Genomic DNA, 144179 nt, shown 5'->3' with positions numbered 1-144179 from the left:
TTCTTTAAGAGTTTTTTTTTTTTTTACTATAACGTAGCTTATATAATAGTTGTACTTTCTATGTGCCGGAGACAGTTCTAAGTGCTTTGCAGATATTGCCACATATGTTTCTTCTTGAAAACTCCATGAGGTAGGTACTGTTTGTATAATAACCATTTTATAGATGAAGAAATAGAGGCATAGGAAATCAAGTAAATCTCCCTAGTCTGGTTGAGTCTGCTTCTAATTGCTATATATCCTGCCTCTCTGAAATAAAAACAGGACCTATTTATTACATGACTCTACCCCAACATATTTTGAAAAATGACCGTTATGCCTTTTTTTTCCTTTTTTTTTGGTTTTTAGGGCCACACCTGCGACACATGGAGGTTCCCAGGCTAGGGGTCCAATTGGAGCTGTAGCTGCCAGCCTATACCACAGCCATAGCAATGCCAGATCCAAGCCACAACTGTGACCTACACCACAGCTCATGGCAACGCTGGATCCTTAACCCACTGAGCAAGGCCAGGGATTAAACCTGCATCCTCATGGATACTAGTTGAGTTTGTTTCTGTTGGGCTACAGTGGGAACTCCTCCATGGATCTTTTAGATTTCTGCAATCTGTCCATGAAGGTTCCTGCCCTAAATGTTGTGTGTTTTCTTTAGGCCTCTTATTCAGTCAACTACTCAAAAACACATCCAAGAAACAAATATACAAAAAAGCATCCCTAAATGAATAACAAATCAACAAGTATTACTACTCCCACCTCTGTTCAGGTAATAAAATAGCCTTCAATAAAAGCAAAATGGAGTTCCCTGGTGGTCTAGCAGGTTAGGGATCCAGGTTGTCATAGCTGTGGCTCGGGTCACACTGCCCTGGTGTGGGTTTGATTCCTGGCCCAGAACTTCTACATGCCATGGGTGTAGTCAAAAAAAAAAAAAAAAAAAAGATCTCAAGCAAATAAATAGTACTTAGTGTAGCTGCTGAGAATGCCTCTCTACTTATTGGTCAGGGAAAAAAATGAATATTTTTGAAGGTGAAGAAAAGAAAAGGTTAAGTTGGATTTTGTACTATAAAAAATAGTGAAGTGGAATTCCCACTGTGGCACAGCGAGTTAAGGATCCTGAATTGTCTCTGCAGTAGCTCGAGTCACTGCTGAGGGCTGGGTTTGATTCCTGGCCCAGGCATTTCTATATGCCATGGGTGCAGCCAAAAAAAAAAAAGGTAAATTATAAAATAAATTTTAAAAACATTTTTATTCAACGTGCTTGAAATAAATATGAAGTTATGGTATGTCCATAATAAACTTCAATTATATGGAAGTTTCATCTCTTCATCCCTGTTTACCTTTCAGAAGATGTTGGATAAATGTATTGTTCTGTATTTTATTGACCTCTGTGTGTGCTTTAGTTTTTTGAAAGGGAATTAGCCTCATTTGATCTGAGCCTCACTGATGATAAGACAGCAATTTTTCATTGAGTCTGCACCAAAGCAAATGACATAAATATATTGAAGAATATTAAAGAAAAAAATCTCATTATATATAAAGATACATTTAAACTATTTTCCCATAAAAAGTAGCTACTTCAAAGCTATTAAAAATCACTTGAGGAGTTCCCATTGTGGCTCAGCATGTTAAGAACCCGACTAGTATCCGTGAGGATGGGGGTTCGATCCCTGGCCTCACTCTGTAGGTCACAGACAAGGCTCTGATCCCATGCTGCTATGGCTGTGCTATAGGCTGGCAGCTGTAGCTCCAATTCAGCCCTTAGCCTGGGAACCTCCCTGTGCTGTGAGTGTGGCCCTAAAAAAGGAAGAAAAAAAAAGTCTCTTAAAAAATACTGAAAGCCGGGAAAGATGCCTCGTGTTCTTCATACACTTTTCCCACGTGTAACCTCGGTTTGTGGTCAGCATTACGCTACATTCGTGTAAAGCAAAATGACCACCACAAGAAGAATATTTTAAACATGCCAGAGATTTCCCTATGAGTCTGTCATTTTCAACTATTTTGTGGTAAATGATTTCCAATTGCACTGACTCATTTTCTAACCCTCCCATCCCTTCCCCTTTTCACTCTCCTTTCAACTCTCAAGTTTGTGAGGCTGTTACCTATATAATGTTCTTATCAGAACTGCCATTTTGCAAAACACTATTTTCTAACAACAAGTTTGGAAAGAAAGAAACCTACCTATTTACATTAAGACTTCTAATGGGGGAGGTGGGGATTAGAGAAATAGAAAAGGGAAACTGAGGTACCAATTTCCAATTACAAAATAAGTGAGTCATGAGGATGAAAGAAACAAGTGTGGGGAATACGGTTAATAATGATGTTATTGCTTTGTGTGGTGACAGATGGTAACTAGACTTGTGATCATTTTGTAATATCTAGAAATACTGAATCACTGTGATAAAAACCAGGAACTGAAATAGTGTTAAGGGTCAATTAGACTTCTAGAAATTATTCCCTGCAGCAAATTCTTTTTTTTGTGTATGTGTGTGTGTGTCTTTTTGCCATTTCTAGGGCCACTTCCTGTGGCATATGGAGTTTCCCAGGCTAGGGGTCGAATCGGAGCTGGAGTCGCCGGCCTACGCCAGAGCCACGTGGGATCTGAGCCACGTCTGTAACCTACACCACAGCTCACGGTAACGCTGGATCCTTAACCCACTGAGCAAGGGCAGGGATCGAACCCGCAACCTCATGGTTCCTAGTCGGATTCATTAACCACTGAGCCATGATGGGAACTCCTGGAGTAAATTCTAATTTCTGGAATCAGACAAGAATCCCGGAGGTGAATTCTTTTGCCCTGGTGACTTTACAAGGTGCTGGTAGAAAATAAAACCAGGTTGGGATTATGTCTTACCTAAGATCTGTAAACTTGAAGAAAGTTGCTTTGGAACATTTCTGAGTTAGATTTTTCTGGCAAGCTGATTTTTTTTTTTTCTGCAGCTATCAAAACTTTTAGGTGGTCATATGTTAAATATGTAAATTGAATACAAGATGTTGTTACTGTACTTAGAGGTTTTTTTGTTTGTTTGTTTTTGCTTTTTAGGGCCACACCTGAGGCATATGGAAGTTCCCAGGCTAGGGATCGAATTGCAGTTGTAGCCACCAGTCTACACCACAGCCACAGCAATGTGGGATCTGAGCCTTGTCTGCCACCTATACCACAGCTCACGGCAATGCCAGATCCTTAACCCACTGAACAAGGCCAGGGATCAAACCCACAACCTCAGGGTTCCTAGTCGGATTTGTTTCTGCTGTGCCACAATGGGAACTCCTGTAGTTAAAGTCTTTTCTGTCCAACTGTAGATTTTTCATGTTCTTGAGATGCAAGTTTTAGAAATAAAATTTAAAATGTAAATTAGTTGTAATATTTATAAATTCATCCTTTTTTTAAAATACAGAAACATTTAATGATTGTCAGAAATAGGCACTGGAATTAAAAGTTTCTCAAGGGTATATAGTCCTATATTTCAATCTTTAAAAAAATTTTTTATTGGAGTATAATTTACTTACAATGTATTAGTTTCAAGTGTGCAGCAAAGTGAATCAGTTATACATATATCCATTCTTTCCTCCATATAGTTTATTACAGACTATTGAATAGATTCCCTGGCTGTAAGTAAGTTCTTGTTAAGTATTTTATATGCAATCGTGTGTATATGTTATTCCCATATTCTAATTTATCCTCCCCCTCTATACTTCAATCTTAAAGATGATGCTAATAGTATTAGGAAAAACACCCGAATACCTTAGGGACTTATGTAATGTTGCCTCATTAAATCAAAGTTGTTAGTAAATCTAGTGGTCTAGTGCCACCTTGTGACTGAAATGCTCAATGGCATCATGTTAGATTTCAGTAAGTACTTTACTTCTCAAAGATTCAGTAATTCATTCAGTTCCTGATGTTGGTAATTGGATGGACTGTGTCTACCAATAGGGGGATAAGCCATTCCTGCTTTCCCAAGACTTAGGGGCTTCCAGGGACACCTAGAACCTCAAAGTTTAAATCTAGTATAGTCCCAGATAAAGCTGAACCATTTGGTTCCTTACCTACTAAGTACAAAGCCCTGCCTGGACACCGTGGATGTAGCACTGAATAAGAGAGACAAAGCCGCTGTTTATGGAGTAAGTGTTATTGTGGTTGGGGGAACATAGACCATGTATAACCATGTAACGTATCAGATAGCTCTACATTACACAGATAACCAAAACAGGTTAACGTAATTGAAAGTCACTTGGTGGCTCTTTAGGTTGTGTGCTTGGCGGTGGAGGAGGTAACATTTAAACTGAGAGCCAAATGACATGCAGGAGATGGTCCTATGAAGATAGAAGAAAGAATAGTCTGGGTAAAGAGCAAAGTTAGAACAGAGTCCCTAGGTTAGGGATAAGCTTAGTGTGTCTAAGGAAACCAAAGGAACAAATATGACTTGAGTATAGTGAGTGTGCTTCCTGGGGCTTCCTAACAAATTATGTCAAACTAGATAGCTTAAAATAGTAGAAATTTGGAGTTCCCACTGTGGCATGGTGGGTTCAGAATCTGACTGCTGCAACTCAGGTGCCAGTTCAATACCTGGCCCAGCGCAGTGGGTTGAAGGATCAGGCGTTGCCACAGCTGTATCTATGGCTCACATTCACTCTCTGGCCATGTGCCATGGGCTCAGCCATAAAATTTAAAAAACAAAACAAAACAGGAATATATTCCTCACGATCTGGAGGCCTAAAATCAAGCTGTCGGCAGAGTTATACTTCCTCCAAAGGCCCCTGAGGAGGATCCTTCCTCTTGCCAGTTTCTGCTGGTTGCCAGAAACCCTTGGTGTTCCTTGGCTGGGACATGAAGTGCTCCAGTCTCTGCCTCCATCTTCCCGTGATGTTCTCCCTGTGTCCTTGTCTTCACGTGGCTTTTTCCTTTTCTTATAGGACATCAGTCATTGGAGTAGGACATAACGGGTTTGTGTCACCTAAGCTTGTTTACATCCACACAGATTCTACTTCCAGGCAAGTTCACATTTTTAGCTATGGGAGGGACAACTAGGAAATCATTGTCTCTTTTTTGGGGACACAAGTGAACCCACCACAGGGGACAAGAAGTGGTAAAAGAGGAGGACAGAGAGGTAGGCAGAGCCAAGATGACACAGGGATTTGCAAGGCAAGGTAAGGAATAAAACTCTTGATGAGTTTTAAGAAGCAAGGAGATGTTGTATCAAAGCCATTTAAAAGAAAGATGACTGCTGTGGGAGATAGGCCGTAGGGTAAGAGTGGAGGAAAAGAGGTTAGGAGAGAATTGGGGATGGTGTGGGGGGCTGGGATTACAGTGGCCATGGTGATGGGGGAGAGAATAGGCTGGAGCTGGGATGTGCTTTGGAGACAGAACTGAGAGGTAGATTTTTTTTTTCTTTTTAGGTCCGCACCCTTGGCCTATTGAGTTCCCAGGCTAGAGACTGAATTGGAGCTACAGCTGCTGGCCTACGCCACAGCCACAGCAACACGGGGTCTGGGCTGTGTCTGCGACCTATACCACAGTTCACGGCAACGCCGGATCCTTAACCCACTGAGCGAGGCCAGGGATTGAACCCTTGTCCTCATGGATACTAGTCAGATTTGTTTCTATTGTGTCACGACAGGAACTCCTGACTAATTATTTATTTTACAATTTACAACAGTAAAATGTCTTCTTTTTTGGCCTACAGATGAATAGATTTGGACGTTTCATTGCTGCCCAAAACTTTGTCTTGCTACTGCTTTGTACATTTAATCTTTTATTTTTATTTTATTTATTTATTTATTTTTTTGTCTTTTTGCCATCTCTAGGGCTGCTCCCTTGGCATGTGGAAGTTCCCAGGCTAGGGGTTGAATCGGAGCTGGAGCCGCCAGCCTACACCAGAGCCATAGCAACGCGGGATCTGAGCTGCGTCATAGACCTACACCACAGCTCATGGCAATGCCAGATCCTTAACCCACTGAGCAAGGCCAGGGATCAAACCTGCAACCTCATGGTTCCTAGTCGGATTTGTTAACCACTGAGCCACGATGGGAACTCCAGTACATTTAATCTTTTAAAGGAAATTATATTTTCATTTATTCTTAGGCACTTGATCTGCATCAATGGGTCCCTCTTAAAAATTTGTTTTATATTTTAGAAAGATTATCCAATCATTCTCTATAAGACCAGCAGAAGAAATCCTTTTTATGGTGGGCCCACTGGGACTCAGACAGGGCCCTGTAATGTGCCACAGATGTTTTCTGTGTCTAGCAGGGTTTAGATTGCTCTTTGATTTCATTCCTTGCTTATAACCACAGGAACTCAGCTCTCTTTGTGTTTCTTCCACTCCAGCTCATAAAGTAGTTATTGGTCTCCTCGCCATTTTTACTGTTCTTTAAATGTGTTCAAGGGACTCTTAAAACTGGTGTCCAGAATTAGATGCAATGCCCCAGATGTTGATAATGATACACCGTGGACCTAGCTGGGACATAATTTCTTCCTCCTAGACTCTGTCTAAAATTGCAGTAGTGTTTTTATTTTATCAGCCATAATTCATTGTTTACTGACAATGAGTATGTGGTCAACTGAACAAATAAAAAAAAAATTAACACATGGCTGCTAGTTCTTTTAGTCCTTATCCTGTACATATGGCACTGTTTTTTTGTTTTTTGGTTTTTGTTTTTGATTTTCCCTTTGTCCTTTTAGGGCTGCACCCATGACAAATGGAAGTTCCCAGGCTGGGGGTTGAATTGCAACTGTAGCTGCCAGCCTACACCTCAGCCACAGCCACGCAGGATATGAGCCGTGTCTGCGACCTACATCACAGCTCACAGCAACACCAGATCCTTAACCCACTGAGTGAGGCCAGGGATCAAACTCACATCCTCATGGATACTAGTCGGGTTCCTTAACCACTGAGCTATGACGGGAACTCCTGGCACTGGGGGTTTCGCATCCAAGTAAATACTTTCATATTTTCCCTTATTAATGTTTTCAGTGTAAAATTTAGTCAAAGTTCCAGCTTGTTAACATGAATCTAGCTCCTTTTTCTCAGACATTATGCATATGGTCCTCTTGCTTAATTTTCTATGATGGATAGAAGTTAGCCAGGCATTTCTCATTCACTGTCTTGTCATTCTTACATTTCTCTTTAATTGCAATGCCCTTCCTTTCTCCTATGGTCATATCTCTTTGCAGAATATTTTTCGAGAAAGATACAACAGCTGGAGTCACCTAAAGAATAGAATGAGAGGGGGTAAACCCAATGGGTACTGATGGACCTGCAACTAGACTAATGATTCCTTGTGTAGGGGGTTCTCAGGACACCCATAACTCGGTCTTATCTATATCTAATCACTTGTGATGGAACACGATGGAGGATAATGTGAAGAAAAGAATATGTAGTTATGTATATCTGGGTCACTTTGTTGTACAGCAGAAATTGACAGAACATTGTAAATTCTAATAAAAAAATAAATTGAGAGGCTAATAAAAAAATTGGCTCATAATTGGGTCTATTACCTTATCGTGATATATAAGGCAAGACATAGAAGTAGCATGGTCTGGTCTAAAGAATAAAAGGAATATCTATCAATAATATTTCACCAGTATGTAGTTAATGAGTTCCATGTAAAAAGGGGGAGGAAGAGTTTGGATTAAACTTTACAAATTCTGCTTGTCACCCTTACATGTGTGTTTTAGTAAGAATGCAGAGAAAAAATTTTTCATTTTATAGGACCTACTTCTAGGGCATTCTGTAGTTCTTTGCTACTATTTCTATCTATCTATCTATCTATCTATCTATCTATCTATCTATCTATCTATCTATCGTCTATCTATCTAATCTATCATCTATCTATTTATTTACATTTATTGTAAGAATGCTTAACATGAGAGCCATCCTCTTGATACATTTTAAAATCCACAATACAGCAATGTTACTACAGGCACAATGCTCTACAGCAGATTTCTAGAACTTATTTATCCTGCGCAACTGAAGGTATGCTATCCCTTTGATTTAAACTTGTTGTTGTTACTATTTTAGGGCCGCACCCGGGGCATATGGAGGTTCCCAGGCTAGGGGTGGGATCCGAGCTGTAGTCTCTGGCCTACACCACAGCAACATGGGATCTGAGTAGCGTCTGCAACCTATGCCACAGCTCACAGAATGCTGGATCCTCAATACACTGAGTGAGGCCAGGGATTGAACCCACATCCTCATGGATCCTAGTTGGGTTCATTAACTGCTGAGCCATGAAGGCAACTCCAATTTAAACTTTTTTTTTTTTTTTTTTTTTTTTTTTTTGTCTTTTTACCATTTCTTGGGCCACTCCTGTGGCGTATGGAGGTTCCCAGACTAGGGGTCAAATCAGAGCTGTAGCCGCTGGCCTACGCCAGAGCCACAGCAATGCGGGATCTAAGCCGCATTTGCAACCTACACCACAGCTCACGGCAACGCTGGATCCTTAACCCACTGAGCAAGGCCAGGGATCAAACCCGCAACCTTGTGGTTCCTAGTTGGATTGATTAACCACTGAGCCACGACAGGAACTCCCCGATTTAAACATTTTTGATAATGAAGTGTATGGATAGAACTGATGCTTTCATACCCAAAGTATTATTTACTATATTTTCAGAACCAGGCATGTTTACTTTTTTAAATAAAACAAAGGCATTTTGTTTCCTAAGAACTTAATCCAAATCTATAAAACATGAACATAAGATAATAAACATGCATGTGCTACTTCCCAGGTCTTACAAAGGACATTTTTGGTCTGTTTGTCTCAGATTTTTGTATGTTTGTTTTTTCGTTTGTTTTTGGCTGTCCCTGCCTCATGAGGAAGTTCTGGGGCCAGGAATCAAACATGCGCCACAGCAGCTATCCTAGCCGCTTCAGTGAAAATGCCAGATCCTTAACCCCCTGCCATCAGAGAACTCCCATCTCAGATTTTGGAAACAGAAAATAAAACATTTCACAGGTTGGGTTTAAACTCTGTTTTTGTCTCTTTTCCTCTCCTTCAGATTCACTTCCCCTATAGTGGTGACGAACTGTTATTACTGTGATGATTCATACAGTTTATTGATCTTGACTATTTATTCATTATGTTTCATTTATGAATAATTCATATTTAAACCATTCCCTCTTGGTGATTATTTAGATGATTTTGAAAAAAATTTGAAACTAAAATGATGCTACTGTGAACATGTACATCTGTCTTTTAGGTCACTTGTGCTCAAGTTTTTTTTTTGAGGGAGGGTGAAGGAGAAAAAGATAGCTTTTCTTGCTTTGCCAGTCAAAGGAGGCCACAGCAGGCTAATGCCTGAAAGACGGTGTCCTCCCCTGGGGAAGAACTGCAGCTAGTTTTATATTCTAAAAGGAGGAAAACAGGGTTTCAGTTAAGAATCAGGATTGGGGCAAACATGCAGTACTCTTTTTTTGGGGGGGACTCTTAGTCATCCTCAAAGTAATCAGGATATCTCAGCATGATCCTGGTGGTGGTCCTCTGGGTTATTGCCTAGAATAATAGTACTTGGCATTATTCAGTTTTCTAATCTCAGTCTAATGGGAGTAAAGTGATAACTCGTTTTATTTTCCACTTTTATGATTAGTACTCTTGGAACAGCTCTTCTTGTGAATGCTGACCTGGGCTTTTCTCTTTTATGAAGTCTACTTATTCTCCTTAATTTAGGTATAATGAACTTGGATCATTTGGGGGCATCCCTTAGATCTTGATGGGCCTGCACCAACTGTTGCTGGCTACTTGTGTTCAAGTTTTGATAGTCTATACACTTAGAAGTGAATTTCTCAGTGATGGGGTTGTGAGATTTTCAGGTTATTGACAAATTTCTTTTCAAAGTGGTTGTAAGAATTTATACTCTCCCCAGCAGTTTATTTAAACTAGTATTCTACATCTTTGCACACTCTTGGTACTGTGGGTCTAGAATTTTTGTCAATTTTAGGCCTGCAAAGCCAGAGGTCATTATTGCTATGTCTTTTTTTTTTTTTTTTTTTTTTTTTTTGTCTTTTTAGGGCCACACCTGAGGCATATAGAAGATCCTAGGCTAGGGGTTGAATCGGAGCATTAGCTGCTGGCCTACACCACAGTCATAGCAATGCCAGATCCAAGCCAAGTCTGTGACCTACACTATAGCTCATGGCAATGCCAGATCCTTAACCCACTGAGCAAGGCCTCAGTCCTCATGGATACTAGTCAGATTTGTTTCTACTGAGCCACAATGGGAACTCCTGTTTTAAGTCTTTTCAATGTTTTTTTTTTCCAAAACAATTTTTTTATTGAAGTACAGTTGATTTATAATCTTGTGTTAATTTCAGGTGGACAGCGAAGTGTTTCAGTTATACATATATGTTTATGCTTTTTCAGATGCTTTTTCCACTATAGGTTATTACAAGGTATTGAGTATGGTTCCTTGTGCCATAAGAAGGTCCTCGTTGTTTATCTATTTTATATGTAGTACTTTTCACTTTCTTAAAATCAGTTTTATTGAGATATAACTCACATACCTTAGAATTAACTCTTTAAAAAGGGCACAAGTTAGTGGTTTTATTTATTTTCACTTTTTAATATTGTCTTTTTTCATACAGAGTTTTCATGGATTGATAGTTAAATTCATTGATTTTCCCCCTTTATCGTTTATGCTTTTTGTATCTTAATGCAAAATTTCCTTCCTTAACACAATTCAAAAAAGTTATTCTCCTACATTTTCTTCTGGAATTTTAAAAAATTTTTTTGCATTTATGCTCTTAATTCCCCTGAAATAGACTTTTATGTATGGTGTGAACTTAGGGATCTAAATTAAACTTTTTTTTTAAATATGGATAACCGCTCGATCCCAAAGCATTTATTGAATAGTTTATTCTTTCCCACTGATTTGCAAATGTTAGTTCAGTGATATTTTGGGTTTCTATATTTACTTTGTAAAATATTTTAACTATCTGTTTGTCTTGACTGTGTCATAATCTCAATGTCTTCTGTTTTTTGTTTTTTTTTCTTTAGGGCCACACGGAAGATGGAATATAGAATATGCGGCATATGGAAGATCCTAGGCTAGGGGTTGAATTGGAGCATTAGCTGCTGACCTACACCACAGCCATAGCAACGCTAGGTCTGAGCCATGTCTGTGAGCTACACTACAGCTCTCAGCAACACCAGATCCTTAATTCATTAGCATTGAACCCACATGCTAATGGATACTAGTCAGGTTCGTTACTGCCGAGCCTCAGTGGGAGCTCCAAAATCTTAATGTCTTAATCATTAGCTTTATAGTATTTCTTAGAGCAAGGACATCCCCTGTCTTTTTCATAAGACGTTTGATTTCTTGGCCTTTTACTCTTCCAAACAAAAGTTAACACTGACTTGTTAGGTTCCACATGAAACATTAATAAAATTTGAAATGAATTTTATTGACTTCATAGATTAATTTGGAGAGAATCAACGTCTTTATTACAGTGGGTATTCTCAACCCTGAACATGGTCTAAGTGGCAACTTCCTTAAATTTTTTCCCTGCTTCCAACATGAGAGGAATTTGTAAATACCACTTGTCTCTTAGGTCTTTCTGTTTTTCTTTCTGAGTCATTCATTCTTTCATTAGAAATATTCATGGAGGGTCTCCTGTGTGCCCCTCTCATTAGCCCCTGTGTGAGAGTTCACGCAGATCTGCCTAGACACGCCTGTTGACTTTGTCTTCTCTTTTCAAACAAAGCTACATTTTAAGCTTAACTGGATATTGACCTAAAATGTGAGTGACTAGTAGGATTAATGCTCCTAATGTGAGTTTGCAATTATTACATGGAGTTGCTGACATAAATCAGTCTCTGATTTGTGGCTTATTCCTGGGAAATACTTTGAGTAGATTTTTTTTTTAAATGTCCTTTACCTCTAGTGCACCTGCTGGAGTATAAAAGTCTAGAAGAAGTCGCTCTGTATCCCTTCACTCATTTTCCATCTATTCAGGAACTCCACACTGAGTGGACCTCCATTCAGGTATAAGGTAGGGAGGAAGCCTCTGCTGACACAACTCATACAAGACAAGAAATATGGGATTCAGGGCTTATGTGGGGTGTGGCAGAGTGGTGGTGAGGCTCAGAAGGGGATTCTTGGATGAAGACAAAACTAAAGGATAATGTCAAAGGCAGAAACTCAGGATACCACACTATGAACAGAGAGACCAAATCATGCCATAAAAGTGCTGTGAGGGAAACAAAAAGTGTTTTAGTTTACTGAACTAGTGAGAGATGCTGAGAGCCCATACCCTTAAGACAATAGTTTTCTTCCCCCCCCTTTTTTTTTGATTAATAGCAATAACCCCCCCCAGAGAAGGAAGCAAATTCTTATCTTAGAACAATACCCTCATTGTTCTAAGATAATACTTAGAACAATACCTCATACACATGCTCAACAAACATTGATTTAATGAATTTATCAAAGTTCATGAAGATACCCATCTCCATTGTATAATATACACGTTAAAACTGTCACTGCACTCAGATTTTCCTCATATTTTGTTGCTCCTAGACAACAGGAGATAGAATTGCTCCTGTTTTAAATGACACCTCAGTAAAGGTGTCCTGTGACATTTTAATATTCTGAAAGCACTGTCTCTTCCTTTCTACCGTCGTGGGCAAAAGACATTTTGATTCTCTGTTGGTAAAAATAAAATTTATGAAAATGCTTTCTTTATGAGGACTAATTTCAACTTTCAAAACAGTTTTAATCACTTAACTTTGAAAAGTCACAAATTATTTGGATGCTCTTCCTTTTATTTTGACCATTTGTGAGCACATTTATAGCTTCTTCATAAATGCTAACATTGAAAAAAGATATTCCTAGTCATACTTTTTTTTGTCTTTTTTTTTTAAGGCCACACCTGTGGCACATAGAGGTTCCCAGGCTAGGGGTTGAATCGGAGCTGTAGCCTATGGCCTACACCACAGCCACAGCAATGCGGAATCCAAGCCGAGTCTGTGACCTACACCACAGCTTGTGGCAACTCTGGATCCTTAACCCACTGAGCAAGGCCAGGGAGCAAACCTGTGTCCTCATGGATGCTAGGCAGATCCGCTGAGCCACGATGGGACTGCCCCATATCATACTTTTTAAGTAAAATACATCATTTTCTGTTGTAATGATTTAAATACTTTTTTTTTAAAAGAGTGTGAGAAAAGCTTGTCTTTCTTTTCCAGAATGGAATCACACTTGTACAGCCTATGCCACAACCACAGCAACACGGGATCCGAGCCACATCTGTGACCTACACTGAAGCTTACGGTAATGCCGGGTCCTTAACCCACTGATCAGGCCAGGGATCGAACCTGCGTCCTTATGGTTACTAGTCGGGTTTGTTACTGCTGAGCCATAGTGGAACTCCAAAAATTCAGTTTGTATAAAAGTCACTTTCTGGGTTTCCAGTCTGCGTTTGTTATGATGACTCATCTTGTTCCTTAGTCCAGGGAAGTCTCAATGAACGTCTGAGTAAAGAAGGAGTGAGAGCTACATGCCCTTTAGGATCAGGAACACTGACACATCTTTTTATAGCACATGTTCCTTGCAGAGTTATATGTGTGAAATCCAAATGCAGTAGCTTTCCTCTTTGTCTATCATAAAAGATTCTCTAACTGCCAAAAGCAGGGAGAAAGTTTGTAATTTTCTGTGGGTGTTGACCTTTATTCTCTTTTCTTTTTCTCACTGTCAACCTCTTCCTCTCTCCTTTGATGAAAAAATTTGGCACAGTGTAATAATAAATAGATTAAAGAGGTAGCCTTGACCCTAAATATGCTGGCTGAGGGTTGTCATGATATAATGCAAATAAATGGGCTCTTGGTCAATGGTGAACTAATGTTAGTATTAAAATGCTAAAACATATGGTCTTTCTACTTGGCTATTATGAGGGCCCCACTGCTGATGATTAGTCTAAAGCCCCTCTGTACATAATCATTTTGTATCACCTATAGTGCTGAATGAATGATCACTCTTTTTCTTGGTACAGTTTTTACATTTTCTAGGACTGTTTGACCTATTCAGGTCTTCACTTTTCCAAGAACAATTCCCCCATAGTTGGAATACATAATTCCTCAAATTTAGCCCAGAGAGAGATTAAGTGAAAAAAAAAAAAATCCCACATCTAAGAGTGAAAGAACTAGATTCAAGCCCCATTTAAAAATAAACCTACTCCATTGTGGTACAGTTTATGTACAATAAAATGTGCCCATTAAAAAGGTACATGTCAATTATTTTTGGGAAAATTTATACACCCCTGTAGACTACTGCTAAGATTAAAACACAGGTCATTTCCATTGCATCAAAACTTTCCTGTGTCCCATCCCAGCAGCCCTCCCCCAACTCTTAGCCCTAAACAATAAATGATATTTCTGTCACTATAGATTCCATTGGCTTTTTTAAGGTTTCATTAAAGTGGAGTCATACATCATGCACTCATTTTGTTTGCCTTTTTTCCCTCAGGATAATGTTTTTGTGATTCACCTATGTTGTGTATATCAGCTTTCATTCCAGCTGAGCTAAATCAACTCAATACAAATGACATATTCACTACAACTAGTTATTTTTAACTTAAGATTACAGTTTTATTATGAAGGATACACAAAGAGTGAGGTCTCTGAGGGTTCCAAACACAAAGCTCCCATCCCCCCGCCCCAGTCGGGCCCCTCACCCTCCTGGCACATCAGCGTTTATCAACCAGCTGATTGTGTTCACTAACGTGAAACATATTCCTTGAAAGGTCCACAATACAAAATTCAAGCAAGAATCAATAAATAACCTTCAGCCTTCTATCTATGAAAAGAGTAGAATCTGTAGTTGAAAACTTTCCCATAAAGAAAATGCTTCACTCGTGGGTGAATTCTATCAAATATTTCCAGAACCCCCCTCCCTGTAGAGTACCCTGAAGAGCCAGCACTGCCCATGAGACCATTTACATACAAGACTTGGAAGGGGGCCGCGAAGCAGGCGTAGGATGCTTTCATGCTCAGAGGTGGAAGCAGGGCGCCAGGGGATATTCGGCGGGGTCGCTTGCTGACTGCTCACCTGGTTGGGGCGGGCAGCATTCAGCTTCTGTGCTTGGGGAGAGCGTTTAGCTTTGTGAGGTGGGCGCCAGCGCCACCTGCAGGTCACTCTCATCACAGAAGTTGCGCCTCTCCATAGGCGTTCAGCCTCTCCATAGACATCCCACCTCTTCCTAGCAGGTTTCAGTTTCTCCCTGCTTTTTCCCACTTAAATCCATCTACCCTTCCTGAGTGCCAGACCCACTCACTTCCGGAGGGCACCGGAAACAAACGCCTTCCATAGACTGCATAGACTGTTTAACCAGCTCCCATAATTCCATTAGATCAAATTATTACAATAAAACCCTTCTTACCTCACTCCTACTGGTTCTTTTTCTCAGGTTAAACCTTGACTGAAACACCCAGTTTAGTTGTATTTTAGCTTTCAGCCATTTGTAATGAATCGTCTCCCAAAGAACATTGTTTTTCGGGAATTCCTGTTGTGCTCCACGGAAACCAATCCGACTAGTATCCATGAGGATGCAGTTGGATCCCTGGTCTTGCTAAGTGGGTTAAGGATCCAGCGTTGCTCTGGCTGTGGTGTAGGCTGGCAGCTGTAGTTTTGGACCTAAAAAGAAGAAAAAGATGGTTGTGTTTTTCTGTCACATATCCACTGGAATTAAAAAAGATATATTTGTTCATACTCTAACCAAATATCGCTCAGGTCTGCACATTTAAAAAGTAGGTCTTAAGGAGCTCCCATCGTGGCTCAGTGGTTAACCTGGATCCGACTAGGAACCACGAGGTTTCGGGTTCGATCCCTGGCCTTGCCCAGTGGGTTAAGGATCTGGCATTCCCGTGAGCTGTGGTGTAGGTTGCAGACGTAGCTCGGATCCTGCCTTGCTGTTGCTCTGGCGTAGGCCGGCGGCTGCCATTCTGATTCGACCCCTAGCCTGGGAAACTCCATATGCTGCGGGAGCGGTCCAAGAAATGGCAAAAGGACCAAAAAAAAAGGTCTTAAATTTGGCTGGTCAGATGACTTTCGGTCACTAGATCAGAGACATTCTGCTATGCCAGCCTCCTTGTGGTAAGTGACCTTAAAAGTTTCCTTCCCCATCCTAATGCTATTCATTTTCCTATTTTGCTCAAGTTTCTGTATTTCTTGTGTTTTGCAAATATTTAAATCAACCTAATTTCTTAAAACAATATATATGGCCATTCAAAGAGAACAAGGCTCTACTCTGAGCACAATAATTATTTTTACGTTTGTAAATTACTTTCCAGTCATTTTCACAGACTACATATTTCTTATGTAAATGAAATAAATGACACCTGGTTTAGCTCAAGAAATAGGTAGGGACAAGTTACTGCGTCTGTCCAGTAGATGGCACCAGACCCCAGGTTACCAAGCAGCCTCCGTCTGAACTGGTGAGTGCATTTCCTGTTTGGCGGCATCTTATTTCTGTGAGGAATAGCAGATTGTCTTAGTCTTTTTTGCTCAACTTTCAAGCAGTCCAAAGCTTTACATTTTAAAATTCCACATGCTGAAAAGTTATATTTATTTTTGAGGGCATATTTTAAGTTCTTGATACTTGTGGAAAGTCTTCAAATAAAAGTTTTCTTAGCGTTTCTTGATGATGCTGATTTTATTAACTTTTAAAAAAGTTTTCATCTTTAATACTATTCCCATGAACTCTGAATTCAGCGATCACTGTGGGCAACACTTTTGTGTCTTATGCAGGTAGAGGAACAAGACAATAACTTACTTCGCAGATGATTGTTTCTGTAGCATTAACCCGGAATGGGGAGTTCCAAAGTGAATGCCATGCTTTGACAATTGAATAGAACCCATCTAGTAGCGATTCCAAGTTAGCAGTTCAGGCAGTGAGTGAGAATAATGCTATGTTATTAACATTTTCCAGTTTTTAACATAATTGAATAGTGTTTGGGTTTTGTATGAATAGCTTTTGAAAGTGATATTTTGAGTATCTTAAAAAATGTGTGACTTTGTGAGCATCAGTCTTAGCTGTACACATGAAGGATATATTTACATTTTGAGGAAAGTTAACCCAAATAATAAGCTATTTTGCCTTGGTAAGTGGCCAGTTAACTGACATTTGGCTCTTTTAAAACATCTATTAGAATATTTGTTACAAGTAGCTGTTCTTTACTTACCTTTATTAAGTACCCATGTTATCCTGTTTATTTAGTATTCCAAACGTGAATCGTCACTAGGGGGTTTATAGTTAGTTGTTTGTTTCCTAGGATATATTCTCATCAAAGTTGTGTGGAAATTCACTTTGGTATACAGCTGAATTTTCCAGTAACATGAAATTTATTTCTTAGCTAAATATGTAAACATTAAAAAAAAAAATCTAGGAGTTCCCATTGTGGCTCAGTGGGTTAAGAAACCAACATAGGAGTTCCTATCGTGGCGCAGTGGAAACAAATCCAACTAGGAGCCATAAGGTTGCGGGTTTGATCCCTGGCCTTGCTCAGTGGGTTAAGGATCTGGCCTTGCTGTGAGCTGTGGTGTAGGTTGTAGATGCGGCTTGGATCTGGCATTGCTGTGGCTGTGGTATAGGCAGGTGGCTACAGCTCTGATTAGACTCCTAGCCTGTGAACCTCCATATGCCACAGGTGCAGCTCTAAAAAGACAAAAGACAAAAAAAAAAAAAAAAAGACAAAAAAAAAAAAGAACCCAACATAATGTCTATGAGGATTTGGGTTCAATCCCTGGCCTTGCTCAGTGGAGTAAGAATCTGGCGTTGCCACAAGCTGTCGTGTAGGCCAGCAGCTTCTGCTCAGATTCATCCCCTAGCTTGGAAACTTCAATGTACTGCAAGTGTGGCAGTAAAAAAAAAAGTCTATAGCACTTGAAAATTTCTTAGATATTTTCCTACTTTCAAAGATACTAAATATTTAATAATATCTTACTTTGATGAGATGTTCTATTTTATAGTGTTAATCATCATGTTATTATTTGCTACTTGTTTCTAAATTAATATTCCTAAGAGGGGCTGTGATTTATGGTTTTGTGTGTTTTATCATCTGGGTAATCTAAATACAAAAAAATATTTAATAACTAGTATAGCATGGATACAGATATCAGAATGCATACTGGCTTAAAATACCTACCTAACTATACCATGGTCTCTTGCTGAATGTCAGCATCTCAGTTTACTTCCTATAAATAGTTTGATTCTACTCAACAAATGGCATTCTGATTAATTTGAGCCCCAGATACTTTTTTTGGGGGGGGGGTCTTTTCTAGGGCCGCATTTGTGGCATATGGAGGGTTCCAGGCTAGGGGTTCAATAGGAGCTATAGCTGCTGTCCTACGCCAGAGTCACAGCAACGTGGGATCTGAGCCGAGTTTTCAACCTACACCACAGCTCATGGCATCACCGGATCCTTAACCCACTGAGCAAGGCCAGGGATTGAACCCGTAACCTCATGGTTCCTAGTGATTCGTTAACCCCTGCACCACGACGGGAACATCCTGAGCCCCAGATACTTTGACCGTTGGAGGAACTTGCTCTGGTGCATAAGTATTTTGGTTACCACTGAAAAGATGTATTCTCTCTTTGCTGTAAGTGAATGAAATGGCTTTCAATCCTTTGGTGACAGGAGAGTTTTGTAGCTATCTGGAAGACTGAGGGTCAGCTATATTATAGCAAACTCTCCAAGTGGTGTGGCCTTTCCAGAGAAACCAACTTACCCTGTCCTGTCCCGCCCCATCCCTCTCTCTCTTTTTTTGCTTTGTTACTATCATCAGCTGAGAGTGAGAAAATCTAAAGAATGCTTCATGAGAAATTAGCAACACTGACCGCAAAAGAAGTCACGCGTGTCCTATTGGATGAGACTCATTTCAAAATAAAGAAGTTTAATGCTTTAAACTCAGGATAGCATGGTTGCTGATACTATGAACACTGCATTTAAACTTTGTAAATTTAAATCCTAGATTCTCCACTTACTAGACCTGTGAGCTTGTTGTTTCCCTGTAAGATAAAGATAGTAGAAGTTCCTAATACATAGGATTTTAGGAGGGATAAATACACACAAAATTCTTAGCACTGTCCCTAGCACCTAGTCACTGCTCAGTGAGAGCTGTTACCATCATTACGCTGATTAGGGTGTTAGCCCTGAGTGAGTTCTGATTCCCTTTGTTGGCTATTTTGCATTTTTTAGGCTCTTTTTACAACTTCCTCCTTTCAATTCCATCCCCTTGTCCCCTAAAACCAGCCTTTTCCTTCACAGGTAAACCATTAGGTGTAATCTTTCTCAGCATCCTAATACCTTTAAATTGATATTTTACATCCTTTCAATGAAAACCTTTTTTCTCAAAGCATAGTCCCCCAACCAGAGTCACCTGAGAACTAGTTAAACATGTAAATTCTAGGGCCTCACCACAGGCCTACTGAATCAGACTCTCTGGGTGAGGCCCAATAAACTTCAATTTCCTAGGCCCTCCTGCTGAATGCTACAGTGTGAGAATCAGTGCTCCAGACCTTGAGGCTTTCAATTCAAAGTCCCCTCGGCCAGTGTATTCTCTCCCTGAAGGCAGACGTTATGGAGAAATGAAATCATTTCCCCAGGATGTTTGGTGTAAATCGAGGGGACTTAAGGAAATGATTAATGGTTGACATAGCCTGATTTATCTTTGCACAGTAGGAATGAACACCAGTGGAAATTGACTGCAGAATCCATTGGAAAGAATTTTTCTAGTGAGTACTTGGGGGCACATGGTTAATATGTACTTCTGTACTTCTTTTATTAATGCTTCCATGGCTATTGAAAATTGATTTTTAATTGACAAAAATTATAAGATATTTAAAGTGTACTGTGAGATGATTTGATATACATTGCTTACAGACTTCAAAGAGTGAACATTTTTGACAAAGATCTTCATAGTGAATCAAAGTGGAAGAAATTCTGGATGAGTGCCCACAAATGTGCCAACCAAGCTGTGGCTATGCTGTATTTATTTTACAGTAAGAATCCAGTCTGAGTGAACCTGTTTCTATATCTTTAATATTCATACATTTAATCTCAATATTCCCCATAGGTCTGCAGGAAAGTTTCTGACTGTGATACATACTGTGGTTGACTCTCTCATCACTCACTCCAACCCATTTTCCTTTGTTTTCCTCTTACTATAGAGTATAGGAAGCTAAAAATCTACTCTCTTGCAACAAGGCTGTCCTGAGATAGAGCCTGGCTCTTGAGGGATAAAAGTCTACTAGGACCTTCTGGGAAAGTCTTTGCTTTCATATACAGATGACTCCTTTTTCTAATTTGGTTCCGCATCTTCCTCTTGGGGAAATAATCTTGATTGGCAGGGCTTCCTAAGCAATTGAAACCATTAGAAGTGGCCACTATTTCTGAGCTGCTGAAACAAAGCCAGCAGCTATGAGACATCAGTACAAGAGAAAAAAACATCACCACATGCTTAAACTGCTACAAGTGGCATTTTCTTTTACCTGCAGCCTAACACAATCCCTTTCTTGTACAGTGTTTCAATAGAAATAGGCTAAAAGAAAATTTTCATAGATGATATAGGGTGGAGGTAGCAGTAAGACAGAGAGAGACTCAAGAAGAAAGGACAAATGACACTTGGAGACCTGAGTTTAGCGAGTTAAGGAACAAATTATCAACAGGTTCCTATCTGGGATGGTGCCTCTTCTGTCTCTGTTTGCTAATTTTACACACAATAGTTTTCATACAAATGTGATTTGCTATTGAGGCTCAAAGAAGGCAACCCTAAGCTGGTGTTAGAATGTATTTGTACTGCCTGTACTGCTTCTCAATGAGGTTGCTCTTGGCATTTTGGACATGCTGTTTCTTTATTTGGAGAAACTATCATACACATTGCCAGATATTTATCATAACGAGCATCTGCTCATTGAATGGCTGTAGTGCCCATCTGTTATTTTGACAAACAGAAATGTATCATCACATTTCAAATGCCACCTGGGAGTGTGGCCATGTGTCTTGTTGAAAAATACCTTCTTACAGCATCTAAAACTGCGTGTATACATGGATGGTATTTGGTTAAATGGCTCATATTCGGTGGCATGCTGGTAAGCTAAAGAAAGCCCTAGGTTGTATCCCTTGCCAATTTTTGTGCTGTAACTAGTCCAAGCATAGCAATATCATGTTATCCATGGTTTAATCACTGGCTTGTAATATTTCTAAATATTTAGCAATTGGCTTTTGAGAGGTGGTAGGATTAGCTCCAGCATGCTAGTAGGAAGAAGTTCAAAGTTTAAAGGTTCTTAGGGATCACCTAGTATCCCTTGTTTATGAAAGAAATAACACAGAAGGTTTATAATCAAACGTGTGTATATTTTGCTATGACCAGCCAGTCTTTGACTAGACAACGTCTCTATCAATTTTCTAAAGAGCCTAAAGTGTTTAGAGCTTTGCCACTAAATAGGGATGGATGATGGAAAGTCTCAGTTTACAGATTTGGTTGCAAATTCATTTCAGGCACTTCGCCTTTGTGTTTGTGAAGGCATACAAAATATGTGCATGTTATTTAGGTTAAACGCAGAAGCTTGCATTTATTGGACATGTCCCATGATGCTAAGGCTTTAAGGGGAGAGAAGAAATGTTCTATCCAGAGGGCATGCTCTCCCTTATCCGCTGGTCTGGAGTTGTTAATCCAAGCCTCTTGCTGGGAAGGGAAGGAGAAGCTTGGCAAATTGCATTTTCCTGAGATACCAGGTCATCTTCTCTTGGTCAGGAGAGAGGCAGCACTTCATCTTCAGGGTCCAAATGGTTGCCTCTAGACCAGTTTGCTGTTCCTACATGAAGCTTTCCAAAGAGGAATTGCAAGTCTTCCATTTTTATCAGACTATCTTGTTGATGCTATTATTATTACTAGTTTCAACTAAATGTTCCCAGCTCTCTGACCCTCTCAGCTCTCCCTGCCTCCCACACTCATGAAGCCAATACTTTCATGGTCTTATGCAAAATTATCAATTTTAGACCTAGGGTCATACACTGATTTAGATCATAGCCTAGACACCATCTATAGGAATTTTCATTGCTTCGTCCAGCCTGGCAGAACAGTATGAGATTACATATAGTGAGTAATAGGGTCAGAGCTGGGACTAGAAATCAAGTTTCTTGGTTTTCAGGTGTTAATTAACTAGAGTAAGGTCATACATATAGTTAGTAATTAGTACATATCAGAGTCTGGATTCAAACCTAGGTTGGCTTACACACTACATACACTTATTTAAGAGAAAGGGAGGTAACTCCTGCCAACTTGCTTTAATCTTTTAGGTTATTTCCAAGAGTCCTGGAAAGACATGCTAGGCTTGATTTGGCCACTAGGTGGAACACTTAACCTAATGTTTAATGCCTTTCCAAACCCTTTATGGATGTAAATCTGAGATATATTTTTAAAGCAGCAATTTCTCATGTATTATAAGGCCACACATATGATTGAAACTGTTATCTACCATAGTATTGGAAGTTCTAGCCAGAGCAATTAAGCAAGAAAAAGAAATAAAAGTCATCCAAAATTGGGAAGGAAGAAGTAAAACTGTCACCATTTGCAGGTAACATATTATGTACAGAAAGCCCTAAAGACTCCATTAGAAATATGTTTGAACTAATAAACAAATTCATTAAAGTTGCAGGATATAAAATCAATGTATAAAAATCTATTGCATTTCTGTACACAATAATGAGCTATCAGAAAGAAAAATTAAGAAAATAATCACATTTATATTTGCATTGAAAAGAATAAAATACCTAAGAATAAATTTAATCAGGGAGGTGAAAGACTTGTATGTTGAAAACTATAAGACATTAATGAAAGAAAGTGAAGACACAAACAAATGAAAAGTAATCCATGCTCAGGGGAAAGAATTAATACTGTTAAAATTTCCATACTTCAGAGATAATACACATATTCAATGTAATGCCTATCAAAGTTCAAATGACGTTTTTCACAGAAATAAGAAAAACAGTTCTAAACTGTGCATGGGGGAGTTCCCATCATGGCTCAGTGGTTAACGAACCCGACTAGTATTCATGAAGATGCAGGTTCGATCCCTGGCCTTGCTCAGTGGGTTAAGGATCCAGTGTTGCTATGAACTGTGGTGTAGGTCGCAGACGCCTCTTGGATCCTGCGTTGCAGTGGCTGTGGTGTAGGCCATTTGACCCCTAGCCTGGGAACCTCCATATGCCATGGGTGCGGCCTAAAAAGACAAAAGACAAAAAAATGTGCATGGAACCATAACCACCCTCCTACCCCATAGCCAAAGCGATCTTAAGAAAGAACAGCAGTTCCCGCCGTGGCGCAGTGGTTAACGAATCCTACTAGGAACCATGAGGTTGCGGGTTCGGTCCCTGCCCTTGCTCAGTGGGTTAACGATCTGGCGTTGCCGTGAGCTGTGGTGGAGGTTGCAGACGCGGCTCGGATCCCGCGTTGCTGTGGCTCTGGTGTAGGCCAGTGGCTACAGCTCCGATTCGACCCCTAGCCTGGGAACCTCCATATGCCGCGGGAGCGGCCCAAAGAAATAGCAAAAAGACCAAAAAAAAAAAAAAAAAAAAAAAAAGAAGAACAAACCTGGAGACATTAGGCTCCCTGATTTCAAACTATATTATAAATCCATAGTAATTAAAGCAGTGTGATATTGGTGTAAAAACAGACACATAGATTAATGGAACAGGAAGTCCAGTAATAAACCCACACATAGGTGACCAATTAATTTACAGCAGAGTAGCCAATAGCATGCAATGGGGAAAGGACATTCTCTTCAACAGATGATATTGGAAAAATTGAACCAGCACATGCAAAAAAATGAAGCTAGACCACTACCTTATACCATAACAAAAATAACTTAAATTAGATTTATACTTGAATGTAAGACCGGAAACCATAACTTTCCTAGAAGAAATATAGACTGTATGCTCATTGACATAGGTCTTGGTCATGATTTTTTTGAATCTGCCACCAAAATAAAAAGCAACAAAAGCAAAAATAAACAGGTGAGACTACATCGAATTAAAAGGCTTCTATCCAGCAACGTAAACCATCAAGAGAATGAAAAGGCAATCTACCAAATGGGAGAAAATATTTGCAAATCATATATCTGATAAGAGGCTAATGTCTAAAATATATAGAGAACTCATCCAGTTCAATGGCAAAAAGGCAATTTGATTAAAAAAACAGGTAGAGAGTAGTCTGGGGTTAATAGATGCAAACTATTGCTTTTGGAATGGATAAGCAATGAGCTCCTGCTGTATAGCACAGGGAACTATTTCTAGTCGCTTATGATGGAACATATCGGAGGATAATGTGAGGAAAAGAATGTATATATATCTGTGTCTGGGTCACTTTGCTGTACAGTAAAATTGACAGAACACTGTAAACTGAGCATAATAGAAAAAATAATAATCATTAAAATGTTAAAAAATGGGAAGAGGACCTGAATAGACATTTTTCCAAAGAACGTACAGATGACCAATAGGCATATGAAATAATGCTCTGCACTATTAATATTAGAGAAATGCAAATTAAAATCACCATGAGATATCATTTCACACCTATGAGAATGGCTATTATCAAAAAGACAATACACAAAAAGTATTAAAGAGGATGTAGAGAAAAGAAACACTTGTGCACTGTTGGTGGGAATATAAATTGGTGTAGCTACTATAAAAGCAATGTGGACATTCCTCAAAAAATTAAAAATAGAACTATCATAAGTTCCATCAATAGCACTTCTGGGTATTTATCTGAAGAAAATGAAAACACTAACTGGAAAAGATATATGCACCCCCAGATTCACTGCGGCATTATTTACAGTAGCTGAGATATGGAAACAACATTGTGTCCTCAAATAGATGAATGGATAAAGAAATCATGGTATATCTACAATGGAAATTATTTAGTCATTAAAAAGAATGAAATCTTGCTGTTTGTGGCAACAGGGATGGACCTGGAGGGCATTATGCTAAGTGAAGTAAATCATACAGAGAAAGAAAAAATACCATATATATATATATATATATCATATATGAAATCTAGGGAAAAAAAAAAAAAGCAAGCTCCTAGATACAGAGGAAAGATTGGTGGTTTCCAGAGGGGGTGGGGTGGAAGAAATGGATGAATTGCTTTTGTTTTTGTGTGTGTGTGTGTTTTTTTTTTTTAGCTTAAACAAATAGAATAAAAAAACAACCCCCCCTTAAATGTAATATCTACAAGTGACATCATTCATTGATATAATTGCTTAGTAAATATACCTAAAGAAATGTTTCAGAAATCATAGAAGTTGGTATTATGCCTTGGGATGATGCAGATGTTTACAGGAAGCTAGATATGCTTTCAAGTTTTGGATGACCTAGAAGATGATATCATGTAAGATTATATTATATAAGATTATATCAGCCATTACTTTTAGGCAGCTACTCTATACTATTCTGAATTGTTTTACATGTATTATATAATTTAGTCACTTTAAAAAAAACCCTAAAAAGTACATTAACCATTTTATTAGCAAGAACACTGGGATTCAGACTTTGGAATATCAGAGTGGAGGGAGTTGGAATCCCGTTTCATATACATATAAGAAAGAGTGTACTTGTAAAAAAAAAGATTTACATTTTCTATTCAATATATTTCGAAACTTCAGGTCTCATTTAAGCTGTCTCCTATTTGAGAAGCAAAGGCAAACATGAAGAATTATTTTTCATAGTATCTTTGGTTGATAGTAGAGAAAGGAAAAACCTAGTGGATATCCTATAAGTCATATGGTAAAATGAGGGGACATTTCAAAAATAGATGTTTGTTTAATAAAAATCAAACAAGCCAGTGGTTGAAAACCAACTTGAAATTAAACATAGTCTGACAATGAAGTGATAACATATTCTGATAATGAAGTATTGTTTTGTATTATAAAATGGCCATTTCCAGAATCATAGTTTTGTAATTCAGTTTGGCTCATTTGTGATAGCTGAGAGAATTTCATTTTTGAAAAATTGTTTATGTAAAATATAAAACTGGAAAAAAAAGGAAATGAAAGGGAAAAATCAATAGCAAGAGATAAAAGAAAGAACAAATAACAGGAAACCCCAAACCCCAATGACAGGAGTGTAGTTCAAGACCTCAAAGAATATTTGAAGTATGTTGCAATCCATACTGGGGATGCTGAAGGGGGTATTTTCTTCTTATGTTGGTTAGTTTTACCTTGAGCATTTTTTTCTAGGATTCAGAATTTTCATTTTATTTGTATGAGAACATGCTCAGAAAGAGTATACTCTTGTAAGTATGTAGAAGAGTGCCTATCTTCAAGGAGCTTAGAAGTGGAATAAAACAAACTTTTAAAAATAAACTTTATTTTTTAAGAACAATTTTAGATTTGCAGAAAAAGTGCAAAAGCAGTAGAGTTTCCTTATGCACCATACCTGGTATCCCTAGTACTAACATCTTACTTTAGTACATTATAATTGCTACAATTAATAAACCAATATTGATACGTGATTATTAACTGAAGTCCATTCTTTGGGCAGATTTCCTTAGTTTTTAACCTCATGTTCCTTTATTGTTCCTCATGCCATCCAGGATAGCACATTTAATCATCATGTCTCCTTTGCTTGCTCTTGGTTGTGACAGTTTTTTAGACTTTCCTTGGTTTTGATGACCTTGACCTTTTGGAGGGATAGTAGTCAGAGATTTTGTAGATTATCCCTTGATTGGTATTTGTCCATGTTTTTCTCCTGCTGAAACTGGGATTATCATTTTTTTGGGGGGAGGACCAGGGAAGTAAAGTGCCATTTTTATCACATCATACAACAGGTGAATACTCTCAAGATGTTAACAATTGTGACATTGACCTTGATCACCTGACTGAGGTAGTAAGCATGGTCCACTCTAATGTTACTATTTTCTCCCCTCACCTCCATATGTGGTTTTGATCCCACCCCTCCCTCCCATGACTTCTTTCATCTGTTTCCTCTCTGTCCCGCACCATCAATATCTCTATCTCATCTTGCCATCAGCCTTAAAAACATGCTTAAAAGAACTATCAACTTTTTCGTTTTTGAAATGTATGGTTTTATTCTAATCTGATAAACTTTAAACTCAACAGAACCTGGCAGGTTCTGATCTCATAAGTATTGGGTGCAAGCATCAGTATTTTTAAATTGTTCCCCCATGCCTCCATCCTAGGACACCCTCTCAACCTACTGAACTCATGTTTCTCCTTCAGGATTCATCTGGGTGTCACTTCCTTAGGATACCTTCCCAAAGCCTGTCATCTAATCAGGCACTCTCGTGGCTCCTTGCCCTTTCGCAGCATTTGTCGTGTCTCTAATTCAGGGTTTTAACCCTCAGCACCATTGATGTTTAGGCTTGGGTATGTCTTTGTTATGCGGGTTGCCCTGTACACTGTAGGATGTTTTGTAGCATTCCTGGCCTCTGCCCTCTAGATGTCGGAAGCGCCTTTCCCCTAGGTATGACAACAAACATTTTCTCTAGACGTTGCAAATGTTCCCTGGAGGCAACTCCTACTCCCCCTCCCATTAAGAAACACCTCTCTCTTTGGTTATTTTATATAGAGCTTCTCTCTTATTGCATTGTAAACTCCAGAAGATTAGGATCTGTTGTTCTTTCTCACTTTTAGATTCCCAAGAACATACCACAGTGCCCAGCATCTCCCAGATATTGGACAGATATTTGTTGACCAAATGAGTGAGATGGCTGAGCAGGGGATTCTGAGCACTAATGAGAGTGGAGACTAAGGTGCCCACAGCAGAGAAAGGAAGGACTATGTCTGAGCCACCTTTATAGTGTGAAAAGAAAGGAGGAGGGTGAAGTAATTAACCTTTCTTTAATGCCTACTGGGTACTCAGTGCTTTTATATATTTTACATCGCTTTACTTTTTCAACAAGCTGAAAGCATTTAATACTATCCTTATTTTTATTGAAGCGTAGTTTATTTACCTTGTTTCTTCAATTTCTGCAGTACAGCAAGGTGACTAATTTATCCCTCTACCCCCTTCCCCTTTGGTAACTGCAAGTTTTCTTTCTATGTCTGTGAGTCTATTTCTGTTTTGTAAATAAATTCATTAATATCATATTTTGAATTGCACATGTGATACCATATGATATTTGTCTTTCTCTCTCTGACTTCACTTAGTATGAGAATCTCTAGTTGCATCCCTGTTGTTGCAAATGACATCATTTCATTCTTTTTATGGTTGGGTAATAGTCCATTGTGTGTGTGTGTGTGTGTGTGTGTGTGTGTGTGTGTGTGTGTGTGTATCTCTATTCATTCATCAGTGGACATTTAGGTTGCATTGGGGTGCAGGCATCTTTTTGAAGTAGAGTTTTTATCTTTTCTAGATATATGCTCCAGAGTGGGATTGCTGGATCATATGGTAACTCAGTTTTTAGTTTTTTAAGGAACTTACAGACTATTTTCCTCAGTGGCTTCATCAATTTACATTCCCATCAACAGTGTAGGAGATCAACCCCCTCCCATTTTTTTAGAGAATATGTTTAGAATCTAGGTCCTAGGTAAACTATTAAGAGCGTGTCCTTAGGGCTTTTATTATTTACACAAATGTATTTGTGTCTCACCATTACTGCCAGCACACATGCCAGAGTAATTTGTGTGGACAAAACCAGTAAACATATTGCAGAGGCAGCTTCCCTAAGAATGTTTATCCTGTTATTGCATTGACTTTGAAGGGATTTAAATGCATCCCGCTCTTCTTTTCCTAAAGGTAAGAACTTAAAAAAATTTCAACCTTCTGGTTTCCTAAAGATTAGTTACTTCGTTGAGACCAAGGGAAAACTGAGAAAAGGGAGATAGTCTCAGTGTGTTAACTCCATTTTTATAGCCTCTGTCTTGCTGAACACCATGAATCTTTTTTTTTTTTTTTTTTTTTTTTTTTTTTTTTTTTTTTTTTTTTGGTGGCTGCTGACAGACAATACAAATTCTTGCTTAAAGATTGAGAGTAGCTTTCATAGTTCATTCACTGACTCATCCAACAAATATTAAAGAATACCTGCTGACTCCTGGCTCTGCAGATGCAGAGATGCTTAAAATGCATTCTCTGCTTGTAGCTTACCAGGGCGAGTGATGGAGCACTTACCTGGAAAACAGCCTCTTATGTGCTGAAATAAAGCAACCATAGGAGCTCAGGGAAGATCCAACCAAGACTGCTTGATAGACTAGAAAGGAACATGTGCTTTGTGCCTTTAATTATGCTTGTATTTATTACACATACATTTAGATACCAAGGTGCTAACTTCTCTTCATTAGAAAAAGCTTTACTCTCAAATCTGAAAGTCATAAGTAGGATCAAATGTAAGAATTATGTTTAAGTCCATCCTTTCCCACCAGTCTTCTCCCAGTCATTGCAGCAGGTGACATTGTTTGGGATTTAGCTCTGGGTGCAGCAGAGGACACCTGAGTTCTCAGAAGACTGAGGTTCAGGCGACCCAGAGGAATCCTGGGTGCCTTGCATCTGGATTTACATATGACTAAGGTCTCTCCGGGAAGGATAACTGTGATTGGAAGTGGGTCCAGCCCACTGAGTTGGCATCTTTTTCCAGACAGACTTATTTTCGTGGATAAGGACTAAAACAAGGTCTAAAGGAAGGTTTCTCCAATGTCACTGCACATTAACTTTTAAGAGTCCTGATGATCAACCTACTTCCTAGACCAACCACATCGTAACATCTGAAGTTAGGCCCCCGACAGCTGTAGTTTTAAATTCCTCAAAGTTCAGCCAAGTTTGAAACAGCTGCTCTAAATCAGTGGTTCTTAATTACCTGGAGGGCTTGTTAAACTTAGTTTGCTAAGTCCCACCCCCAGGTTCCGATTCAGGAGGTCTGGGGCAGCTGGAGAGTTTGTAGTTCTAACAAGTTCCCAGGAGATGCTAATTGGGCTGGTGGAGGTCAGCATTTGAGAACTACTGCTTTAAATGAAAGCAATGAAAAGGGGTGGTTGAGAAGAGTAGACCTACTCTGCCTTTTAAAGAAGGAGAAGCAAAGACCAGGCTGGAGAAAGCACTGCAGTATCGTCTGTATGCCTGTGAGACATACTTTCTTGGAATGGTATGTACCCGTCTTTAGAATGTTCTTACTATCTGGGAAAACACTGCTTTACACAGTCTCCTTTTCTCTCTTAATCTCTTTCTCATTTAATCTTTTTATTTCTCTTTGAATCTCTTTCAAACTATTTCTCTTTTAAACTCTCTCGTTCAATCTTTCTTTCACAAATACTTTTCTTTCTCTTTGAATCACATTCTCTTTCTTTTCTTTTTTCTTTTTTGTCTTTTAGGGCTGCACCTGCAGCATATGGAGGTTCGCAGGGTAGGTGTTGAATTGGAGCTGCAGCCACTGGCCTATGCCACAGCCATAGCAACGCAGGATCCTTAACCCACTGAGTGGGGCCAGGGATCAAACCTATATCCTCATGGATATTACACATTCTCTTTCAATCTCTTAATTTCCTTCTCTTTCAATCCCTTTCTTTTTCTTTCAGTTACTTTCTCTTTCAACCTCTTTTAAAAATTTATTTCTCTTTTAATCTCTTTTCCAATCCCTTTCTTTCATTTTCTCCTTCACTCTCTTTCCTTTTCTTTTGATCTCTTTCTCTTTCAATCTCTTGCTTTCTCTTTCAATCTTTTCCTTTTCCTTTCTCTTTCAACCTCTTTCTCTTTCCTTTCTCTTTCAACCTCTTTCTCTTTCTAGATAAGAATTTTGTTAAAATACTAAAGAGCATTTAAGGGAATTTGGTGCACTCAAAATATTTTTAATTTTACCAAGAACTTGAAATTTGAAAATTCAAAATTTTTTCTCATAAAATCATTTCATCTTTGCACTTCACTTTGCCCACTTACAGAACCCAAAAGTACTTTAAAACTTTTCACTGTGGAGGTTATACTTTTATGACTAAGGGCTTTTAAATGATGCAGAATTTGTGGCAACCTGTTTTAGGAAGGAGGAAGCAAGATGGGGCAGGAAGAGAACATGCTGTGGAGTTGATCAGCTCTGTGACTCTGGCCAGTTAACTAACTTCCAAATGTGAAAGTTAGCATTATTTCCAACAAGGCTGTCATGGCTGCTGTATAGGAAGATGCAGAGGTGTTTGCTATGGGGGGCATTTCCAGCCCATAAATGCTGGTTCCTTCACTCCCTATTCCTTGCAGGGTTTACTTGATTTAATAGATGTTACATAGATCCTTCTTTGTGGTATGTTTTGGGAATAGAGACAGGTGATAATTCCTTCTCTAAGAGGACTTTATGGTCTAAGGAAATAGAGAGATAATCAGACATTACAGTACAACATGGCTAGTACTACATTAGAGGGTGTGTGCAGGGTAATGTGCTCTCTTAGGGGAATTAACCCCAAGCTGGAAGCCTAGACAGTGGAGGTAGGGATGATCCCACCTTGTGTGTCTCCCTTTTCTCTGGAATCACAGCTTGGTGCTGACTGCTTTCTGATATCTGAAGATCATGTCTTACGTTTTTGTCTGGTTTTTTATTTGGCTGTAGTGTATGTTAATTCTGCACTATCTTCCTCATGGCCAAAATGGATGTCCAGAAGAAGCATTTTAAAACAGGTCATTAAAATTCCTTGAACAATTAAACTTTTTCTTTCTCTGTAATATTCTCCAAAATATATAAACTTGGGAGAACTTTAGAAATAAATCTCAAGTATAAGGCTTGCATATATTACTCTGTCTGCTCAAAGTGACTAAGTGACTTATTTTTGACCAGTACTAGTTTCCTGGATGTATAATGCAGGATTCATAGACTATATATGCCCTTCTTAGGGTCCAGGTGTTATCAGTTTACTCCTAGTAGCATTACACTCTTGTAATTATTTAATTAAATCATTACAATTTAATTAATGCTATTTTCCTAATAGATTTTAATCTTCAGGAAATCGAGCATCTATAGTGTTTTAAATGATGCCTGCCACTACTGTTTATTTTTTTTCCCACATGTATGCAGAGAGGAGAGACTTAAAAATGCTTTTTTCTTTTTTTTTTAACCTGAAGAAACTCCAACACTCTTAAACTGATGGAAATGTTTGTGGCAATATTTGTGAAGCCAGAGTCAGTGGAGGAAAAAAACAAAACTTAGAAAGATTCTATTCAACAACTATATATTGAGCACCTATTATGTTCTATGTATTATTCTCTGCCCTTGAGATGCATTTGAGTATCAATAACAAAACAACAATAATGAACCACAAAGATCCCTGCCTGAGGAGCCAGGGCAAGGTGTGTGCATGCACATAAATAAATTGTTAACATAATGTTATATGACACACACGAGTAAAGAACATATTATAGAGGGTATAAGTGATAATTGACAGTGATCAGCCATAGAAGGGAAAAGGAAGATAAGGGTAAAGGGTGATAGAAGGGCTGGGGTGCTGTGCAGGTTATAATTTAAATAGCGTGGTCAGAGAAAGTAGGTCTTGTGGATAAAGTGATCTGTAACCAAAGGAGATGAGGGAATTAACCATGGCAATATCAAAACAGAGCGTTGCAGGCAGAAGGACCAAGAAAGGCCTTGTTGAGGGTGTGTCTGGTATGTTCTGTGAAAAAATGGGAGGTCAGTATGGCTACTGAGGGACTAAGAAAGAAAGTAGAAAGAAGGGAAATCATGAGATACAGTCCGGGAACAAGGCAAAGAGATCACACAGAAACTTGTAGACTGAAAAAAATAAATTTCTTCTGAGCTAGTTTTCAACATTACGTAAACCAACACGATTCTCTACTTGAAATTTTCTATATCAAATTCTTGTTGATTCGCCATTGTAAGTCAATTGTCCTCAGAAACTTTAAAACAGATTTTTGAATAATGCAGGGAAGATCACTGACCTCCTTAGTAAATAGATAAACTCAGAAGGCTACTTTTACGATGACAAGATTCATAATAAACACTGATTTAAAAAACTTTGTGGAAACTGCCCCTCAAATATGTTAAATTTTCTTTCTTCCCTAATTAAACAAATGAGCTAAAGGCTGAGTGTTGTAGCATCAAAAGCGTGTGAGGTGTCACCAATTTCTTTCCTTAAAATTAGGTGATTTTTAACACCTATATTTTATTTTATTTTTTGTCTTTTGTCATTATAGGGCTGCACACGCGGCACATGGAGGTTCCCAGGCTAGGGGGTCTAATCGAAGCTGTGACTGATGGCCTGTGCCAGAGCCACAGCAACGCCAGATCTGAGCTGCGTCTTTGATCTACACCACAGCTCACGGCAATGCCGGATCCTTAACCCACTGAGCAAGGCCAGGGATTGAACCCTCAACCTCATGGTTCCTAGTCGGATTTGTTTCCGCTGCGCTACAACAGGAACTCCAACACATATATTTTAAATAGAATTTTTACAATGACTCAATTAAGTATTTTAGGGCTTGTAATAACTTATTTTTGTATCCCATGAGTTCTCATCAAATATCAAGGGGGATGCAGAAAAAGACGTGGAAAGAAATCTCAAGGAAGCCAAAAAATAGAAACTATCCTATTTGACATAAATAAAACTAAATATATCAGTTCCAACTAAAAAGTACATAGAATAGACACTCCTTTTAAAATAAATGTTTGACCTTCCAGTAACATGACAATCTGGGCTCCTGTGAGTGGGCTGTCTTAAAAACACATAGATGATCTCGAAAGACCATAATCCCCAGTACTCAAAAATGGAAGTAAAAATGAGAATAGTAAGAAGGAGCCAAAGCCCACAGTGGTTGGGGACCCAATTTCTAATGGGCAAGTAGTGACACAGGTGCATATGAATTGAAAAAACCAGGACTGAGTGTCCTGTGTGAATCTCCAAACTATGTGAGCCCCAACCTGGGACTCTGGTTTAATCTCTAGAAATATCCTGCCCACCGTTCCTGAGTGGAGCTAGACAGTGGCTGCTTGTCCAGAGTTTGGGATGGGGAAAAGTCAACCACGAGAAATCTTGTTCCTTCTCAGTTGTAAACATAAAACTTTTCTTATAATTCTTATAACTCAAGGTATTGGAGTTCCTGTCGTGGCTCAGTGGAAACGAATCTGACTAGTACCCATGAGGACGCAGGTTCCATCCCTGGCCTCACTTCAGTGGGTTAAGAATCCCACGTTGCCCTGAGCTGTGGTGTAACTCGCAGATGCAGCTCTGATCTGGCGATGCTGTAGCTGTGGGGTAGGCTGGCAGTTGTGGCTCTGATTTGACCCCTAGTGTGGGAACGTCCATATGCTGCAGGTGCAGCCCTAAAAAGCAAAAAGAAAAAAAGCAAAAAAGAAATTTAATTATTTGCAGTTCATATTCTATTGAGGCATGAAATATAGTCATATAATATTATACCAATTCTGGACAAACCAGTAATCAGAAAAAATTCACATTTTAAATGTTTTATTGTTAAATAGGAAAGAATAAATGATGACCTAAGCAAAATGTTAATAATGGACATCTTGTGTTTCAAATTTTTACTATTACAAACAATGCAGAGCAAGAATACTGGCTGAACATTAATTAGAAATAAAAGGCTAAAATGTAGATAAAAATATTCTGACATTCTATGTGAATTTTAATGTCAAAGGATCTATACATGTGGTAGAACTGTTCCTTTGGCACACCCAAATTGCCAATAGTGGGAAAGAAAAAAGTACAACAGATAATCATGTAAAGTCAAATTTTTAAAAATTGAAGTATAGTTAATTTATAATGTTGTGTTAGTTTCAAGTGTACAGGAAAGTGATTTGGTTATATATATGTGTGTGTATGTTTCAGATTCTTTTCCATTATAGGTTATTCTAAGGTATTGAGTAGAATTTCCTATGCTGTATGGTAGGTCCTTGTTGCTTACCTATTTTATATATAGTAATATGTATATATACATACGTTAATCCCAAACTCCTAATTTTATTTATTTACGTATTTTTTTAAATTTATTTTTTGCTTTTTAGGGCTGCACCCTCAGTATATGGAGGTTCCCAGGCTAGGGGTTCAATCAGAGCTACAGCTATATATGCTGTAGCCATAGCCACAGCAACATCTGATCTGAGTTGCACCTGCAACTTACACCACAGCTCATGGCAATGCCGGATCCTTAACCCACTGAGCGAGGCCAGGGATTGAACCCGAACCTCGTGGTTCCTAGTCAGATTTGTTTTCTCTGTGCCACCATGGGAACTCTCAAACTCCTAATTTTAGATCAAATGTTTACTAATAAAATTGTTCTGTTGATTAGTTTTTGATCAGATGGTTTTCTGATAGGTTGAGGCAGGACAAATATTGTGTTTCTAAAACAAAACCAGATTATAAAAGAATGCATTTTGTCATATTTTATATCAAAAATTTAAGAATCACTTCAATCATCATTTTTAGGAGTTTTAATGCAGTATCATTATATACCATAGGTTGCATATGTTAAAATAAAGCAATTTTGTGGGTTTTCACATATTTATATACCCTTGAAACATCACCAGAATTTCTTTGTGCTCCTTTGTAATCTCACTTTTCTGTTCTTCCCTATCTTCCTCTCCTTCTCTAGGCAACCGCCAGTTATTTCCTTTTCCCTGTAGATTAGTTTTAATTTTCCAGAATTTTATACAAATGGAAGCATACAGTATATACTCTTATTATTATCTGCCTTTTTCCATTTAGTATGACTATGTTGAGATTAAACCATGCTGTTGCTTGCAACAATAGTTCATTTCTTTTTAATGCAGAGTTCCATTGCACAAATGTGCCACTGTATGTTTATCTGTTCTCCAGTTTATGGACACTTGGGTTGATTCCAATTTTAGCTTATTGTAGATAATACTGCTGTGAATATCCACTGTTCTTTGTATGGGAATACAATTTCTTCCTGCTTTTCCTCCTCCTCTTTGATAAATACATGGTGTGAAATGGCTATGTCACATGGTAGGTATATATTTCACCTTTAAAGAAACCATCAAATGGTTTCATTCCATGTTTGCATTCCTACCATCATTGTATGAGGTGTTCAGTTGCTCTACATCTTCACCAATGCTTGGTAGGGTTGGTGTAGTCATCCTACTAGGTGTGTAATGATATCTTCCTACAGCTTAACTTGTATTTCTCCAATGACTAATGATGTGGAGTACCAAGTCATGTGCCTTTTTTACCACCCTCAACAACAGGAGAGGACAGAATCCTGAGAGCTGTAGACACAGGAGAATTCATATCCCCTTGCAGAACTCACCAAGTGATCATGAGAAAGACTGGGACAGGGAGAGATCTGGAAAAAGCCTCCTTCATGATGCTGGCCTGTCTGTGACTAGCGGGGCTTCTGTACACTCCTGCTGTAGTGGGACTACAGTCATTTGTTATGAATTTTGTATGAATTCTTCTTACCAGCTTAAATGGTTTCAGCAAGTGCCCCACATACACAAAAGTTCATGTCCCACTTTCATTGGACATACCCGTCTTTCTTCAGATTTGGGTGAGTTGGTTTTCCTGTGATCAGCTTTTTGATGGGTTTTCAATAGATGTGATTTTGCAAATTATCTAGCTTTTAAAAGTAGGAGCACACTCTTTCCATCTTTTTGCATCTTAATCAGAAGTCAGAAGTCAATAAGTATCATTTGAATGAATGTGTGTGTGAAATGAAGCGAGGGTGAGAAGTTTTCCAGTTGTATTTCATTACAAGTTTTACTCTTCAAAGTTACAAACATATTAGAAAGAATCACTTATGTGGGAATCTAGATACTTCAAACACCCAAACACTGGAATAGTTATGAGACCTCTTTTTCAAACAATTATCACTGATTTTACAAAATTCTATAGCATTAATTGAAGCAGGACTTTTCACAGTGTCAGTAGTTAGTGATGGCATAATCCACCCACATGAAAATGACTTCTAGTGATGTTAAATTAACTCAATTCAGGGAGTTCCCATCCTGGCACAGTGGTTAACGAATCTGACTAGGAACCATGAGGTTGTGGGTTTGGTCCCTGGCCTTGCTCAGTGGATTAAGGCGCTGTGAGCTGTGGTGTTGGTGGCAGACGTGGCTCGGATCCTGAGTTGCTGTGGCTCTGGCGTAGACTGGTGGCTACAGCTCCTATTCGACCCCTAGTCTGGGAACCTCCATATGCCTCGGGAGAGGCCCTAGAAATGGCAAAAAGACAAAAAAAAATTAATTCATTAGCCTGACAATGTGCTGCTTTCTTGCTTCTGATGTGGAGTCTTAAAAACTCTATTAAAATATTGCATTGTAATTACGTGCACATGATAATTCTGTCAATTCCTCGTGATGTTCTGTGTTTTAAAAGAATCGAGGTATAGTTGATTTACAGTGTTTCAGGTGTATGGCAAATTGCTCTACATGTGCATATATATATATATATATATATGTATACATATACACACACACACATATACACACACACTTTATCATATTCTTTTCCACTATAGGTTATTATAAGATATTGAATATAGTTCCCTGTGCTATACAGTAGGTCCTTGTTTATCTACTTTATATATAGTAATGCATATCTGTTAGTCCCAAATTCCTTATTCCCCCTTTTCTTCTATGATAACCATAAGTTTGTTTTCTATGTCTGTGAGATTCTTGTGTAAATAAGTTCATTTATATCATTTTTTAGATTCCACATTTAAGTAATATTATATAATATTTGCCTTTATCTTTCTGACTTACTTCACTTAGTGTGATAATCTCTAGATCCACCCATGTTGCAAATGACCATTATTTCATTCTTTTTATGGCTAATATTCTGATATTATGTAATATATGTATGTATATTACATATATATTACACCCCCCCATCTTCTTTATCCATTCATCTGTCAATGGACATTTAGTTTGCTTTCATGTCTTGCCTATTGTGAATAATGCTGCTATTAACACTGGATTGCATAGATCTTTTTGAATTAGAGTTTTTTTTTTTTTTTTTCTGGATATATGTCCAGCAGTAGGATTGCTGGATCATATGGTAACTCGTTTTGAAGGAACCTCCATACTGTTCTCTATAGAGGCTATACCAATTTACATTCCCACCGACAGTGCAGGAGGGTTCCTTTTTCTCCACACACCAGCATTTATTACTTGTAGACTTTTTGATGGTGGCCACTCTAACTGGAGTGAAGTGATACATTGTCATAGTTTGATTTGCATTTCTCTAATAATTAGTGATGCTGAGCAGCTTTTCAAGTGCCCGTTGGCATCTGTAGGCTTTCTTTGGAGAAATGTCTGTCTAGGTCTTCTGCCCATTTTTCGATGGATTTTTTTTTTTTTTTTGATATTGAGTTGTATAAGTTGTTTGCATATTTTGGAAATTAAGCAAACCCTTGTCTGCTGCTTTGTTTGCAAATATTTTCTCCCATTCAATAGATTGTCGTTTTGTTGTGTTTATGATTTCCTTTGCTGTACAAAAGCTTTCAAGTTTGATTAGGTCCCATTTGTTTGTTTTTGCTTTTGTGTCTTACTCTAGGAGATGGATCGAAACAAATATTGCTGTGATTTATGTCAAAGAGTGTTCTAGGAGTTTTATAGTGTCTGGTCTTACATTTAAGTTTTTAATCCATTTTGAGTTTATTTATTTATTTATTTATTTATTTTTCTTTCTTTTTTGGCTGCACCCACAGCATATGGCAGTTTATGGGCCAGGGATGGCAATGCTGGATCCTAAATGCACTGTGCTGGTCCAGGGATTGAACCTGTGCTGTTGCAGAGACAACACCTGGATCCTTAACCCACTGCACCACAGTGGCAACTCCATTTTGAGTTTATTTTTGTACATGGGGTTAGAGAATATTCTAATTTCATTCTTTTACATGTAGTGGTTCAGTTTCCCCAGCACCATTTATTGAAGAGATTGTCTTTTCTCTATTGGATATTCTTACGTCCTTTATTATAGATTAATTGACCATTATTGCATGGGTCTTCTGGTTTTAAGAAACAAACTTTATGGAGATACCTTAGAAATCTATACATAGAACTTCCATATGACCCCGCAATCCCACTCTTGGGCATCTATCTGGACAAAACTCTACTTAAAGGAGACACGTGCACCCGCATGTTCATTGCAGCACTATTCACAATAGCCAGGACATGGAAACAACCCAAATGTCCATCAACAGATGATTGGATTAGGAAGAGGTGAGGTATATATACACAATGGAATACTACTCAGCCAAAAAAAAGAATGACATAATGCCATTTGCATCAACATGGATGAAACTAGAGAATCTCATCCTGAGTGAAATGAGCCAGAAAGACAAAGACAAATACCATATGATATCACTTAGAACTGGAATCTAATATCCAGCACAAATGAACATCTCCTCAGAAAAGAAAATCATGGACTTGGAGAAGAGACTTGTGGCTGCCTGATGGGAGGGGGAGGGAGTGGGAGGGATCGGGAGCTTGGGTTTATCAGACACAACTTAGAGTAGATTTACAAGGAGATCCTGCTGAATAGCATTGAGAACTTTGTCTAGATACTCATGTTGCAACAGAAGAAAGGGTGGGGGAAAAATGTAATTGTAATGTATACATGTAAGGATAACCTGACCCCCTTGCTGTACAGTGGGAAAATAAAAAAAATTATAAAAAAAGAAACAAACTTTAGGTACAGTTTAATCTAGAACAATTCAAGTCATATTATGAGTGAGTAATATTGTGTGTTACAGGGCTCTCAAGAAATATATAAATGGAAGTACTCCTTAAACTCTAAAACTCAATACAAATAAAAGTTTAGGATAATGATGACAGCCTAACCATAGTGGCTTTTTACTTAGAAAGTTTACCATTTCTTAGCAAAGTAATAGGAAAACTGACTGAACTCTATTTTGGATTCTAAGTAAAACACCACCACAAGAAGATTTCTCAGATCATCCAAAGACTGCTTCATAATACATAGAGAAAATTTTAGGAATTGTATCTTCCTTGTGAGAAGATTACTTTTCCTTTTTGCACAATATAAACCTATCCGTTAGATGTTGGCAAAACTTCTTATCATAGGCAGACTTGCAGCTAAGCATATAAACATTTTATTTTGGTGGAAGAAATTACAACTGACAGAATATGGGTAGGACTAACAAGATAGGTCTTTTTAAAAAAATTAAAATGTCATTGTTGAAACTACAAACTGAATATGTTTTGCCAATCATTGGCATTAATTCCTCTGTCTCATCTGAACCATCACCTGCTATTAGGTGTGTGGCACTAGCAGTATTACACGTTATGACTGACCTTCAGCTAATCCATGCTGACTACTGTGCTAGGCTTAATAGAAAATCTTAGCAAATCCATTAAATATTGTTTGGGACTAATCTATGGTATTTTAGGTGGCTCAATCATTGAATTAGCCAAATATGAATCTAAAGTTTGCAGTCATTAATAATATTTATGAGGCAGCTTCTGCACAATAGCACAGTTTTAGGGAAGGTCATTTGTAGCCCTCCCCTAAAGTAACAAGGAAGGGTTTAGGACAAATCATCCTGTTTGTCTTGCCCTCAACTGGAACTGGTTAAAATCATCACTTAGTTCATCATTAAAATGGAAATAACAACACATGAAGACTGAGAGAGAGGGGTGACATTTTTGAGAGACAAACCTGTTCTTTCATTCAATATATATGCCTGGAGCATCTCCTTTGAGGGTAGTGGATCATAGAATCCTTTCTTCCTTTAACTAGTAAGTCACCTCTTTCCTCTGTTAAGCCCCCTTTCCTTCTCTTGTAGGTGTCCTGGGCTGGTGTATCATAGTGCCCTCTTCTTCCAACGTTGTTAACAGAGTTGCTTATGTGTAGCAGACTGTTCCTTAAGTTTACTCCAGCCCTCTAAACACAGGTTTTGATTTAGAGATAGAAAAGTACCCTGAACTTGACCTATGAGAACTCAAGATTTAAGGGCTTTTCACTTGGAGACAGATGGAGAGACTCTGAGCCCTGGCAACATTATTACTGATCCTGGATTCACTCATCTCTGGAGCAGGATACGCTTCTGGATTTCTCAATTACTTAGGCCAAACTCTTCCCTTGATTCTATTTTTAGGTTTTTTGAGGAATCTCCATGATGTTTTCCATAGTGGTTACAACAATTTACATTCCTAACAACAGTGTAGGAAGGTTCCCTTTTCTCCATACCCTCTCCAGCATTTATCGTTTGTAGATTTTTTTTGATGACGGCCATTCTGGCTGGTATAATGTGGTAGGTACCTCATAGTGGTTTTGATTCTCATTTCTCAAATTATTAGTGATGAATATCTTTTCATGCATTTTTTTGGGGCTATCTGTATATCTTCTTTGAAGAATTATCTGTTTTAGATCTTCTGCCCACTTTTTGATGGGGTTGTTAATTTTTTTGGTATCGAGCTGCAGGAGGTATTTATATATTTTGGAGATCAGTCCCATGTCAGTTGCTTCATTTGTAAATATTTTCTCCCATTCTGTGAGTTGTCTTTTCATTTTTTTAGGGTTTCCTTTGCTGTGCAAAAACTTTTAAGTATAATTGGGTCTCAATTGTTTATTTTTGTTTTTATTGTCATTACTCGAGGAGGTGGATTTGAGAAGATATTGCTATGGCTTACATCAGAGAGTGTTCAGTCTATGTTTTCCTCTAAGAGTTTTATAGTACCCAGTCTTATATTTAGGTCTTCAATCGATTTTTGAGGGTTTTTTTTTTTTGTGTGTATGATGTTAGTGTGTGTTCTAATTTCATTCTTTTACCTGTAGGTGTCCAGTTTTCCCCACACCACTTATTGAAAGGTTTGTCTTTTCTCCATTGTATTTCCTTGCCTCTTTTGTCATAGATTAGTTGAGTGTAGGTGCAGGTGCCATGGTTTAACTCTGGGCTTTCTATCCTGTTCCACTGATCTATATTTCTGTTTTTGTGCTAGTATGATACTGTTTTGATGACTGTAGTTTGCAGTATAGTCTGAAGTCAGGGAGGCTGATTCCTCCAGCTCTATTTCCCCAGGCTTGCTTTGGTTATTGTGGGTCTTTTGTGCTTCCAAAAAACTTTAAAATATTTTGTTCTAATTCTGTGAAAAATGCCACTGGTAATTTGATAGGGATTGCATTGAATCTGTAGATTGTCTTGGGATAGTACAATCATTTTGACAATATTGATTTTTCCAACCCAAGAACATGGTATATCTTTTCATCTATTTGTGTCATCTTTGATTTCTTTCATCAGCATCTTATAGTTTTCAGAGTATAGGTCTTTTTGTTTCTTTAGGTATCCTCTTGATTCTTAATCTGATTTCATTTGGGTTTCTATCACTGGCAAAAAAAATAGTGCTGATAAGTAAACTTATTATGAATCGAGCACCGTCCTAGATAGATACTGGAGAAATGATGGTGGACAGGACCCAGATTTTTTTACTGATGGAGCTTCTAATTGTGGGGTGGATGGATATGTGTGTGTGTGTGTGTGTGTGTGTGTGTGTGTGTGTGTGTGTGTGTGTGTGTGTGTGTGTGTATTTGTAATATGCCCCAGACATTGCTAGAAAGAATGGCCAAAAATCATAATAAACTGATGGGACTTTCAGCATTCTGTTTCTCTCTTAATATACTTGGGCTACTGAGTATAAACCTGTGAGGTATTTGCACTAAATTCATCTGTTTCCATTGCTTTTTTGATTAAGGCAGGATCTTAGAGGTTTTTCATAGATTTGATCACGAACCTCTGTTGGGGAATTCTAGTTCAACAGAGAAAAATATTGGCATCTGGGTAATGTAAGACTAACCATGTGACCAATAACTGTTATCAGGAAATATGGTGGGATGACAGAAAATATAATCACCATATGTAAAATCAGGGTGGGGGTGGTGAATGGCTATAAAGAAAAAACACTCCTTGTTCTGTTTTTCTGTATTCTTACTACTCACAGGATTCTCTATACTCCAAATATATGTGCATGGCCTTTCCTATATCAAGCAATTCTGGGACATCAGCTAGGTACCCTATAGTTTAACTCAATTCTAACACTACCTGGAGTGAGTATCAGATCTCACAGCTTAAGGGCCCAGTCCCACAATCTGCTCACACCCCTAGAACTCCCACTTCAGATGCCAGTGTCAAATCCAGGTTGTCACCTGTGCTTCTGGAAACCACTATAAATGGAATGTTCCCACAACCCATTTCCCTGGTTTGATTAATATATTAGAGTGGCTCCCAGAACTCAGGAAAACATTTAGCTTACTGTAATACCAGGTTATTATAAGAAGATTTAACTCAAGAACAGCCGGATGGAAGAGATGCATAAGGCAAGAGATGGGAAAAGGGGCATGAAGCTGCCATGCCCTCTCCAGGTCACTGGTCTCACAGCTCTACCTGTTCACCAACCTGGAAGCTCACTGAACCCTATCCTTTTGAATTTTCATGAGGCTTCATTAAGTAGCCATGGTTTATTATGTCACTGGCCACCACTGATTAACTCAACCTCCCTAGAGGTAGGATTTGGGGTGGGAGTGGGTTGGAGTAGGGGTGGGGTTGAATGTTTCAAACCTCTATTCACAAGTTTGATTCCTCTGACAGCCTCCATCCTTAGGGACACTGCAAAAGTTACTTCATTAACTTAAACTTGGGTGTGTTTAAAAGGAGCTTATTATAAATAATGAAAGATGCTTTTCAGGAAATTTGGAGAGTTTTAGCAGCTCTGTGGCAGAAATGAAGTTGAAGACCAAATATTTATATATTTCTATATAAATAATTTTTACGTATTTATATATAAATAAAAATATCTCAGTGGTAAATTGGATTCTAAGGGAAAACATTAGCACTGTTTAGGAGAAAAGAATGGAGAAATTAGAAGGTTGAAAGAAAAGAGGACAGATAAGTCATTTTGGGGATTTTAATCTAAATTAAAATCAGAATCTTAGAAGGAAAAATAAAGTAGATGGAAAAAACAGAAGCAATAATCATATAAATAAGAGAAATTGAACCAAAATAATATTTATCTACTAATTAACAATGCTTGCCAAGTGTTCAACAAAATTGATACATACAAACCAACACCTAGAACTGTGTTTCTTAAAGTGTGTTCCACAAAACAATATTTTTGCCCAATGCTTGTTGACCTTTAATAGACTACCAGATATTTCTCCAGCAAAGATAGGTTTATTCTGGGTTAGCAGAGAATTGTAATTAAGGGTCTATAACCAAGATTAGCCCCACACAAGAAGGGAAGGAGACCCCTTTTATAGAGTGGAAAAGGAAGCTGGGACAGCTATAGTAAACAAAGAACCCATGGCTTTTCACTGGCTGAGTCCTTGCCAGGAAAGAAAAGGAGTCTCTCTTGTTCCTATTGGGCTCTGCCAATGTCATGAAGGTGCAAAGGCTTCCCCTTCTGGCCTCTGAACTCTATTGAACTTAGGTTTCTATTTATTAATTTTTACCTGCTCATTTGCAAAGTGGTCTTGTGACCTGAAAAGTGTGGGAAATTTTGCATGATATAATGGCTTCTGAAAGATTCACACTGTATATTTGTCAGTTAAATGAAATAATACTAGGAAAAACAGAAGTCAAGTTTCTTTTAACTCAATATGTCTTCAACTTATTTGCCCACTTTTGGGGGACAGCACATGAACTTATGTTATAATAGTATTGCACAGAATTTCTTTTGATGAAACAATGAGTTAGACATTGCCTGGTTAGAGTGTTAACTTTCCATTTGTCGACATGTCTCTATCATCTCTATCTCTTCCATCTCTATTTTTAAAATAGAATTAGTAATTTTTAAATTTTCTATTATGTTGAAAAAATATTTTCAGCTATGGTGTGCAGCAGCTTGATGTGGGATCTCAGTTCCCAGATCAGGGATTGAACCCAGGCTGCTGCCATGAAAGCACTGAGTCCTAAACACTAGATCATCAGGGAACTCACCCACCTCTATTTCCATCTCCATCTATCTCTATCATCTACACAAGCATCCAGGAAGGTTTTTTTTTTTTTTTTTGAAAAACATAGTATGAATTCAAACATACTTTTAAAGTTGAATAAATGAAATGAAATGCCAGAAGACAGTGGCATTTTATCTACAGTTTTTAAAGACAAAAAGTTGACTAAAGTGATAGTGATTCTTAAATGTTCCAAGGCTTAGAATGTGTGCCATTCATATACTTATTCTGAAAAGCTTATTCCACATTTTACTTCAGATGCATGAGGATTTAATCAGATAGCTTATTCAGGAAATAGGAAGTTGTATAAATACAGCAGCAGTATGAACTGAAATAATTAGAGTTGAGTCTAAATTGTTATTGCAATTATGGTTATAAAGTGATGCCACAGTTAAAAAGTAACTCTTTTTTTTTTGTCTTTTTGCCATTTCTTGGGCCGCTCCCGTGGCATATGAAGGTTCCCAGGCTAGGGGTCGAATCGGAGCTGTAGCTGCCGGCCTATGCCAGAGCCACAGCAACGCTGGGATCTGAGCCGTGTCTGCAACCTACACCACAGCTCACAGCAATGCTGGATTCTTAACCCACTGAGCAAGGCCAGGGATCGAACCCGCAACTTCATGGTTCCTAGTCAGATTCGTTAACCACTGAGCCACAACGCGAACTCCCTAAAAAGTAACTCTTTTTTTTAAAATAATATATTTATATTTTATTTTTATTTTTTTTAATTTTTTTTATTACTCAAATGAATTTATCACATCTGTAGTTGTATAATGATCATAACAATCTGATTTCACAGGCTTTCCATTCCACAGCCCAAGCACATCCCCCCACCCCCCACACTGTCTCCTCCAGAAACCATAAGTTTTTCAATGTCTGTGAGTCAGCATCTGTTCTGCAAAGAAGTTCAGTCTGTCCTTTTTTCAGAGTCCACATGTCAGTGAAAGCATTCGATGTTGGTGTCTCATTGGATGGCTGACTTCACTTAGCATGATAGTTTCTAGGTCCATCCATGTTGCTAAAAATGCTGGTATTTCATTCTTTTTAGTGGCTGAGTAATATTCCATTGTGTATATGTACCACATCTTCTGGATCCACTCCTCTGTCGATGGACATTTAGGTTGTTTCCATGTCTTGGCTATTGTAAATAGTGCTGCAATGAACATTGGAGTACATGGGTCTTTGCGAGTCGTGGTTTTCTCTGGATAGATGCCCAGGAGTGGGATTGTTGGATCAAATGGTAGGTCTATGTTTAGTTTTCTGAGGAATCTCCAACCTGCTTTCCACAGTGGTTGCAGCAATTTACAATCCCACCAACAGTGTACTAGGGTTCCTTTTTCTCCACACCCTCTCCAGCACTTATTGTTTGTAGACTTTTTTTTTTTTTTTTTTTTTTTTTTTTTTAATTTCCCACTGTACAGCAAGGGGGTCAGGTTATCCTTACATGTATACATTACAATTACAGTTTTTCCCCCACCCTTTCTTCTGTTGCAACATGAGTATCTAGACATAGTTCTCAATGCTATTCAGCAGGATCTCCTTGTAAATCTATTCTAAGTTGTGTCTGTAGACTTTTGGATGATGGCCATTCTGGCTGGTGTAAGGTGGTACCTCAGAGTGGTTTTGATTTGCATTTCTCTAATAATGAGTGATGTTGAACATCTTTTCATGTGTTTCTCAGCCATCTGTATGTCTTCTTTGGAGAACAGTCTGTTTAGATCTTCTGCCCATTTTTTGATGGGGTTGTTTGTTTTTTGGGTATGGGGCTGAAAAGTAACTCAACTCATATAATTTAAGTATCTCCAGATTATTTAAGTGGCGAGAGTAGGGCATTGTGGAAAGGGAAGTATGAGGGAGATAAAAATGTGCTACTTATAATTTTATAAGATGAAAGTCAATAAATAATTTTCATTGACATGATAATTTTGAAAATAAAGTTTAGAATTCCAAAATATGCATGAATAAGAAAATGGAACAACTATTTTCTGAACCAATGCATTAAAAAAAAAGACAAAATACAGAGAAAAGACAAATGGAGGTATCAAGTAGTTATTTCTGGGACTGAGATTATGAGGGATTTTTTTTTATTTCTCTAAAACTTGTGGCATTTTCCTTATACTTGACACTAAATTTATATTACTTCAATAATTACAAAAGAAGTATATATATATATTTAAGAATTAAAATAAATGAATTTTGGCAATATATATCATCTTAAAGTTTTTTATACCCTTTAAAGCAGTAATTCCATTCTAAAAATCTATTCTAATGATTACATCCATCTGAAGCATATGGAAGTTCTCTGGGCCAGGGACTGAATCCAAGCTGCAGCTGTGACCTATGCTGCAGCTACAGCAACACTGGATCTTTTAACTAGGTAGAGGATTGAATCTGCACCTCTGCAGAGACCTGAGCCAATGCAGTTGGATTTGTAACCCCCCTGTGCCACAGCAGGAACTCTGCTTTTATCTTTTTAAATGAAGATATAAGTTATACAAAATGTTTTTAAGAGTTGCCTGTTTACATTTTACTATTTTATTGACTGAAATTTTGATGGAATTTTGAGGAAAATATTCTTGCAAATGAAATTGCTTGTTTATATGTTTTTCTTCTCATTTCTTATGACAGTAATACATGTCCATTGAGAAAAATTACAAAAAATCATAAAAGCAGAAAATGTTTCAATGCAATTATAGCAAAGCCACTAGAGAGGTTAGGTACTATGCATATGCCAAGAAATATTTTTCAAATGAGTGAGTGAGTCAATACAGGAGAGACTAGGTTCTGGCTGACTCATGGTTTTAGTAAGTTCCTCATGGATTTGACTGTTGATAATTCAATGAAAATGAACATTTAGCATTTCTTCCATGAAAACGCTGATATAAATAGGCCTCCCCATAAAGCATAATTAACAGTCTATGAATAAGGAAGTGAATATTTTGTGGCTCATAGAATTTTATATAGTTTTGTGATAGAGTCAAGTTAAAATGGATAGTTGGAAGACTAGTACAATGTATCCTAATTTGAACAAATTGTTTGAAAAATGGAGAAATCAATACATTTGATAATTTTTTTTGGCTTGTAAACAATAGAAATTTATTTCTCACAGTTATTGAGGTTGGATATCTGAAATCAGAGTGTATGATCCCTTTACTGTATTGTCGTGATTGGTTTGATGATATTGTATTGAGGATTTTTGCCTCTATGTTCATCAGAAATATTGGCCTATAATTTTCTATTTTTTGTGTTGTCTTTGGTTTTGGTATCAGGATGATGGCGGCCTTTTAAAATGAGTTAGGAAGCATTCCTTCTTCTTTATTTTTTTGGAATAGTTGGAGAAGAATAGATACTAGATTTTTTTAATGTTTCTTTTTTCTTTTTTGTCTTTTTAGGGTCGTCCCTGCAACATATGGAGATTCCCAGGTTAGGGGTCAAATGGGAGCTGCAGCTACAGGCCTACACCACAGCCACAGCAATGCCAGATCTGAGCCACGTCTGTTACCTACACAACTCACAGCAATGCCAGATCCTTAACCCGAGGCCAGCGAGGGATGCTAGTCATATTCATTTCTGCTGAGCCACGACAGGAACTCCAAATCTTTTTTGGGTGTTTGATAGAATTCATCTGCAAAGATGTGTAATATTGGACTTTTGTTTTTTAGGAATTTTTTGAAAGCTGTTTTAAACTCTGTATTAGTGATTATTTAGATTTTCTACTTCATGAGTCAATCTTCAAAGATTGTGTTTTCTAAGAAGTTTGTTCATTTCTTCTAAATTTTCCAATTTGTTGGCAAGTCATTTTTGATAACATTCTCTTATAAGCCTTTGTATTTATTTTATTTTATTTTTTATTTATTTTTTTTGGGGGGGGGCTGCACCTGCGGCACATGGAGGTTCCCAAGCTAGCTCAAGCTAGGAGTTGAATCAGAGCTGTAGCTGCCGACCTACACCACAGCCACAGCAATGTGGGATCCAAGCTGAGTCTGTGACGTACACCACAGCTCAAGGCAAGGCCGAATACTTAACCCACTGAGAGAGGCCAGGGATAGAATCTGCATCCTCATGGATGTTAGATTCATTTCTGCTGAGCCACGACAGGAACGCCAAGCCTTTGTATTTCTTGATAACTATTGTTATTTCTTTTTTCATTTCTGATTTTATTTATCAGAGGATTCTCTCCTCTTTTTTAGTGATTGTAACGAAAGATTTGTCCATTTTGTTAACTTTTTTCAAAGAACCAGCTCTTGGTTTCATTTGTCTTTTCTAGAGTCTTTTTAGTCTCTATTTTATTTAGTTCTGCTCTGTTCTTTCTTATTTTCTTTCTTCCTCTACTGAGTTTCTGCTGAGAAATCTGCTGATAGCCTAATGGGTCTTCTTTTGTAGGTACCATTCTCCCCTCCACCCTCCTGCCCCACTTAGTCCCCAGTTGCTTTTAAAACTTTTTGTCATTGATGTTTGACATATTTAATATAATGTGTCTTGGAGAAGGTCTTTTTTTTTTTTTTTTTTGCATTGAAGTATAGGTATTCTCTTAGCTTCCAATTTCTTCCCTAAATTTGGGAAGTTCTCAGCTATTATTTCTTTTCCTTTTTTAAAAATTGAAGTATATTTGATTTACAATGTTGTGTTAATTTCTCTTTAAATAAATTGTTTTCTCCTTTCTTCTTTTCTCTTCTTGGACTACCCATTACCCTAATGTTGGTTTTTCCATAAAAGTTGGATGGCTCTTGTAAGATTTCCTCATTTTTTGTATCTCATTTCTTTTCCCCTTTCACTTGTATCATTTCTAGTTTTCTATCTTCGGTCTCAATAGTTTTCTCTTCTATATGGTCTTCTCCATTTCCAGCATTTTCCAATGCAATCTTCATTTTGTTTATTGACTTCTTCAGTTCCAGAAGTTGTGTTTGGTCCTTTTTTAGAGTTTCAATCTCTTTGGTAAAATAGTCCTTCTATACATTGATTTATTCCTAGCTCATTAAACTGCCTTTTTGAGTTTTCTTATTGCTGGTTGAGTTTTTTCATGACAGCTATTTTGAATTCTCTATCAGATTACAGTATTCTGGGACTTTGGTTGCTGTAGGATTGTAAGTTTCTTTGTGTGGAACAGTGTGACTGCGGTTCTTCCTGGTGCTTGATGGGTTGTTCCTCTGCTGGTACATATAAAGTAGTGAACATATTGCTACTTGATTATAATGATTTAATAGGTGAAAAAATTGAATGACGATTTTTTGTTTTCTGGTAGGGAGTGCTATAGCACAATTTTTTGATTTCTCTTACCTGAGCTGCCTCTGGGTGCCTGAGTTAGCACTTTTCACCCTCCATTGCCTCTGTCAGAGGTGCCTCCCCAAGCTCTTATCTCTTCTTGCACTTCATTGGTCCTTGCTACTACTAATGCTGCTAGTGTTGCCTCTCTGGGCACCAAGATGTTAGGCTCTTCTGCTGTATCCAAGATCCCAAGAGTTGTAAGCTCTGAAGTTGGGAGGAGGGAGCCAGGTCTACCTGGGTGCCTCTGCCATGTTCATTGTTGTAATAAGGTTCATGGTCTCTGCCACTGCAGGTGGGGGGACAAGGGGCCAGAGTCATGGGCACCTCAATAGCTGGAGGTTTGGAGTTCCAGGTCCCACTGCCACTGTTGCCCAGTGACCTGTGGCTATGGGTACTGCTGTGGCCAGGAGGCCAGAGTCATGTGCACCACCTTTCCTGCTACTACTAGGTTCTCTGGGGCTGTGGGCTCAGGGGCTGTGACCAGAAGTCTGGAACTGCAGGCAGACCTCTGCTTTCCCCTGGTTCCACCACCACTATGTATTCCAGTCCACTCCACTTTACAAGATCTGTGAAATTCTCCAGGATCCTGCTGTTTTGGGCAAAGTCACCTTTATTGTATTGTGGATGTTTTACTACTTGTAGATTGAAGGGGACAAAGGGAAAAATTCTTTTCACAAGGCTGCTGATGTCACAAGAAGCTTTAAAATCAATTAAAATTTGTATCTCCTTTTAAAATAAATTTTCCTTTTATAGATTTAGTGGATCTAGAGAAAATTCTAAATAGATATTGAGAAAATTTATATTTATGTCTTTCCAGACTAGGAAAATCCAAAATAATATTTTTTTGTTTTGGTATTTTGCTGTTTAATTTAATTAATTTTTTTTTGTCTTTTTAGGGCTGCATCCATGGCATATGGAGGTTCCCAGGCTAGGGGTCGAATCGGAGCTGTAGCGGCTGGCCTACGCTTCAGCCACAGCAATGCCAGATCCGAGCTGCATCTGTGACCTACACCACAACTCAAGGCAACACTGGATCCTTAACCCACTGAGTGAGGCCAGGGATTGTACCTGCATCCTCATGGATGCTAGTCAGGTTCGTTTCTGCTGAGCCATGATGGGAACTCCCTATTTTAACTTTATGATTATAGTGCACTCTTTTTTTATGATTTTTATTTTTTCCATTATAGTTGATTTACTATATTTATATACACACATATATATATTCTTTGTCTCATATTATCCTCCATCATGTTCCGTCACAAGTGACTGGATATAGTTCCCTGTGCTATACAGCAGGATATCATTGCTTATCCACTCCAAATGCAATAGTTTGCATCTATTAACCCAGACTCCCAGTCCATCCCACTCCCTCCCCCTCTCCCTTGGCAACCACAAGTCTTTTCTCCAAGTCCATGAGTTTCTTTTCTGTGGAAAGATTCGTTTGTGCTATATATTAGATTCCAGGTATGTGATATCATATGGCATTTGTCTTCCATTTTATGACTTACTTCACTTAGTATGAGAGTCTCTAGTTCCATCCATATTGCTGCAAATGGCATAATTTTGTTGGCTGAGTAGTATTCCATTGTATGTATGTACCACATCTTCTTAATCTATTCATCTGTCGATGGACATTTAGGTTGTTTCCATGTCTTCGCTATTGTGAACAGTGCTGCAGTGAACACATGGGTGCATGTATCTTTATCAAGGAAAGTTTTGTCTGGATATATGCCCAAGAGTGTGATTGCTGGGTCATATGCAGACACTCTTATTCTTCATAATATGAGAGAATTAAAGAGGTAAAATTCTGGATTTATTTTTGGCTATAAATTAACAATTTGTCAATGGAATGTAGTATGTCTAGTATATGTTTATTCAGCACCAATTGTCTCAAAAGAGACAGAATATAGAGATCTGCTTCAGTGGCATTCCAATCCAACTGAAGAGGAGGATAAGATTATTAACACTAAGTAACTATGGAACAATATAAGTATTAATTTGTGTGATATGATGGGAAGAGCATATATGCTATGGATTAGAAAGGAGAGATACAAAGAATTGAAGCATTCATGGTATCCTTCATAATATTGATGGGATTTGAGCATATTGGTGGATTTGACATGAATAAACAGAGGAATATGAACATAGGGTGAGGTATAAACCAGTGACAATAATGTACATTGTCTCTTGGTATATAAACTGGGAAACCAGATATCACAGAGTAGAACATTTGAAACAGAAACCAAGTCTGGATCAATGCGGTAAACTAGCACAAGCTGGGCACATAGTGACAACTAAATACATACGGTATTAGTTGAACCCTTGATATAATACACTCTAGGGACAAGGAGCCAACCTTTATTGGACTTTGACTGCCAGGCCAAAAAAGTTAGATTTGTGTTGAAAGTGATGGGAAGACCTTTCCCCCTTACTAGTAGCCAACATGTTAGTCATATCCTAGGTTAGAAAACATGGAAATAATTGGATTTGCATCTTTATTTTTGATATGTAATCAAGTTTAATCTTTTCCTAGTTTGAAGTAACTTTAAAATTTTTCTTTCTATCTGCTCATTGCCAGCGCTCCAAATAAGACAAATATCCACTCACAGCTACACTACTGTTGAAGCTTCCTGGTGATCCTCCAAATCTGTTATCACTTCATAGGCTAAAATACCACTGACATAACTTCACTATTGCTCAGGAATATACAGAAACTTTACATTTCCTTTGAGGTACACTTCAATCTTCTTGCTTCTAAAGTCTGTACTGTCTGTTCCTTATTTTCTACTGGTTTTCCACATCTCCCTGCAGAATCTTTTCTTTTAGTCATTATGTTTATTCTCAATGTTCCCAGATCATATAAAAATTTATTGTAGACTAAGTTAATTTATTCATCATAATTTCTTACCCTAGAATGCTGTAGTCCTTTTCTTCTAGTTAGTAGACTTACCTCATCCTTTATTAATTTTTTCAACTGGTGCTGCTTCATTCAAAACAAACAAAAAAAGATGATTTCAGAATTCCATTTCTCTAACTCCCTGATCTAATTAATAGATCAAATTTAAGGAATGTAAGGAATATAGTTCCTTTCCATGTCTTTGTACCAACCGTATACATAAAGGAATAAATAGTGAGTGGGTGAACGGAGCTGGGTTCATCACAGGAACTTAATATATGTTGATTTATGTCTGAGCAGAGAGGAAGAAAACAAATAACTCAGTCCCACAGAGTTGAGGAAGGAGAGGCTTGCACCCACTATTAGGCCCTGGAGTTAAGATTCTATACTAATTACTCTTCCACTTTCCTGCATGAATAGAAAATTCCCATTTAAATATGTACCATAATTCTGTAAGAGCGATGGTGTAATTTTCTTGAATCTTTCACTCCAGTAATTTTCCGCATTAAGCCTACCATCCCCTTTACCTGCTTCCCCCTCCCTGTACCTGGAACAGCTAATTGTCACCCTCATTTGATGTCACCTTTCCTTTATTCCTTCCCTTGGTTTAAATGCTGTAACTTTAATAATATCTATGATAGTCTTCTATCTTTGTTTTTCTCTTGAGATTGAGGATCAGTTTAGCCCAGATGGTAAAATGTTTCCAAGGGATTTCAAAACAAGTTTTCCCATCTTTTCCCCTCAATGTTTTGACTCACTTCCCTTGTTTTGGGAAAGCCAACACTGTAATAACCCAAAGTGAAGAAAATGCCAGCCTGTAATTTACAGACTCTCTGACTGACCCGAAAGCTCTGAGTCATGCTGAATAACTCAAGGATGATGTTCTCTTGCCTCTCAGCTGATACCATTTCCTGTCAGTCCTCACATCTCTCCCTGCAAAGGTTCACTTAACCCAGCACACCATAAAAGGTCAGCCTGGCTGCAGCCTAACCTAACTTTCCTTTCTGCATAGGAAACGGATGGAATTTCAACTTCAGCCCTCAGCCTATGTGCAGCTTCAAGTTGCCTAAACGTTTAATTATAAATTTGTTTTCACAAGTTATCTGTTCACTCCTTTGGAAGTATCTGACTTGGTAAAGCATTACTCAGTGAATATTTATGAATTGAAGGAATGCTGTTCACCACTCAGCTCTTGGCATCTCCCTGCAGAAGAACAAAGAAAGACAGCAACTGGGGCTTTGCACAGTGTGATGTTATCTGTCCCACAAGTTGTGAAGCTCTGTTGCTTACTTAATAAGCTCTCATCCTTTTGGGGATGTCTTCACTTAATAGGGTACTTTTGGAGCACCTAATAGCTGAGGAAAAAAGCAAATATTTTGTCATCATTTCTCCAGTTATCCAAAAACACATACATATTTTAGAAAAGAAAGAACTGATTAAGAAAATGTGCCTTGCCAGCTCCTGGATCCACATCTGTTCTCCTTTGTTCTGTGGCTCAGTCTGACTTTTGGCAACTGAGTGCCTCAAAGGAGGGTTTGGATGACAAGAGATGAGTGTGGAACAATAGGAAAAAGTTTCCTCATTTATTTACATTAAGAAATGTGTGGGAGTTCCTGTTGTGGCTCAGAGGGTTAAGGACCTGATATTGTCTCTGTGAGGATGCAGGTTTGATCTCCGGCCTCGCTGAGTGGGTTAAGGATCTGGTGTTTGCCACAGGCTGTAGCACAGGTCACAGATGTGGCTAGGAGCTGGTGTTGCCATGGCTGTGGCACAGGCCACAGCTGCAGCTCCCATTCGACCCCTAGGAAATTCCATATGCCACAGGTGAGACTGTAAAAAGAAAAAAAGACAATAAAAAAAGATATGGGCATAGTTATTGTGATCTATTTTTTTTTTTTTTTGCATATAGGTTATTCTCTCTTTCTTTTAAGATTTTGCCGGTCAAACAAAGAAACAGAAATAAACACCTCAAAGTGAACTAAATCTCAAAAATAATAGTTTTAGTTAACAGATGTGTAGTATATTCACATACAGATCTTCCTTGCTTAATGATGGGTTATAAACCTACAGTAAGTTGAAAATGTCATTAAGTCAAAATGTGTTTAATACATCTAACCTACTGAACACCATAGCTTAGCCCCGCCCTCCTTAAATGTGCACAGAACGATTTCCTTAACTTATAGTTGGACAAAAATCATGTAGGAGTTCCCGTTGTGGCGCAGTGGTTAACGAATCCAACTAGGAACCATGAGATTGTGGGTAGGATCCTTGCCCTTGCTCAGTGGGTTAACGATCCGGTGTTGCTGTGAGCTGTGGTGTAGGTCGCAGACGCGGCTCAGATCCCGCATTGCTGTGGCTGTGGTGTAGGCTGGCAGCTGCAGCTCCGATTCGACCCCTAGCCTGGGAACCTCCATATGCTGTGGGAGTGGCCCAAGAAATAGCAAAAAGGACAAAAAAAAATCATGTAATGCAAATCCTATAACAGAATTGTTTTATGGGTACAGAATGGTTGTATGTGTATGGGTTGTTCACACGTGTGATTCCGTGGCTGAGCCGGAGTTTTGCTGATGCCACTGCCCAGCATCACAAGAGAGTATGGGACAGTCTATCACTAGGAACACATCAGAATTCAAAATCAGCAGTTTGATTCTACTGAACATTCATTGCTCTCACACCATTGTAAAGTCAAAAAAATCAAGTCATGGACCATTGGAATGAAATATTTTGCAGCTATTAATAATCACCTCTCCCAAGAGTAAAGATGTTCAGGAGTGCCCATCGTGGCACAGCAGAAACAAATCTGACTAGGAACCATGAGGTTGCAGGTTCTATCCATGGCCTCACTCAGTGGGTTAAGGATCCAGCGTTGCCGTGAGCTGTGGTGTAGGTCACAGACGAGGCTTGGATCCCGCGTTGCTGTGGCTCTGGCTAGGTTGGTGGCTACAGCTCCCATTGGACCTCTAGCCTGGGAACCTCCATATGCCGTGGGTGTGGCCCTAAAAAGACAAAAAAAAAAAGATGTTAAATCATGTTCATCTTAAGTAAAAAAGAAAGAATGACAAGGGTTCATTCTGTGTGGTGGGATTGATGACAGGGGATTTAAATTTTTTTCTTAATCATTTCTATAGTAGGCATGTGTTTTTGAATAATTAGGAAAACAATGTTAAGATATTTGTTTTTACCTCGGATAATAGATGTGCCAGTTATCTTATTGAGTGGTGAAGATATCTCCAGAAGGATAACTATTAACTAAGTGGTAGAGCTTCACAACCACATGGGGGCAGTGGCTCTCACGACTGAGGTGTTGTATCTCCACATAGGAATTTTTTTGGTTTTTTGCTTTTTAGGGCCCCACCCATGGTATATATAGGTTCCCAGGCTAGGGGTCAAATAGAAACTACAGCTGCCGGCCTACACCACAGCCACAGCAATGCCAGATCTAAGCCACGTTTACAACCTACACCACTACTCACTGCAACACGGATCCTTAACCCATTGAGCAGGGCCAGGGATTGAACCCACATCCTCATGGATACTAGTTGGATTCATTTTTGCTGCACCACAATGGGAACTCCCTCCACATGTGAATTCTTGATTCTGTTTTGGGAACCACTGTGTTATGTGTCTAAATTTTTTTTTTTTTTTTTTTTTTGGTCTTTTTGCTATTTCTTGGGCCGCTCCCATGGCATAGGCTAGGGGTCTAATCGGAGCTGTAGCCACTGGCCTACACCAGAGCCACAGCAACGTGGGATCCGAGCTGTGTCTGTGACCTACACCACAGCTCACGGCAACGCCGGATCGTTAACCCACTGAGCAAGGGCAGGGACCGAACCTGTAACCTCATGGTTCCTAGTCAGATTCGTTAACCACTGCGCCACGATGGGAACTCCTATGTGTCTAAATTTATTAAACTTCTAACTTGAGCAGGCTAGGTTCCAAATTCATGGAAATGTTCAAGAGGGAGGTTGGAGAAAAAAAAGAAACAGTAATTGCACCACAATTTCATCCAGGGTTGCCTGGTTTGTTGAAAAATGGGCACAAAACAATGAGTATCCAATTAGGGGCTACTCCAAGACAAACAAACAAAACACAACCATTTTCTTTCCATGATAGCAATACTCACTTCTACACAATCTTGCTATATGCACTTACTATCTTAAAGAGAGTGACTTAATTCATAGGACTCTGTCATGCCCTGTCTATACTGTAGTTCAGAGCTAGATGGAAACTATGTATTTAGCTCAGTCTCAGAAACTATCCTTAATGAAATTTTGGGGGTAGCATTATCTTCGCCTTTTCATCAGTAGCTCCTGTTTGTTTTTCTGAATTACCTTAATCCTCCTCTTTTATAGTTATCTTTTACTGTCAGCTTCTTCGAACTCTTTTTGGAAAGTAAGGGAGATATAAGCAAAAAGTTTACAAGCATATACTCAATATTACTTTATTTCTTGGGTACAGGATGTATTTTAAAATAATGATAACCTGTTCCATAAGAATGCAATAAGTACAAAATATAATATTTTAATATTTTCCAACTTGGCTACGAATATTCAATTTTTGCATTAAAATGTTATCGCCATTTTAATTTCTTCTGATCCTTTAATTCACTGCTGTTTTATAATTTAAAGCATACATAAATTAGTTTCTCTAGATTGCCAAGAACATTTTGAGCATTAATTTGCATTTTTCTTGGTTAAATAAAAGCAGAATTAAATTAATGCAAAATTCTGCTAATGAGTTCTTGACTTATAGAAATGAGATATGCTATAAGAAACACAAATCATTAATTTAGAGTTTAATGTAGACAAGGCAAAATTTTAAAGAAAATTTTACATATTTTATATTATTGATATATGTATTATTATGTTTTTATGTACTCTATTTGCTGAAATTTGTGACACCTTAAAATATAAAGTATAATTAAAGAGATGTTAATTTGGGTATTTAAGTACCTCTTGGTAATATCAGGCTACCATTGCAAAATACCATAGACTGGGTAGCTTAAAAATAAACATTTATTTCTCACAGTTCTAGAGGCTGGGAAGTCTAATATCAAGGTGCTGGCAGATTCAGGTCCTGGTAAGGGCACTTTTCTTGGTTTGTAAATGACTGACTTCTTGGTGTGTCCTAAGGGGAGGAGAGAGAGAGAGAGGGAGAGGGAACTGTAGTCTCTTTTCTTCTTTTAAGGACAATACTCCCATTACAGGGGCTCCATTCTCATGACTGCATCCAAACCTAATTAACTCCTAAAGGCCCCACTTGCTAGTACCATCACACTGAAGGGTGATTAGGCCTTCAACACGAGAAGGTTGGGAGGACCTAAACGTTTAGTCTGTAACAAAGTAACAATGCTCTAGAGGGGGGACTCTAGTCTTTTTGACAAGTGTGTCTATATATCACATACCTAAGTGAAAAAAATCACTGTGTTTGTGAGAATTAGATTGATGACAGTGATGAGAAATGTTTATTTGACATAGTGTGGACAAAACCCTCTTTCTTTCAGAAATACACTTGAAGAGAGAAGGGTCAATAAGTTTTAAGGTGCGATTGACCATAATGAGCTTCAAGATAGAAACCTCCTTGCCATTATCAGTAAGCAACTGGATTAACCACTGAGCAACTTGGTATTGCTCAGTTGAAAGACTCTCCACATGGATCAGAAATGGATTTATTTAGTCCTCTATGAATTTGTTGTTCTGTTATTTACAGCCCAAAGCATCTTAGATGTTACACAGAATCTCTCTTTCTGTCTCTCTCAGTAAATTAGTTTTTTCTAAAGCCAAAATCCTAACAAATGTAATATTTCAGGTTTTATCAACCCTGGATCATGGACAGATTTCTGCATGAATAAGTTTATCCTTATCCATTATTTAAATGGCTACATAATACTCTATTGACTTAATGTGTGTATAATCAATCACCTGACTTTTGGTATATAGGTCACATTACATTTTTCGCTAATATAAACAGCATGTAAAACATGATTTAGGTGGCCATCTCTTTGCATGAATACATGCTTATTTACTTTGCATCTGTTTCAAGAAGTAGCAATGCTAAGGCATATAATTATTACCTTAGAGTAATGATTCTTGAAAGGATTGTCTATATTCACTGTTTTCTATTTACATCATTTTTATTTCCTGGAACGCTGAATCTTGATTTCTGTCTGAATTTATTCCACTGAAGTTTTCTTTCTAAGGTGAATTTAATGATTACTTCCCAGTTTTTATCTTTTTTTTTTTTTTTTTTTTTTTTGGTCTTTTTGCTATTTCTTTGGGCCGCTCCCATGGCATATGGAGGTTCCCAGGCTAGGGATCGAATCGGAGCTGTAGCCACTGGCCTACACCAGAGCCACAGCAACGCGGGATCCGAGCCGCGTCTGCAACCTACACCACAGCTCAGGGCAACGCCAGATCGTTAACCCACTGAGCAAGGGCAGGGACCGAACCCGCAACCTCATGGTTCCTAGTCGGATTCGTTAACCACTGCGGCACGACGGGAACTCCCCAGTTTTTGTCTTAATTGAATTCCAGTGGCATTTGGAATTGTTGACTCCTTGAAGTTACTTCTTTTGCTTTCTGTTAACCATGTTTCCTTGTTCGCTTTCTACTCTTTGAATTGTTCTAAGACTTCATTGTTGGCTTTTATGCTACTATCCATAGTTTTACAATGTAAAGAGCACTAAATTTTCATCCATGGCTTTCCATGATTTTTACTCTCTCCATTCTATACTTTGGGATGGACAGGCGTGGAACTTATGTGGCATTTCAGCCTTCAAATCTCCTTCTTGCTTCGGAGAAGTCCCCATTTGTATGAGTGATAAGGGAAATCTGGATAAAGAGGATATTCCCTCTGGATAGAAACTGATGGATGAGTGATCTAGACCTGGCAAACTTGGTGCTTAATGATGGGTCTTTGAGTAAGGGGTGTAAAGGTGGGGGCATGGTGATAATCTATCCTCAATGCTAGCTGTGGTGTATAGGGGCAAGGGCGGTGTTCTGTTTTAGCATCAGGATCTGGCAGAATTGGAGGCAAAAAGAGATCATTGTGTTGTCCCCTATTTCTTGGCCTCTGTTATCTTCTTGGGTCCTGCCCATTTCCCAAATCTGGTTTTCCAAACTCCACTCAAAGCTGTGAGTCCTTGATAGAAGTTCAACACAGTCCTTTTAAAAATTAAGGTAAATGGAGTTTATTTTGCTTATACTGAAGATGTCTTACTGGAATAACACATTTGTGGGTGATGATACCCACGGCTTAAACAACTGCCTGTGTATTGATGACTTCTAATTCTTAACTATGTAAATCTTTACTGAGCTCCAGACTACTACATCCAACTGCACACTGAATATTTCTATAATAGATGCCTATGGACATCACAATTGATTAAAAAATGAACTGTTTATCTTCTCTTCCAAATATTTTCTGCTCTTCTATTCTCATTCTCAGAAAGACAATAGAAAATAAGCATAATATAGAAGAATAAATGAAATATTATTCTACAATAAGGACTATGAAAAATAAGGTAAGGTTAAGGTAAGCTTAAGGTAAGGTTAAGACGATTGAGAATTTGGGGGGTTTGGGGGAGAAGTTAGCATTTAAAAAGAGTAGTGAAAACTAGAGTTACCATATGATCCAGCAGTCTCACTCCTGGGCATGTATCTGGAAAAAATGAAAACTCTTAATTCCAAAAGATACATGTACCCCAATGTTCACAGCAGCACTCATTACAGTAACCAAGACATGGAAGCAACCTAAATGTCCACTGACAGATGAGTGGATAAAGGAGGTGTTGTATAAATAAATCAAAGTTATATAGTATACACACACACACATATATATATATATACACACAAATACACACACAATGGAATACTACTCAGCCATAAAAAGAATGAAATATGGGGTGGACTGGGAGTCTGGGGTTAGCAGATTCAAACGATTGCATTTGGAGTGGATAAGCAACAAGGTCCTGATATATAGCACAGGGCACTATATCTAGTCACTTGTAATGGAACATGATGGAGGATAATGTGAGAAAAAGAATTTGTGTATATATATGAATGACTGGGTAACTTTGCTGTACAGCAGAAATTGATAGGACATTGTAAATCAACTAATAGAAAAAATAAAAATCTTAAAAATTAAAGAATTAAATAATGCCATTTGCACCAACATGGATGGATTTGGAGATAATCATACTAAGTGAAGTAAATCAGACAGACAAATGTCATAAAATATTACTTATAATGTGGAATCTAAAAAAAGTGATACAAATGAACTTATTTACAAAACAGAAAGAGACTCACAGCCATAGAAAACACACTTATGGTTACCAAAGGGGAAAAGGGCAGTAGGGATAAATTGGGAATTTGGGATTAACAGATACACACTACTATATATAAAATAAACAAGGACCATATAACACATGCGACTATATTCAGTATCTTATAATAAACTATAATGGAAAATAACCTTAAAAAGAATATATATAACTGAGTCATTTTGCTGTATATCTGAAACACTGTAAATCAAAAAATAGTGAAGAGTAGTGAATATAGGTCTTACTAAGAGTTAACATTTAAATGAAGACCTGAAAGAGGTAAGAGGGTTAGCCAAGCAGATATTTGAAGAAAGAACATCCCAGGCAATGAGAACAGCCAGTGCCAAACCCCCAGACATGCTAGGAGTGTGTTAGGAATAGCAAGAAAGCCAGTGTAGGAGTTCCCACTGTGGTGCAGTGAGTTAAAGATCTGACTGTAGTGGCTCTGGTCACTGGAGAGGCATGGATTTACAGTGGGTTAAAGGATCTGGTGTTGCAGCTGCAGCTGCAGCTCAGATTCAGTCCCCAGCCTGGGAACTTCCATATGCCGTGTGGCCATAAAAAAAGACAAAACAAAAAAGAAAGCCAGTGTGGTTGGTGCAAAGTACAAGGACAGTATTAGGAGATGAAGTCAGGACTTGAGGAACTAGAAGGTACTGAAGAGAGAAAGTGACAAGATCTGACTTGAAGTTTAAATAGGTTCTCTTTGGCTGTCACAAAATAGAATTCTGAAAATTACTTTTGACTCCTTCTTCTCCCTTAATTCATGTTTCCAACCTTCCACGCTCTGTCTTAATATCTCTCTGTTTGGCCATCCTCTGCACTTCCACATTCTACCTTAATTTCCACCCTCGCTCCTCTCTCCTAGATCCGTGCAATTGATAGTGTGATGTACTCTTTGTGCTTCTGCACAAAAGTCAGGCCTTTTGATTGAAAGAACACATTTTATGATATGTTTTTGTTTCAGTATTACTTTTTAATATATTCCATTGGAATTATATTGTACTTTCCAAAACATGAAAAGAAAGAAGGTTATTAGCTGCCACACTTTTATTGTGTGTCATCCTTGTCAGAGTGATGAGATAATCCCGAACATTTATGAGATACCAATGGAAAAATTCTCAGATGCCTGTTTTTTCTTGCACATTAAAGCAGACAGACAAACAAATAAACAAAATCTGGAGTTCCTGTTGTGATGCAGCAGGTTAAGAACCCGACTAGTATCCATGAGAATGGGGGTTTGATTCCTGGCCTTGCTCAGAGGTTAAGGATCCGGTGTTGCCATGAGCTGTGGTGTATGTCATAGGTGCAGCTCAGATCTGGTGTTGCTATGGCTGTGGTGGTTGCAGATCTGATTCAACACCTAGACTCATGACAAAAAAAAAAACAAAACAATCTTCTTTCCAGAGGAAAGTTCATCTCTACGCTCCTTAGGTTTTCAAACTATGTAGTGCTTAATACTATAGTGTTCTGGTTTATCTTGTAGCACTTCTACGGGAGTTATTCTAACACAATTTATGAGGTTTGCAAAAGGAAACAGAGTGCTAGAGTCTCAGATTTAAAATTGTGGTATTGGCTGCTGAGGCACGCATTCTATCCCCTGCCCAGGGCAGTGGGTTAAAGGATCCAGCATTGCTACAGCAGCTGTGGTTCGGATTCAACCCCCAACCCAGGCACTTCCATATGTTGTGGGTGCAGCCAAGAAAAAAATAAAAAATAAAATATAATTGTGGCGTTGGTCCTAACATCGCATTGTAAAATGCATTATAGATGTCACTAACTTGCCTTTCTTATTTTCAGTGTATATTTCTTCCCTATATCCTCAAATTTATATTTTCTTGGTTTGCAGCTGAACTAGCTTAGCTAAAAGCTTTGAGTTTTTAGAAAAATTGTTTAGCATTGTCTCAGCAAACCTTAAGGACAACCTCTTGTTCTTGAAATTTCTAATCTTATACACGCTATCACATTAACTGGAATAAGGACAGTCTGGAGTACATAATCCATCAGTCAAGAGATATTCTTCCAGGGATTCCACGAGTTAATGCTTTGAAAATTTACTCATGCTCTCTCCTTCTCAAACCTCTCCCCTCCCCATGTGTCTCTGCCTCACAATCTCTTTCTCTCTCAGTTTCTCTCATTCTTTGTGTGTCTCTCTTCCCTCCCTACTTGAGTCTGCTCCCTCTTGCGTTCGCTTTCCATTTTCCATACTGCTTCAAGGTGATTTTCCTTGTGTGTGGCCATTCTCTTTTCCCAGAATGTTCTTCAAGATAATTATCCTTTATGAATACAGATGTTCCTCACTTTATGATAGGGTTATGTTCTCAATAAACCCATTGTAAGTTGAAAATACCATAAGCTGAAAATGCATTGAATACACCTAACCTACTGAACATTAGAGTTTAGCCAAGCCTGAGGTAGGAGACAGATGGGCCCCTGGGCTGAGAACAGCTGGGACTTGTTAGGCCAAGTAAACTGGGCCTTATTTCTCTCTGAGATCTCAAGGAAAAAGTTAGTTGAAGGAGCTGAGCTCAGCTGGAGTAGAGAGATTGTTAGAACAGCAGGGAAGAAGGAGGCAGAGGCAGAAGCAGAAGCAAAGAGATTGCAAGTGGAGTTTGTTGACGAACAGAATGGTTGGAAGATCTGAGCAGGTGAGATTTGGACTCCCCCACTGCAGGGGAGTGCTTGGTTTCTTGTAGACAGGGGTCATTTTGTTGAGCTATGTAATCTGTGGTCTTGGGGTTATTTTTGTCTTCAGGAACTCATCGTTTACATGGGCCTGTTCCATAAGAAAGAGTCTGTGTCCTTTTAGGCCTTGTTTCATTTTCCACCTAAGAAAGATGACCAATTCAATCACTCCTGGGGTCAAGGAGAACTCCCCAATTACACATGTGCAGTAAGAATCCTAGGGGTCAGAAAGGGAGGGGGTGCCAGACCATAATAAGTCCTGATACCATCCCAGCATCCTTTGCTTTGGAATCCATCTTTGTCAAAGGATGCACATGCATATTGGGGAGTGTCCTGTGTTCAGTCAGGTGTGAGAATTAAAACAAAATAATTGGATAAAGGTAAACAAAGACCCATAAGAACTGTCCTATATAAGTGTTTTAAATCACCTCTCTGGCATGCTCCTCATTGAGGGGACACCAGCACCCACACTCCTCTTTTAGGGTACTACTTCTTTGCTTCTGACTTAAATACAGACTTCTCTGTGTGCTCACCCACATGTTGTACTGTGACTCTAATAATAAATTTTATACCTGTTTTTACAGCCTTTGCCTCCTTAAAACATGCTTGCTTTCAACAGGGGGCAAGAATCAGGGCAATTCTACTCTTAGCTTCTAGCTAATCTAGTGGCTAGGATTCCTGATTTTCATGCAGCCTGCCCAGGTTCAATTCCTGAGCAGAGAATTAATATCTTACTCCAAAACATCACTCATTGCTGTCTCTCTGAGATCAAGCCTACTTTAAATGTGCTCAGAACACTTCCATTAACCTACAGTTTGGCAAGATCATTTAAGACAAAGCCTATTTTTATTATAAAGTATTGGATATCTCAGGCAGCTTATTAAATTTTGTACTGAAAGTAAAAACCAGAATGGTTATATGAGTATAGAATGGTTGTAAGTGTACCAGTTGTTTACCATTTTGATCATAGGGATGACTAGGAGCATCATGAAAGTGGCCAGGAAAATATCACAATTCAGATTTTAAAGTATGATTTCTAGGAGCAGGTCACACCAGTGGCATGGGTTTGATCCCTGACCTGAGAACTTCTGCATGGCAAGAAACAGGGATGGCAAAAAAAATATATGGCTTCCACTAAATGCACATCACTTTCATACTATTGTAAACTTGAAAAGGCCTAAGTCAAAACATTATAAGTCTCAGACCACCTGTAAGATCAAACTAAAACAATTGTTCCTCCATGAAGACATCCCAGCCTTACTTGCCCACTGCTGCCCTTTGGCCATATCTGGGGCAGCCTTCTCTATAAACGCTTGGTCATGCGAAACTCAGATCTGCTTTAGTCAGAGACTCTGTCTTATTTCTGAAACCTCACCCTGTCTCATGGCTCAGTGGTATGTTGGCTAAATAAGTGAAGAGTTAGTGAAGCAATTTCGTGAATGGATGATTATTCAAATTTGAGTATTGTAAACAACTATAGCAAATTTTGATTCCCAAAATGGCTTTTATCTGCCATTTAACTTGATTTTAGATATCTTTTTCTGTGGTGTCATGGAACACAGAGTAATTTTGAAAATGCAAATTTAATATGCTTTAATAAAAAGCATATTAAAGGTAAAATTAAAGGAAAAAATGATGTTCTTGCTTCTAAATTACAGACTCATCAGTCTTGCATATCCTCTCACATCTGTGGACTGGGTTTATTCTCAGTAAATGGCAGGCCTGGGACTCCCAATCTAATATCCTAGATGAGGAGCAAGCTGATTTGGGGCACAGATATTTTGCTATTACAGATTTTATTTGCTTTGTCTCAATTGAGAAAAGTCCAGTTTTAAGATTAATTTTAAAATCTATTGATTGTTGACTCCTTAGATATTCATTATTGAAATAAATTTAGGATTTATTATCTTTAATTCCTTGTAATTTATTGGTCTTCAGTTGCTTAGATAAAAGCCTATGTGCCAGTCTTGACCCTGATTTGCATTCTAGAATGCATGTGCTGCAAAGAAGCTTTTATTGTGATATTTCTATGACAACCAGGATGAAAAGGAACAAGGCCTTGAAGATAAAATTTCAGAAATAAGTGTTATAAATGGGGCTGAACATTAGATCTCCCTATTAAAAATTTTTTTTTCATAACTCAGGGCAGTTTTTAGAAGAACTGGATGTATGGCTCTTTGCCATAATGCAGCAAAATATTTATTTCTATAAAGTCCGTATTTTGAGTACTGGAAAAGATTCCAAGGAACATATTTAAGAGTAATTTTTATGTTCTCAAGCAGTCCATCTTAATACATAGATGAAATGGCCTTTCATTTATGTAGGACAAAAAAATCAAATTATTTGGTATTATAGCTTCTTAGGAACTCTCCCACTTAGATGTCTGGTAGCAAATATAATATATATAAATTTATTCCTAATCAATGGCACTGAAAGAGGAAAGGCCCATCTTTAAACCCTGCTTCTGTTATTTTTTTTGCAGAAGAAATATAAATAATGGCTCAGTGGCTTTAAACTGTAGCCATTTAATTATTTCTCAAGACTCTGCATGTGGGCTGGGCTCTGCCCGTGAATGTTTTCTGGCCCTGGAATCCCAGAGTCTCTGGGCTGGAATATCAAGGTGGGTCACTCACATGACTGCTAGTTGGTGCTGGTTGTTGACCAGATCACCTTGCTGCTTCTCCTTGTGGTTTGGTTTTATCAGAGCATGGTGGCCACATTCCAAGAAGATGTAAGTGGGAGGGTGCCCATCATCCTAAGGCCAGGGCTGAGACGGCCTCTTCTATTGCATTCCATAGCTCACAGCACCTGATTATAGGGGAGGCCTCCTCACAGGGGAAGTGAAATCAACTCGTCCTCTCAATGTGGGAGTGGCCCATACATACTTGGGAGGAAGGCACTGATGGTGGCTATTTTTTGAGAGATTATCTACCATAGACCCTAGTAGAACTCCTAGTCTCACATTTCTTGCTGTTTATCTGCATTTAAAACCTTGTTGGTACTGCTGCTATTTATGGAAGCTAATGGGTTAAACTAACCATTCTTTTACAATGGCAAGTAGCAAATGAAGACCTATGAAGCTTTTGCAAACATAAGCAAGATTTTGTGCAACTGTGATTCCCCCCCACCGCCCCAAGAGTAAAAAGCAGCAGTGCTTAGCATCAATTACTTAGATGCAGGAGTCTTATGTGATTTTTCTGTAAATCTAGGCTCTGTGACTTACTGCCTGCATCGTTTTGGATGGATTGTTTTACCTCACCAAACCTCAGGTTTTTAACTTATTAAATTAGCATAATAATGTTTGTGTTCCATAGATTGTTGTGAGCCTTAACTGAAGTGATACATGTAAAGCATTTAACACAAGGCATGGCAAAGAGCAAGGATCCAATAAATATTTGATTACTGTTATTAATGTCATTCTAAATAGGTTAGTGGGTACCAAAGGGAGTAAGCTCATGACCTTGGATTTTTGGAGTTCAAACTTGATATTAAATTAGATTATCAGAAACCTACAATCTTGGACTAAATGACTGAAGTCTCTGATTGAAATACTGTATTAAATTATGATAAAACAGAATACTTTCAGGTTGAGTCAGGTGTTTATATAAGAAATGGGCAGATGCAAACTATTACATTTAGAATGGATGAGAAGTGAGGTCCTGCTACATAGCACAGGGCACTATATCAACCTCTTGGGATAGAACATGAAGGAAGACAGTGAAAAAGAATGTATATATATGTATGACTGGGTCATTGTGTCAACAGAAATTGACACAACACTGTAAATCAATTATACTTTATTTATTTATTTTTTTTAAGGGCTGCACCAGGGGCATATGGTGGTTTCCAGGCTGCAGTCAAATTGGAACTATAGCCGCCAGCCTATGCCAGAGCCACAGCAACTCGGGATCTGAGCCCCATCTGCAACCTACACCACAGCTCACGGCAATGCTAGATCCTTAATCCATGGAACGGGGCCAGGGATCGAATCCGCGTCCTCATGCATGCTAGTTGGATTTGTTAACCACTGAGCCATGATGGGAACTCCAATTATACTTTAATAAGAATAAATTTTAAGAAAAATATAAGCCTCTTATTAATTATGGACCAGAGATTGAATACTATTTAGATTAGTCTGAATGACCTATATTGGCATAAATAAATATTCAAATTGAAAAAAAATTTGGCAGGAAGAACATTTGTTTCAACCTGACTTTTGCAAGCAGTGTTTATCATGTGGGTCCAAGCCAAGTATGTGTTAGAGCTATTTTCCATTGGTTTCCTCATCCCCTATAAAAATTACTTCTCTTCTAGATGGAATTTTTGCTTGTCTTCTTGATACTCTCTTCCTTGTTTCTTGTCTCTTTGTTTCTCTATTTACTGGGTCTTTTTTCTCAGATTCCTACCTAATTGAATACTGAGGCCACTATATTGAAACTTACTTGTATGTATGCTTCAGGATTGCTAACCTGGCCTAGACGAGTGTACCTGTCAGAGTCAATTAGGGAAGCAGAACCTCTATGAAGGCTATGGAATGGGATTTATAGGAATAGGTTTACCGGAAAAAAAGGTGGGGAAAAAAGTATCCAAAGGAGAAATAGGAGGATTTAAAAAAAGTTTCTAACCAGTTCTTCTGAAGCATTGGGAGGACAAGTTGGCACTTGCAAAGGACTCTGGGAAGCCAGGCAGTTCTAGCTGTTGGGGTGGGACCTTGGAGGAGAGATGATGGAGCCAATAGAATGCTGTTGGCTCTGTTCTGACGGTGATTCTTGGGTGGTATTGAGAAGCAGGCTGGCAGCTGAGAAGAAGGTATGAACTTGGAGTGGAGGAGAAGCTGGAACCCATCAGCACCTCTAGTTTGTTGCTCCCCACATCTGACCCCACTAACCTTTGGGGATTCTGGCTGTTCCCGCACTTCTGACATCCAAATCTCAGCAAATTTTCTTATGGCCAAATTTAACTTGGAATCTGGTAGGGAAGTGGTTTTGGGCAATTTGGTTCCAGTTTAGCCAAGTACAAAGTACCATTCTACTTGACTCTTATTTTTTTCTCATCTGTATGTTTTAATGTACTCAGAACTACAGGTAAAAGACATTCCCATCCCCAGGCTTTGCCCTGTGGTACCCAGACTCAGCAAGGAAATTGGACAATATGCTTCTGGTTACAAATAATTCTCGTTATGTAAGTCATCATGTTTTTCTTGATTCTTTGACTTTCAGGGAATTCAAGTAAAATTTTATGCCACCAAAAAGTAACTACCTAGGACTACCCCCTTTTATTTATAGCACTTTAGTCTCCATTTTTTGTCCTCATAATATAATTCTTATGTTAAAATTTTTATTTTATGTATGAGTATTATATAAATACATAAATTAAAGATGTTTTAAAAAATGCTTTACTTTTAAACATAGGTAAAGCAATCACATGATTCAAATATTCAAAATTATACAATGAATATACATTGTGAAGTCTCCCTTCCACCCTTGTCTCTAGGTGTTGAATTTCCATCTTCTCATTTGTTCTTGCTCTTTCCAGAGTTTCATTTTTTTTTCTTTGTAGGGCTGCATCTGTGGCATATGGAAGTTTCTAGGCTAGAGGTTGAATCTGAGCTGTAGCTGCCAGCCAACACCACAGCCACAGCAACACAGGATCTGAGCTGCGTCTGCAAACTACACCACAGCTCACAGCAATGCTGGATCCTTAACCCACTGAGCCGGGCTAGGGATTGAACCCACAATCTCATGGATGCTAGTAAGGTTCATTATGTCTGAGACACAATGGGAACTCCCAGAGGGTTTTTTTTTTAAGGCCTATAAAAGAATACAGATTTATTTATATTTGTATTTCATAAATACATACATACAAAATAAATACCTACAAATGTATTTTATTTCCACCTATTTTTTATTGACATGGTAGACTTTCAAGTACACCATTCCATACATTTTTTTTTCTGTATAGCAAATAAATATATTTGGAGACAATGGAGACCTTTCCATATAAATATATAAATAAATACAAATACATAAGAGCATTCTCTTCCTTTGAGAATAGGCTGAATGTAAATAATAAATTGATACATGATGAGCCAATTCTGAGATTCCAAGGATCAATCAATTTTTGTTTCATTTGTTGGGTATTTTGGTATATACTATCACCTTCCTTCTCTTCATAATGGAACTGGCCATGTATTTTATATTTATTTTTTATTTTATATTGGAGTATAGTTGATTTTCAATGTTGTGTTAGTTTCAGGTATACAGAAAAGTGATTCAGTTACACAGGTACATACACACATTTTCAGATTCTTTTCCCACAAAGGTTATTGAAGAATATTGAGTCCCCTGTGCTATACAATAGATCCTGGTTGATTATTTTATATATAGTTATCTGTATATATTAATTCAAAACTTCTAATTTAAAATCCTCTCACCTTTCCCCTTTGGTAACCACATGTTTTCTAAGTCTCTGAGTCCGTTTACATTTTGTAAATAAATTCATTTTTTATCGTTTTCTTAAGATTTCACATATAAGGGATATCATATGATGTTTGTCTTTTACCACCTGATTTATTTCAGTTAGTATGATAATCTTTAGGTCCATCCATGTTGCTGCAAACGGCATTATGTCATTCTTTTGCATGACTGAGTATAATTCCATTGTACTTATGTATCACATCTTCTTTATCCATTCCTCTGTCCCTGGACATTTAGGTTGCTCCATGTCTTGGCTATTGTAAAAATGCTGCAATGAACATTGGGGTGTATGTATCTTTTTGAATTTTGGTTTTCTCCAGATAAATGCCCAGGAGTGGGATTGCTGGATCACATGTTAGTTCTACTTTTAGTTTTTTAAGGAACCTCCATAATATTTTCCAGTGGTTGTACCAATTTACATTCCCACCAACAGTGTAGGAGAATTTTCTCTTCTCCTCACCCTCTCCAGCATTTATTGTTTGTGGACTTTTTGATGATGGCAGTTCTGACTGGTTGAGGTGGCACCTCATTGTAGTTTTGATTTGCATTTCTCTAACAATTAGTTGGGCATCTTTTCATGTGCCTTTTGCACCTGTATGTCTTTTGGAGAAATGTCTACTTAGGTCCTCTGCCCATTTTTGATTGGGTTAATTTTTTTTTTTATTTTGAGATGCATGAGCTGTTTGTGTATTTTGGAGATTAATCCCTTGTCAGTTGCTTTGTTTGCAAATATTTTCTCCCATTCTGTAAATTGTCATTTTGTTTATGGTTTCCTTTGATGCACAAAACTTTTAAGTTTAATAGGTCCCATCTGTTTGTTTTTATTTTCATTACTCCAGGAGGTGGATCTAAAAAGATATTGCTGCTATTTATGCCTATGTTTTCCTCTAAGAGGTTTATAGTATCTAATCTTACATTTAAGTCCTTAATCCATTTTGAGTTTATTTTCATGTATGGCATTATAGAATGTTCCAGTTTCATTCTTTTACATGCAGCTGTCCAGTTTTCCCAGCACCACTTACTGAAGAGATTGCCTTTTCTCCCTTGTACGTTCTTGCCTCTTAGCTTATTTTATACACACTAGTTTGTACCTCTGGATCCTTTGGCCTTATGTTGCCCCTCCTCTCTGCCCTCTTCCCAGTAGTAACCAAAAGTTTATTCTCTATATCTGTGAGTCTGCTTCTACTTTTGTTATACTCACTAGTTCATTGTATTTTTTAGATTCCACATATAAGTGATATCACACAATATTTCTTTCTCTATCTGAATTATTTCGCTTAGCATAATGCCCTCCAAGTTCATCCATATTGCTGCAAATGGCAAAATTTCATCTATGGCTAATTGGTATTCCATTGTCTATATATACACCAGATCTTTATCCATTCATCTGTTGATGGACATTTAGATTAGCCTTTCTCTTCATCAATTTGACTTCATTGCTCATCCTTGACAAATTCTGCTCAGGGTCTCATTCTGTACTACAGTTACTCCTCCCTTTTCAGTTGGATTCCTATTCTGAAACCCTCCCACTTTTGCCTCTGTTCAACTTTGCCAACCATCTTTTTCATGGATAGAGTGTTTCCCCTAATTCTGTATTTCTAGATATATACTGGAATCATGTTCAAAATAGATCCTATTGGAATGACATTTTTTATGATCCTTTTTCTTGTTTTATCACTACAATGGGAACTCTTTCAGATGCACAGTTGATTAGACGTCTATGCATCCTGCTAAATTAAATCCAAGTTCACCTTTCCTCTGTAGATTTTCTAGTTTGTACTAATGGTAACTCATATGAGGGATCATTCCTAAAACTGGCTCAAATTCCCTGATCTCAGTTCCTCAGATCCAATTCTTCACATTTTCCATCTAGTTCACTACTCAAGTCCCAGCATATGTCATGAAGCCAGGCATGTTTTATAATTCTTTCAACTTTCAGTATGTGCTATATTCATTATATTTATTGATACTTTATAATTCTTTCAACTTTCAGTATGTGCTATATTCATTATATTTATTGATCAGACAGTAGAAGTAAAATTATTAAAAACCTATTTGACTTGCATTGGAGTTGATGAAATAAAAAACACACAAATTTACTAAAGTTTTAATCTCCAGAAAGTACTTCAAAGAGGAGGGTTAGGACTAGCTTACAGGTGCTCTTCAGATCATTGGCCAATGAGTAGCCAATATAGCTTTAACAATACTGGTGGACTCATTGAAGGATTACAAAGTTTTGAATGTTATTGCTGGTTTGTGTTTGATGACGCTTTCAAAATGATTCAGTCTATTTCTACTTAAATAATAAGTGAACTACATTAGAAAAGAATAGCCCTGAAACAAGGTGACTATTAATCAATTTCTCTAAGTCTATTAAACATCACATAAAGTACCACCCATTCACTTCATCTGGCGACATCTTAAAAATAGAAATATTGGAGTTCCCATCGTGGCGCAGTTGTTAACGCATCCGACTAGGAACCATGAGGTTTTGGGTTCGATCCCTGGCCTTGCTCAGTGGGTTAACGATCCGGTGTTGCCGTGAGCTGTGGTGTAGGTTGCAGACGCGGCTTGGATCCCACGTTGCTGTGGCTCTGGCGTAGGCTGGTGGCTATAGCTCCGATTAGACCCCTAGCCTGGGAACCTCCATATGCCGCGGGAGCGGCCCAAGAAATAGCAAAAAGACAAAAAAAAAATATTGTTTACATTATACATTAGTAATTGCAGATAAATACTGTGTCTAGTGGGCTTCTTTTTTTCAAATTGAACTATAGTTGATGTACCATGTTGTGTTAGTTTCTGGGATATAGCAAAGTGATTCAGTTATAGTATACATTCATTCTTTTTCAGATTATTTTCCATTAGGTTATTGCAGGATATTGAATATAGTTCCCTATAGTATACAGTAGGTCGTTATCTATTTTATATGTAACAGTACATATCTGTTAATCCCAAACTCCTAATTTACCCCCCCGCCTCCGCTTTGGTAACCATACATTTGTTTTCTACGTCTGTGAGTCTATTTCTGTTTTGTAAATAAGGTCATTTTTGTATCAGTTTTTTAGACTCCACATATAAGTGATAATATATGATGTTTTTCTCTGCCTGACATTCTTCACTTAGTATGATAATCTCTAGGTCCACCCATGTTTTATTTCATTCTTTTTTATGGCTGAGTAATGCTCCATTGTATATATGCATCATGCCTTATTTATCCTCATCTGTTGATGGATATTTATGTTGCTTCCATGTCTTGGTTATTGTAAATAGTGCTGCTCTGAACGCTGGGGTGTATGGATCTTTTCAAATCAGAGTTTTCTTCCAATATATGTCCAGAAGAGAGACTGCAGAGTCACATAGCAAATCTATTTTTAGTTTTTTTCAGGAACTTCCATACTGTTTTCCATAGTAGTTGTACCAATTTAGATTCCCACCAGCAATGTAGGAGGATTCCCTTTTCTTTACACCCTCTCCAGCATTTATTATTTGTAGATCTTTTTTTTTTGGCTGCACCTATAGCATACAGAATTTAGAAGTTCCCAGACTAAGGAGCAAACTGCATCACAGCAGAGACAAAGCCAGATCCTTAACCTACTGAACCACCAGAGAACTCCCTATTTGTAGACTTTTTGATGATGGTCGTTCTGATTAGTGTGAGGTGGTACCACTGTAGTTTGATTTGTATTTTTCTAATAATTAGCGGTGTTGAATATCTTTTCATATGACTGTTGGCCATCTGTCTGTCTTTGGAGAAATGTCTAGTTAGGTCTTCTGCTCATTTTTTTATTTTTATTTTTTTTTGGTAGTTGTTGTTATTAAGTTGTATGAGCTGTTTGTATATTTTGGAAATTAACCCCTTGTTGGCCACATTGTTTGCAAATATTTTCTCCCATTCCATAGGTTATCTTTTCATTTTTAAAAATGGTTTCCTTTGCTGTGCAAAAAGCTTATAAGTCCCATTTGTTTATTTTTATTGCCTTGATAGACTCACTTAAGAAACCACTGACACAATTTGTGTCGAGACTCTTTTGCCTATATTCTCTTCTAGGAGTTTTATGGCATTATGTCTTATATTTAAGTCTTTAAGCCATTTTGAGTTTATTTTTGTGCATGGTGTGAGGGATTGTTCTAACTTCATTGATTTACATGCAGCTGTCCAGTTTTTTTTAGTGGGCTTCTTTAATTGTGTCAACTGTTTATTGCACAAAACAACCATAATTAGTAATATGTGTAGTGTAGTCATAGGTAATACTAAATAGGGATCTATTTCTCATGTAATTTGAACAATAGAACCCTCAAATCAAGGACAGCATGAGCTGAAGATTTCAGTTAAAATGAAATAAAAACAAATTCATGCTCATATTCCAAAATATCCTCTATTAATTGTACATCCACTTGGAAGATGATGTGTACTTTTCATGGGCAAATTTGTTTTTTAAGATTTCCCCTCAATGTTTACTTAATTATAGTCAACAGGTTTTTTATATGCCACCTTTAGAAAACTGCTCTAATTATTGAAAATATGATTTCCCTCCTTATGGCCATTCAATAGAAAGATGAAAGTAATGTTTCTTTAAAAAAAGCAAAGGATTTGTAAAAATGTATCTTACACAGTTCTCCAAAAGGAAATACTTTCTTCATTCATGGCATAAAATTAAAATTCAGTAAGGAAAATCTGATACAGTGACTGTAGAGTAAAAGAAGTAATTCAGTTCTCCAAATCCTTAGCTTTTTGTTAGCACTCCTATAATTGCTGTTAAAAAAGCAATTTAGCTCTTACAAGTACTGTGAGCTAATGCCCTTGTTAGCTGAAAGGCATGGTCATGGAGTCAGATGGTGCCTGTAAATTAGTTTAGGCAGGTCCCCACTATCAATCTTGGCTCTGTTCAAGACTCACTGCATCTCAGCTGGCCTATTCATTCACAGGGAAGTCGAGCTTTCAGGGGTGGCCATGTGGCCAGGCTAGGAAGATAAATCTGATGTGCTCAGGGCTTTTCCCACTATGCGCTGATTGCAAAATCATAGGCTGGACTTGGACCACAAAGATGCTGCTTCTCACAGCAACCTTTTGCATTTTTTTGGGCCCAGCTTCCATATAAAACCTCAAGGTGTGTGATTGAAATCCTCCTTGGGAAAGAGAAATGTCAGACAAAGGTTACATGCAGAGAACAAATTTGAAGATTGGCAGTAAGCTAAAGTTGGAGAGGCAACTTGGATTTCTTCCAAGTTCAGGGTTGAGGATTCCACATAACCATTTCTGGTCCTCAGGTTGTGGCTATGCCACCCTCTCTCAGGTCAAATCCAGAATTGCTTTTGCTCAATAAGGATTTTATGTGCAACAGATTTTTCCTAAACAGTTGGCACTCTGATGATTGTTGTTAGGGGAGAGCAAATTAATCTTAGGTGCAGCATCTAATCTCAAGCACCTGTAGGCTTGGTGAAGAGATAGGAACAACTAAAAAAATATGACAACACAGGTTGTAATAAAATATTTAAATGTTGTAGGATAGATGGAATATATACAGAAATTTAGAGACAGAGATAGTGTTAGATGAGCTATAACGGGTGAGGTTATGGGACTAGACTTTATAGGATGGGTGGGATTTGTGTGTGCAGAGAGGATGAATAAAAAGCCCCAGTTTCCCTGTCCCCACTTCCCTAATGTCTAGCCCACTGATCTTGTGTCTTGTGGACTCATCCCTGGCCCAGTTTCTTAGCCGCCCCCCCAATCCCAATTCGAGCGACATTTCTGAGCTTTTGTCTGCCATAGGGGTTTCAGATAACCTTTATTGCTGAATAGGTTCAGAATATGACATCCTGGTGATGACTAAGGGGCTCCTTCATTTCAGAGTTTGTGTGTTTTGTGGGTTAAATTGTGTTTTGTCCAAATATGTTGAAGCCCTAATCTCTGGTACCCGTGAATGGGCCCTTATTAGAAATAGGGTCTTCGCAGATGTGATCAAGACAAGACATGATCATTCTGGATTAGGGTAGACATGAAATCCAAGGACTGGTGTCCTTGTAAGAAGGAAATTTGGACAGAGACACACAGAAAAAATGCCACTTGAAGAGAAATCTTTGTGAGGACAGAGGCGGGGATTAGAGTGATAAAGATGCAAGCCAAGGATTGCTGACAAACACCAGAAGTGAAGAGAGAGGCAAAGATCCTTCTGTAGAGCCACCAGAGGGAGCATGGTCAATACCTTGACCACAGATGTCTAGTCTCCAGAACCGTGAGAGAATAAGCTTTTGTGGTTTTAAACCATCCAGTTTGTTATTTCTTTTGTAGACCTAGAAAACAAAGACACATGAAATTTTGAGAACAGTCAAGAGCATTCTGCAATTTTCTTCTAGCACCTATTTTTATTACCAAGTTTTTTTTTTTTTTTTTTTTTTGGTGGCTATTTGCAAGGATCATTTTACGAAGCATTGATGAAGTCAGGAACAATCAAAACACTAGATGGGTTCAAGGAATGATAGTTTATCTCTACAGTGTTTGTTATCTAATTGTTAAAATGAGGTAGAGAAATATATTTCTTGTTATGGAAATGATATATCTTTGGGAGAGGCAAGTTACCAAATGGCACATATTATAATATTTCTTATTTTAAAATATACATGTATACAAAGATACTTGTATACATGTACTTAAAAATGTACATGTACTTAAAAATAAGTGTGGAAAGGAAGAGGCCAAAAGATTAAATGGTGGATACTTCTGGGTAATAGGATTATGGGTAATTTCTATATTCTTATTTACTTATATTAATTTCCTAATTTTTCTAAAGAACATGTCTTATATGATTCAAAGTTATTTTAAACATTGTTGCACAGAAAGCTGATGCACTTTATGCTCAACTGCATCTTTTATATGGTAAGCTTTCCTTTTTGGCAATGTTTTCAGCACAACACTATGCCTTAAATTGGATTATGTCTTACTTCCTTGAGCCAAAAAATCAGAATATTTGCTCTACTTACAAAATTGTTTCAATGACCAAATGAGAAGTATCTAATAGAAATGTAAACATATGCCATTTGCTGTTGCTATGTAAACTTTGAACATTTGAAACTTTTAAACAAAGTTATGCTTGGAGCCTTCCTATTAAATTAGATTATGTATGTAATAATCTTCTCTCCTTTTGGAGAAAATCATTACAAAATGGAATTGTCCCTGAGCATAGATCTCATGGAATGAACTTCCTCAAAAAACTGACATAAGTAATATTTTCAAAGGCCTTGATTTGGAATCTGGGTTTTGCTAAGACTGGGGTTCAATCTACCTCCATGTATTTCTCTGCAGGAGGGAGCCCCCCACTCTGGCAGGACTTGTTCAATAACACACCTTTTGCATGTCCATGTTCATGTTTCTTTATCTTACCACAGCTAGGAGTCTCCCTCTCTTGCCTCTTTTCCCACTACGGTTATTCTTTTTTTCTCTCTTTTTTAAATAATTGAAGTATAGTTAATTTACAATTTTGTGTTAGTTTCAGGTGTACAGCACAATTATTCAGTTATATATATATATATATACACTAATATATATATATACTGATATATTTTCATATATATATACACACACAGCATAGGTATATATCTTTTTTCAGATTCTTTCCCACTGTAGGCTATTACAAGATATTGAACAGACATTGAACATAGTTCCTTGTGCTATAGAGTAGGTCCTTGCTGTTTATCTGTTTTATATATAGTAGCAGGTATGTGTTAATCCCAAACTCCTAATTTATTTCTCCTCCACTTCCCCACACTCTCCCCTTTCCATCATAGTGATTCTTAACCTCTTCTGAGTTATGGACAGAGTTAAAAAATCTGCTAACGACCATGGGCACCTTTCTAGGAAAATATTCAGATGCACATACAATTCACACACAATTTCATGGCTTTTCCATGCTCCTTGAAGTTTACTTTGTCCTCGTGTTTGGGGGTTAAGACCCTTTGAGTTTGACTCTCATCCAGTCACATGTAAGTCCCCCCCTCTGCCCTTTCTTACTCAATTCAGGCCACGTGAATCCTTCCTCCTTGTACATTTATACCAGTTATGCTTTTATTTTTTAACATTGAAAAATACATTTATTTTCACTCATAAGGTCTGATATTGTCTATGAGCTAAAGGACCTCAAAAAAAGAATCTAAAACGTAATCTGTGTTGTATTAAAAGGGAAAAGTCTTTCTTCATCTTTCTTTCTCTCTTCTCCTTCAGTAACTACAGCAGCATTTCTTGAGAGGCTATTGGGCTCTTCTGCCTCTCCAAGGTCCTCTCTTGGGACATGTAACAGGGTTATTTCCTATTCCCTGCTTTTCCCCAAAGGTGACTTAGTAGAGAACAGAGGAAATGGAAATCTCCATCTTTACTTTTTATCTTTTTGCTTTTTAGGGCCATACCTGCAGCACATGGAGGTTCCCAGGCTAGAGGTTGAACCAGAGCTATAGCTGCCAGCCTATACCACAGCCACAACAACATAGGATCCGAGCCACATCTGCAATCTACACCCCAGCTCATGGCAACACTGGATCCTTAACCCACTGAGCGAGGCCAGGCATCAAACCTGCATTCTCATGGATCCTAGCTGGGTTCTTAACCAGCTGAGCCATGACAGGAACGCCCCACCTTTACCTTTGAGAGCAAAGCTCAGGCCCTGGGATGGGACCAGGGCTCTCGAGGCCTGCGCAGCCAGCCCCACAAAATAAGTCTCTGGCCTCAGCTACACAGAGGTCTCCTGAGTGGGTGGAGGGACCTGAGATGGGTCTGTGCCCTGAAGTTTGTCAAGTTTTGGGGATCAGTCAGCTGAAGGCTACCCAGGCTCCAACACAAAGCCCATGGTGGTCAAAGCCCTGAAGTTCCCCAGGAGAGGCAGGCAGAGCACAGACCAATTTAACCATCCAGAGTCAGCAAGCCTGACCCAACTGCACAGGATTTTCCTCGGGGTGTGAGCAGTCTGGTTTCTTCTGAGGCTTCCCTTTGGCTTGCAGGTAGCCGACTTCTTGCTGTGTCCACACGTGGCTGTCCCTCTGTGTGAGTGCCCGGGATGTCTCTGTTTTATTTTTTATTTTTTAAAATTTTATTGGAGTATAGTTGGCTTACAATGTTGTGTTAGCTTCAGGTGTACAGCAAAGTAAATCAGTTGTACATATACATATATCCATTCTTTTTATTTGTTTAAAATTTATTAAGATTAGTAATAATTTATTTTAAAAATTATTTAAAATTTAAATTGTAGCCTATGATTCAAACCAGTAATACCACTAAAAGGATTAAAACCCATACAGTGAAAAAATCTTTCAAATTCTGTCTTCTGTGCCTGCAGATACCTTCCCCCTATTAATTATCCAGACTTTTCCAGAGTTTCTCTGTCAGACAACTATGTATATACTGTACTCTCTCTGGGCCTCAATTTTTGTCCTAAGAGATAGCCTATTAGGCGCATTGTTCTTAATGCTGCTTTTGCAGTGAACAATATTTCTCATTTATTCTATATCAATACCTCATTCTCATCAAGTAGTCTCATTTTCATAAAATAAAGAAATCCTTATTCTTTTATATTATAAATGCTGCCTAGTATTTCAAAACAATTATTAAGTTTTACACACTCATGTGAGATCAAAAGGAAAATGGGCTGCATAACAAATTTGCCATATATCCATTCTTCTTCAGATTCTTTTCCCATATAGGCCACCAAAGAGTATTGAGTAGATTTCCCCATGCTATACAGAAGGTCCTTGTTATTTACCATTTTGTGTATAGTAGTGTATATGCCAATTTCAACCTCCCAGTTTATCCTCCCTGCCCCCCCACCCCGTGTTTCCCCTTTGGTAATGATAAGTTTTGTTTTGAAATCTTTGAGTCTATTTATGTTTTGTGAATAAGTTCTTCTGTATCATTTTTATTAGGTTACACATGTTAGCAATCTCACATGATGTTCGTCCTTCTCTTTCTGACTTACTTCACTTAATAATCTTTAGGTCCATAGATGTTGCTAAAAATGGCAATATCAGTATATATTTACTATATCACCTTTATCCATTCCTCTGTTGATGGACATTTATATTGCTTCCATGTCTTGGCTATTGTAAATAGGGCTGAAATGAACATTGGGGTGAATGTAACTTTTTGAATTACAGTTTTCATCTTTTCTGGATATATGCCCAGTAGTGGGATTGCTGGATAATATGGTAGTTCTGTATTTATTTTTAAAAGAAACTTCTTTGTTATTGCACTAACTTACATTCCCACCAACAGTGTAAGAGGGTTTCCTTTTCTCCACACCCTCTTCAGCATTTCTTGTTTGTAGACTTTTTGATGATGGCCATTCTGACTGGTGGGAGGTGGTACCTCATTGTAGTTTTGATTTGCATTTCTCTAATAATTAATGATGTTGAGCATATTTTTATGTGTTTTGTTGGCCATCTGTCTTCTTTGAAAAAATGTCTATTTAGATCTTCTGACAATTTTTTGATTGTTTTTGTTTTGATATAAAGTTGTCTGAGATTTTTGTGTATTTTGGAGATTAATCACTTGGTTGCTTTGTTTGCAAAGATTTACTCCCATTCTGTGGATTATCTTTTTTCTGTTTTAATGGTTTCCTTTATGGTGCAAAACTTTTAATTATGTCCCATTTATTTATTTTTAAAAAATTTCATTACTACAGGAGGTGAGTCAAAAAATATTGCTGTGATTTATGTCCAAGAATGTTCTATATTATAAGAGTTTTATAGTATTGGGACATACATCTAGGTATTAATACATTTTAAGTTTATTTTTGTGCATGGTGTAAGAGAATGTTCTAGTTTCATTCTTTTACATATAGCTGTCCAGTTTTCCCAGCATGACTTACTGAGGAGAATGCCTTTTCTCCACTGTATATTCCTGCTTCCTTTGTCGTAGATTAATTGACCATAGGTGCATGGATTTATTTCTGGGCTTTCTATCCTGTTGCATTTATCTATATTTCTGTTTTTGTGCCAGTACCATAATGTTTTGATGACTATAACTTTGTAGTATAGTCTGAAGTCAGGGAGCCTGATTCTTCTAGCTCTTTTCTCCTTTCTCAAGAGTGCTGTTTGCCAGTTATGTTTGGTAGAACTTATTTACTCAAAATACCTTATCTCATTCCTGATAAATACTGGGTTTGCCTTGACTCCCTTCTTGAAGATGAGGACTCTCTATTATAACTGCCTGCAGTGTTTAGAGACAATGTCCTTATCTGTGATAGATTCTTTTCAAATGTTTGCTACTGCAAAATTCCCTTCATACTGAATTTTTCTACTATAAATTTGTAATTTTATTTTTGAGCTTTTAGTTATGATTTTAGGATGAAGCCCAAAGATTTGATAAATGTATAATTTAGATATTCATGTAGTAGTGTAATACAGAACTGAATTTGGATGCAAATGGACCAGGGTTTAAACCCTCTTTGCCACTTAGCAGTTTTATGAGCTAAAAAATCTTAATTTCCTTTCTATTTACAGAGATAATAATACATTACATTTTGCAGTATTATGAGCTAAAAAATCTTAATTTCCTTTCTATTTACAGAGATAATAATACATATACACTTTCCAGGGTGAAGATTAGATGACTAAAGAGACTCATATAGCACCTCACGTGAAGGAGGTTCTGAAAAACAATAGCTGTTATGATTCTTTACAAACCAATCAGTTTCATTTTGAATTATGCAGTTGGTCTTTCTAACCAGTAAGTCAGGGACAAAGCCCATTTTTTGTTCTATTGCCAAGATCCCATCCAAGGATGTTGTTTATTTCCAAAAGCTAAATGAATTTTCCTAGGCAGTCTTCTGTCATTTTAGTTATTAAAAATCTTCACACAACTCCTGGGTATTCACATTTCTGTATTGAAAGGAAATTATTTTCTTCCCATCACCTGGCAAGAAATGAAGTCATATTCACTTCTTTAATAAGACAGTACAACACAAGAAAATAAGAAAGCAAAAGCTGACTAAAATGTATTGGCTTATCTAAATATGTGTCATATACTTTTAGTTCCACAAATTATTAAAAAAGAAGATTTACAACAAAGTGAATATGGTCTGTGGAAGTTAAATGATAATCAAGCTCATGGGGCCTTGACCACTGTACTTTGTCATCTTTGTTACCATAACTGAATACATTTTATTTTTCAATGATAATTGGGTCCCATTACATAAACTAAACTTTGGAAGAACACAGACAGAAATAGTTTGACTTGAGCTGAGATGCTGCTCAGCATGTGTGCCTTTCACTTTGAGCTCTGGGATTTCCTTGACAAGGGGCCAATGTGAGCTGGTTGACAGTGTTTTGATCTGGAGAACTTGCTCCTCAGGACATGGAGTCGGGCACTAGCCCAAGGCCAAAGAAACTCTGTGGTGATGCTGTAGGAGTCAAATAAGGAACAGTGACTTCCCCCATCAGTCTACTGGGGTCCTTCACTGTCACTATGAATCTAATCTTTGAAACGTAAGCAGATAGGATAGGGGGTCCCTGGGAGAAAGAGAACTAACATAGGGTTGAGAGTACAGCTTACACTCACCCGTGTTTAAGTTCCAGCTTTATTGTTTACTACGTGTGTGATTTGGGTAATTTATGGACTCTTCTCTGATTCCATTCCCTTATTACTTCTTTCTATCAGTAGAAGTAAGAGGTTCACACTTGCAAAGAACTTAAAACAATGTCTGACACACTCCATAAACATGAGCTAGTGCATTCTTCTATCTATAATTCTCCTATTTTCTAGATGCATAATATTTTTAAGACTTCTCTTACCTAGCTAGAGTTCTGAAACTTCTCTCCCCCCACCCCCGCTCTTTGCCATGTTGCTGCTGATGCCCCGTGGTGACATTCATTCTATTACAGCATAATCTTGATGGGTCAATCAATACAGGAATATATTTACTAGCATGCTAAAATCTTATTTAGGAGATGCTCTTAGTTTCTCAGCAATGGGGAAAACAAAATGTCTGGGATCAGTCTCACCACATGCATTGAATGAAGAAAACAGTAGAATCCATTTCACAACCCTCGGGCTGGCACTTTGTCTAAATTATTAGTATTTGTTCTTTATGGGCTGACATTGTGCATGTTTATTATATTTACAGATAGGGATGAGAAACATAACATCCTTAAATTGTTCTTACTGGACATTTGTACAGATGAGCAAAATAATCCTGGTAAGAAATCAGAGAAAGGAGCAAAAGTTAAAAATGTTATAAAGAAGCAAAATTCTTTGAAGCAAATATCAGCGCCCCTGATCTCATGCCAAGTCTTCAATTACTGTTCTGCTGTTTCATTTAGGAGGAAACGTGCAATAAATCTACCCTTGGATAATCCAATGGTATAGAGTTTTCCATTCTGAGTATCAGCTCAGGAACACTCAATATGTTGATGTCTTCAACTGACATTCTCAGTAATTGTCCATGATACGCTTCCTCTTCAAACCTCCATTCTTCCCAATTATTGGACCCAGAAATAATTCTCAGTCATCTTGATCACACCCCTTCCTAGATATTTCTTATGGGCTGAATTATCTTCCCCTCTTCAGAATTCATATGTTGAAGCCTGAACCACCAGTACCTCAGAATATGACTGTATTTGGAGATAAGACCTACGAAGAGGTGATTAAATTGAGATGAGGCCATTAATGTGGGCGGTAATACATTCTGACTGGTATCCTTATAAATAGAGAAAATTAAGGCCACACAAACATACAGACAAACACACCAGGGGCCTGTGTGCACAGAAAAAAAGACCAGGTGAACAGGCAGCAAGAGGATAGCTGTCTGCAAGGCAAAGAGAGATACTTCAGAGGAAACCAACCCTGCTAATACCTTACTCTAACTTCTAGTCTCCTTGATCACCTTCTATTTGGACCACCTAGGCTGTGGTATTTTGTTATGGCAGCCTTAGGAAACTATTAATACAGTACCCCACTCAGGAAATTGCCAACTCTTGCACCAAATTCAATGGGTCAGCCAAGCTCTATCACATTTCATATGAGAATTGCTCAGCCTTGACTATTTACTTAGACAGAGTCTCCAAATCAAATAATCTTATAAGATATAAATGGTTACATTTCATCAGATCCAGTCAGCTTTCTGGAATCCCCCTCCCACAGTCAACGAATCCTGAAGAACAGGTAAAGATCCTGATTTATTTAACTTTCCAATTTCTTGGTAACAATCTAAAATTACCTTATTAAGTTAAGTGGATTGTGATTATGTTCCCCTTGATCATTTTTCAAAACAATGTGTTTAAGGTTTTGTTTAATTCAATTTTGTCTCTCCCCTTACCAAAGCTTAGTTCTCAGCATGTCCCTGAACACACAGAGAAATGAACACATACATGGAGCCAAAAGTAATATCAAATGCTACATTAACAACCTGTTTGCATTCTACCAATTCTATCCAAATAATTTCCTGCTAATATCTCACATGTGATTATATATAATATTGTTTATAACAGATATAAGAAGACCACATATATATGACTATGTTAGCATGTAGTGTAAGTGGACTTTAGCACTATGCATTTTATTGTATGATTTTTTCTGTAATTTTCTATTCCTAACATCAAAAATACTGAGCATGTACAATGTATAATATCATTCTAGGCATTGTGGACATAACATGTAACAGAAGAGACCCAAATAGCTTAAATTAATGAAAAGCTTTCTAAATAATAGAAAAACATTCTTTTGTTTTAAATTTCTTTTAAAATGTTCCTCTTACATCCCCTTGATCTTTAACATAACACTTCCCAATTCTGTTTTTATATCTCTCTTGAATGTCTAGAGACATCTGTGATGGATCAAGGAGATTTTAGTTCTGAATTGTTTGAAGAAGCCAGAGGCATCTGTATTAGTTTCTAGGGTTGCTGTACCAAAGTACCACAAACTAGGTGGCTCAAAACCATAGTAATCTATTCCCTTACTGGTCTCAAAGCTAGAAGTCTAAAATCAAGGCATTAGCCAGGTTATGCTCTCTGAGGCTCTAGGGGAGAATCAGTTCTATGCCTCTTTCCTAGCTTCCAGCAACTGCTGGCCATTCTTGGGATTCCTTCACTGTGTAGACACAAAACTCATCTCTGCCTCCATCACCACGTGGCTGTACATCTCTCTCCATGTCCCTTCCCCTCTTCTTTTAAGGGCACCAATCTTATTGGATTAAGGACTCTCCCTACTCTGTGATGATCTCTATGATTTCATCTTAACTAATTACATTTGCAACAACTAAATGTTCTATTTCCAAATATTCCGGGGTTCCAGTAAGAAGGAGAACCCAGTACAGTATCTAAAAAGAGCAGATACCCCTCGTAGATATTGACAGATGATGGACAAGATCTGAGATACATTTTCTTTGCAGAATTTGAACAACTGTGAGTCTTGTTTCTCCAATTCTAGGTTAGAAAAGGACCACGAAAACTTCACAACAATGACTAGAAAGAGAATGAGGCGGCATTTATAGTTTTTTTTTTTTTTTTTTTTTAAAAAACACAGAAAAGAGCTTGTTAAGGACATAATTGTAGAAGGTTTTCTGCAATCTCCTTATTAAAAAAATCTTTACACAGTGAATTATAAAGTTAGCCCTGGCTTAACTGTTAAGATTAAGAAGTAAGGTCAATCCTGGGGCATTTGCCTGCTAAGTCTTACGTAAGTTAAGTGCCAAAGCAAATCTGCACTGACCTGTGGCTGACTTTTCCCCCCAGCATAAGAGCCCTGGAGCAACTCATTCAAATTTTTTGAGCCCTAGGACCCTCCCTGAAACTTGCTGACCCATCCTTCTCAAACTGAACTAAATTCAGAGGAGGCTACTAGAAGATTTTTTTATTTGAAAAATGATAAACTAGTTCTAAACTGTGCATCTTAATCCTTACCAAATCCTTCATCTTGGTCATTAAACTTAAATGTCTTTTTTAAAAAATTATTTAAATTTAAGTATAGTTTATTTATTCAGAAAATGGTTTAATTTTATTTAATTCGGTATTTCTGAAATGTATCTGCCCACAAGATGATCTGTTATAGCTGATTTATAATGTTGTGCCAATTTCTGCTAAACAGCAGTGACCCAGCCGTACATATATACATTCCTTTTCTTACATTATCTTCCATCATGGTCTAGCCCAAGAGATTGGATATAGTTCCTGTGCTATACAGTAGGACCTCATTGTATATCCATTATAAATGTATTAATTTGCATCTACTAACCCCAAAGTCCCAGTCCATCCCACTCCTTTCCTCCTCCCCCTTGGCAATCACAAGTCTGTTCTCCATTTCTCTAAGTCTGTTTCTGTTTCATAGATGGGTTAGTTTGTGCCATATTTTAGATTCCAGATATAAGTGATATCATACGGTATTTGTCTTTCTCTTTCTGACTTACTTCACTTAGTATGAGAGTCTCTAGTTCCATCCATGTTGCTGCAAATGGCATTATTTTGTTCTTTTTTATGGCTGAGGAGTATTCCATTGTGTATATGTACCACATCTTCTTAATCGCATTCATCTGTCAATGGACATTTAGCTTTTTTTCATGTCTTGGCTTTTGCAAATGTGCTGCAGTGAACACAGGAATGCATGTATCTTTTTGAATTATAGTTTCTCCCAGATATGTGCCCAGGTGTGGGATTGCTGGATCATATGGTAATTCTGTTTTTAGTTTTCTGGAGAACCTCCATACTATTTTCCACAGTGGTTGTATCAATTTATATTCCAACAATATAGGAGGATTCCCTTTTCTCCACACCCTAACCAGCATTTGTTATCTGTAGACTTACTAATGATGGCCATTCTGACTGGTACTTCATTGTAGTTTTGATTCGCATTTCTCTAATAATTAGTGATGCTGAGCATATTTTCATTTGCCTGCTGGCCATCCATATGTCTTCTTTGGAGAAATGTCTTTTTGGGCCTTCTGCCATTTTTCAATTGGATTTTTTGTTCTTGAGTTATATGAATTATTTGTATATTTTGGAGATTAAGCCCTTGTGTATCATTTGCAACTATTTTCTCCCATTTCATAGGTTGTCTTTTTTTTTTTTTTTTTTTTTTTTTTAGTGGTTTCCTTTGTTGCGCAAAAGCTTGTCAGTTTGATTAGGTCACATTGGTTTATTTTTGCTTTTATTTCTGTTGCCTTGGGAGACTGACCTAAGAAAATATTTGTAAGGTTGATGTCAGAATGTTTTGCCTATGTTCTCTTCTAGGAGTTTGATGGTGTCTTGTCTTACATTTATGTCTTTAAGCCATTTTGAGTTTATTTTTGTGCATTGTATGAGGGTGTGTTCCAATTTCACTGATTTACATACAGCTGTCCAGTTTTCCCAGCATCACTTGATGAAAAGACTGTCTTTTTCCCATTTTACATTCTTGCCTCCTTTGTCGAAGATTAATTGACTATAGGTGTCTGGATTTATTTCTGGGTTCTCTATTCTGTTCCATTGGTTTGTATATCTATTTTGGTACCAGTACCACACTGTCTTAATTACTGCGGCTTTGTAATATTGTCTGAGGTCTGGGAGAGTTATACATACACTTCAATGTCTTCTAATTTAGAAACAGCCTTGAACCAACACCTACCTTCTGGAAACAGAATCCAAAGCTCATAAAAGTACTTTAAGCATGCACTGAGAAGTTTTGCAGTGGCCCCTGAAAACAACATGCATCTGTTAGCAAAGTGGTCACTAAACCTTTCCTCATCACACATGCAAATAGCTTCTCCAGTTTCCGTTACAGAAAAGCCTTCCCCATTTCAACTCATGAAATTCTCCTAAGATTATTATTGCTTTGTTTCCTGCTTTTTTAGAACCCAGCCCCCTTCTATTCTACTAGTATTTTCCCATCCACCCTCTAATCCATTCTTTTGCACAATGTCTATACTTAGCAATTACTCTCTTTTATGAGGACTAACCCAGGCAGAACTGAACTAATGCACCTATATTCCCTTCTCACAATCTGATGCCACAATACTCAAGTCACCATATCACATAAACTGTCTTTCCTATGCCTACTTCCTCATTCCTATCACTCTTCAACTCACTGAACTCCAACATCTATTCCAACCGGACAAAGGAAACTTCCCTTGCACTGTGTCACTTGATGAAGTCTTCTTCATCCACACCCTGACACTTTTTTTTTTTTTTTTTTTGGTTCTCTGGAGTTCTTATGTTGCTCTTGAGCTGGCTACTCCCAATTTCTCATGCTCTTAAACAGTGGCTCAAGGTATACATTGGTTCAACATGTATTTACTGAGCACCTGCAATATATAATGCATTTCCCTGGATACTGGCAATAAGACAGACATTGTCCCTATTCTTGTAGGAAATTAGGGCTTCTAAGACTCTGAACACTTCCTAAGTGATTTCCCATAGCTTTAGTTACTTTCTATAAATTAATAATTCCTAGATTGACATATCAAGTCTTACACAAACCACTATTGAGAGCTAGATCCCCAGTTCTACAAGCTTAGAAAATCCTCTAATTCAATTGTCTCAAAATTAACATTTTTAATGTCTGCTCCAATAATGCCTATACTTAAAATGGCACTATTAACAAAGGAAACAGTTCCCTAAATTCTATGCTCACCCTTGTTCCCACATATCTGTGACTATCAATTCCACCTCCAAAATAACACTCTGACTTGCTGCTTCTGTTAAAAATAGAGATTAAACCCTAGTTCAACTGTACACTTTCAAGTCTTCATAATCTGCATTTTTGCAATTGCTTTTTAACTGGTCTCCTATCTCTGGATTCAGTTTTCTCCTGATGACTCCATACTAGCACCAGAATAAAGTCTAAATTGTAAAAAGGATTTTAAAATATAAAACCAACATACATCACCTATTACAAAGCAGAACCAATCAAACCAACTAAAAAAAATGATAATATGGAAGATGAAAAAAGTGAACTACGAGCTATGAGGGAATTTTTTCGATGCATAAAATGGGCAAAAAATTTGTATTCAGAAAACACAAAGAACTGCATATCCACAAGAAAAAGGTAACTTCATGGGAAATGAAGAGAATAAAGAGAATTGGCCAAAATTTTCAGAGAAGGCCACCAATGACCAACAATCCTATGAAAAGATATTCAATCTCATTAATCAGGGAAACACAACCACAAAGATTCCATTTCACACTTACCACATTAGCAAAAAATTTAGGCTAATTCCTGCCAAGTATTATTTGTGTAAGAAACAATGTAAATCCTCACCACTGCTGGTGTGAGTATGAATTGATTTAACCACTTAGAAAAAAAAGTTTCCCAGCAAAACTGAATGTATGCCTAATCTCCTTCCCTCCAGTCAACTCCATCATATACTGTAAACTCTTGCACATATTTAAGATCATGCATAGAAGCACTGTTCAAAAAATTGAAATAACCCAAATGCTCATCAACTGTAAAATTATGAAACTAAAACTATATCCTTAAAATATAATGCTACTGCTTACAGTGTATCCTTACATGAGAATTTCAAAAACATTATTTATCAATTAAAGCAAGTCACAAAAGCCTCCATATAGAATAATTCCATTTACAGAACTTCAAACATAAGCAAAAGCAATACAGAAGTTTAGAGGTATGCATGTGGGAGATGAACACAACATTTAGGTTAACTGTAATATTTAGGTTGATATTCTGGTTAACTCTGGAATAGAGGAAGGTAAATGCAGACTACGGGTTTCTAGGGTCTGGTGATGTTCATTCTATTATGATTAAAACTATGCACATAATTTCATTTAATTTGCTATAATGCCAAATTATTCAATGGAAAAAAATAGATAACCAGCCTGTTCTCTACATTTCCTGTCACCCTAAGATGCACAGCCATGAGCTGTATGTCAATACCACGACTCAAACAAGCACATGCCAGGATTTACTCCTCTTATGACATAATTATTTACTTTCAGCCTGCTCTGATTTTGCACCTGCTACTCCTTTTTCTCAGGCTGTCCCTTTCTATTCATTTTCTCACTATTGGAGATGTTAAATTAAATGGCATTGTTTCTATGAAACTTTTCCCAATTCCTGCAGAGTGAATTATTCCCTTTTTTGACCTCTACTGCACCATTCAGTTGTCTTTTACTGCTTTCCCTAAGTCATGTTAATGTTATTCATGTGACTTCTTCTTCTGTCCCAGCATCTCATGAGTACAAAGATATGAACTCTTGTTTATCTCTTTATAAAAGTCTCCTTTGTAATCTGGCATTTGGTAAGTGAGCATCAAATTATTTTAAATGAAGAGAAAAAGTTATTGCAACATTTGAAACATAGTGTTATCAAATTCTTATTGCATAGTGATACACAATTCATTATTATCTATAGGGGAAAATTTATGAGAAATACAAGTATTCCATTTAGAATAATAGAAGATTACAAATAAAAAATCAAATAATATCAGGGACCAGAGTGCTTGGCCAAGGGGGAAAAAAAAAAGAGGAAAGCTGGAAGATACATGATCATAATCTTACTCAGAATGCAGAAGGAAAACTTGAAAAGGTCAGAGATTTAGTACTTTCAAGTAGAAAATTATCTCTTTAAAATGATGGCTTGACATACTCTTAAGGATAACAAACTCTAGAAGATTTTCTACAAAGACTGGGATTTGAAACCGTGGTTGTTAGTGGCAGCAAAAAACAACAACAAAGAAAAGAAAAAGGGGAGTTCCCGTCGTGGCGCAGTGGTTAAGGAATCCGACTAGGAACCATGAGGTTACGGGTTCGGTCCCTGCCCTTGCTCAGTGGGTTAATGATCCGGCATTGCCGTGAGCTGTGGTGTAGGTTGCAGACGCGGCTCGGATCCCGAGTTGCTATGGCTCTGGCGTAGGCTGGTGGCTACAGCTCCAATTCGACCCCTAGCCTGGGAACCTCCATATGCCGCGGGAGCGGCCCAAGAAATAGCAACAACAACAACAACAACAAAAACAAAAAACAAAACAAAAAACAAAACCAAAAAAAAAAAACAAAAAAAAGAAAAGAAAAAGGCATAAAAATATATTCCTGAGGAAGGCAGTGAGTAATGTTGGGTAGTTTAGTGTTTATGGAGGATGTGAGTGCCCATCAGCAATAGAAATCCCAATTTGCCCAAGACCAAGAAAACAACTGTTTCCAAATCACAAGAGAAAGCTAGTGAGCATCCTAAACAACATTAGTGAAATGGATGATTCTTAATTCATCACAGTCAGAGTTAATTTCATCAAGTAGAAAATTGAATAACTTTTAAATAATACAACACACAAGTACGATGCTAACCTAGTGGTTGGCTTCCACAGTATGACAGTATTCCAGCTCCTAGTATTTAAACTACTACTTGATTTTTCAAATATTATATCTACTTAGTTCAAAAGATTTTATTTCATGTGACTTAGCAACCCACCTGCAAATCCTGAAGATTTACTATAGTGGAGGGTGTTTATTTTAAATTATATTTATCATAAAAGCAATTGGAAACCAGAAAGTCCCCAAATATTTCTGCAATGGCAGTATTTAAAGCACTCTCTTTTAATAGGAAACAACACTAATGTGATACATTTGTTTAAAAGCAGAGTTGCTGCTAAGAGAGTACATCTTCAAAATTCTCATCACAAGAAAAAACAATTAGTAACTGTTTAATGGTGATGAATATAAACTAAACTTCCTGTGGTAAACATTTTTCAATATATGTCAATCATTAAATTGTACACCTAAAATGAATACAATGTTACATGTCAATTATATCTCAACTAAGAAATAAAAATAGAGACTAGAAAGCAATCTGTCTCGTGAAATCATATAATTTTAAACAGAGAGCAATATATATTTATGTCAATATTTAAGTTGTACACCTAAAACAAATACATACAATGTTATATGTCAGTTATATCTCAACTAGAAAATAAAAATGGAGTCTAAAAAGCAATCTGTTTCATGAAATCATGATTTTAAACAGAGATATTATTTGATAATATCTACCAATGATAAAAATTTGAGACATATAAATGTCTTAAAACTTTTATTGATGTATAGTTGATTTGCAATGTTGTGTTATTATTACTTATAAATGTCTTTTGATTCATTCCCTTTACCAATCTACTCTTCCTCAGTGTGAATAATGTTCCTCAGTATACTGAGTAGTAATGAAAACAGAAACCATAAATATATTATTCTCAGCTGACTTCCAATTCATTTTCCAGTGGGGTTTTTGTTTTCATAGTATGGATTAACAATAAATCCACATCAGGCAAAGGCTCTTGTTCTGAACATGAACTGTGCGTTTGAGGGGATACACAGCATCAATGAACGCCTCATAAAATAAGGGCTTGCTATTCTTTGGGATTTCAGCCAGTGCACATTAAATAAGTGTCTGTAGTTGCTAGCACTCTTATAGCCTCTCAGTGGAAGTTAACAGTGGCCACGAGGGACTAACTTTATTTTGCTTTTAAAAGAAGACGTGGAAATAATCCACCAAAACTCAAGGACCACATCGAGAGAGCTGGCAAGGGACTAGTTTATTAAAAAAAATTCAACACCTTGTTGATAAGACTGTCAGCAAATTTAGCCGGGAAGGTATTCTCTTTTTCTTCCTTCTTTTTCTTTTACATTCAGTTTGATCCACTGAATTTTTTAGCCACAGGATTAATTTCTAATGTTCTCACTGGAATGCCCAAGAGAGCTGTGGCCATGAGCAATTTGGTATAACTACTCGTATCATCAAAACCTCCCAAAGGTACACTTGTGTGACTCCTCAAAACCTGATCTATAAAACAGTCTGCCTTAATTTTATACTGTTGTTTTGACATTTCATCCAAATGGGAGATTGGATCACTTAGCACTATAACTAAACAATTATTCCGTAGCTACAGACAGCTTCCAAAGCCCCTATATGCCACAGACACATTAAAACAATGACCTAAAAGCTAAGCAGAATAGATATGACAAATGCTTACCTAGTATTATGTAACTTCTAACAGAACTGTAGGTAATTTGTGGTTGCTTGATAAATATTTAATAACTACTTCTGCATATATTTGAACTTAAGATGAAAAAATATTATAATGTAAAATATGTGGAAATCTTTCCATGCTCTGTCTTCATTATAGTCTACATGTTGTATTAGTTCATTGATTTATTCTTATGGAAATTTTTTTTATTCTTGGGCTACTGGTAGAAGGAGAAAAGAATCTATCTGGTTATTTTCATCACACATTGGTATGTTCCCTTTGGTTAAAAAAAAATGTAGCCACCTAAATTTAAATTCAATTTTAATATAGCCGAGTCAACCCCACTGATATATAGACTATCTCAAAGATATACTTTATATCCACCTGGGATGTAAAACATTGAAAGTATTTCATAAGATGGGATGATAAAGTAATAATTAATCTTAAGATAGTAGCAACTTGCTATATGAGATTTTAGAAGCTGTTTCTTAAATCTGTCATATCTATATCACAGGTTGAAAGAAAAATAATTTTACTAAATTTATTTGAGCAACTTGGTCTAATTTTTCCGGAAATGTGTAGAACCTCAAAGATTCTGAAGTGTTTCACATTAGTTAGAATTCTGAGATGCCTGACTTCTACTTTTAAAAACATGGAGTAGAAGTTCCCTGTTCCTTCCACTAAAGACAACTAAAAACTCTGGACATTATGTATATAATGTTATATATATATGTGTGTGTGTGTGATATAAATGTGTTATATATAGATGTGTGAAATATATAGATCTGTGATATATAGATCTGTTATCTACAGATGTGTTATATAGATGTTATGTGTGTGTGATATTTTATGTTTTATACTTGTGTTATGTATATATGCTTTATACTTGTTTTATGTATATATATATATATATATATATATATATATATATATATATATGTAGACACAAGTGGAAAGAAGTCAGACCAACTAGGGATCTGGTCCCAATAAATGACACAGTGGTGAGCTTTCCCATGTATCCTAGATTTGGAGCTGGAGATGCAACCCAGGAACATGAATGAGATTGGACACTTAAGTCCCAAGAGGAGTTCCTGCTGTGGCACAGTGGGTTAAGAATTCAACTGCGGTAGCTTCGGCTGCTGCAAAGTTGTGGGTTAAAGGATCCAGCACTGCCACAGCTGCAGCACAGGCCTGCAGCTATGGCTTGGATTCAGTCTCTTGCTCAGGAACTTCCATATGCTGCAGGTGTGGCCATTAAAAAAAAAAAAAAAAAAAAGTCCTAACAAAAGCCTGTTCTTGCAAGCCAATGAGAGGCAGTCTGGCGAGAAAGAAAACTTTTAGATAATCACCCTTCACACCTCCACAGCACCCAGCTGTGATGAGTAATAAGGAAACCTCCTCCTCCCTGCTGCTGGATGTTTGCTGTCAAGGAAGCCAGTGGAGAGTCAAGACTCACCACCACCCAGCACAAATGAGGCCAGTTCCTCTCCACCCCTACTCTGGTAACAACACCTTCCAGCCAGGGTGGTATTAGCTGAAGCCTAGTGAGGAGCCAGAACTCCCAGCCTTGTCCAGAAGTAATGAAGAGACCCTCCTGCCCCAGGTGGTCACCCTCACCTGGCAGTAATGAGGCAGTAAGCCGTTGCTCCCCATCCTCTGCTGGAGGGGGTGCCAAAGGAAGCCAGATAAAACACAAGATGTGAATAAAGATCCAGATTTCCATACCAAAACACCCCAAATGTCTAAATTACAGTTGAAATATGACTTGTCACATTGAAAACCAGGAAAACTACAACTTGAATGAGCAAGAGACAATCAACAAATGCCAACACCAGGATAAAGGAGATATTAGAATTATTTGACAAAAGTTGCAAAGCAAGTGTTTGGTTTTGCCTTTTGAAGCATTTTTCTAACACACTTGAAACAAGTAAAAGAAAAAAATAGTCTCAGTAAAGAAATAGAGAATATAAAGAATCAAATGGGAAAGTTGAGAACTGAAAAATATAAGACCTGAAAATTTAAAAACAGATTGGATGGGCTCAAGAGGAGAATGGAGAGGACAAAAGAAATAATTAGTGAACATAAAGGACAAGATGAAATATCCAATCTGAACAACAGAGAAATCACTCTGAGAAAAAATTAGCAGAACTTCAGGGACTTGATGGGTTCTAAGAAAACACCTAATACTCATGTCATTGAAAATGCAGGAAGTGGGGAGAAAGAAAACAGAGCTGAAAGATATTCAAAGAAATAATGTCTGAAAACTTTCTCTGTTCAGTTCTATAAACTCTTTTCTTTCCCTTCATCTGACAACTAACTGATTTAAGTGGATTATTCTAATTTCACTTGTTTTGTTTGAACTAAGCCTCAGCTTGTCTCAGCCATAAGATTTCATGGTGTTCTTTCTCATGTCTAATTAATACTCATTGATTCAAGATGAGCTGTATTTATGGAATACACAGAAATATGAAGGTATAAGTCTATTTGTAGGCAATAATGTATTAGTAGAAATTTAAATGGATTTGGAGGCATAAGAAAAAACAAACAGCAAAACCAATATAGAAGTAATGATCTAGAAATAGCATAACCTGATGGCTAGGAAAAATACAAGTTGAAAATTTAGAATTGTGATAAAACAAACATGAGGCTGTTATTTCTACAATATCAAATAAATGTTTTTATGTGTTTTTCACACTTTTAACCAGCTGGTTAGGTGTTATATATAGCAACTCACTAAAAGTGCTTGTAAAGGAGAAAATAATAAGCACAAATCAATAGTAACAGTAGTAGTAATAATTATTTATTAAGCTTTTCCTGTTACCAGGCATGGTTTTAACTACTTTTATTTAGTTATTTTTTGTTAGTCCTTACAACAACCCTATGACATACTATTATTAACTTATTTTATAGATAAATAAGAAAAAGGTTAGGAAACCTGGCCATGATCATAAAGCTAATAAGTGCCAGAGCTAGTAACCCAGGCAGAATGACTTCAGAGACTGCAAATATAACCAGTAAGATATATTGCATCATGAAAGAATCAGGAATATGGAACACAGGGCATTTTTAAGAGCTCTTTTCACTAGTAGAGACATGAAAACGCTTTAAAAAATATATCTGCTTTCTAGAAGAAAACATAGGCAAAACACTCTCTGACATCAACATCATGAATATTTTCTCAGGTCAGTCTCCCAAAGCAATAGAAATTAGAGCAAAAATAAACCCATGGGACCTCATCAAACTGAAAAGCTTTTGCACAGCAAAGGAAACCCAAAAGAAAACAAAAAGATAACTTACAGAATGGGAGAAGACAGTTTCAAATGATGCAACTGACAAGGGCTTAATCTCTAGAATATATAAGCAACTTATACAACCCAACAGCAAAAAAGCCAATCAATCAATGGAAAAATGGGCAAAAGACCTGAATAGACATTTCTCCAAAGATATACAGATGGCCAACAAACACATGAAAAAATGCTCAACATCGCTGATTATAAGAGAAATGCAAATCAAAACTACCATGAGATATCACCTCATGCCAGTCAGAATGGCCATCATTAATAAATCCACAAATAACAAGTGCTGGAGGGGCTGTGGAGAAAAGGGAACCCTCCTGCACTGTTGGTGGGAATGTAAACTGGTACAGCCACTATGGAGAACAGTTTGGAGATACCTTAGACATCTATGCATAGAATTTCCATATGACCCCGCAATCCCACTCTTGGGCATCTATCCGGACAAAACTCTACTTAAAAGAGACACATGCACCCGCATGTTCATTGCAGCACTATTCACAATAGCCAGGACATGGAAACAACCCAAATGTCCATCAACAGATGATTGGATTTGGAAGAAGTGGTATATATACACAATGGAATACTACTCAGCCATCAAAAAGAATGACATCATGCCGTTTGCAGCAACATAGATGGAACTAGAGACTCTCATACTGAGTGAAATGAGCCAGAAAGACAAAGACAAATACCATCTGATATCACTTATAACTGGAATCTAATATCCAGCACAAATGAACATCTCCTCAGAAAAGAAAATCATGGACTTGGAGAAGAGACTTGTGGCTGCCTGATGGGAGGGGGAGGGAGTGGGAGGGATCGGGAGCTTGGGCTTATCAGACACAACCTAGAATAGATTTACAAGGAGATCCTGCTGAATAGCATTGAGAACTTTGTCTAGATACTCATGTTGCAACAGAAGAAAGGGTGGGGGAAAAAATGTAATTGTAATGTATACATGTAAGGATAACCTGACCCCCTTGCTGTACAGTGGGAAAATAAAAAAAAATTACTAATAAAAATATATATATCTGCTTTAAAGAATAATATTATCATGTGTTCATATTTGAGTAATTGAGAAACACATTATGGGATCCATTAGCCTAGAAATATCAGCGATAAAACTGTAATGTATCAAGGAGGTGAACAAAGTCATTCTTACTTTGGCCCCACAAACTCTTCCTTTTGAAAGCAGATATATTTCTATCCATCACCTCAGGTCAAACATGCCACAATTATTGATAAAAAGACTAAGACTGAATGTAGCAGCTCCTAGGACTATTGACGGTTATTTCCAAAATGACCAGGGAAATTGATAGAGGAAAGCTTTTCATAAAAAAAGCATTATAGCGTTCACCTTATTATAGTTGCAACATTCTGTTAAATGAAGATACATTATATGCAAATTTATACTGAGGCTTTTTTTTTTTTCTTTTTTAGGGCCATATCTATGGCATATGGAGGTTCCCAGGCTAGTGGTCGAATTGGAGCTGTAGCTGCTGGCCTACACCACAGCCACAGCAGTGCAGGATCCGAACTGTGTCTGAGACCTACACCACAGCTCACGGCAATGCTGGATCCCTTAATCCACTGAGCAAGGCCAGGGATTGAACCAGCATCCTCATGAATACTGGTCAGGTTTGTTACCACTGAGCCACAACAGGAACTCCCTCTGAGACTTTTAATATTCAGGAACACTGCATGCTGTAGAGATAGACTATCATTATAATTTATTACTATATAGATATGTTTTCAACATGATATGACAGAGTATGATTCTTTTCAAGAAAATGGTCTGTGTCCAACCACAGAAGAATTTAGGATTTTTATGTGTTTAAAAACCCCTACAAAACCTCTTTTTTTCTCTCTAGTTCACACTAAAGTGTGCATGACTAATAGCAGTCAAATGTATTACTTCTCTCAGATATAGGTTCCTTTTATTAGGACAAAGTTTGAATAATAATTATAGTTAAAATAATGAATACACCAATATCAAATATAAGAGACTAACCAGTAGGTGAAAGAAAAATTGAGGGATGGTTCCAGAAGCCCTCAAACCACAATATCACAGCATTCCTGATTTTCTGTGTAAGATTGATATTACACATACCAGATACTTGAGCTAGAGGAATGTTTTCCAAGAAAAATGAGGCAAGAATAGGACTAAATCCTCAGAAAAAAGCAAAGAAACTATAATAAAGGTCACTGATTTAGGAAAGGTGACACAATTATTTGAGTTCTTCAATGGAATTTAGTTATTAACATATCTTGTGATTATGCAAATCATTATTTTCTTCGTGTATTGTCTGAGAAATAAAATAATGATGGTAATGTCAACTTAGGAACAATGGATAAAGTTATCTATTTGTTCAGCAAAGGCTTATTGGACATTCTCATATGCTAAGAAGTTCATGACCAAAATGAATATAAAACTAAGTAATTTTTAAAAATAGAAACTTTAACAATGTGATATTCTCTGGAAAAATATGTGTATGAAGTACAATGGGACTATAAATAAAAGAGATGTGAATTGTGCAGCATTGCAGACTCAGGGAGAACAATAATGAAAATGTGACATCTGATTTGTGTCCTTTACAATGGCTACTAATTAGACGAATTATAGAAGATAAAAGTTTTTCTAACAGAATAGTATGAAGAAAGGCTTGAAGTCCTTCAAGTATTTTCAGAATAATAAATGACAATGCAGTGTGATGGAAACACAGGGAACATCCAAGTCAGGGGAAAATGTTGGAGATGAGAAAAGAAATACAGGTTGTAGACACTTATTCACTGAAGGCGCTAGTGTACTCTGATGAGCAAATCAATTTTGGTTCTTTCTGCAGTTGTGGAAAAGTCATTTATGATAGTACAAAACAATACACCACAATTTGCAGGTCAAATTTGACCCATCACCCATTTCTCTGCAACCTGTGAGTGAAGAACTATTTATATACTCTTTAAAGGGGTTTTAAAAGTGGAAAGAAGGCGTTCCCATCATGGCTCAGTGGTTAACAAAGGTGATTAGTATCCATTAGGACATGGGGTCGATCCCTGGACTTGCTCAGTGGGTTAAGGATCTGGTGTTGCCATGAGATGTGGTGTAGGTCACAGAGGTGGCTTGGATCCCATTTCGCTGTGGCTGCTACAGCTCTGATTTGACCCCTAGACTGGGAACCTCCATATGCCACGGGTGTGGCCCTAAAAAGACAAAAAAACAAACAAGCAATAAAAGTGGAAATGAGAATAATATTTCATGTTGCATAAAATTTAATTTCAATGTCTGTAATTAAGGGCTTACTGAAACACAGCCATGACCATTTGTCCTTGTCTCTGCTATCATGTTATGATGTTGAGTGGTTATGATAGAGACTATAGGGCCATAAAGCCTAAGGTATGTACCACCTGGCCCTGTATGAAAGATGACTGAGACAGAGAAGAAACTGAAATCATGGAGTGTTACATTTCAAGAAAGTTATTTTGATGCTCATGGTAATTGGAGCCTGTACCAGCATGGTAGGCTGGAGGAAACAGCTACTTGAGAAACTTCCAAGTAGCACAATCCTCAAGACTTCTTGACAGACTGTTCTAAAAGATGAGGGAAAGAGATGAACCAATGATGACAAAAGATGCAGAGATACCGTATGGACCACAAATATATCAATGGTCATGACATATCCAAACAAAAGACAGCAGGAAGAAGGGCTGATTAAGGAAAAGAAAAGGAATAAAATGAACTTAATTCTCTACCTGTTAAATATGGAGTATTAAACATGGAGTGCCTATGGAGATAGCTTTACCTTTTATCCTTTGCATACCAAGTGAATCAGGAATTGTTGACCAAATTTTTCTATCCTTGTCTGTCCCTCCCTCAATTATAAAATCTTGTCACCTGCAGGCTGGGCTTTGCTAGGTCTGTACAGTTTCTTAACCAAGAAACCCAGGGCTTGTCCATTTGTAAAGGGTTTCTTTCCTACCCAAAGTCTGTCTGCCCCCTAAATCGAGGTGGCCACATGCGCAGAAGGCCACAGCTTCCATCCTGAGTTCTCTCTGCTGTAGGCCAGCTTCAAGAAACTGGTTTTCAGTCCCTGCTCTAGAAGCCTAAGAGTGTTTGGCCATGAATGCACATTATGGGTGTGGAATCTGGTCAAACCCCACTTTGCCCTTTGTTCATATAAGCCACTTCTTCTGGGTTGTGCCATACCTGGGGTTCTGCATTGCCCTGGGATTCTAAATTTTTCTGCCTAATGACATAAAACAGCAAGAATCATTTATGTAATTATTACTTTCACAACTGCCAACTTTAAATCTGTATTGAAAGATGACTTTTTACTCAAATTTTACCATTTCCCCCCCTGTTTTGCTCAATTACTTATATTGAATAAGTATTTTCCAGTGATTATTTCTGGTAACTATGTTTCAGTTTCAATTTGCTTAGGAATCACTCTTTGAGGAAAACTCTCTGGCTCATCTTTCCAGGCTGGGTTAAAGCCCCACCTCTGTGCTCTTGTAGTTCACTCTGCACACAAGCAGAAGTACTCTTCACCGTCAATGTATTTCCCTTTACTTGTCTGTCTCTCCCACTAGATTTGCATCCCTATAGACTAAAAACACTTTTTTTTTTTTGTCATTGGTACCCAATAGGTCCCAAAATAGATACTTTCCTTTTTTTTTTCTTCTTGAATTAATAACAACCACAGTCATAGCCAGCATACTCTTAGGGCTGATTTGGATCCAGCTCTGTGCTAAGCATTTTGCGTGCATCCACTCATTCAATTCTGAACAACTACCTTATGATATTATTTTCCTTTATACAGAGAAGCTGCTGTTCCATGCTTGTATCTTTAAGCAACATACAGAACACTTCTCTTGTTATGCAGCTCTAATTAAGAAATGGATGGATGGACAGAAGGAGGTACAAATAAACAGGTCTACCTAGGAACATAATCACTAAAACACAGAATATGTGGGAAGTTATGTAATATGGATGAAATATACAATGATGAAAACATGTTTACTCTTCTCAGTACACTCATATTAGAGAAGGGAACATGAAATGGACACACACACACAAAAAACATAATGCAAGTTGGGAAGTGATAAAACAAATTAGAAAATTACTATACTACCTAAGGCAATCTACAGATTCAATGCAATCCCTAGCAAATTACCAAGGACATTTTTCACAGAACTCGAACAAAATATTTTAAAGTTTGTTTGGAAGCACAAAAGACCCAGAATAGCCAAAGACATCCTGAAAAAGAAAAATGGAGCTGGAGCAATCAGGCTTCCAGACTTCACAGTCATCAAAACCACATGGTACTGGCACAAAGACAGAAATATAGATCAGTGGAACAGGATAGAAAGCCCGGAATTAAACCCACGAACCTATAGCCAACTAATCTATGACAAAGGAGGCAAGGATATACAAATGGAGAAAGGACAGCTTGTTCAATAAGTGGTGCTGGGAAAACTGGACAGCCACATGGAAAAGAATGAAATTAGAACACTCCCTAACACCATACACAAAAATAAACTCCAAATGGATTAAAGACCTAGATATAAGACCAGACACTATCAAGGTCTTAGAGGAAAACATAGGCCAAACACTCTCTGACATAAATGACAGCAACATCTTCTCAGATCCACCTATCAGAGTATTGACAATAAAAAGAAAAATAAACAAATGGGACCTATTCAAACTTCAGAGTTTCTTCACAGCAAAGGAAACCCTAAACAAACTGAAAAGACAACCCACAGAATGGGAGAAAATCTTTGCAAGTGAATTGACTAACAAGGGATTAATCTCCAAAATTTATAAACACCTTCTGCAGCTCAACAACAAAAAAACAACCCCATCCAAAAATGGGCAGAAGATCTAAACAGACAGTTCTCCAAAGAAGACATACAGATGGCCGAGAAACACATGAAAAGATGTTCAACATCACTCATTATTAGAGAAATGCAAATCAAAACCACGATGAGGTACCACCTTACACCAGCCAGAATGGCCATCATCCAAGTCTACAAACAATAAGTGCTGGAGAGGGTGTGGAGAAAAAGGAACCCAAGTACACTGTTGGTGGGATTGTAAATTGGTGCAACCACTGTGGAAAGCAGGATGGAGATTCCTCAGAAAACTAAATATTTGATCCAACAATCCCACTCCTGGGCATCTATCCAGAGAAAACCACGACTCGCAAAGACCCATGTACTCCAAAGTTCATTGCAGCACTATTTACAATAGCCAAGACCTGGAAACAACCTAAATGTCCATCGACAGAGGAGTGGATCCAGAAGATGTGGTACATATACACAATGGAATATTACTCAGCCACTAAAAAGAGTGAAATACCAGCATTTTTAGCAACATGGATGGACCTAGAAACTATCATGCTAAGTGAAGTCAGCCATCCAATGAGACATCGAATGCTTTCACTGACATGTGGAATCTGAAGAAAGGACAGACTGAACTTCTTTGCAGAACAGATGCTGACTCACAGACATTGAAAAACTTATGGTTTCTGGAGGAGACAGTTTGGGGGGTGGGGGAATATGCTTGGGCTGTGTGATGGAAAGCCTGTGAAATCAGATTGTTATGATCATTATACAACTACAGATGTGATAAATTCATTTGAATAATAAAAAATAAATAAATAAATAAATAAAATGGTTAAAAAAAAAAAGATGTTAATGTTAGTCACAGTGAAGCACCTTCCAACAAGGACGATTAAGATAAGATTGATCATTTTTTTTGGGGCCCGTGGACGTTCCCGGACAGGAACTGAACTAACGCCACAATAGCATCTCCAGGCACTGCAGTAACAATGCCTGCTATGCCACGAGAGAACTTCAGGAAACACTTGTTCTTGATGAACACCAATTATTGCTTATTCATTCAATTATTCATCTGCAAACATTCCTCCTGTGCATAGTATCAACTGGGCCCATGATGGAGATAAATGTAGCAAACTTTTCTGAACTCCTGATCATTAAAAACAAGACAAAATTGGAGTGATTGTTGTGGTGCAGGGGAAATGAATCTGACTAGGAACCATGAGGTTGTGGGTTCGATCCCTGGCTTCACTCAGTGGTTAACGATCTGGTGTTGCTGTGGGCTGTGATGAAAGTCACAAATGTGGCTCAGATCTGGTGTTGCTGTGGCTGTGGCATAGGCCGGCAGCTGTAGTTTTGATTAGACCCCTAGCCTGGGAACCTCCATATGCTGGACGTGTGGCCCTAAAAAGCAAAAAAAAAAAAAAAAAATGACAAAATTACTATTTCTAAATGGCTAGAAAGCAATTGATTTCTTGTGATTTCTAAGGTCAGAAAAGCCAATTTCCTCTTTGTTCTCTGGAAACACTCTAATGGGTTCTTGCAGTTTTGCAGCTATGAGTCCTGCTTTGCTGCAGTTTTGAGGCAGCTCTAAACATTGGTAAAGTAATCCAGAGCTTTTGGTAGAGATGCTAACTAAGGGCTCTCTCTATTGTGTAAATTAGTGGGGATAGAGATGGCAACAGATTTCTGAGAGATTATATCAAATGACTTTCTTTTCTTGTTGGTTTATCTATCAATGGACCTGGGCTTTGAGAACCATGGCAGAACTGATGGAGATTCCCATTGGGAAAAGAAAAGTGGGTGTCAGAGGTCAAAGCAACAGAAGATGGACAAGAAGAGATGGCAATAAACACCCTGTGAAGGGCGTGGCAAATGGCCTCTAGGAACACACAATCTGACACCCAATTCAAATACTCCTTTTCTGCAGCATTATGGGCACTGACGTTTGCTCATTCTCCACAGCTTCCTGTTGGGTAACTGGTGGCACTGGGCCAGTGCTTAAGGGAAACTTACACAGCAATCTACGGCAGCAGACCAGAGAAGGACAAGCCACAACCAGGACCAAAGGCAGGGCACTTCCACAGGAAGCTCTGAGTAACAGCTGGATCTCACAGTCTTGCTGGCAGTGGGGTGTGTGGGTAGTGGGGGAGTCTTGCTATTACGTTCGTACGTTAAAGGAATGGGTGGCTCCAGTGAGCTGGAAAACGAGGGGCACTTCAGTTCCCATAAATGAATATGATACAATCCCTGTTCTCAGAGTACTCACAGTCTTGGGTTTTGATGAATAAGTAGAATTCAAACTCATTGTAGTCAGATGGGAAAGTATGAGCAAATGCAAGAAGCTGGAAAATCCCCAGGCATGAAGAGTTTTTTTCCTTTTAGTTCAAAGAAGTTCTCTAGGTTTTCTTTGTTCCCAAAAACCTGCTTATATAAAATGTACTTTTGGAATCTAATCCATTTATAAGCTGGGGACTTTCTTGGAGAAATCAGAAGAACAAAATCCACTAAGTCTTCACAGATGCATGGCCAGAAAGAGATATTTCTACTTGAGAAACAAAAACACAATTACTCTCAGTTCCTAATTTGCAATCAGTAATGAGGCGGCATATTTTAATCCCATAAAAATCCATCTTTATAAGGTACCATTTATGGACTGTTTTAACTATAAATATCCTGTTTAATTGATTCATATGATTTCAGTGAATCTTGTCTTTTTATGATTCTGCAAATTTTAAAAGACTCTTCTAATGTTAATATTTGCCTAAAAGTAATGAAATCATAAGTATGATAGTAACAAGTATCTTATATTTGGACAAATATATATATATTTGCTTTTTAGGGCCATACCAGCAGCATATGGAAGTTCCCAGGCTAGGAGTTGAATCAGAGCTGCAGCTGCTGGCCTACACCACAGCCACAGCAATGCCAAATCTGAGCTGTGTCTATGGCCTACACCATAGCTCATAGCAATGCTGGATCCTTAACCCACTGAGCGAGGCCAGGGATTGAAACCTGCATCCTCATGGATCCTTAGGCCCGTTCATTTCTGTTGAGCCATGATGGGAATTCCACTTCTATCAAATTTTAAAGCATTTGACTAGATATGATTCCTGTAATGTTCAAAGTTCTCTCTCATTATATTCTCTCAAAATCCTTACAAGATTCATGGGCAAGAGACAACTCTGTTTTTCAAAAGAGGAAACTAAGGCACAGAGATCAAAAGATTGGGGACTGCAAAACTGCTTAGTGATTTTTATCTCCCAACTCCTAATCCAGGGCTCTTGCTAGTATTTCAAAATGTTTTTCTTGTGTCTATAATAATCCCCAGGTTAATAGAATCCCCTGTGTAAAAGACCATACCCAATAACTGATCAGATCACTCATATTATGAATTTGAATTGACTATGCTTTTTGATAGTGTTTACCTGTCACTTCAAGCAATGTAGCAATTCTTTATCTGTTGACCTCTAACAACTATTTTTTACATTCTAAATTCAGTAGTGTTTGATTGACATTCTTTATTAGTTATACCTAGAAGAAGAAACCATCCATTTACAAACACTGCTTTTAACCAAGGCAAAAATGTTAGCTACAATTTTTTTCAGTTATATTGTATCACAGGTGAAATAAATACATCAAGAGGCTGATAATAAAGAAGGGAAAATGTAAACCTAAACTGATCTAACAAAGTAAATGGATGTAATTATGATGATATGATAAACCCCAAACTGGGAAGAAATTTGTCAGATAAATTTTCCCATTAGCACACCCGTTTCATGCTCTAAGCAACATGACCTATACTAAATTGGGGTCACTGTTCCACAGCAAAGAAATTCTGCTGCATTTTTTACAAAAGAGGAAATGATGTTGGATATAGGAAGTGGATATAAAGAAAGAAAAACCATGTTGAAGAGGCCACGAAAATATGTAGAGGATTTTGCCTATTTAAAAATAGTCTGTCTCTCTTTTTGCCTTTTCTAGGGCAGCTCCCGCAGCATATGGAGGTTCCCAGGCTAGGGGTCTAATCGGAGCTGTAGCCACCGGCCTACACCAGAGCCACAGCAACTCGGGATCTGAGCTACGTCTGCAACCTACACCACAGCTCATGGTGACGTCAGATCCCCAATCCACTGAGCAAGGCCAGGGATCAAACCTGAAACCTCATGGTTCCTAGTCAGATTCGTTAACCACTGCACCATGATGGAAACTCCCAAAAATAGTCATTTTTTATCTGAGAATATTCTCTACTAGGAAGTAATGCTCTTAAGAAGGAGAATTAAGTTTAACACATGCTTTTCCTAAATGCAGGAGTCTGTTTCACAGGCATACAAGAATACCAGTCTCCAACACAGAGAATGAGATAATACATAAAATCCAGTAGGTTTTCCTTCTTTCTTTTTAAAAATTTTTAAATATAGATTTTCTTATTTACAGACTGCTCACCCTTCATAGTTAGGGACTGTGTCCACCCACTTCTGTATCACAGTGCCTTACCTAGTTTGGCATTTAGTAGACACTTTGTAAATAATTTTGAATGCATGTATAGTGTCCTGGTAAATGAATTTCCTGACTCACTAAGATTTATGGTACAAACCCATTGTGGATTTCCAATTTTCAAGGAATTAGGATCCATGAAAATGCATATCATGCCCCTAAGCATTTCTGATCATTTTCTTTTATCACTTTGAAATATTCATAAAAGTCTTCAGAGTCACTCAGTGCCTCAGGGCTGCTTTTAGAGACAGCATTATTGTACAGTGCTGATTTTTAAAAAATATTTGGACTATCTACATATATGTTAGAGGTACAACAGTGAACAAAAATACCTCCTTTTTGTGGAGAAAAAGGAACCCTCTTACACTGTTGGTGGGAATGTAAGTTGGTGCAACCACTATGGAAAACAGTATGGATATTCTTCAGAAAATTAAAAAATAGAATTACCATATGATCATCAATCCCCACTCTTGGGAATATATCTGGACAAAACTATAATTCAAAAAGATACACACACCCCCATTTCACTGCAGCACTATTCTCAATAGCCAAGGCATGGAAACAACCTAAATGTCCATTGACAGATGAATGGATTAAGATGAATGGATACACAATGGAATACTACTCAGCCATAAAATAGAAATAGATAATGCCATTTGCAGCAACATGGATGCAACTAGAGGTTATCATACTAAGTGAAGTAAGTAGAAAAGAGAAAGACCGATATCATATGATATCACTTATATGTGGAATCTAAAATATGGCACAAATGAACCTATTTACAAAACAGAAATAGACTTACAGACATAGAGAACTGACTGTGGTTGCTGAGGGGGAGAGGAGAAGGATGGACTGGGAGTTTTACACAAATAATTACATTTAGAATGGATAAACAACAAGATCCTACTATATAGCACAGGGATCTAGATCCAATATCCTGGGATAGACCATGGTGGAAAAAATATGTATATATATATATATATAACCGAATCACTTTGCTGTACAGCAGAAATTAGCACAATATTGTAAATCAACTACATTTTAATTAAAAAATAAAAAAAACCCTGCCTTCACAGAGTTTACTGTCTACTTTGAAAAGATAAATAGTAAATAATTAAAAGATGTAGTTTGCCAGAGAGTGATGGAGGCCATAAGGAAAATAAAGTGAAGTAGGGGGGTAGGTAGGGTGTGTATGACAGAAGGGGGCATAATTTTAAATAAGACAGTCAGAGAAGGCTTTGCTGAGGTGCTCTCTGAGCCCACACCCCAAGGAGGTGAGGCAGCTGACCACATGAACATCTCGGAGGAAGAATGTTCCAGGAAGGAGGATCAGAGAGTGCAGAGGCCTTGAGTTAAGAGCATGCCTGATGTGTGTTTAAGAAACAGGAAGGAAGCAGTAAAGTTGGACAGAGAGGGCAAGAAGGAGCATATTTGTGGAAATAGGCTTGGGAGATGAAGTCACAGAGGTGAAAGTTGTACAGTCCTGATAGGACTTTGGCTTTTACTCTATGCAAGATATGTAACCATCAGAGAGTGTGAAGCAGGGAAGTGACTTGATCTGACTTATATTAAAAGAACTGCTCATGATACTGTCTTGAGAATAAATACATAGAGGAGGCAAGAAGGGAAGAAACAATAAGCCAGGAAAGAGATGATTAACAAAGGGAGTCAGAAATATGCAGGTCAACACATTGTTGTGGGTTAAAACTGAGTTGAAGATTGTGTGGATAATGGTGAGTTTCCTGATACTGAATCCCATGTTTACCCATCCAATCATGGGGAAACACTGGTCAACCACAGTGTTTGAAGCTAAGCTTTCAGGGCAGGCAAACGGCAGACCAAAACACATGCTCTCCTCCAGCGGACAGATTGTAAGGGGAAGGCAGAGAAGAGCAAAGCCAGATTCCTTGTCCCAGTGATATAATTGACTCATTTTCCTCTGGAGAGGAGTGAGTCAGGGGTAGGGGAAAGCCATAAAGTTGCTGTAGACATGACCCCTTCACCCAGACTCAATGGAAGGGATGAATATGTGCCTTCCCATCCCACCTAGTTTTTGATTCACTTAATGCACTGAGTTTAACCATAAAGCCTGTGATTATGCAACTATATGGGTCATCATACTAGACAAGGTCAGGAGCCAATCAGAGCAGTCGTGTTCCCACCTTCATGGGGCTACACTCCCCACACCAACCCCTGCCCCACTGCTGACCACTGGTTAGGAGGGTATATTTTACTCCCACAATGCTCTGGAGTGTCAATCAAATCAATCAATTCAGGGTTTTTCTTCCCAAGTCTAGATTGGCTCTATTCTATTTTATTATCTCAAATTATATTTCTAGCCACACTCCCCAATGCTTGTTAGAATTTATGCAATGAGATAAAATGCAGTATAAAGATATCTCATGTAATAACAGCCAGCAAACTAAAGGTGCTCCAGATTTGGGTATGAATCCTATTCTATCAAATTCCCATGGGAAAAAAAAAATCTGAAGGTTAAATCTGCTCGCAAATTAAAGTCTAAAGCTATGAAAAATATATAAAGTCTGAAATTAAGTTATCTTGCCTTTGTGAGTTTAAAGAAATGAATATCTTAATTTCTTACCCTGTTCAATCTCAGCAGAGATGATTTTTGCTGTCCATGTGTGGGGTTCTTTGAGCAGCTATATCCTAAATTGTCTATGAAATGGATTTCTTCAGGTCTTCGTGGTACTAGTTCAATATTAAATCTCTCCTAAACCTCACTTTTAATGAGTTCAAAGTGTCAGTAGTTCACTTAAGACTACCACAGCTTGACTTGACCCTTTTAAGATCCCAGGCAAATCCATTTCCTGGACCTTTATACTTAATATTGCCAAGGCCACAATAAATATTCAGTAGTAGCAGAGGGAAGGTGGAAGAACAGAGGAAATCTTATTGGTTCCTAACTTTCCAGGATGCCAATTAATTTATGTTAATTGTAAAGGGTCCACAACCCAAGTAAAAACAAACTAGGACCCATCAAACAAAAACCTCTGCAAAGCAAAGGAAACAGATCAATAGGATAAAAGGCAACCTATGGAATGAAAGAATATATTTGCAAATTATATATCTGATAAAAGATAACCATCAAAAATATAAAAGGAACTTCTACAGCTGAATAGCCCCCCAAAAAATTAAAAAATTAAAAAATGGGCAAAGAACTTGAATAGAAATTTCTCCGAAGAAGATATACAAATGGCCAACCAGTATATAAAAATATGCTCAATATCACTAATCATAAGGGAAGCAGAAATCAGAATCACAATGAGATATTACCTCACATCTGTTAGGATGGTGATTATCAAAAAACGCCCCAAAAGATAATAAGCGTTGTCAAAATGTGGAGAAATTAGAAATCTTTTATACTATTAGTGGGAGTATAAAATGCACAATCACTGTAGAAACAGTATGGAGGTTCCTCGAAAAATTAAAAATAGAAATACCATATAATCCAGCTATCCCATTTCTGAGTATTTATCCATATGCATTGTTCCATATCCATTTCTTGATATTCAAGGAATTGAAATAAGGATCTCAAAGAGATATCTGTACTCCTATGTCCACGGCAACATTAATCACAATAGCTAAGATATGGAAAACAACCTAGGTGTTTGTTGACAGAAGATGGATAGAGACAATGTGATAAATGCATACAATGGAATATGATCCAGCCTTCAAAAAGAAAGAAATCCTGCCATATGTGACAACATGGATGACCCTGGAGAGAATTATGTTAAGGGAAATAAGCCAGACAGAACAAATGCATAATTCCACTCACAGGAAGTATCCAAAATAAACTCATAGAAGCAAAGAGTTAGGATGATGGCTGCCAGGGACTGGAGAGAGGAAGAAATGCAGAGTGGTTGCTCAGTGGGTATGAAGTTTCAGTTATGCAAGATTAATAAATACTAGAGATCCGTGGTACATCCTGGCACTTAGAGCAGATAATACTTCATTGGGCACTTAAAAAAATGTGTTAAGAGGGCAGATCTCATGTTGTCATTACAACACACACAGACATAGACACACACACACACACACACACACACACACACACACACAAATGTGGCACAAGGATACTTATGGAGGTGACAGAATTGTTTATTGCCTTGATTGTAGGGATAGTTTCATGGGTGTATACACATGCCTAAATTCATCAAAGTGTGCACATTAAACACATGAAACTTTTTGTATATGATAAAGCTACTTAAAAATATTCAAGGGTGTGATTTTCATACTTAAATTCACATTATATAGTAGAAGGGAATGAGAAAGAGTGAATGCAAGTGTACATAGGTATGTGTATTATATGTGGAGAATAAAGGAGTTTCTATCTGAGGCCTTCTATTTTCTCTGAAAAATAAAATTAGATGAAATTGCTAAGAATAAGGAATAGGATGGATTATGGAGTTTACTCAGAGTAAAGAAAGTTTGAAAGTCATTTTGGAAATCAGAGAATGTATTAAATAGTAATTTTGTTGGATTGTGAAGAATGTGTGTGTGGGGGAGGGAATGGGATGGACTGGAAGCTTGGGATTAATAGACACAAACTATTGCATTTGGAACGGATAAGCAATGAGATCCTGCTGTATAGCACAGGGAACTATATCTAGTCACTTATGATGGAGCATGATGGAGATAATGTGAGAAAAAGAATGTATATATATGTGTGACTGGGTCACTTTGCTGTACAGTAGAAAAGTGACAGAACAGTGTAAACAAACTATAATGGAAAAAATAGAAATTAAAATTAAAAAAGAGTGTGAAAAGCCCATTAGAAAACACTGGAACCCAAACAGAAGAACCATATACTCCCTTTTATGTGACCTTCTCCAGAAACACCTGGAAAATGACGTGTGCTCAGGCACAGAAGAAAATGAAGAAAAAAAAAAAAAAAAAAAAAAAAAGGACGAGGCATTTGAAGTTTCAACAGGAATAATGTTGCAATTGTAGGTCATGGTTTCTAAGTAGAGGAAGAGAAAAATGAAGTTAGGTAGCAGCAGAATTGGGGGAAATTAGGTCAATGGCCTGACGGCTCAAAGAGGATAGAGGATGATTACAATGTGGTTGTTTGGGAAGCTGGAGAGAGGGGCTGTGGTCAGGGGGCAAGCTGATTAAATTAGTGATTTTGAAAGTGGAGCAATTTCTCATGATGACAAGATCCAGAGGTGTGACTATGGGCATGGATGGTTCCAGGGAAGGATAAGATGATTAGAGAAAAAGTGGGAGATCCTAGGGACAAAGAAAAAGTAGATTTTCTCCTATCTTCATGGTTTTACAACTAGGAGCATGGCAAGATTACATTTCAAAATAATTGTTCCTGGGTCCCTGAGAAAGACATTCCCTGACAAGAGGTTTTTACGATTTATTCATTTTGGAGGGAGCAGAGAAAGAATTTATAACCGCACATTTCCTAAATAAGTGCTCGAAGAAAAGAGGGCAAGTCAAGAAGAAACTTGTTTAGAATTTAGTCAAATGAAAGGAGCATTAAGGCCATCTTGGTCAGCTGATGTCAAAGGAAAATTTAAAAAATACATCTTAGCCAAGGTATATGTATTTTTTTTTTTCAGCCAAAGCCCATATTTTAATTTAGGATTCACATTTGGTGTTGAACATTCTATGGGTCTGGACAAATGTATAATAACATGTATCCACCTTTATAGCATCATACAAAATAATTTCACTGCCCTAAAATTCCTCTGTGCTTCATCTGTTCATCCCTCTCTCTCTCAATCCTTGATCTTATATATATTTATTTAAAAATAAAACTTAAGTGTTTGTTAAAATCCCCATAAGCATATTGAAAAAAAAATGTAATTCTAGGAGTTCCTGCTGTGGCACAGTGGGGCTAAGGATTCGGCATTGGCACAGTTGTGGCACAGTTTGCAGCTACATCTCAGATTCGGTCCCTGGACTGGAAACTTCCACATGCTACAGGTGTGGCTGAAAAGGAGGAAAAAATAATTATAAAACAATGTTTACGTATTCACATTTTAAAGAAATCTGATAAGTAACTGTAGGTCTTGTAAAGGAAGAAAATCAAAGAGAAGTAATATTCAGTGTTTGTTCCAGTTTTATAAATGATGCCTAGTATTATAAGTAAAAATGACTCAGTCTAGAAATATCTATCTAAATGTCCGCATAAGTCAACAACGAATTATGTTTTTTGGATAAAGCACAGGCTTTTATACATAATGAATCTGTGAAACTCAGTTACAGTCAAATATGTGAAAGATACAAGAGATGCACAGGCCAAGAAAGGATTCTGGTTCAAGTTAGTTAAGACAATATTGTAGTCCTTAGTCTAACTCCTCACTGCAGATCCATGCAAACTTATGGTTCCTAGGTCTGGATCAAGTGCTTACCAATGTTCCAAGGAGGGAAAGGGAGAAAGGAAATGTAGAGGACTCACAGAGCCCACAGATAATAGTTAAACACACCATCCTTCTCATGGACTAATATCATTCCCTACACTCCTCCAAGAAGAAGGCACCCACTGGGTCTAGTAGCTATACTGCCATGCACGGCCTACTCAAGTCCATCTCAAAAAGAGTTATTTAACAAAACGTTTTCCCATTCACATCATTTGAAATAAATTTTGCTTGGGTATATTCAGCATATTTCTTCTCCTCCTTTTTTTTTTCTTTTTTTTTTTTTTACTGAAGCTTGCTGCAGTGTTGATTCCTTAACCCACTGAGGGAGGCCAGGGATCCAACCTGCCCTCTCATGGACACTATGTCAGATTTTTAACCCACTGAGCGACAATGGAAACGGTTGATATTTAGCACATTTCTTCAGTTAAGTTGGAAGAAACGGATTCTGACTGACCAGTGAGCAAAGGGCTTTTAGTTGACATATATGAATGGAGCTCACAGAGTAGCTGAAGAACGAATCCATGGGAAGGACAGAAATCTGAGATGCTCAGGGCTCTTGGAGGAAGAACTTGATGGATTTTCTCTCTCAACCTCCCTACCAAACAAGTCACCTCCAATTGCTTGTTCTTTCAGTGTAACTCTAAGTATATTTTCACATTCCTATACATGGGATCTGCTTTCCCACTGTGGGTTGTATTACGGGTCTCTATTGTAACAAAAACCATTCACAACTATATCAGTTTGCTAGAACTGCCATAAGAAATTACACCAAACTGGCTTAAACAGTAGAAATGTATTCCTCACAGTTCTGGAAGCTAGAAGCCAAGGATCAAGATCTCAACAGGATTGGTTCCTTCTGAGGTCTCTCTCCATGGTTTGCAGATGGCTGCCTCCTCACTAAGAACTGGCCTGGTTTTTCCTCTGTGGGCTTCTATCCCTGGTATCTCTGTATGCCACAATTTTCTTCTTATCAGGGTACAAATCAGCTGGATTAGGGCCCACTGTAACAGCCTAATTTTAGTCACCTCTTTAAAAGACCCAATCTCATGTGGTATATGTCTTTCTCTTTCTGACTTACTTCACTTAGTATGAGACCATATGATATCACTTATATCTGGGATATAATATATGGTACAAATGAAGCTTTCCACAGAAAAGAAACTCATGGACTTGGAGAAAAGACTTGTGGTTTCCAAGGGGGCGGGGGAGGAGGAGGGAGTGGGATGAACTGGGAATCTGGGGTTAGTAGATACAAACTATTGCATTTAGAGTGGATAAGCAATGAGATCCTGCTGTATAGCACAGGGAACTATATCTAGTCACTTATGATGGAACATGATGGAGGATAATGTGAGAAAAAGAATGTACACATATGTGTGACTAGGTCACTTTGCTGTACAGTGGAAATTGACAGAACATTGTAAACCAACTATAATGGAAAAAATAAAAATCATAAAAAAAAAGACCCAATCTCCAAATGCAGTCACATTCTGAGGTACTCAGTTTAGGATTTCAGCATATGAAAAATCAGTTTTATAACAATGGCTAGGGGCTAAGAACATTTCCATTTTCTTTTTTTTTTTTTTGTCTTTTTGTCTTTTTTAGGGCTGCACCTGCAGCATATGGAGGTTCCAAGGCTAGGGGTCTAATCGGAGCTGTAGCTGCCAGCCTAGCCACAGCCACAGCAACATGGGATCAGAGCCACGTCTGCAACCTACACCACAGCTCACGGCAATGCCAGATCCTTAACCCACTGGGTTGAACCCACAACCTCATGGTTCCTAGTTGGATTCGTTAACCACTGAGCCATGATGGGAACTCCAGAGAATTCCATTTTCTTAGCCATGGGATCTGCTTGTCCCATTGTGGGTCATAGCATGGATTCAGAGGCTAAGGGAATCCTTTAACTGGGCAGCCAAGCCAGTTTTTGTGCATCAGACCACAATGTGATATCTTTAACCTTGGCAACCTCCTAACAGACTCAGCCATCCAGAAAATGGTTCTAATACAGTTAACTGAAAAGAAATATGGACATTAAAAAAAAATAGCTACCATCACCAAGCTGACACACATTATCCTCTAGAAAAATTATATGTCCAGCTTCAGAAAGACCTACATTTATATCCTGAGTGTTTAGGATGATGGCTGTGTGCTCTTGGCTAAATTACTTAATTTTTTTGAGTTTCAGTGGTAAAAATTCTTGATAAAAATATTTAATCCCAAGAGTTCTTTTAAAGATGCACATATTTTCTAAATTTACCTAAGCACTCACTATATTTTATCAAGTAATGTATATTTTCCTTTGCTTTCTTTTGAATTGTGTATAAAATTAAGACTAATGACATAAACCCATTTTTATTCTAGCTCCAAGGAGTTTTGAAGAAAAGGAATAAGGTCAGAGACTTGCTCCTACCATGAAAAGCTGAGATAATGTTGTATTATGTTTGAACAAATAGACCAACAGTACCGAAGCAAAGGCCTAGAAACAATCAGGCCCACATCTCTATGGAGGCTTGGTGTGAGAGATTTAGCATCAAAGATAAGTGATGAAAAGAAGGATTATTTAGTAAATGATACTGGGATAACTGGGTAACCATATGGGAAAAAAAGGTGGACCCCTACCTCACACTATACCAAAAATCCATTCCTATTGGATTAAAATCTAAATACAAAAAGCAATCTTTTTAGTTCTTAAAAGGTAACACAAGAAACAAAAGCAAAAAATAAACACATGGGACCTAATTAAATGTTAAAGCATTTGCACAGCAAAGAAAACCATAAACAAAATGAAAAGATGGCCTATGGAATGGGAGAAAGTATTTGCAAATGAAGCAACTGATGAGGGATTAATATCCAAAATATATGAACAGCATATACAGCTCAATATCAAAAAACCAAACAATCCCATAAAAAAATTAGCAGAAGACCTAACTAGATATTTCTCTAAAACAGAGATGGCCAACAGGCACATGAAAGGATGCTCAAGATTGCTAATTATTAGAGGAATGCAAATCAAACTACAGTGAGGTATACTACCTCACACTGGTCAGAATGGTCATCATTAAGAAGTCTACAAATAATAAATTCTGGAGGAAAGGAAACCCTCCTACACTGTTGGTGGAAATTCACAAACTCAAAATAGAGTTACCATATGATTCAGCAAACCCAATCCTGGGCATGTATCCAGCAAAGATGAAAACTATAAGTTGAAATGATACATGCACCCCAATGTTCATAGCAGCACTGTTTATAATAGGCAGGACATGGAAGCAACCTAAATGTCCATCAACAGATGACTGGATAAAGAAGATGTGGTACATATATACAATGGAATGCTACTCAGTCATAAAAAAGGATGAAATAATGTCATTTGCAACAACATGGTTGGATCCAGAGATTATCATACTAAGTGAAGTAAATCAGACAGGAAAAGACAAACATCATATGATATCACTTATATGTGAAATTAAAAAATGATACAAATGAATTTATTTACAAAACAAAAACATCCTCAGAGACATGGAAAACAAACAAATGGTTACCAAAGGGGAAAGGTAAGGGAAAGGCTAAGTAAGGAATTTGGGATCAACAGATACACACTACTATATATAAAATAGATAAACAACAAAGGTCTACTGTATAGCACAGGGGGCTGTATCTTTAATAAATTATAATGGGAAAGAATCTGAAATAGAATACATATGTACACATATGTATAACTGAATTACTTTGTTCTATACCTGAAACATTGTAAATCAACTACATTTCCATTAAAAAACCCCACAAAAATGGGAGTTTCTGTTGTGGCTCAGGGGTTTACGAATCCATCTAGTATCCATGAGGATGTGGGTTCAATCCCTGGCCTCATTCAATGGGTTAAGAATCTGGTTTTGTCATGAGCTGTGGTATAGGTTGCCAATACAACTTGGATCCTGCGTTGCTGTGGCTGTGGCTGGCAGCTGCAGCTCTGATTCAACCCCAGCCTGGGAACTTCCATATGCTGCAGATGTGGCCCTAAAAAAAAGCAAAAAAAGCAAAAAAACAACAACACAAAAAAAACCCCACAAAATTACTTTATGCTATCATTAGTAAATTTTTTTTTTTTTTTTTTTTTTTTGTCTTTTCGCCTTTTCAAGGGCCACTTCCCTCCGCATATGGAGGTTCCCAGGCTAGGGGTCGAATCGGAGCTGCAGTCACCGGCCTATGCCAGGGCCACAGCAATGCGGGATCCAAGCCGCATCTGCGACCTACACCACAGCACACGGCAATGCCGGATCCTAACCCGCTGAGCAAGGCCAGGGATCGAACCCGCAACCTCATGGTTCCCAGTCGGATTTGTTAACCACTGCGCCACTACGGGAACTCCCATTAGTAAATTTTTTATAGTGAAGGTACAAAAAGCACAATTCATAAAAAGAAAACATTAATATAGTGATATAAAATTTAAATTTTCTTTGCATACAAGAATAAAGAGTCTAATCAACAATTTAGATAAATAGATGATTAAATAGAGATAAATTCAGAATATATAAAGGGCTCCTACAAATCAATAAAAAGGAAAAAAAATAGAAAAGTGTATTAGTCAGGGTTGATTCTCTAGAGAAACAGAAACAATAGGATATATGAACATACTATCTATAGAAAGTTTAAAAATATGTAAATATAAGTTGCACGTATCACTGAGGAATGCAAACATATGTAGTGAAAATCTATATATATATATTTTATGGCCGCACATGCAGCATATAGAAGTTCCCATGCTAGGGGTCAAATCAGAGCTACAGCTGCTGGCCAATGACACAGTCACAGCCATGCAGGATCTGAGCCGTGTCTGCAACCTACATCACAGCTCAAAACAATGCTGGATCCTTAACCCACTGAACAAGGCCAGGGATTGAACCCCATCCTCTGGATACTGGCTGGGTTCGTAACCCATTGAGCCACAATGGGAATTCCCATGGTAAAAATCTATTTAAGAAAGAACAGCTGGCATGGTAAACTCCAGATTCTGGATTGTGAAAAGAGAGCAAGGCATGATGGAGAAAGAGGATGCATGGAGCTTCAAGTAATTAGCAATGTGTTATTGGGTAAATTGGTAGTGTACCTAATTTCTTGAGCTGTATATTAAAAGGTAGTTTAAACTTTTCCTGTATGTATTGAATTTGTCATAGCATTTTAAAAAAGATTCCTACCCTCACTCATAATTACAGAAATGCAAATATTACATAGGGCTTAATTACCTGGAAAATATATTTATGTGGAAGCCCTTATCCTTTGAAGCATTTCTTTCTTCAGCCTGATGAATAAATCAACATTTGCGCTTCAGGTAGCTTTTGATACATAGAATCCAATTTGCAAAGATTCATCTAGCATAAATGCAACAAGAACAATTCGTCCTGTTCATGAAAGTAATTATTCAAATACAGTGGGCTTGCCTAGCCTGTGATGAGCCCACAGCATGGATTTACACAACTTTTCCAGTAAAGTTATAAATGTAATTTAATATAATAATGATATATGCAATTAATTCACAAAAGTTATTTTTATTTTATTTATTTTATTTTATTTTGTCTTTTTAGGGCTGCACATGTGGCATATGGAAGTTCTTGGGCTGGGGGTTGAATTGGAGCTGCAGCTGCCAGCCTGCACCACAGCCACAGCAATGTCAGATCTGAACTGTGTCTTTGACCCACACCACAGCTCAGGGCAACACCAGATCCTTAACCCACTGAGCGAGACCAGGGATTGAGTCTGAGTTGTCATGTATACTAGTCAGGTTTGTTACCGCTGAGCCACAATGGGAACTCCCTAAAGTAACATTTTAAATATATATTAAAGTGTAGTAAAACTCATGAACCAATCTATCAGTGCCTACATAGTATGGCTTAGTTGTTTGAGTTCAAAATAACCAGATATCAGTGACAGTACACTCTTTTAAAAGACAATTCTAATGAGATATTAAAAACAAACAGACTAAACCTAGAGAACAAAGTTTTACTCATATGAGTAAATCATCTGTTTCTAAACATTTAAAAGATGGTGAAAGGAATGTGAACCAACGACGCTGGGTCCAGAGTAAGCAAAAGCAAGAGGTCTTGTTTTCCCCCACCTTATAAATAACAGAATTAGAAAGGTCAGCTAACTCATGTAATGCCAAATATACAGAAAGTAGTCAAACTAGGGTTTAAATTCCATTCTTCATTCTAAATCCTATACCGTCCTTCCTGGGAAACAGCCAGCTAATAAGTGGAAAACAACACAGATAAATAGTTTCTCTTACCCACATTTATGACATTTTCCAGCCTAGAAATTAAAGACTTTGTGTGCGTGTGTACTTAAGACTGTACAATTATAGATTTTTAAAAAATAGAGATAAAAATATCCTTCTTAAAAAGGTTATGGTGGACCAGTAAACAAACTCAGAATTTTAAAAAATAGACACCTTCCAAGCACACATTTGGAAGAACATGGTTTAGGCTGCAGAAGACCTGTTCATTCCGACCTCTCTCACCCTTGAACCCCTGAGAACGAGTCACACAATCCTGTCTGACAAGGACAACAACTCCTCAGAATATTTATGAGAATATGACAAAATTCGATCATTTATATTGAATTATTATATAATTATTTATAATCATGATTTATAAATAAAATTATGTTCCTTTATATGGCATTATAGAATTTACCAAAAATTTGACTATAATAGACCACCTTCTTTTGAAACTCAGGCATGGGATATTTGAGAGTTATTTTAGGAGTACATTACAGATGCTAAAGTCAAAATTTTTATATTCACAAATAATTTATAATTTCTGAATTTCAGTTCCATTTCGTCCTTAGTACTGCTATTCTTCCCTATTATTTTATAATGAGGTTGGAAGTGAGGGCTGAATCTAAGAGTATTAAAGGAGATTTTTCAGGATCTTATGTGTGAACTGATGAAGGAAGCAGAAATGGACTTCCTAGGATTTCAGACTAACAATAAATAATCATACTTATACTATAAAATTATTCATTGTTTATCTGAATATAAAATTGAACTGGGAGTTCAACATTTTTGTTTGCTAAATCTGGCCATCCTAGCATGAATTCCAGGATTGTTTGGCTAACTGGTTAAAGGGTGCTGCCATTAACCAGGACAGAAAATGGAGTAGAATCAGATTTTATGAAAAGATGACAAACTAGGTTTGGCACAGGTTGATTTGGAAGTACCTATGGGCAAACTCAGGTCCCATGGATGACTGTTTCTTTGGATATCATAGGAGGTTGGAGGCTGGGCACCAAGAACTTCCAGGAAAGCAAATAAGGGAGTTAATCACCCTGGAATTTTATTACCCTAGCAATGAAATGTGATGCTTGAAATAAATCATCTCTAAACACTGAAAATATATGCTCTTTTAAATCTTTTTAAAAATTTAAGCTTGAAGTCATTTAGCAACAAAAATAGTAAATAAAATATAGTACCCAAAGCAAGAATGAAAATAAAATTACTTCTATAAAATCTTCTTGTCCACTTAGTAATTTATTACTAAGAGAGATGTCAAAGACATAACTAGAGATAATCTAGTCAGTAGTTTTTTTTAAATTTTATTGAAGTAGAGTTGATTTACAAAGTTGTGATAATTTTTTGCTGCACAACAAAGTGATTCAGTTATGCATGTACACACATCCATTCTCTTTCAGATTCTTTTCCCACATAGAATATCACAGAATATTGGGTAGAGTTCTTTGTGCTATATAGCAGGTCCCTATTGGCCAATCAATTCATATTCTTCAATGTGTGTATGGCAATCCCAAACCCCTAGTCCATCCCTCATTCCTGCCTGTCCCTTTTGGTAATCATAAGTTTGTTTTCAAAGTCTGTGGGTCTATTTCTGTTCTGCAAATAAGTTCATTTGTATTATTTATGTATTTAATCCTTTTTTTTTAGATTCCACATATAAGTGATATCATATCACTAACTATATGACTAACTTCACTTAGTATGATAATTCCTAGGTCTATCCATGTTGCTACAAATAGCATTACCTCATTCTTTTTTATGGCTGAATAATATTCCATTGTATATATGTACCACATCTTCTTTATCCATTCCTCTGTCAACGGACATTTAGGTTGTAACCCATGGACCTATGGTCAACTAATCTATGACAAAGGAGGCAGGAATACACAATGGATAAAAGATAGTCTCTTAAACAAGTGGTGCTGGAAAAACTGGACAGCTACAAGTAAATTAGAATACTCTCTAACACAATACACAAAAATAAACTCAAAATGGATTTGAGACCTGAATATAATATTGGATACCATAAAACTCTTAGAGGAAAACATAGGCCAAACACCCTCTGATGTAAACTGCAGCAGTATCTCCTCAGATTCATCTCTTAGAATAATGACAATAAAAACAAAAATAAACAAATTTGACCTAATTAAACATAAAAGTTTTTGCACAGCGAAGGAAACCATAAAAAAAAGAAAAGACACCCACAGGAGTTCCTGTTGGGGCTCAGTGGGTTACAAACCTAACTAGTATCCATGAGGATGTGGCTTCGATCTCTGGCCTGTACAGTGGGTTAAGGATCCAGCATTGTTTTGAGCTGTGATGTAGGTCTCAGACACATTTCAGATCCCAGGTTGCTGTGGCTGTGGTGTAGGCCAGTGGCTACAGCTCCAATTCGACCCCTAGCCTGGGAAATTCCGTATACCACAGATGCGGCCCTAAAAAGAAAAAAGAAAAAAAGACAACCCACAGAATGAGAAAATATTTGCAAATGAAGTGAGTGACTGACAAAGGATTAATCTCCGAAATATACAAAAAATTAAAACTGCTCAGTATCAAAAAAAAAAAAAAACCCAAAACAAAACCCAATCAAAAAATGGGCAGAAGGTTGAAACAGATATTTATCCAAAGAAAACATACAGGTGGCCAAAAAACACATGAAAAGATACTCAACATCATTAATTATTAGAGAAATGCAAATCAAACTACTATGAGGTACCACCTTACACCAGCCAGAATGGCCATCATCAAAAAGTCTACAAACAGTAAATGCTGGAGAGGGTACAGAGAAAAGGGAACTCTTTTACACTGTTGGTGGGAATGTAAATTGATACAACCTCCATGGAAAACAGTAGTTTGTTTTGATATTATTGCTATCATCTCATTATTGAAAAATTAATAAAAATGCCTCAAAAACTTAAGTTTGTATCTAGTCAGTGTAAAGTAAATTCTATAGAATAAAATAAAGCAAATGTATTTCATTTCAACAAATAGTACTTAGTATGCACCAGGAACTAGTCTTAATATTCTATTCTTAACACGGACTTACTCTTTTTTTAAAATACTGATGGGAAAACAGTGGCCCAGAGAGACTCCCCAGGATCAAATATACTAGAGCATGACAGGACCAGAATTAGAATATGTGCAGGTTGGCTTCAGAATAGGGCTCTTGACTAAAATGTCAGGCTGGATCTCCCATTCCAAAATGTTGATAGTATTTCACTTACAATTGTATTCAAATGAATCTAGGCAACTATTAACTGCCGACCATGTGCCAGACACATTACCTAAATGATCTCAAATCTTTGGTACACTACTGAGAGGGTTTTTTTTTTTTTTTTTCTTCTTTCTTTTTAGGGCTGCACCCACAGCATATGGAAGTTCCCAGGCTAGGGGTCTAATAGGAGCTACAGCTGCTGGCCTACACCACAGCCATAGCAACACCAAATCTGAGCAGTGTCTGCAACCTACACCACAGCTCATGGCAATACCAGATCTTTAACCCACTGAGTGAGGCCAGGGATTGAACCTTCAACCTCATCGTTCCTGGTTGGATTTGTTTCTGCTGTGCCATGAAGGGAACACAGAGAGGATTTTTTTTTTTTTTTTTTTATTAACTTCAGGTAGTTGGCAAAGCTCAGAAGTTGAGACTTGAAACCTGTTAGACTGGGGGTTTCAACCAAGGTTGTAATGGCTTTGAAACACATGTACTCTCTGTTCTCCAAGATTACTTCCTTAGGGTGCCTAGGAGTAGTTATGGGGTGGAGATCTTAACTTCTCAGAATCTTTTTCCTTAGAATATATTTGCATTAAAAAAATTTACAAGAACACTCATAATTAAATAAGACAGATAAAGCACATGCACATGAACTCATGTATGCACATGCACACTATCATCTACAGTGTAATCTGTAGAAACAGGTTCTTCAGCTAAGAGAGAGTTCCTTGAGAGGAGGAACTATACAGCTCACTCATCCTGTTCTCAGAGTTTTAGATAGTGTTTGGATAAAATTGGTGCTCAGTAAAATTATGGATGAAATAATGAATGAAGGCATATCCACATTCCTTTAATTTAGGGATTTTTATTTAAAACAAATTTCAGGAAACACATGAATAGATTCTACATTCGAGGACTATTTCCAGGACTAGGCAACCATTGACAACTTGGTTATTAAAGTTGGGTTCTAGTAAAAATTACAACTTCTACTACCATCTTCTCACAACCTCCAGATCAAAGCTGTATACCTTTAGGAGGCCCTCTCAGTTAATAAATCCAGATTTGAACAACGGCAAACAAAGTTATTGTTTGGAGAGTCTGCTATCTTCATTTCACTTATTCTGAGCTAAACATCCTCTTAAGACTGCTCTAAAGTTTATCCCCTTCATGTTGCTTGTAAGAAAATAAAGCAATGAGGTCCTGCTGTATAGCACAGGAACTACATCCAATCACTTGTGATAGAACATGAATATGAGAAAAAGTTACCCAGTGTATAACTGGGTCACTTTGCTGTACAGCAACTGTAATAAAACAATTAAAAAAAAAAGCAACTGTAAAGCAACTGTAATAAAACAATTAAAAAAAAAAAAAAAAACCCAAGGAAAATAATTAACAGAAACCTCCATTAAATAGTCAAGACACCAGAAGGGGGAGCTCTCATTTCAGAGCCCAATAGGAAGAAGATTCATTTTTTTTTTCCTACTAAGGACTCCGCCAATGAAAAGCCATGGATTATTTACTGTAGCCCTCCCAACTTCCTTTTCGCTATCTCTAAAAGCATTTCCCTTTCTTTGCCATGCTGAGACCTCCATGGCATGTAGTTTTCCATGGTTACAGAACCCAAATTACAATTCTCTGCTGATCCTGAACAAACCCATCTTTGCTAGAGAAACATCTGGTAGTCTATTTATTTCAAGTCGACATGTTGTGATGAAAGAATAAATGTATTTCCAAGAGGAACCCAAGGAAATTAAGAATATGAGTGATAAAGTAAAAAATCAAAATAACATTTTAATTCAAATGGAACAAGTTACTAAGCATCGACTAAATGTCTTGCTTCATATCTTTGCCAACATGAACCATATGAAGATATTTTAGAAATAATATATTTTTATTTGTAAAATAAAATATACACATACACACTTGGATTTATATAGAATGTGGATTGACCATATTGTGTCATGCCATGTGTGCATATGTGTGTGTGTGTGTGTGTGTGTGTGTGTGTGTGTGTGCATGAACATACACTAAGGAGGCCCTCAACTTAAAAATGGTTTGTTCTAGAAGCTTGTTTTTAGATCAACTTTTGGAGTTTATACCATACATTTCTTTGAAATTAACTTGATAAGTTGGTGCTGTGGGAAGGGAAATATATGAGGTTCAGTTTCTGTTCTGCAGGGCGACAGTGATATATTCTTATCATACAGTAGAAGAGACAATATATATAAATAGTAGTAGGAGGAATACAGAGTGGGAAAGAAAGAAAGCTTCTTTTATATGCAGTGCACATGAAATGCATGGAACTCTGCTTTAAATTAATTGCTGTTCTTATAGTTCAGTGGATCAATTTAAAGCCCCATTGCAGCACTGTGATCAATCAAAGTCCTCTGAGAGACTGAGAAGGAGAGAGAAGATCACACAGAGGGGACTCTCAAACCAAGCTCAGAGGAATGATGCATTAAGATGAACCTCTGAAACTCTGTATTTGCAATGAAGAGCATTGCAGGAAAACACAAGTGTTTCATTTGTGCAAATGATTGTTATGTCAGTTAAATCTTCCAGTGGCTTTTCCCATCATTTTAAATTTCACTATTTGAGATGTTCCCTTTCCCCAGCAACAAAACAAAAGCAAAACAAAGCCAGAACTGAAGTAATCTGTAACTTTTACTAAAGTAAATAAAAAAAACACTTGAAATCCTTGTACCATTTTACTAAGCACAGCACTGAGTATCAAATGGAGCAGAATAGAGAACCCAGAAATAAACACACGCACTTAGGCCAATTAACCTGTGACAAAGGAGGCAAGAATGTACAATGGAGAAAAAAGTCTCTTTAATAAGAGGAACTGGGAAAACTGGACAGCTACATGTTAAAAATGCAATTCCAAAATTCTCTAACACTGTGTACAAAAATATATTCAAAATAGATTAAAGACCTAAATGTAGGACCAGACAGCATAAAACTCCTAGAACAGAACAGGCAGAACACTTTTTGACATAAATTATAAACCATATGTTTTGGACTCATCTCTGAAAACAAAGGAAATAAAAGAAAAAGTAAACAAATGGTACCTAATTAAAATTATAAGATCTTGCACAACAAAGGAAACCACCAACAAAACAAAAAGACAGCCTACTGAATGGGAGAAAATATTTGCAAATGGCATGACTGATAAGGGGTTAAGATACAACATATATAAACAGCTCATGCAACTCAATATCAAAAAACCCACAGGATCCAATTAAAAAATTGGCAGAGGAACTGAGTAGGCATTTTTCCAAAGACCAAATGCAAGTAACTAACAGACACATGAAAAGATGCTCAACATCACTGATCAGGTAAATGCAAATCAAAACCACAATGAGATATCATCTCGTACTTATCAGAATGACTATCATAAAAAGAACACAAATAAAAAATGTTGGCAAGAATGTGGAAGAAAGGGAACACTCCTATATTGTTGGCAGGAATGTAAATTGGTGTAGTCACTGTGGAAAACAATATGATTTCTTAAAAAGCTAAAAAAAGAACTATCAAATGACCCAGCAATCCAATTCCAGTGTTTATATCCAAAACCCCCCCAAAAAACACTAAATTGAAAAGATACCTGCACCCCAGTGTTCATAGCAGCATACAATTACCAACATATAGAAGCAACCTAAGTGTCCATCAACAGATGAATGGATAAAGATGTGACATGACATAACACATGCCACATCTTCTTCACATACATGCGTACACGTGTGTACACACACACACACACACACAGAAAAGAATGAAAATTTGCCATTTGCAGCAAAATGGATGGATTTGGAGGGCATTATACTAAGTGAAACACATCACCAGAGAAAGACAAATACTGCATGATATCCCTTACATGTGGAATCTAAAAAACATAACAGACTAGTGAACATAATAAAAAGAAGCAGACTTAGAGATACAGAGGACAAACTAGTGGTTACTAGTGGGAAGAGGGAAGGGGGAATGGGCAATATAGGGGTAAGGAATAAAGAGGTACAAACTATTAGTTATAAAATAAACCGCAAGGATATATTGTATAACATGGGGAATATAGCCGGTATTTTATAATAGCTATAAAAGGAATATAACCTTTAAAAATTGTGAATCACTATATTGCGCATCCATAATATACATTATACATCAACTCTACTTCAATTAAAAAAAGGAAACAAAGAAGGACTGTAGAAATGACGCATGATTATAAAGAAATACGTTGTTTTCTTTTAGCTTTTCTGTTTATTTTTTAAAAAAGGAAACACATATTACAGAAAAATTTTAAAAATAAAATACACAAGGTAGATTTGTGATACATGGCTGAATAGTTTTCAGCTCAATTTGAGTGTCCCCAAATTGGCATCATGCCTCCAACTTGAAAGAAGCATGATGAAAATATTTTCTATGTTTGTGTGAGTGGATGTATGAGTGAATACAAAGGAAGAATGTGACCTTTAAGAAGAAGCAAAGTTGATTCAAAGCTATATTTTCATAGAGATGATTCATTTTCTGTCTTGTCATCAGCTTTGCCTACCCATAGTAACTGGCAGCAAGAAACCAATTTATGCTGCCAAGTCTAGTTTTAAAGGATTTCCATTTGTATGAAGTACTTATTATACATTTCAGCAATCTATATCCATAATCTCTTTTGTCCATTTGGATCTCTGCCATGATAATATGCAGTATCGCTAGTATTATGGCAGCTGGTCATCAACATCATTAACAGAACTAAAGTGTATTAAACTGTTTTCACATATGATGTTCTTTTTGAGCCTGTGTAGAAGTGGCAAAATATGACTTCTGTGAGTAATCCAAAATAGGTAACATTGTAATTGCAACTTGCCTATCGTGAGTGAAGGTGATAGAATAGAAATTAATAAATTTATATTTTAATATCACCTCTGTAACTAAGTTTCTATGAAACCATGAAAAACGCTCCTTTTTCTCTGCATGTTTCTCTTACTGAGGAAGAGAAGATTGATCTGCTGGACCCCTGTAGTCCCTTCTCTAGCTAACACTCTATGGCTTTCAATGAACATCATATATCATTACATGGCAAGAACCATCCACGTACTTCTGTTCCAAAAGCATTCATCATTTGGCTCGGTGAATCACATATAGACCCTGCAGACATCAGTGCAAACACTTAATGGAATTGATTGGCAGCAGGAGAGCCATTTTTAGAATTAGCACATAGAATACATCATTGCTTTATGCACTTAGGGTTACAATTGTAAGCTGTAGAATGTGCAGCAAATTGCATTACCTCATAAAGAGCTTTTTCACTCCCAAACTCTTAACACTCTGCAATCTTTTGAAATGAATTATCCAGGCTCAGATGACATTGTAATTCCCTATATTATCTTAGGCTGCTGACCTACTTTCAGTGCTCTATGCTGTTCCCTATGCTTTGAAAGCTCTCTGCTTTTCCCTTTGTTCATTTAGTTCCTTCTCATCCTTCAAATCGCAGCTCCAGCATCACTTTCTCAGGGAAACTTTGCTGGGACCATTCTGTACCCACAGCATAGGCACCAATATTGACATGAACTTCTTGGTAACAGTTGTCACAAGTACCATTTCAAACTTAGATAATACTTCCTCTCATTAAAAAGGACCTACTCTATAGCAAGGGAAACTCTACTCAATATTTTCTAATAACCTATATGGGAAAAGAATTTGGAAAAGAGTGGATATGTGTATATGCATTAAGTGAATCACTTTGCTGTACACCTGAAACTAACACAGCATTGTAAACCAACTATACTCCATATAAAATAAAAGTTAAATTAAAAAAGAATACTTCTCTCAGGAGGCCATCAACACTTTGAAAGGAGAGCTCAAGCCTGGTTTTGATTGTCATCCCCTAGTACACTGGCTTCAAAGAGTGGACCCTGAGGGGCCATAAGTATTTTTAGATGGAAGAATTACTGTCCTTAACATTACTTTTATAGTAATGAATATAATTTTATGTTATGATCTGTCATCAATATTATTTTTCATATCTCCCCACAAGCTCTTTCTGAAGCTTAGTAATGGACTAAAACATAAACTTAAAATTCTACTTTTAGAAATTAAATAAATCTATGAATTACTAAGGCTACAATTTCCACAGATACTCAATGTTCAATTACACAACTTTAAAAATCATCTCTGGAGAGTTCTTGCCCTTCACTCTTATGGTTAAGATGAAAGAGCAGTATCAGTGAACACTGACAGCTTATACAAGTGTGATCAGTTTAAAACTATATAGTTTAAAGTTGAGTCAGTTTCAAAAAATACTCTTAAAAAAAATGTCAGGTTAAAGTATGGGAGATTTTTGCAGAGTGATTTTGACAGAGGTGATAAGAAGAAATATTTCCTTCTGATATAAAATTAAACGTCATTTTCTTCTAAATTACCAAATCCAACCTATGGTTTTATTTTCCATTGTTAATGTTTTAGACCACTGCAGACTAAACTTAAATTTCATCCAGGCCTCCTCCACCCCATTCAACACATACTTTGGTCATCTGGCTGAAGTGCACACATGTTTTGGAATTTCAGCCAGGACTGGCCAGCAATACAGAACAAAGGTGAATGTCAGGTTAATGACAGATTTTTTTCCTACATTCTGGTTCTTTTATTAGGAAAAATAGTTCCATTTTCTTTCTTATAAAGTTCTTTCTCTTTTAATTTTCTACATTCCTATTCTTTTTATTAGGAAGAATAGTTTTGTTCTCCTTTATGTAAGGCTGCTTCTCTTTTCATTTTCTTCCCTAGAAGCTGAAGGTGGTAAAGTTACTTCAGAGCACTCAATCTAGATTATGGAACATTTCTCTCCCTTTAAAAACAGTTAACATTGTTTTGTGAAAATGAGGGGGTGGGATTACAGTGAATTGGATAATTTATTTTACCTTATCTTTCCTCACATTTTAGTGTTTTGGTTTCAAGCACAACATTTATCATGTATTTTAAATTTTGAGGCCATACGTTACCTTAGGGTGCTTATAATTATTAAGTTTGTATAAAGTAGGAATAAAATGAGCATAAAACCTTTCCTATACGTTGACAAGAGGACACACATAAACCCCCACTTTAGGGAAGGATATTCAGGGAATAAAGGAAACATGGACAATCTTATTTTTCTAATAAAATTGTTCACATTATAACTAACTCTTGTGTCACAAAGAGGAATGGATGTTTGAAGGTGTGTCAATCATAGACCTTCAACCCTGCCACAGATATGGGTCCAGATAACACAACATAATAAAATATAATACAGATTTTCAAATCCTCTTATGGGCCAAGTGCTGTTTAAACATGTATTAACTTGAATTATTCCTAACGTTTTGGTGGGGGGTGGGTAGGCAAGGGCACAGAAGGAGGCTGCATTTTTATGACTAATGCTAAGGTTACAAAGGCTATGCCCAAAGTGAAAGGACTAAACCCAAGTTCAGGACTGAACCGCTGCCTGGGGGCACAAGGGGATACACATTCTTCCCCCTTATATCTCCCATTTCCCATTTGGGGTTTCCAGACCATTCTGCGAGTCTGTCATAACTATCACCAGAGCAGAAGGGTAGCAGGAGGCAACACTGTCATGGGGGAAGCTGGTCTTCTTCACCCACCCCTTTGGGGGTGTCTAAAGCAAAAGCTGACTGTCAGTGTCCCCTCCCCCTGCACACAGTGCCTGGCCTGCTGCTCCTGGTGTTGGGGGTCTTCTCCTAGAATTCCCAATTGCTCCCTTGGTTATTGATGTTTCAAAACTCTCAGAGGAGACTGAAAAGAAGAAAAAAATTCTTGACATGTTTCAAAGTTTGGTCTATGCAAAACCCTTGTACATGTGATAAGGATGGGGTAGGCACAGGTAGTTATAGAAGTCCAAATAAAGGATCATAGACAGGAAAATCTAGGGGATGTTGGGAGATCACTGTAAGTTAATAATTGCTCAGAACGAGGCAGGCTTGCTTAACTAGTGGAGGCACTTGACATTGGGTGGGGGATGGGATGAGGCCTGCATTCAGATTCAGAGGAGGGCAGGAGTTTGAGGACCACCCTTTTGCTGATTTGAATACATACCTTACTGGATACTAAGGAGGAGCCACTGCTTGAAGAAAGAGGAAGAGGCAGTCTTTGACCCCTACTCCCTTGGGTGATAAAACTGTAGCCCACCTAATCCTTGGGGCAGAGCTTCCATTTGTATCTGCCCACTTGTATCTCTCACAAGCATCTTATCTTAGAAGTCTATTTCCTTGCCTATCACTGTCTCTTGCTTAATTCCTTACGTTCAGAGGCATGAAGAACCTGAACCTCAGTGAGTTCAGACACTGGGTGAGTGATATGAATTTAAAACCATGGGTTTAAGTCCCAGTCTGGGTTTAGGCTGGGTTCCAGTCCCAATCTGTGTTCTGGCTAGGTTCAGACCATTAGTGCAGTCAGTTTCACTTGTTTGCTTGGTCTGCCGGAACAAGATACCACAGACTGCAGGGCTTAAACAATAGACATTTATTTTTTTGAAGCTTTGAAGACTAGAAGTCTGAGATCAAGGTGTCAACAAGGTTGATTTTTTTTTTTTCCTCCCCTGAGGCCTCTTTTGTTGGCTTGCAGCTGACTACTATCTTACTGTGTCCTCACATTTTTTCCCCCTTCTTTCTGTTCTGTGCCCTTGCACTCCTGGTATCTGTGGGTCCAATTTTCCTTCTCTTTAAAGGACACAAAAGCTGGATTAGGGCCCATGATAATAGCCTCTTTTAACTCAAATCACTTCTTTAAAGACACTGTCTTCAAATAGAGTTGCATTCTGGAAATGGGGTTAGGGATTCAACATGAATTCGAAGGGGACATAATTCAGCTCATAAAAAATCTCTACAGTGTGGGACCCAACCAGAAGCCTCTCCTGCCTGGGTCTATAGGCAACACTCATCTCATTTGAAAAGCTTATGCTTATCCCCATTTCTCAGACAAGGATACTGAGGCACAGAGAGGTTAAGTAACCTTGCCAAGATCACAGAGGTAGTAGGCAGGGAGTCCACCTCCAGAGTGTGTGCTTTGAGCCACAACCCTCTAGGATATCTTGATAAAAGAGGGTCACATGACCTCAGCCAAGCCAATGAGACTTTTCTCCCCAGAGTCTTTGACTCAGAGCTGGGGAAAGATGATCCTTTCCTCTCTGATCCCAGAGTTGTAAGCAAATGAGCCTGCTCCTGGTCATTTCCACCACCACCTGGAAAAACTTGCTTAAAAGAACTAAATCCTCATGGGAAGAGACACAGAAAGAAGGTGTGGCAAGTCACAATGGTGCTGCAGACACTGGTCCTGGTTGGCCTTGACCCTTTTGAGGCTCCATTTCTCCCTGTGAATATAACGCTAAACAGCATCCTTCTGGGAAAGTTTTTGTTTGTTTATGCTTTTTAAAAGCCAGAGTCAGAATTTGTTGCCTAGAACAGAAAGGGTGCCATTATATCAAATTCCACTTGTTTTTGTGATGACCTCTCTTCATTCTTCGGATCCAACAGACACACTTAAATCAACCTAACATGTTGCCTCATTTAAATTAGTTCTTTTATTCTCAAAACCCTGTTTTGCTGATCTCTGTGTCAGAGAGTTCAGTTAAAGAACAGGAAGCCTATTCTAATGACTAGCATGGAACTGTTTTGGAAACCAGCACTGTTCTAACCCTTAAATGTTCACTATATTATGCTTTTTTTTTTTAATCATTATAGTGTGGCACTCTGAGATTTTGAGGAGGAATCATTAAGCTGTGATAATATATCATTTTGCAAGAAAGAGTGAAAACCATTCTATGAAATTCGTCAGTACTGCAAATGACTTGTAAGACACAATGAGCAATGCATAAAGCACTGCAGGTAGTTTATTTTTAAAATCCCCTTTATCAGTTGTGGAAAGAGATATGGTGGCAAGCAAAGAACAAATAAGTAGTTGGAATACAAGTCTTGGTGAGACATCATTCAAGTTCTAGAAAATAATTCTGAATTAAAATGCCACCAACTGTGGCTACACATTATTAACTAGAATCTGTCAATTTCAGCAGAACTACCAATCTGGCTGAAGTGCGAACACAACTTTAATTAAAATACTTTCATCTGGCTGAAAATTCAGTTTCAGAGTCATGCTGAAAAAATAACTGGGAGTTTTAAGAAGCTTATGGATCAGTTTCTATTTGTCTTTGCTCTTAGTTAGAATAAATATATTTTTGAGTGTTCTTTTTATCCCTAACACTGTGCTTGCCACTGCCAGGGAATATAAGTCAGTAGAAGATACCATTTATGCACTAAAAGAGGGAAGAAAACTGTATGGGTAAAAGACAGGTGGAGAAAATTCTTTGCAGCTTCCAGAAAAACAGGAAATATTTCAGCCTCCTGAGTATTCAGTATAACTATAAACACATGCTAGGTTCTCAATATACAAATGCTGATTAGTGGATGGTCATGTGTGAGAATGTATGTTCTAGATCAAAGTTTCCCAAAGTAATTTGACTGCAGTTCATGATAAAAATTTCAGTATGCTGATCCAAAAGGAATTTATGAGAGTAGATAGGGAGAAAAGCTTAATAAGAAAACGCAAACATTATCCAGTGAAAACTCTAATTTGAAAAGATACGTACACCCAAATATTCACACCAGTACTATTAACAGTAGCCAGGACACTGAAGCAACTCAAGTGTCTGTTGACAGATGAATGGATAAAGATCATGTAGATATATACACACTGGAGTATTACTCAGCCATAAAAAAGAATGAAATGATGCCATTTGCAGCAACATGGCTGAGCCTAGATATTATCATACTAACTGAAATAAGTAAAAGACAATTATCATGTGATATCACTTATATGATATGTGGAGTCTAAAATAATGACTTATTCCACTTATATGTGGAATCTAAAAAAAATGACACAAATGAACCTACATACAAAATAGAAATAGACTCACAGACTGAGAAAACAAACTTGTGGTTACCAAAGGGGAAACATGGGAGGAATAGGAATAAATTAGAAGTTTGGGATTAACAGATACACACTAACTACTATTTATAAAATAAATAACCAACAAGGATCTACTATATGATATGGGAAACTGTATTCAATATCTTGTAATAACCTATAATAGGAAAAAAACTAAAAAAGTGTATATACATATAATGGAATCACTTTGCTATACACCTGAAACTAACACAACATTGTAAATCAACTATATATCAATAAAAAGTACCCCCCCACACAAAACACAAATATCAATTCATAGGAAATATATATAACACTGATAAGTATTATCAAATATAGGAATAGATCATCTCTAAGGCTGTAGAGTCACTACTGCCTCTGCATCAATTCTCAACTCCAAATCTATTATCTTTCATTTGTACTTGACACGTTGATCTCCCAAACTACTTACTAGGATTTGTCACTAGGGGTTGGGGAAACTAGGCTATTTCCTAAAGGCAGATGGATAATCGTGGTAGCCCCACAATAGTCAAAACAAACTAATGTTTAAAAAAGGAATTATATTTATAGTCATGATTTTTTCCCTAGCAAGCCCTATAAATCACTTCATAGATCATAATGGCACACAGTTTGGGAACTCTAGAGATTCAGTTCATTCTTGGCTCTGCCCTGTAATAGCTCTATATGAGCTTGGATGAGTGAGATAATATCAGTGGGCCAAAATAGCTTCAGATGATGATAATGGTGGTGACAAGGATAATAACGACAATACTGGTACTGACATCATGGGGTTCTTTAAAAGGTACAGATGAAATAATCTATGTTATTAATGTTGGAAAAATGCTTGACATATGGTAAGAGCTCAACAAATACTATATCTTTTGAGAATGGTGCTATAAACAGTAAGGACCATAATATAAATCAGAGAGAGGAGTCCTAATCATCAGATGGAATAGAAGCTTAAGCTAAGCCTTGAAGGAGATGGATGAGTCCTACCATGGGACCTTAGCTTCTTTTTAAACTCTACCCAATGTGCCTGGCATACAGTAAACAATTTAAGAATGTGAAATTAACAATAAGGGAATTAAGGAACCATCCTTGTTGACCAAATCTGGAGTGTTGGAGTTCCTGTCATGGCTCAGTGGAAATGAATCTGACTAGCATCCACGAGGACACAGGTTTGATCCCTGGCCTCGCTCAGTGCGTTAAAGATCTAGAGTTGCCATGAGCTGTGGTATAGGTCACAGATGAGGCTCGGATCTGGTGTTGCTGTGGCTGAGGCGTAGGCCAGCGGCTATAGCTCTGATTCAACCCCTAGCCTGGGAACCTCACTATATACCTCCAGGTGTGGCGCTAAAAAAAAAAAAAAAAAAAAAAAAAACCCAAAAAACAAAAAAAAAAGCAAAAAACCCTGACACATCTGGAGTGTTAAAGTCATCTGAAAACATAAAATTGGCAAATTTTTGAGATTCTAGGACAGGAGGGAGATTTCCTAGCAGCAGCTGACCAATGCCTTCTCCTCTCAATATCTAGCAATACCAAAAAAAAAAAAAAAGTCCCCAGAAAGTCCCCATCACCTTTGTTGTAATCTGATAGACTGAATTCCTGATTTCTACCTCTTTACATTATTGGATACTGATCTTCCTATAGTAAATCCAAAAGCAGACTATTTAGCCTTCTAATTCCACAAATTCCTGCTACCCTCTATGTCTTGGAAAGGACAGGAAGATGCAAAGCTCCACTTACCTTTCTGAAAGCTGTTCCTTTAGGCAGAGCAATGCTACTTTTTGTTATCTTATTTTTTAGTTTATTTGAGATATTTGGGAAAGATTTGCCTCCTTCTTTCTGATGAAGTTTGCCAATTTCTATTGTTTTAGAGCATCAAGCCTCTTTCTGCATATTATATGTACATACTATAAATATCAATATATATAGTTATGTTGTGATTCAAAATATCAGTTAATGAGGAATATATGTATGTATGTGTGTGTGTGTGTGTGTGTGTATATATCTCACATAGATACATATAAAAATATATTTGTGTGGGCCTGAGCATAATGAACATTTTATTTAGAAACTTGTGGTTACCTATCAATGCTCAGTCTTTTCAGGACTCTTAAAGACTAGTTAGCTCCTGGGGGATTTAACTTCCTTTTCAAACAATCGCTTTTTCTACCATAGCTTACATTTACAAAAATTTGAAAAATAAACCAGATAATTTGTATTCTAAACTCTTAATGATTATGTTCCTTTCAGTCAAGTCTCTCAAGTCTGGGGCTTTAATTTTATGCTGATGCAGTTCCAATGGCTATTTCCACCAGATGAATACCTCCTGGCCAAAGAAACAATCTCATCTATGTTCATTATTGTCCTAAATTACAGATATTAAAGATACATAAACCATCAAGCCACGTGGTAATATTTCTATGTAGCACTTTCCAACTGACTCAAATAGGTTGTGTTTATACATCTGATTAAGGAATTGAAAAAAATAAACCAGCACCTGATACCAATAAAGAGATAACACAACTGTATCTTTATGTATCATGATTTATTCATATTTCATTTAGGCAGGTATAAGTGGGTCAAAGTTGAAAACAGCAGTCGTCAGTGTCTTTCACAGAGGGAAAATAAATATCAAGACTGTTTTTACCTTTGTTAATTACTGCACAGCTTACTTTATTTTTTAAATTTTTTTTTCATTTTTTTATTACTTAAATGAATTTATCACATCTGTAGTTGTATAATGATCATAACAATCTGATTTCACAGGCTTTCCATCCTATAGCCCAAGCACATCCCCCCACCCCCCAAACTGTCTCCTCCGGAGACCATAAGTTTTTCAATGTCTGTGAGTCAGCATCTCTTCTGCAAAGAAGTTCAGTCTGTCCTTTTTTCAGATTCCACATGTCAGTGAAAGCATTGGATGTTGGTGTCTCATTGGATGGCTGACTTCACTTAGCATGATAGTTTCTAGGTCTATCCATGTTGCAAAAAATGCTGGTATTTCATTCTTTTTAGTGGCTGAGTAATATTCCATTGTGTATATGTTCCACATCTTCTGGATCCACTCCTCAGTCGATGGACATTTAGGTTGTTTCCATGTCTTGGCTATTGTAAATAGTGCTGCAATGAACATTGGAGTACATGGGTCTTTGCAAGTTGTGGTTTTCTGTGGATAGATGCCCAGGATGCACAGCTTACTTTAAATCATTTTCAAATTAATTAGACAGAAAATTGAAATCCTTCTATATTAGTAGGGTTTTGTGTTTTAGTTCTGAACGTTTTTTTGTTTTGTTTTTTGTTTTTAGTATATCACATTCCCCGACTATACTAGTTACTTTTACTGTCTTTATAGACTTAATTTTTTTAGAGGAGTTTAAGTTCACAACAAAAGTGAACAGAAGGTAGAGGCTTCCCATATACCTCTTACCTCCACACATGCATAACCTCACTCACCCATTGTCAACAGCGCCCCACCAGAGTGATGTATTCATCACAACTGATGAACTTATGTTGACAAATTATCCAAAGCCCATAGTTTACATTATAACAAATATACATTTGTTTTGTATATTTTATGGGTTTGGACAAACTTATAATGAAAGTTCTGCTGCTTCCTGTTCTTTCTGTTTCAGTGTTGTCAGTGTTACAGATTTTCTAATAGTCGTGGAGTAGTAGCTCCTTGTTTTATTTTGCGTGACCCTGATGACAAGTGATGTGGAGCATGTTTTCATATGCTTATTTCCCATCTGTATATCTTCTTTGATGAAGTTTTATTTCTTAAAGAACACTCTTGAAAATTTTGTTAATTTTGGGTTAAAATGTTAAGATGAAGTGTTTAAGATCTATAGAAAAACAACTGTAGGATGCCTCAGGGAGCTTTCTGCCCCCACCTGCATAGGAAATCCTGTTATAAAATTCATTATCAGGCTTTTTAACCAGCTCAGCCTTAATATTCAAACTTTAGTGAACAGTTACCCAGATTCAGGAGAAGCAGACCCTCCCCCACCAGAATCAGTTTGCTTTTTCCCCATCTTTCCCTGTTTCTCATGAAGTATACTTTCTTTCATCTTAACAACTGAACAATGGTTCAATAAAAATAGATTGAATTAAAATGTACATAATCAATTTAATTAAATTCTGATGCTATTAAAGACATGCCCTTGAAATGGTTCCCAAAAGAAAAGAGTCAAATTAATTAACACTTTTAAAATAAAGGCATAAAAAAAATCCCTTGTACAATCAACTATTTCGGCTAAATTTAGGTACTCACTGAAGTGTTGCTCAGAGTAAAGTATCAAGTAAAAAGACATTTGGGAAATCTACATTTGAAAAAAAAATATGTGCCCAATTTCTCACCCTCATAACCAAATAAGTGCTTATCATTTCTTTTCAGAGGACAAAAAAATCAAGGATTTTAAGGAGAGAGAAAGATAAATCAGTTTACAGATTCTGACTTTCCCTTTCAATAGCTGTGTATGTGGTGGGTTACTTAATCTGTTTCTCCTATGTAAATTGGAGGTAACAGCATATACTCATGTTGCAGAACAAAGAGTAGTATTTCTACTGCTGATGACTTCTGACATCTAAAAAAAACTGTACGAATCATTTTAAAAATAATTTTCAATAAAAAATGTTTTTCTTCCCACCATTCCCTCTGGCCAATATATAATTAACAAAACTCACTGTGTTTGTTCAGCTCATTTTTAAAAGTATATTTACTATTGCTCATTTTTCTCAGGGTGCTTTATCAACTTTCTGGTCACCACCAACTAGTCCTTTCCCCTTTCAATAAATCTTCTAACATAAAGACTTTTGAACCTTAGTAACACCAACAGATTTCCTAAATATCTTCAAGGAAATACGTCAGGAAAGAGAACATAGGACAATCAGCAACCAATCAGCAACCGATCAAACAGGTTAAAGGTACCAAGCTAAGATAACAGTCCATGGAAGCATACATTGCATACACCAACCAAACACCCACTCCGGGCAAGCTCATCTTCAGGATCCTTAGTTGTCTTTCAATCACCTTATAAATATTTCTGATAAAGATGCACTCCTTCTAAGATAGCCTCATCTAATTCCCAATTGCTTTTTGCTCTGTTTAAAAAATATTGGGCCTAATTGTTTCTCTTGATAACCATTGGTTCCAGTTAAGCTTTCTAAAGAAATTTGTAAGAATTGGGTGCCCTCCATCACATATGGTCTTTCAGAGACTTTCTTCCTCTGTCATCAAACCTTGCTCCAGACTTTCCTCTTTTCAAGACTGGTCATCTTTAGGTACTCACCATAAGACCTATTTTTGTTTTATTTACTTAAAATTTTTTCTTGAGGAGTTCCCGTCGTGGTGCAGTGGTTAATGAATCCGACTAAGAACCATGAGGTTGTGGGTTCGATCCCTGGCCTTGCTCAGTGGGTTAAGGATTCGGCGTTGCCGTGAGCTGTGGTGTAGGTCACAGACGTGGCTCAGATCCTGCGTTGCTGTGGCTCTGGCGTAGGCTGGTGGCTACAGCTCCAATTAGACCCCTAGCCTGGGAATCTCCATGTGCTGTGGGAACGGCCCTAGAAAAGGCAAAAAGACAAAAAAAAATTTTTTTCTTGAAAATATAGTTGATTTACAATGTTGTGTTTATTTCTGCTTCACAGCAAAGTGACCCAGTCATACACAAATACACATTCTTTTTCTCATATTATCTTTCATCATGTTCAATCACAAGAGACTGGATACAGTTCCCTGTGCTATACAGTAAGAAAGACATATTTTTACATCTCTCTCCTGAAAATACACAAATGGAATAATATGGCTACCACATTTCTAAGAAAACTAATAAAATGTACTTAAAATAGCCAAAATTTCAAATGATAAAGCTGTTAATAATAGATGGTGGGAATGATAAAGAAGGCTTTTATCATAGGACTGATGGGCTTCCCTGAAGCACATGAGACCATTTTCAGGAAGCTTTGTATCACAGCACAATTTCCAGTAACAATAAATATCACAGATTTCTTCCCATCACTTGAAAATTAACAACATTGATTGTCCAGATAATGACTGTTCTATACGGAGTGTGGTGGATAGTTGTTGAGGTAGACTAGTGTGGTTATGGACATGCTGAGCTATGAATCTTGTCTTTTGCCTACCAGGCCTCTGAGGAGGGCTATGTGGCCAGAGCCCCAGGCTGGCTGCCTCTATCCATGGGCAGTTTCATCTGATTTTACCATGGTGATGTGCGAATAACATCCTTTTCTGTTGGTGTCAAGACATAAACGTGTTTTGGGGGAAAATGGCTTATTCCACATAATATTAAAGCAATTAGAAGGTCACTTCCTATGAAAAGAATAAAAACTGCTACCCGACAAATGTAAATTGGTACAACCACTATGGAAAAAAGTGTGGAGGTGCCTCAGAAAACTAAATATAGAACTACAATATGACCCAGAAATCCTACTCCTGGGTGTATACCCAGACAATACTTTCATTCAAAAGGATATATTCACCCCATGTTCATTGCAGCACTACTCACAATAGCCAAGACATGGAAACAATCTAAATGTCCATCAACAGATGAATGGATTAAGAAGATGTGGTACATATACACAATGGAATACTACTCAGCCATAAAAAGAACAAAATAATGCCATTTGCAGCAATATGGATGGAACTGGAGATTCTCATACTAAGTGAAGTCAGTCAGAAAGACAAAGACAAATACCATATGATATCACTAATATGTGGAATCTAAAATATGGCACAAATGAACCTATCTACAGAACAGAAACAAACTCATGGACATAGAGAACAGACTTGTGGTTCGAGGGGGAGCGAGTAAGATGGACTGGGAGTTTGGGGTTAATGGAGGCAAACCATTACATTTAGAATGGAAAAGCAATGAGGTCCTGCTGTAGAGCACAGGGAACTATATCCAACCACTTGTGATAGAACATGATAGAAGATAACATGAGAAAAAGAATGTAGATATAGATATATATATATGTGTGTGTGTGTGTGTGTAACTGGATCACTTTGCTGTATAGCAGAAATTGACAGAACATTGTAAATCAACTATAATAAAAATTTGAAAAAAACAAAAACAACGAAAACCTGCTAGCTAACATTTATTCACCCTACTAGGTAGTCCAGCCACTGGACACCCTCCCAGTTTAGGTATTGAGGGCTTATTTGAAGTTACATGTATTATCTGTAAATGCTTTTTTTTTTTTGATTATGGAAGTTCTTTATTTCTCCTTAGCCAAGCATAAATGAATAATAATAAAAAAGGCCATATATAGGAGCCTTTCCAATAGTCTGGATCACAACTTTCAAAAAGAATAAATGTAGCAGCAAACAAATAATTATAAATCCCATGGACTCTGAAAAATAGGCTGATCTCTTAGCTTTAAAAAATTTTTAATTAAGAGTTTACAATGTTGTGACAGTTTCTGCTATACAGCAAAGTGACCCAGTCACACATATACATAATTTTTTTCATACGATCTTCCATCATGTTCTAACCCAAGAGATTGGACATGGTTCCCTGTGTTATATAGTAGGACAGTAAATGTTTACATTTTGAGCATATATATGAGTTTCTGGGGTATACTGAACAGAATTCTAGAAAGGTTTTTAGAAATTAGAAAATAAAAGGATGGCTAAAATGTTAGACCATAAGCCCAGGATGCTACCGAAGACACAAAGTGAACAGCAGGGTAATTTGGCAGGTCAAAGTGCACAGGAACAAAGCTTTTGGAATTTTGGAGGAAAAGTAAAGACTAGAGGATGGGACAAATACTCCCCCAAATAGAAAGAGCCATCAGGAGGTCATGACAGGTCTACCCTGAGCAGAAGTGGTGTAGGGGCTCTACTTCAAGGGTCCCCGGCAAAAGAGTGCTCTGAGTACAGCACACCTGGTAAACAGCCTACAAAACCTCTCTTGGCCACTTTTATATAAGCCATAGATTTATAGTCCAAGCCACTTCGTAAAGCTCAATGCTCTGCCCAAAAATTTCCAGAGAAATTGCACGCACGATATCAGGCTAAAATCTCCATGAAAATAGTAACTTTTGAAAATGGCTAGGGCAAAAGAGAATGGTGTTAGAAATTTCTCTGATGTGTTGTCAGCCATTTTAGGGCATTGGTAACAAGAGAAGATGAGTAAGCATTTGATTTGCTAATAGCTCTAGTACCCAAGATCCAAGGAATTTCGAGAACAGGCTGTCCATCCCTGTCCCCTGCCAGTGTATGTTGGCAAGAGAGGAGGAAGTGGGTTAGGACGGGAAATGGCAATCCATGCCCCATAGGTCTGATTGCTAGGGTAGGTCAGGTCCTAGGGGCACAGTGGAGAAGGGGTAGTTCCTAGCCCCCAGCCTCTCTGCTTGGAATTCAGTTCAGCACCTCATAGGTACTGTCTACTGTCTGCCCAGCACCATGCTGAGAAGGACATCATCTGTCCCTTCAGAGACAAAGTCTGCTAAGAAGAACAGGCTTGTCAACAAATAAAACTGTGCTATATGATGCACACAAAAAAGCAAAGTTTGTATAAGAACATAAGTGGTACCATGGAGGAAGCAATTAACACAGTCTTTTTTTTGGGGGGGGGTCTTTTTGTCCTTTTAGGGCTGAATCCACAGCATATGGAGGTTCCCAGGCTAGAGGTCCAATCGGAGCTGTATTCTCCAACCTATGCTACAGCCACAGCAGCATGGGATCCAAGCCACATCTGGGACCTACAACACAGCTCATGGCAACACTGGATCCTTAACCTACTGAGCAAGGCCAGGGATTGAACCTGTGTCCTCATGGATACTAGTCTCATTCACCAACCGCTGAGCCATGACGGGAATTGCAATTAACACAGTCTTGAGCACAGCGAGCACGTTGTGTAAAAGTTAATTCCTACACAGGGTTTTAATTATCAGCAAGGATTTTCCAGGCAGACAGGAGAGAGAGATGCACTCTAGGAAGAGGTAAGAAGACATGTGTGGTGTGAATTAAAAAGAGTTTGCCAGGGCTCAAAGGTTGAAATGAATGAGAAGAGGCTCTATGGAGGGCCCAGATTATGAAGGGCTTTGAATAGCACATAAAAGGACTTCAGCTTCATCTGATAGGCATAAGGGAGACATATAAATATTGTGCGTGGGAGATTGTACTTTGAAATTTAAAGTTTTGAAAAATTACTCCAGACATAATGTGGAATGTAGTTTTGAAGGAATGAGACTGGATGTTATGAAATGAATGAGGTGGTTACTGAAATAAGAGGGAAGAAGAAAGCAAGTAAGTGAGGGTTAAGAAGGAGAGACGCTAATCAGCAGAATGCAAAACTGGACAGCAGAAGCAAACGGGCCGTCAGAGGTTGAACTGCGGCAGACCCAGGGGGTAGCAAAGAGCATGTAGGTAAGAAACTGATTTGAGGTTGACTTTATATGCAGTAAGGACCCCCTTTGTCACTTCTCTGATGTTGGATTAGGAAATTCTGTTTACTGTGGCACCTTTTTGTTAAAGGATAACAGTGACTCCTGGGCTGTAGTGACTGAGGCCATGGGAGGGTCCAGAGCAGCAACAGAGGCCTTAACAACAGTGACAACATTCAGGAAGGCAGACGCCAATGAAATAAAGAAACCCAAAGGAAAGTTAAACATCGAATACTGGGTTCACCTAGAAATTCTCTCATACTAAACATTAGAGGCTTTAGATATTATAATTTTTCAGATTCTAGTCAATGTTTAACAGACTCGGTGTATGTTAAAAGAGAAAGCCTGAGGCTCCTCTCTAGCTCAACACAGATGTAGAAACCAGTGGTGTATGGTTGGGGTCAATGCTCAGGTGACAGGGAGTATAAACACAGCCCTTACCTGATACCACTCAGCCTGGCCCAATAGCATCACCAAACTAATCTGACTACGACAGTAATAAAAATCACCTGGAGGTTCTGATTCAGGGGATCTTCCCCAAATAGCTGTATTTTTAAGAAATTCCAGTTGATATTTATGACCAGGTAAGTACTGGAAATACTGATCTAGTTCTAGGATTGTAGCTCAAGACATTTAAGAATGGAACATCTAAATAAAGTACACAACACTTTTTTTTTTTTTTTTGTCTTAGGGCTGCACCTGTGGCATATGGAGGGTCCCAGGCTACGAGTCAAACTAGAGCTGCAGCGGCTGGCCTACACCACAGCCACAGCAATGCCAGATCCAACCCACATCTGCGACTTACACCACAATTCATGGCAACACAACACACTCTTATGATTAGCAGTTTTTCACTTTACAAATGAGTCAGCAGGATTGAAAACCTATAAAACT

This window comes from Sus scrofa, chromosome 1 (assembly GCF_054392235.1).
Source record: "Sus scrofa isolate SSC_HxYL_T2T_F1_AM1 chromosome 1, Sscrofa_HxYL_maternal_Yorkshire_Landrace_v2.0, whole genome shotgun sequence".
Classification (NCBI taxonomy): Eukaryota; Metazoa; Chordata; class Mammalia; order Artiodactyla; family Suidae; genus Sus; species Sus scrofa.
The sequence above is the reverse complement of the archived record's forward strand: the minus strand, read 5'-3'. Positions refer to the sequence as shown.